Source organism: Hakea prostrata, chromosome 1 (genome assembly GCF_041222555.1).
Source record: "Hakea prostrata isolate BN-2017 chromosome 1, UWA_Hpros_2, whole genome shotgun sequence".
Classification (NCBI taxonomy): Eukaryota; Viridiplantae; Streptophyta; class Magnoliopsida; order Proteales; family Proteaceae; genus Hakea; species Hakea prostrata.
The window spans coordinates 26845494-26989672 of NC_142600.1; the positions used below are offsets into that span (position 1 = coordinate 26845494).

The window sequence follows — 144179 nt, forward strand, 5'->3', positions numbered from 1 at the left end:
TGGCTGGACTTTTCCTATTCAATGAATAAGTTGTGTCAATTTATGGCGACTCCTACTGATAAGCATTGGGGAGCCCTAAAGAGGCTACCTTGGTATCTCAAGGGTACTATTTTATATTGCTTGCACATTACTTCCTCTTCCACTTGTTTTATTGAGGCTTTTATTGATGCGGATTGGGCTGGATGCCTAGATGACCAAAAGTCTCATGGAGGGTTTCTTATTTACCTTGGTGATAATATTGTTTCTTGGCAATCTCGTAAGCAATCCGTTGTTGCACAATCTAGTACAAAGAGTGAGTATCATGGTCTTGCGGCTGCTACTACTGAGATCTTTTGGCTCCAGTCTCTTCTTATTGAGTCAGGTATTGGTTTGTCTGCTCCTCACACATTGTGGTGTGATAACATCAGGGCCACCTATTTTTTGGCTAACCCTGTGTTTCATGCTCGCACAAACACATCGAGGTTGACTTCCATTTTGTGCATGACAAGGTTGCAAAGAAAGACCTGTGTGTTTGCTATCTATCTTGAATGGATCGGCTGGCTAATATTTTGACTATGATTCTCTTTGCTTGGCGTTTCTACTTTCTTCGATCCAAACTCAAGCTCCTTGCCGGACCTTGACTTTGCAGGACGGTGTTAGGGACTAGTACATGTTTAAGTGAAGCAAAATTACCTATGACCCACATTGTTTTTAATGATTTTCTCTCTCATGAATTGAGTAGCAAACAAGGTCACAATAACTCATTATGGGAAATTCTGTCCTCGAGACAAAATTTCATGGTGCCCTTGACTCCGCCTAGTGCGTGACGATTTCCGCCGCCATGTGCGAATTGCCTTTATTATCCTTCTCGCTGGTGACCTCTGTTTCTAATTGCTCTACTCCTGTTTCTCTCATGTTGTGCTCACCCTCTTCTATCGAGATGAGGCCTTCCCCATTTCGACCTCCAAACCCCTTTCTGCTACCACCTCTGAACCTCTCTTAAACTCCAAACCCATCTAAACCACCTACTCCTACCTACTTGGCTACCTCAGAGAACAAGACTATAATGACTCCTTGGATGATGACATGACATTGGGAGATGTAGCTAAACCACAAACTATCAATAGATGGGGCACCACACTTGTCGGATTGATAATGGAGGGTAAGCAGTTTCGTAAACAAGTTGTGGATGAAGGTTTGCTGAAAGCTTGGAACCCCAAATACCCTGTGGGTATTATCCCTAAGGATGAGAGAAAATTTATGTTTCACTCTCATCACGAGCTGGACATGAAGAACGTCCTAGCAGAGGGGCCTTGGTGAGTTAACAACAATCTTTTGATTCTGAAAAAATGGAAACCAAATCAATGTTATAATTTCATGAAGTGTGAGTTTTAGATATAGTTGCATGCTGTAACCAACGATATTAAGGAGCTGATAGTATTATCAAAATTACTAGGAGAGCCAGTTAAACTCATGATGATTGAAGGAATGCAGTTTGGGATACAAGTTCAATATACTCGGGTTAGGGTGAAGGTTGTTATTCAAAAGATGTTGAGGTTCATGGTGAATGCTAAGAGAAAATATAAGGAACTTGTCTAAGTGAAAGTTAAGTATAAGAGACTTTCGATGTTCTGCTTTTACTGTGCCAAGCTAGGACATGAAGAAGGACGTTGTGGAGTGAGGTATGTAGATATTGAGGAACATCAGAAGCAACATGGATGCAAGGACCCATAGGAATGCCCTCGTAGCCCCAACGCTAAGTGGGGTTGGAACAGAAAGCACAATGTTCTTGTGACCAAAGTCAGGACCTGTAAATGGATTTCAATCATTTGATGTGATGTTGGGACACATGTCACACATCCATTTCCTTGTAAGAAATGGACCTGATATTGGTCCAACAAATCCAAGACCTTTTGGACCACCAAAACCAAAGCCAAACCAAATGCCAACAAATAATTCCCTCACCACATTAGCTGCATTTAATGAGTCTGACAACCTCATTGGAAGCCCAATTACCAATTCCCTCCACTTACAACTTAAATCTTCAACTCAAATCAACGTGGAAACCAAGCCTTCATCCATTTTGAACCTAAGCCAAGCCAAGCTAAGAAGTCAACCTCAGACGGCTGGGTTAAGCCAAAATCCTATTTTTAAACATCAAAACCCAATATTTGAGAACCCTGTGCTTGAAAGCCTATTAATCATCGGCCCATCTCTTACCATCACACGAAAACCCAATAGGATATTAGCTAGAAAAGCCCAATCCATTAAAACCAAAACCCTTCACACCATTTCCAAGCAATCCTAGCCTAGTAAGAAGATGAAAAGAGGGAGACCAAGGAAGAAGGAAATGAGATTGCAATGGCCACCATGAACGAGGAGGAGCAACATAAAGCTAAAAACCAAGAGGTGCATTTTTTTATTGACTAGACCTATGGAGATTGGGGTTTATCAGTCCCACGGGACCTCATGAAAGCCCTCAGTTAGAACTGTCGTGGTTTGGGAATCCACACACAGTTCGGGCTCTCCGGAATTTGTTAAATTCTGATTCCCCATATAGTGTTTTCATTATGGAATCTAAATGTAATGCAGCTAGAGTGAAGAAGATTAGAAGGGAAGTTCAGTTTGACAACTGTTTTGTAGTGGACTCAATTGGTGCATCAACTGGGCTGGTTTTGGTTTGGCAGAATAGTGTAAAAGTGGATATTCTTTATGCTGATCTTAATATCATTGATAGTTTGGTGTATCTCTCTAATGGTACTAAATCCTGGTTTACTTTTGTTTATGGAGAGCCTACAAGAGAAAAAAGACAGGATGTATGGGACAAATTGATTGCCATTGGCAATAACCGAATAGATAAAGAATGGTGTTGCATGGGTGACTTAAATTCTCACCTTACTTGGCAAGAAAAAGCAAGGGCTAATAAGAAGGCAGGAGAGATATGGTTGCACTCAAAAATATGATGGATTGTTGCTATCTTATGGATATTGGAATAAATGGATCCTCTGCACATGAAGTAACAAGCGTATAGGGGAAACTAACATTGAAATCCATTTTGATCGAGCCATTGCAAATATTTCATGGAGATTAAAGTTTGAGGATGTTGCATTGTTTGTTAAACCTTATTTGCATCTGACCACAAACCGATATTGCTTGATTCAGAGGGGGGGTATTGCAAAGGGGCATTGACCTTTCCGCTTTGAGGCAACATGGTTGAGGCACCTACAATGTACGGATGTAGTAATGAATGTTGGGCAAGTGAATCAAATTCGGGACCCATATCAAATTGTAGAAAAGAAATTGGGGAGACGTAAAAAGGATCTTAGGAAATGGAACAAGGACTTCTTCGGCCATATTCAAAAGAAAATTGCCAAACTCAAAAATGACTTGCTTGAGTTGCAATCTAGATCTGCAGGTGAGCATGATGGAAGGGTAGAGTGCGAGATACAAGTAGCCCCTAAGTAGGAGTTGAACTGGGAGGAAATCTTATGGAAACAAAAATCTTGGATAGAGTGGCTCAAAGAGGGTGACCAAAATCTGCATCTTTTCACGCGACAACAATCCAAAGAAGACAAAAAAATATATATAAAAAAATAGGATCCTAAAGTTGAAGTTAGTTAAAGTTAACCGATGGAGAATGGTCTAACTCAATTGAAGAAGTGTACAGTGAATTTCTTTACCATTTCAAGGATGATGTAACAACTAAAGGGGTGGACCCAAACAATATAGAGTTGGCTTTGGGTTTGTTGACTCAGTTGGGCCTAAACATGTGAACCAAGTTCTTGAGAGCATGCCATCGGAAGAGGTAATTAAAGAAGCCCTCATGGGTATGGGCCATTGAAAGCACCAAGTTCGGATGGGTTTTCTCCCACCTTCTATCACCACTTATGGGAGACAACGAAGCATGACATCATTAAGGCCATCGAGGAATTCTTTCACTCAATCGAACATTTATTTGTTTAATTCTCAAGAATCAGAACTTAGATTGGCTGAGCACTTTAGACCCATTAGTCTTTGTGGTGTGGCGGTGAAAATTATTACTGAAGTCATGGCAAACTATTTAAAAACTTCCCTCAAGGATATTTTTTTCCCCTTCCAATCGGCATTTGTCCTAGATCACTTGATTTCGGAAAATGTCCTTACTTCCCATGAATTGTTTCCTTACATTAATCAAAGGAAGAAAGGGAAGAATAGATTCCTTGCCTTGAAGATTGACATGAAGAAGGCATATGATAGACTTGAGTGGTCCTTTATCAAGGCTACCCTTTTAAAGCTGGGGTTCTCCCTGAGGAGGACTGGGTTAGTGATGGAGTGCTTATGTTCTATGACATATACCTTGCTTGTTAATGGATCAGAAAGAGGCTCATTCACCCCCTCCAGAGGCATTAGACAAGGAGATCCCCTCTCTCGCTATATTTTTATATTATGTTCTCAAGTGTAATATTCTATCATTCAACAAGCAAAGGAGAATCAATTTGTGAGAGGAATAAGTATCAAGAATCGAGCCCCTTCCATTCACACATTTTGTTTGCAAATGATTGCATCCTCTTTTTAGAAGTAAATTTAGATCACATATGCATGCTCAAATAGTGTCTAGAGGTATATTGCAATGCAAGTGGTCAAACAATCAATCTTAAGAAATCAAGCTTAACTTTTAGTTCCAACACCCCAAGAAGATTTAAAGCTTGGTTTTCTAGAGTTCTAAAAGTCAAGTATGGTAGCAGGCCTGGTAAATATCTTGGACTTCTCACAAAGTTCAGCGTATCAAAGAAAGAAGTCTTTAAGGAACTCACTCAAAAGACATGTGGAAGAATTAAAGGGTGGAAAAAATTCTCGTCTATAAACCAAAGACAGAGTAGTGATGGTTAAGTCAGTTGCAAGTTCACTTTTTACATACGCGGCTTCTCATTTCTCTCTCCCACAATCTCATCATGATGAGGTTAGGAAAGGCATGGCCAATTGAATATGGGGTAAAGAAGAGAATGATAAAAAGATACACTGGGTGTCATGGGCACGCTTTTGTAAGTCCAAAGAGCAAGGTGGCCTTGGGTTAAAAGATCCCTCTTTTCATAACAAAGCATTGTTAGCCAAGATAGAATGGAGGTTTTTGAAAGGAACCGAATTCTTTATGGGCAAGAGTCATCAAAGCAATTTATTATCCCAACAAGGATTTTCTTCAAGCAAAAAGGGGTAATAGCCCTTCATGGCCTTGGAGAAGTGCACTTGTGAGCAGGAGAGCTATTCAAGATGGTCTTATGTGGCAAGTGGGCTCGGGCGACCAAGTTGAAATATGGGGAGCCCAATGGATCCATTCCCTTCCTCATTTTAAAGTGGCATCACGATGTCCTACAAATTGTCAAATAAGATGGGTGAGTGAGTTGATTGATCTAACTCTTAGCATTTGGAAGAAGGATCTATTACAACAACTCTTTTCTCCTATGGAGGTTTCAGCCATAAAAAATTTTCATTTCCATTATTATCCAAAAGGTTTGGCCATGGCAAAGAACCTATGAATCAGAGACGTGCTTATAGATGGGGAATGTAAATGTTGTGGTGTTGGGACTGAATCCAGCAACCACATTATTCTCTGCTGCCACTTCTCAAGGGCAATTTGGTGCGTGACAGGATTCGAGTTTCCGGTGAAGAGCAAGATTGATCCCTCTCTAGTTGAGATCCTCCAAGGTTGGGACTGATTTCAGTTCACTTGCAAGGAGCAAAGTTGAGAGATGTTTTGTCAATTCTCCTTCATTTGTTGGAATATATGGCTTGCAAGAAATGCATGATTATTTAACAGATCTACAATTTATCCTCTTAAAGTAGCTTGCAAGGCGAATTTAGCTTTCCAAGAATTGTGGGGAACGATAAGGAAAGTCATGGCTTCGGGTAATTGCAGCTCCAATTTGAATCTCTCTTGGCTGGTACACCAAGATCCATCATCCTTAGTGATTATTTAATGTGATGCATCCCTTCCTCTTGACTCATATAAGGGGGAGTTGGCTTTGCAGCACATAGACATAAGGAGCTCATCACCACCACATTTATACCAGTGACTATATCCTCTGCACTTGCAGGTGAAGCCATGGTTGTTCGTGAGGCCTTGAAGTGGGCGCAGGAAAGCAAGGTTATGCAAACGTGGAAATCCAAATGGACTGTTTGTGGTTACAAAATTTGATGTTGGGCCAAGATATGAATTGCCCAAGTGAAATTGCATGTTCACTAGGAGACATAAAGAAGTTGGAGATAGGCTTTAAGTCAAGTAACCTTTTTTGTATTTCTACAGAGTAGACCTCTTTTACTCATTCCCTAGCCCGGAGGGCCTTCTCCGTTGCAAGTCAGACTACTTAGTCCATTTCCGATCCTTGGATACTCTCTTGTAATTAGGTTCCAGTGTGCTTTTCTTGTATTGAATGAAGTTTGGTTAACCCAAAAAAAAAAAGAAAAAAGAATGCAAAACACCTACTACATTAAATCATGCATCAATTATTTATTTTGCACAAGCAATTATGAGATCTCCAATAAAAGGGGTTATCTATATGAAACATCATTTCTATTCTCTAGACGATAACATAGCCTTAGTAAAACCAACAAAAATAGTCTTTTCTTTTTTTCTTTTTCTTTTTTTTTTGGGGGGGGGGGGGGAGGGGTTTAAAAACAAAATATTTATTTACCATGTGGGATTCCTTGGAGATGATATGGAGATAGGGAAAAGACGGGTGGTAAATAAACCATGAAAAAGAGAAGAATAGTTTGCTTTTTATGGGCATTAGTCTTTTAGATACTAGAAATCAACAACTTACGGAAAACTAAGCATTGCTGTTGAAAAATGGTTGATGAATGTTACTGAGTTGAAGGAAAACTGAATATTGATGTAAAATCGTGGGACTCAGTTGAGTTGAAATGAATCCGAACATTAGATTATGAAAGGATTGCTCAACAGTTGAGTTGAAGGAAAACTGAACATTGATGTAAAATCTTGGGACTCAGTTGAGTTGAAATGAATCTGAACATTGGATTATGAAAGGATTGCTCAACAATGATACGTTAAAAGGAAGCTAAATTTTGTAAGGATGTTCAAAAGAAAATTGAACGCTATACATAATAATCATGGTGATTCCAAGATGAACTAGTTCACAATATAAATTAATGAAACAATTAATTTAGTGTATTATGATCCTATGGAATATGATTCCATGGATTTTGACATCAAAACCAACACATGGATCCATGGAAGTGCTTCCTTTACCAAAAAAGAAAAAAATCCATGGAAGCATTTAAGCAAGCAAAAGTAGAATATGAATCCCTTGCAAAGCAAGTCGCCGGTTTAACTCGTCCAATGGCTCGACCTGGCCGGTGCAAACCAGACAATGAAACATTTCTCACTCTTATCCAGAGTCGTCCCATACAGACAGACAGGGGACATGAGACCATGTCCCGCTCAACCCAACCCTGTGCGTTGTTTTCAGGTTGGGAACTGCCCGCGCTATTCTAACCATCTTTCCGTTTCATTTGTGGTAAGAGAGCTCTCTGCACACGAGCTTCCACAAAATTTTCCATCCCAACCTGAGTTTTGATGGCGATGGCATTCTCCTCTGCTGCTTCTGCACGGTGGTCTCTTCATCACAGCAATTCCTTCTCTTCCAAATCGCTTCTCACCATTCGAGGTCAGTAGCTCTACCACACTGTTATCCCCCTTTTAATGTGCACTCTTCAATATACTGTTTCCGTGTGTTATTTCAGGGCTTAGGGTTTTATTCTTATGAGTCTTCCAAGTAGTTCCATAAAAACTATCATATAGCTAACAGAGTCGATGCTCATGATTGCCATTGTATGGGCCTTCGCTGAATCATTTTAGATTAGCTTTCAGTTGTTTGTGGGGATGGGAGATGTGGGTGTCTCTGAATTTGATTCACTCATCTCAGTTCACTCATGGTTCCCTTGTTTTAAGCCTGGAGGTTTAGCTTCATTCGGGTCGATTAATATGTGCTGTTCGAGTTCCTAACACTCGGAGATTTACTCTTCACAGGCTCTTTGTTTTTTCCCCCCTCAAAAATATGTCGTTGTGTTTGCTTCTTTCTTGAGGCCTTAATCCTTCTCGTATAGAAGCCTCTTGATAAAAGGATATAATTTTCAGATTCTCAGCTTAGGGGACCAGCTTGCTCAAACTGCCGACCTAAGTGCGCAAATGTGCTTTCCTGGAGCTCTGCTGCAAATTATCCAAGACTTCAAGGTTGCAGTCCTGTTGTAGTAAAAGAGTCAGCACAAAAGAGGCGAGTCTTTTTTCTGTTTTGTGTTTTGTTAATCTATATTTAGTGCAAGTCACGAATGCTTGTGTTGAACGCCCATTGTATCGGATCTCTGGTTTTTGTATTAAACGATTGCTATTGATGTGTTGCTAATTGCAGTATCTTGCTTGTTCTTCAGAATAGGGATTGTGAGGTGTGCGACCCTCGATGAAATTGAAGCAGAAAAGTCATTGATAGAAAAAGATGTTGTGAGTGCATATATCTCTTGTCGGTCTACACTTTTTTTGGACTTACTTAGATTTGCACACCCGCACCAACATCACATGTAGTTGTTGTTTAGGAAGTTGTTCCAATTTGAGTGCATTGTGTAACTATTCACATTCCTCAGAAAGAAAGGATGGACAAGACCATTGAAAACGTTCGAGCAAATTTCAATGCAGTGAGGACGGGAAGAGCAAACCCAGCTATGCTAGATCGTGTTGAGGTATGAGCCTGTGTGATTACGTATCGTTGCTTTTTTAATAAATTTACACTACCATGGTAATACAACTCAGACTAGTGCAAATGGACATTTCTACATCTACTAATACTTAGAATGGGAAGGGGGGGGGGGGGGAAAAAGGACGTAGTAAGATATCCCAGTTCAAATGTTCAACTGTTTCTTACCAAAGGAAGTTGATCAGGTCCGAAGCGTGAATCTGTCACTTAATCAAATTTGAACCTGAAAACATATTTCTTGGTAATCTTAATAAAAAATGAAAAGAACACAAATCCATTCTATAGAGACAAAGGCCAAGTTTGTCAACAATGATGTATTTCCTAGATGTATTTAAGACAAATCAACTTTCTTTTCATAATTCTTGAAATCAGAAGAAGGCAGTATGGATTTGAGATACTTCATCTTTCCTTTAGCATTGATATAAGCCTTTATTTCCTGAACACATCACATATAATCAGAAATGCCATTGAGTTTGGTAACTATGATCATAGTAATCTGGACATAAACATTCTCCTAGATAGGAGGTTTAGATCAGCCATCATGGACTAGACAGCAATTGCACAATATGCAATCAATACAGGAAAACTACTCTGTCCATAGTTTGTTGAAAAAGTGATTTTGACAGTGTATTGATCTCCAAGACAGATGTATGTTTAGTAAAGTAGTTGAGGATGCACCAATGTGAAAATTTACTTTTTCAGCAACCAGATTCAAACATTGTAATAGGATTTCAGCATCCAACCAGCAATAGAGTCAAATTCGACTTGAAGTACCCCAGATTTTCGGTGATTGAAAATACAGCCTATCCAAGAGTAGGTTGCCTCCAAATCGAGGTTGAAGAAGGACCTTGTTGGGGAGGGGGGGGGGAAGATAAAACCCTAGCAAGCAAAATGAATATGATGGTCATATTCAGACTAATTGCAAGAATTAATTTTGTGAAAATTTACCTAAAATAGAGTGTATGGCCAATTATTGCTTCTCTTCAATATTTTAAAACCTCCGATTGGCATTAGATATAGATCAAATTTGCATACTTGCGGGGCCAGAAAAGCCCTAGAGCTTCAAGTAGAGGTGATAGCCAGATTGAAAATACCTGGAGGAATCCATGAAAGGGTACCGCCAGGATGGAAACTTGATGAACCTAATATAGATAGGTAAGTGACTCCATCGGTTGCTGGAAGTATTGTTCATATAGATGGCACAATGGGAAGAACACTAATCTTTTATTTGTATAAGCTAGTATTCATTGTAGAAAGTTGCACAAAAAGGTTGCTTCACATGACAGGAAAAAATCTGATAGAACTTCTCAGAACAGTGTCGGGAAGGATTGCAAGGACTGATTGCTTTGATACCATGCAACAATATTGGAAGTAGGAATCTGAATTAACACTGTAAAAGGAGAGAACAAAGTGAATGATTAAGCAAGAGGAGATAGAGGAGACTACTGCAACTAAAAACAGCCCATACCCCTAGCAGTCTGTCATCCAATATATAATAACAAACATGACTAATTAGTAATTACAGTATCACAATGGCTAGTAGACTCATCAGTCTTTGGCGATAAAAGACCAAGTAAACTACAAAATAAGAACTAAATATAACCAAAACAAAACAGATTACGGCAGGGTTTAAGATTGATGCAGCTTTTGTACATTACTTAACAGACAAAAAAATATGGATAAAAGAAATAAACCAACAACCAAAAGAGCTGTTGACCAAACTAATGGAACCATCTCACAGACCCATACAACTTTTGGTTCTATTAATTAAGTCATCTTGACTTCTAGAATGGCTTCTGCATGTACCATGTGAAATCTCAAATCCTTGTATTAATTGTGTCTGCAATAGCATTGAGTAATAATTAGGTGCCTAAGGTCGAAACTGGTCCTCATTTGGTGCTTCAAGATGCTGTTTGGCTTCTGTAATAACATTTAGGAGTTTATTCATAGTTGCAAATATTTGGTTTTGTTCCTTAGATATATATATTTTTTTAGAACTCTCTATAACATGTCAATTAATAGGTTGATTACTATGGAAGTCCAGTAAGCTTGAAGAGCATTGCACAGATTAGTACTCCTGATGCAAGCTCAATCTTGGTTCAACCATATGACAAATCCAGGTACAGTTCCTGTAAACTTCATCGCATTGAAACAACCTGTTCTTGAATAATATTTTAGAACTTGAGGTTTCTTACCTCTTACATTTGAGTGGATCTTGACTTTGCGAAGAAGGTTGACACTGACCACTCTGCAAATCCCACTTAGAGGAGTTAGTTTGGAAAATTTAACCTTATCAGATGACTCGAAGCATCTATTTCGGAGTAAGGAGTTCTAATGAGTCACAATAACAAACCCTAAAAGGAAATATTTGGGTGAAGTCCAATTAAGAATATCCTTGGTTCCCCCCATTGACAACTCTTGAATTTGTTTCCAGCTTAAAATCTATTGAGAAAGCGATAGTCACTTGTGATCTTGGTTTGACACCAAATAATGATGGAGAAGTGATTCGTCTGACGATTCCACAGTTGACATCTGAAAGAAGGAAGGTATAATTTTTCCCCATTTCCAGTTAACATTAGGCACATGGTCATAGGTTGCTTCTCGAACCCTAAATTTATACACTCTCTATGGATTCACCTACAAATGTGCCTATATTTTGTAAATCCTTGTTAATGATTGCAGTGCTTCAAATCTCCATTGCATGAGTCTCCATATGGATCAGTGTATACTCAATATGAAGCAACTTTCTTCCTATTTCCTTTGTGTCCTATATTTTGATCTTATGCATCCCATTTGCCATTCAGATGTTTCCTATCTTTTGGCCTTACTTCTACCTTCTTCTCATTCAAAATTTCCTAATGACAATGTTGTTTCCTATTTACGCCTGGTGACAAGGTATGTCTCAGAATTGATTACATTGATCAGAAAGATTCAGGTTTTAGTATATGGGCCTGGATATAATTCCTTTGAAGATTAAATTAAGTAGAAGCAAAATTACTTTCGGAAACTCAGAGCCAAATAATTAAGTTGAATGCATTATTGTCTGCTTTGAATTGTCTTGGTTGCAGGAGTTGTCAAAAGTAGTTGCTAAACAGGCCGAGGAAGGGAAGGTATATTTGCTCAATCTATAGATTTCAGAGTTATGCTACCATTAGAATGTTGATTCCTGGTTTCAATTATTTTTTTTGTTGGTTACCTATTATATAATTATTATCAAGAGATACCAACATTGAGAGGAGATATGGGAATGGGCTAGATATATCGATGCCTTTTCTGTACACATTGCATGTATATCTCCCTCATTTGGCAAACAAACCTTAATCCTTATCCTGATCAATTGATTGCAACCATTCAATCTGTATTATTCTTGGCTACAATGTCATTACCATCTCTGTACATCTAGGGATAGGTTAAATTTCTCCATGGAGCTGGAAGGCATTGAATATGTCCCAGCCATGACATGTAATGGCTCAAAGAAGCAAAAAAAATAACCCTGGCACCCTGCATTTTGGTGGAAATTCGGAGTTTGTAGGGAAGAAACAATTGAAAAGCTTTTAGGGGGGCCTATTGATAGTCAAAACTTGAAGGGAACTTTGATTGGATCAGCATTTTATGAATATTTTGGTAGCCCTATGGGAAGTAACAGTAGTAATGTTTTAAAGATAAATAGATAAATAAACTGTACAAATGTTTTAAAAGATAAAAAAAATAAATAAACTGTACAAATATGGAGGTTTGAGAGGGCATGACAATTGTTCCAATAGTGCAGTCTGGTTCAATTCAAAGACAATTGTTTACCATAGTTGCAGCAGCAGGTAATCTTAACAGTTTCATTTTGGTTATCTGATTGATCTACTTTTTGCAGGTTGCTTTAAGGAATATAAGAAGGGATGCCATGAGAGCATACGAGAAACTTGAAAAGGTTTGCAGATTTAGTTTTTTGTGTCTGGGAAATGGTTACCCCCATCTCTTCTTATTCCCCTCTCTTATGTTATCAGGAGAAAAAGCTCTCTGAGGACAATGTAAAAGACTTGTCTAGTGATTTGCAGGTTTGTAATTGAATTTGTGAGCCTGTATTGTTATGTTGTACTTCTTTTAATCAACTATATTTCCAAAGTGCTTGTCCTAACCTATATCTGCTCAAAGTCACCCATTTGCTTAATTATTGGTACTTAGATTTTCCTTTTGTTTACCTTTATACAGAAATTGACTGATGAATATTTGAAGAAATTAGATTCTGTCTACAAACAAAAAGAGAAGGTATGTTATGGTCAATTGTTTCTTCCCTCTACATTCTCAGTAATGTTGGATTTGTCTGTCTTTGAGAATCACCTCAGCATCAAGTCATTTATCTTTTGTTCACTTAGATGTCTATAATTCATAATTAAGCTGTTCAAGGCTAATCAGTATTTTGCAGGACAGGTATCATTTCTGGAAAATTCTATCCTATCCATTTGTTTTATGTATTTATTTATTTTTCCTTCCAGGAATTGCTGAAGGTATAACGGATCTCATGGGTAGTAGCTCCCCTAGTGGTTGTACATGGGTTTGTCTCTTGCACGGTCCTTCCCTGCCTTGCTGTCTTTCTGGGGAGATCTGAAAACTGGAATGATGGTCGTCCTATTAGATTCTGTAAGAAAAAGTCGACAAGTAATTTACTTTACCGCCTCGCCTTCATTCTTTTGATTTACCCCCTCCCTTTCTAAACTCAGTTGCTGTGTTCATAAAATTATATAGATATGAATTATTTTGATGGACTAGAGGAGGAGTTCTGTTTTTGAAAGATGATAGCAGAAGATGAAACGAATTGCGTGCCTTCTGGGTTTTGAATCAAAACGTATTCATTTTTGCAAAGACCTTAGTCAGTGGGATGCAAGAAATGGATATGATAGTAATGATGGAAGGTTGGTTTATAGCTTTAGTCTTGGACTTACAAATTCCCAATTGCCCCCATTTTTAGGCACGTAACTTTTGAATTGAAAACCTAGCATTGGTTTGATTATGATTTTGGACATATTCAGGATTCAGGTATGTTTGGGCGTCAATTGTTATATTTTTCTTCTTTGGAATAGGAGCTTTCTATATACCGGGATGAGAATGAAAAATCTGTGTTACTGTGTGTGTTTAGCATGTTCGCTTTTTTTCAGGAAAAGGATTTCATTTTGTATAAGAGCATCAAACCATCGTATATTTCATTATATTTCTATGATCAGAGTATTACTTCCTATTTAATCCTTCTGAATTCCATATTGCAAGTTGCAATCAGGTCTATTCACTAAATTGATCCCTAAATTGGCTGCATGGTATGGAGTTCATGCATAAATGAGGAACTTCGAAATCAAAAGAAAAAATTCACCTCGTGTTGTAGTCTCCGCCAAATTGAAGTTGGATGTCATATTTATTTCTTGTTGATGATAGCCATTCTGATTTCGTCCATTAAAACAATGGGTTTGCGCTGATGACGAGAAAGAAGTGAAGAATGTCATGGGAAATCACTGAATTTGTCAACGTTAATTTGTGGGATTTTTTTTTTCTTTTTTGGGTGGTTGGTAGAGATTCATCCATCTATAGAATGAATGAGGAAGGCATCAATAGGGGTGTAAATTGATAATCGAAATCCGCTTTTGCATCAGCATCCGTTTAGGGGTATCCGAATCCGTCTGATTATTAATAGGATGTGGATATGGTATACCCATTTCTTACCGATTTATTAAACATCCAATAAAATTATCCGATTAAGTCACTTATTTAAATTTATTATTCTTATTTTTATAAATTTTACCTATGATATGTGATTATTTTTCTAGATTTTCTACTAAAATAGCTACCAAAGTTGTTAAATTCTTAAATTTCAAACCTAGCCTCACAAATAAAAAGGTAATGATGTAATCAAGTAGTCGAAAACTTGTATTCAATCTATATTCATGCCCATTTAGAAGAATCTACTTAAGAAAAAATAATTATCCGATTATCATCCAAATCCAACAGAATCCGTCTGAGAACCGATAGGATATTATCCGAATCCGTCCGAATATAATAGGATGCGGATATAGATAAACCACTATCCGATCCGAACCGGGTCCGTTAACACCCCTAGTTGCTGGCTACATTATTAGAAATATTAGTAGCACCGTTTCCATAGGTCAGGAATTTTGTAACAACGGCAAACGCTTGATTCTACAAGTCTTATTAGAGTTAAGAGGTCTTGTGTTCAAATCCCCATGGTGCTATTTGGAGAGGATTTTAGGGCCTCTCCAGATTGTGCTAAGGTTCAGTTATCCAAAAATCTCGAGAAACGAAGTTCTATTCACCACGGATGTTTTATATGAAAACAATAATTTGAAAATCAAGAGGAATCACGTGTTTTGTTCTTGTTATATATCTGCCTTCTTTAATCCCTTGAATCTTTCCAAAGCCTTTCACTATTTTGAATCCTTCGTTTGAGAGTTTGTGGAAACAATCTCAAACCCAAATATTATGCATAACGGCTACGAGGACCTAATAAACTATTTATAATATAACCCTAACCTTTAATCACTCCCAATAGTAAAGGTTAGTAATACCCCCTGAATGTGTATGGGTCCAAATAAAGGACCAGTGTTAGTTAAGCCCAAGGAACGAAAGTTCGCCCCGGTTCACTACCGGCGCCGAAATCTCGGCGATATTTTGCCCCATATTTCGGGGCTATTTTGGTCAATAATTTTGGTTAATTTGATGCAAATATGTGGTAAATTTAAATTATTTCCTATAAACATTATTTGGATAATTAACGGACGATTCTATTACAAAATTCCTTCACAATTTAAATTGTTTCCATAAATTATTTTATGTATATACTCTTCCCTAACCACATTTGGCATGTTAACTTTTGAGGACTAAATCACTAGAATATGGTTGGTAAGATTGCTCATTATCTTGAAGATTTTACTATAAAATGTCTTCCTATCTATAAATTATTCTAGGTAGATTTTCTTCCTAATTATATTTAGTACATTAACTTTTGAGTCTTGAATCATCGGGATAGAATTGGTAAGATTGGAATAGAATCGCAAGAGAAATTGTCTAAAAAATGCAAGAAATAACATAAATATCACAAAATAATAATAATAATATAATATTGTTTTTTCGATATATCGCGAGATATTGCTTGCATATCTCGTTTCGGGAGGGGGTCTCGTTTCGCCCCCTCCCGATATTACAGAAATTCTGCGATATTTCGCCGAATTTTGGCGATATATAGTTCATTGGTTAAGCCCACAAACCCAACAATCTCCCACTTGGATTATACTAACATAAGTACTTTTACTTAAATATTTAGCCATAACTCCCATAATCTTTCATCACTCAGAAAACCTGATTCAACCAACAAACATAATGTGAACGACAGTAGGAGATGCTCCTCAATATACGGAACACAACTATTTGCCATTACAGTCATTAACAACTTATTGATACGAATCATTGAGGTGCATACAAAAGGTAAAGAATACCAAATATTATGTGATCACAAAAGCATTCCCTCTTGTGGGTCTTTTCCTGATCAATGATCAGCCTTCCTTGAATTACCTTATAGATAAAATACTCAGATATTATAATTTGGCAAATCGCCATTTGATAGATCTAACATTAATATCTGACTTTATACAACTTGAGGAGCCTGTTGAGCTTGAGTCATCTACTGTATCGGTATCACTGGGTTTGGATTGAGAAGATAATGTGCTTCTATGGACCCACATGTAACCCAAAACAGGGGGTTCCAAAGTTTCCCTTAGTAATGAATCCAAAAAGAGGTTGAAACAGTCAAGAGGTAGGAGTTGCAAGAAATCTGGAGATGTCTTGCAACGTTTGCAAGTGGTTGGGACAATGAGTATAAATTGTCCCCCCCCCCCCCCCCCCCCTCCCCCAATTTGTAACCCTTCATCAATTTGAGTTAAGCATCGGCAATAGAAGTTTTTTGGTTAACCATTTTCCCACCGATTTCCTCCTCAAATTTAGGACAATCACATTTAGTCACAAGTATAATAGATTGAGTGTTAAGTGAATGGATTGTCACCCTCTCCTCCAACTTTTCTAATCGATCGAAGGACAATAACATTTTCTGCATCAACAGCGACTCAATTCCATTTGTAACATCTTGTCCCATATCCTTCTCCTCTCCCATCTCCATTGGTCAACTCCTCTCCCATCTCCATTGGTCAGCTCTTTCGGTTCTAACAGCATGCTCACACCCAAACCCATATTTTTTATGTTGATGTTGAAACCCATCTGTGGATCAAAGGTTTGATTCTCTTTGTTGTTGAGTCCCTCTACATCTAGATTCACCAAACCCTTCAATACTTCTTTGAATTGTCCCTTTTTACTCAAATCATCATCCTCATCCCTTGACTCAACTTCAGTCTACTCATTAACGAGAGCATGCCCCTTTTGCCTTTCAATGCCACCCGAAGATACACACTCCCAACTTTTGTCCCACTAGATCTTTCTTCTTATGTGATTTGTGTTTTTTTTAGTTACATACCCATCATGACTTGGGTTGTAATGTTTTGGATTAGTCCCTTGAGGGTGATGCCTACTACTGAGAGTATCATCACGTTCCAAGTTTCGAGCAGCATCGGCCTCCCTTTTCACCATAGGAGGGAGCATAAATAAATTCTCTAAACCCCTTGCTGACAGCATACAAGTGTTTCCAAATTTAATAGAATGAATGATGAGATTTTGTTAAATCTTCACAATGCTGGATTGAGTTTTGCCTTTTATCTTCTACAATTTGACACCAAGTGGAAGAGTGGTTAATCTTCCTACAATTCTCACAAATGAAGTAGAGTTCATATTGGAGTTGAACATGCACCCATTCTTCCCCCCAGCTTTTTAACTGAGCATACAATCTAACCAGGTGATTTAGGTTATGCATCACCTTAATTCGAGCTGACCCCTCAGGAAGCTGCATTCTGCAATGTCCACCACCTTCCCTAGTTCACTGGTTGCCTTCAATATCAGCCCATATTCAAAACAGTCAAAACGAATGCCCCGCATTTGCACCCAGATAGCAATAGGAGAAAGAGAAACATTATTTTCGTTTTCTAGAATTAGATCCATAGCCAAATGCAAGAGCAACCTGTCCACCCACCATGGTGACATTAATAATACCTCATTTCTATCGTTTTCAGAAGCAAAAATCCCTCGAAAGTCTTCTCTGCAAATAATAAAGATGTTAACAGCTCCCATAGGAACCCACAGCCCCACCAGCCTTCGACAAATTTCTGAAATATGTTCAATGGGTTCGCCTATCACCAATCCATATAATGTCTTGGAAGCTAGGCAACGAGCAGAGAAACTTGATGATTCCACTTTTTTACATCCCATCGTGTTTGTATACCCCTAGTAGTTCTCCCTTGACCCTAATCGGAACCTCGCCAAAAAATCTTGAGTACTTGTAGAGTTTCCTGCTGCACCGGTTACTCAGCTGTCTTCGCATTTACACCGCCACACCACAATCCACCTTCCAGTAAAAGTTGCAGCAGTAAGTCCAACCCAAAGAGAAGGTGGGTAGAAAGGAAAGGCAGCAGTGAAGCCCACGGGTAGACCAGCACCTACAAGACAGAAGAAGAAACCGAAAAGGAAATAAAAAAATAGAGAAAATGACAGTCACACAATGTTCAAGAGTTTCTAGCTCTCTGTGTGTGTTCTGAATTTTCGTAAGAGATAGAAGCAGAAGCAGCATACTTCAAGTATTGAAGAGAAAATTAAGAAAGATGTAGCGAATTAAGTGTGTTAGGACCACATAAAGGAGGTTGTTGGTTGTCACTGTAGCTAAGGTTTGTAGAAGTAATGGCATCCCTACAAAAAAGCCCATTATTTCTCATCCATTCAAGCTCACCGCTCCTCAAGCTGTTCCATCATATTAGTGGTTCACCATGCCGGCATCCCCCAGAGGCGGATTACTCAGAAACAGAGACGAGATAGACTGGGAAGGGGAGAGAGAGCAGCATCCAGCAGCAGAAAGAGATGGGGATATAGGTAATGAAAGTCATCGTTTGGGATATCCTTAATGTTACCCTATTTTCGGTGAAAAATTATGCCCAGTTGACCAACCAGCCAGATGCGGCAACAAGCATATTTGTATTGCACAATGAAGACTGTAAATATGGCTCACAATAAAAAAATTCCTGTCATAAGTTAAGCATATTAGTCTTTTTTATATCCCCAAATTAACAGATTTCATTAGTCATATACATGAAAGGATGGAATCTTAGAACTTTGACAGAGGCAAACATTTTCTGCATCTTTTTGTACACAGCACGACCATAAAGAATTTCCCCCCCCCCCCCCCCCCAAAAAAAAAAAAAAAAAAAAATATCAAATGACATGGTATCACTGCTTTACAAGCGGCCGTGTATTGTTCCAAAGCCATTCCAGAGCAGAACCATCCAGCAAAGGTGAAACCTACACAAATTATAACACAGTAAATAAAGCAGCCATGTAGAATAAATCAACAGCAAATAACTTTTGCAAGAAGTGGTTTGGTTTCCTATAAAAATTTCCAACGCAAACCCGGGGCAAACTCTATGTCTATCACAGACAATTCAGATCTTCATGATAATATTATACGTACCATATATTCCATAGTATTTATGAGTAATTTAAGTGACACCAACTGACATCATCAAGCAAATATTCTTAAGAACTCTATGTTTCTAGTAGAGTCAGCCACCCAAAGCATGCTGGTATGGCCTTAAGGCAGGTGATATGGCCATCCCGCTTGTTGGAAGAATAGGACACCCTCAAGTTTCCCATGGCAGGTAATGTGATCATTCCACCTTGTTAAGGCAATAGGAACCCTCAATTTTCCCAAATCAATCACATGTTCATTTTCAACCATCAAACGCATTGATCACCATCATATCATTTACAACTATCCCCTAAGTGATAAGGTAGAGATTGTTCCATTACGACCAAGGGGTCATCAGTTCAGTCTAAAAGTAGACTCTGCAAAGGCAGGGGTGATGAAGCAAACTTTCCCCAAACCCTGCAGTGGTGGAAGCCAGCAATTTTTATTATTAATTTGACTTCTGGACTAATTTTAGAAAGCATATTGTGCAGTGCAGCAACATATATTTGGGCTGAAATACCACATGAATAGACGATCCACCCAACTAAGGTGCTAAATAGCAGAAAATATGTCCATCTAGCAAAGCTAAGATAATGTGGTACACCAATTTGATCGAGAGACATAATTTGTGAAACAAACCTTATCCCAAACTTGTGAATGGTAATCATTGAGCCAACTGACCTCCACAATGGACATCAAAGATAAGTCAACAAGTTTACTCTGTCCAATGAAACAAAGAAAAAATATCAAAAAACATGGGAGAAACAAAGAAACAAACGGGAGACCGAAGAAGTTTTAGGCGCCATCAAGCAACCTCGCCGTTCAATTAGACAAGCCAACTGATAAGGCAGAAACATAAAAGTGTGTAGGGATACATGTTTCAACATCTATCTCGAAAAATAAGATTTTGCTAGAAACATCCCGCCTTCTTTTTTTTCCTTTTTTTTTTTTTTCCTTTTTTGTTGTGAATGTTAGGGGGGGGTTTTGTTTAAGGTTGCATACAGATCTGAACTACGCAAGAGAGATCGTAGAGACTCATGACAAGGATGCCAAACCCTTGCTGGTCTCCATATTAAAGCACCAACCTAAAATGAATATTAAGCTACTCAGAGAGGATCGAAAGATGCAACTAGGGAGCTGAAAGATTCCATTTCTGGGCAGCCACCTGCCACCCTAAGTTTGAAGGAGGCCTTGGAATTTGTAGGATTAATGATGTTAACTTGGCTTGCCTTCTCAAACTCATCTGAAAAATTGCCTCTAAGCATGATTCCATTTGGGTCTCTTGGGTCTACTCCTATCTTCTCAAATCGGATTCCATCTGGACTGTCCCGCCTCTATCCTCCTCTTCCTGGATCTGGAGAAAGCTTCTAACCCTCCGCCCCCGTGCCTTTTCTACTATCTTTATTCAAATCTCTTCCGGATCCTCCACTTCTTTTTGGCTAGATCCCTGGCATCCGTTGGGTATATTGTTCTCTCTTCTTGGTCCCCTAGCTATCTATGATTCTCGTAGCCCTATGGCTATTCCCCTCTCCTCCTTTATTGTTAATGGGTCTTGGTCCACTTCTCCCCATCCCAATCTCACACACGTCTGGAATTCCCCCCCTCCTATCATCCTCTACTTTTGACCACACCTCTTGGACCCCTTCCCATACCAAAACCTTCACCATCGCCTCTGCTTGGAACCTCTTCAAGTCCCCATCCCCCCTCCCATGGGCCCCTCTTGTTTGGTTCAAAGGCCACATCCCCCGCCATTCCCTCACCCTTTACATGCTCTTAACTTGGCCCTCCCAACGCAATCCTTCCTCATCATTCGCCACATCCCACCAACCCCAACCGTATTTTTGCTTGAATGGAAATGAGGACCTAGACCACCTTTTCTTCTTCTGTCCCTTCTCCCAATCCATCTAGAGTTTAGCCATTGCTTTTATTTGGCCTAGATCGAAACGTTCTTTTGGTTTTGCTTGAGATTGGATGGATCCTGAGAACCTTCTCTGGCTCCTCGATTTGTGACCAAGTGGGTAAACTTGTCTTCATTGCTATTGTTCACCATTTATAGTGGGAGCGCAACATGAGAAGATCAACTTCCAAATCCCGATCCCGAGTCTTGATTTGGAATGCCATCTATTTTGATGTTTCTTCTAGGCTTATTACTTTTCCCCAACCCCCAGTTTATGACTCTTTGAGGAATAGGTTGATTGTTAGTTCTTGGAGTCTAAACTCCCCTTTCTAGTCGCCCTCTTGACTGCCTGCTCCCCCCCCCGACCCTCTTTGTATTCCTTGTTTGACCCTTGTTTTTTAATATAATTGTTTTATCATCCCAAAAAAATATATAAATATATTCTATTTCTGCATTCCTTCAGGTTTGCATGATGCTTCAGATGTGGGTGGGGCAAATAATCGAAGTGCTAATACAACATAGAATGTAGTGTTTGGGAGTATCAAACCTCTAAAAGTTTAAAAATTTACAATTGAGCACATAGGTGTTGGTTCAAAATAGGAAATTCTCTGAATACTGGTCCAAAAAGCAGGAGAGTGATTATCCATGTGAATGATTAGCTTGAGACCTATAATGTGTCTCCTATTAAAAATATTTCTTTGAAAGTTTTACCAGCAGTGTTACTAGAGTACCTGAATAGGAACAAATGTAAGCTTCTCAAATCCTAGAAACCCGCGCCCTCCAAAATTGTTTGGTGTCTCAACCTCTTTTACAATAAGGAGATTCTGCAAGGAAGAAAAAACAAATAACAAGATCGGCACAGATTTCTGGTTCTGTTCCAACAAAACATGGACAAACACGAGCAGAATTGCCTGACAATTTATCACACAAGAACTATAAGTGATTAACACTACAAGGGGGATGTGAGCGAGAGAGAGAGGAGCAAGACTGCAGGATTGCAGGAGGGAGGGGGGAGGAGATGTGTGTGTAGCTCACAAACAATGAATAGAGGATTCAACTGCAAAACCACATCGTAGTCAATTGAAAATTTTGTGTAGTCAGCATATTATCCAACAAATTGTAAGACTTGCTTGAGAACTTAAAAAAATTAACATCAATCCTCAAATCTGCTGGTTCGCCACAACCCATATATGCTGCGTCTCCATCATGGAACACATTGCAAGCAAGCAACTATTACAAGCCTAAATGCAATTTTTAATAGAAGAAACTCAAGTCAACTGAATAGCACTACCTCAATCCGAATGCCAAAAGAATGGTCTTCATAATATCCAGGTTCATTGCTAACAACCATGCCTTTCTGTAAAGGTGTCATATTTCCAAATCGAAAACTAATACTTTGAGGGCCTTCATGCACATTTAATCCAGCTCCAACACCATGGCCAGTCCCTAACACACAGTAGATGGCAAACCAGGTAAAATGAACACTTTATGTAAATTATAAGTAACAGAATGATAACTTCCATGTGAGAAAATTAGTATGGCCAGATAGGATAGTACCATGACGATAATCAAGTCCAACCTTCCAGAGGAAAGAACGTGCAAATGCATCCAGAACAAAACCAGGAGTATTTTCAGGGAATACTGCCTGATCAAGGGCTATATGACCCTGTAATCAGAAACCAGCATTACTATTACTTTAAAAAATAAGAACTACAAGCTCCAAATTGCATATTTTGAACATAATAAAGATATAACATTTGTACACTGTAAAGGAACAGGAACCAGTATTTTAAAGACTGATGACAATGGCATGATGACATGAGCATTTAATGATCATGTCTCCACTTTTCCGTCTTTCCTTTCTACTACTACGACAACAATGACAACAGATTTTGCCTTATCCCAACTTAATGGGTTGGCTAAATGGACTGAAACCGCTTAAAGTACTGAAAACAGAATTCTACCCAGAAAAAGGAGAAGAAAAGGCAAAAGGAAAATATGATGAGGGAAACAATAATGAAACAAAGTCCGCATGAAACCAAAAGTTAACTGCCCCTCCTTAATCCTTAGCTATCTTTTTGATGCGGGAATACTTCCGCAAACCCGCCCAAACCCAGTGTAGATCCCAGATGAGGATGAACCAGATCTCAGGTCTTTTGTTTAGTTGGATACTTCAAGATTTTTGTTATTATTAATACTTTTTTTTCCCCAGGGGTGAAGGCTTAGTGAGTTTGAATTTATTTATTTATTATTATTTTTTTTTTTTTTGTGGAAATTTGATTAGAGATACCATTGTTGTCTTGTAGGTGATGGGCTAGTTAGTTTTGGATTCCATAGTTTGATTTTCAGAAAGTTGGAAATGTGAATGAATAAAATGAGGATTTAGCCATTCTTATCAGGCTTGCACTGTGACATCTTCCCTCCCTCTTCCATTCTCTGTATTCGATTTCTTTCTCTCTCTTTTTTCCCCCCCCCCTCTACTAAGCTCATCAAGCTCAGTATCACCCCCCCCCCCCCCAGCTTCCCTGCTCTCTTTCTTTTTTTCACTTTTTATTTTTATTTTTATAACACTGATGACTATTTTCTTTTTCTTGGGTGGTATTACCAGATTCAGGAGAAAGCCCCAGTGAATCATTAACCCTAGTGCATTAGCACTGAATTTGAGCAGTAGATTCCTCTCCCTTGGAGGAATCAACTTGCCAAGTCCCAGTTCCTAAACATTTCTCCATCCTGAGATTGAAGCCAAGCTATGTATCTAAAACAATACTTACCATTACGGATATATTCAGAGATTTAATTCTCTGTTAGTTGTGGATCCATGGAACTGTTCAGAGTTAGGACTTGTGTTTGGTAGAACTTAGAAATAGAATCCTGCACTAGAAACTTAAACTCGACTGGTGCCTTCCAGAGGGAGTTCTCCCATCAAGGTCTCGCATTTCCTGCCTTTGGTATCATTGCAGAAGGTTGAAACCAACCTAATCGTACAAGAAACCCTTCCATGCCTGCCCCCTGAAAAATAAATGTTAATCTCTTGCTTACCTCGACCTTCAAAATTCTGTTTTGTCACAGGACAGGTTCTTGAATTTATGTTGTTTATCAGTTGGGTGAGTCCATAAAACTGACCTAAACAGGGTCACTCAAGTGCTGAATCTGCAGTTCATATCAGCAGCACTTTTCATTATTTTTCGTTCATTTTGAATCCTCTTTTAGAGTTGCAACAACTTGGTACCAGAGCAAGTTCTTATTCTTGTGGCAAGCAAGTCATCTGAAAAAAGATCCAAAAATAAAAAGCCAAACCAATGATGGAGAAGGTTGCCAAAAAGTGTTTGCTACTCCATCAGACTTGATCAAACCTCCAGATATCAGTGAAGCAGAATGAAAGGACCATAGTAGTCATGGTGACCAATTGAAAAGTAGGCAACACCAACAAACCACCCAGGTGACCAAGATGTCCTTCAGCAAACATCGCCTGGATGCCTAGGTGACACCTTGACAACAATTGAAAGGGCTCTTGCATCAATTTGACACTTGGGAAAATGGTGGCCACTTTAAAATAGACAAATTCTTCCAAGCAAGGGGAAATGAGTAATTATGGTACAGGACTCGACTCTTTCTTACCCTCAAATGGCTCTTTTCCCCTTTTCCTGTGTAAATGCATCTGTTGGAAGAAAATGCTTGATAATTTTGCAGCTTTGTCCTCTTTGTGTATCAATATGAGCCCCAACGTGAGTTTGTGGTCCTCTATTGAAGAGTGAACTCCATACTCAGGTGACTCCTCCCTCCTTCCTCTACCAATTCCCCCACCCAACCCCACGAGAATGAAAGACAAAAAATAAAAAGTAGAATATAAAAGAATCTGAGACTTAATTGTTTCTCTAACCCTCAAGTGCTCCTCTTTGACCCTTATTATCAAGTACTAACTATTTATTTTCTAGTTTCTTTTGGATCCTTTTGGGCTGAGACTGACTGTTGAACTGTGTGATCGGATCTGAATCCAAGGATAGGATCGTTGACTAATATCTTGGAGAATATCCCCAGTCAGACTGTTGGGCCAGATTAATCAGATACAGATGGGTTCTATTGCTATAATTTAAAAATTTTGGCACAAAAACATCAAGTTGACATGCAGGATCCAAGGTCTTGGTCACAGCAGATTCAGCTCTATTGGGTCAACTCACAACCCCACAGGCTTGGATAGCGAGCAGGATTTTCCCAATAGACAGGATTTCCTCACCCATCGAAAAAGAAAAAAAGTAAGGCACCAGCTAAAACATTTACGATGCTCATTGATCAAAAAGACTTTTTAACTACCTCATCAACCAAAGACAAGTTGACAAAATCAGATGAATGAAAAGCTCTGCGACAATTACACACAAGATGGACTGACCATATAATTGCTACCATCTAAGATATCTCAAACCTGCTTGCCCCCCAGTTGCTAAATCATAACAATTCTGTCTATCAAGTCCTAGATAATCTTAGAAACATGCTATCAATGTTCAAAAAGCAATATACAGGGGTGGCTAATGCCATCTGTCAAGGCCAAATCTTGGATGGTCAACTCATTAGATGGCTCACAGTACATTAACCCAACAAGAGCAAAATGTTGTTGTATGATATTGTGAAATAGCTAACTCTTGACAAGCTGAACACCATGACGAATTTCTCTTTTAACACCATATGCTGAGATTCAAAGATACGCACCTGTAAGACACGAGTGAAGCACTCCTTTTGTCGAGAGGTAGGTTGACCAAAATGTACTGTTCTTGTTATGTCAGTTGTACCATCAATAAATTGAGCACCACTGTCTAATAGGAAGAGCTTCTCCATATCCACAATGCTACAACTCTCTGGCTCAGGGTTGTAATGTATGATGGCACCATTTGCACCAGAAGCTGAAACACCATTATGATCTTGATTATTGAGACTGAGTGAAAAAAGAGGAAAACATTATTTGTTGTCCTTTTGTTTTTTCTTTCTTTTTTCAATGATTAATAAACATAGAGCCACATCAAACAACTGTGGTTCACTTTTTATACCACAGGTAGTGAGTGAACAAGGGGACGGATGACAAATTACAGATCCAAGTTTTAATATAAGTTCTGTTGAAGTATGGGCTATTGCTGTTCACGTGAACAGTGTTATGCCATTATTCTTTGTTTCCTTTTTAGATATACCACTCTTTCTAATGTAGGAATCTTGCTACACAAGTTTTGGTAGTCTCTAGAAAGCATAATTTCTATTTTCTACTAGTTACTATTTTAAAATTTTTCTTTTTCAGTACTTTCTATTTTGGACAGATTTTAGGAGTTGGTTTTACTAGAAAATTCTATCCATAAGTTGTACTTTTTATTTCTTTTTTTAGAGGGCAAGATGGCTTGTTTCTCAAGTTGTAATCTAGATTATTGATATCTATAAATAAGAAGCTACGATTCTAAGAGTACTAAGCTAGAATCGCAGGCTTATGTGATTCCTATCAATTCTTCTTCTTTCTTCTTCTCCTTTCTTCTTCTTTTTTCTTGTTTTTAGTTTTTCTTGTTATTGCACTGTTTTGGTTGATTAAAGATTATTTTCTAACATGGCATTAGAGTTTTTTTTTTTTAATCAAAACAGTGTTGTTCTCAAGTATTCTGTTTTGAAGTCGCTTTCGGTTTTCCTTGGTGCGCAGCCACCTACTGCTGCAACTAATATACTGTTAGATCAAGTATTAATGTAAATTAATCTTCCCCACCTATTACCCCTCTTGGAAGATCGCAGAACTTGGATTATATTCTGATTTTTTTATCCCCTTCGTTAGCCTTTTGTTTTTGCATACTGCAGTTTTTGTTCTACACTATTCGGTTCTGCACTCTGCAGAATTTATTTTATGATTCTTCTTCAAGTTTTGGGGTGCTAGTTCATGAGTTTATACTACAGATCGTGGGATCTTTTGCTGGTTTTTGAAGATTTATTTGGGATGGCTACTAGTTTATATGGTTTGCTTCTTTTATGACTTATGAAGGACTCAAATAATACATACCCATGCTACTAACAACCCAGGGAATCCAAATGAAGATTGGTTGTATGTTTCAATTTGCAATCATTTACATCCTTTACATGATGGTTCCTACACAAGCTTTTTTTTGGGTCTTCTCTCAGGTTTGGTCTACCTAGTGTTTAATCCCTGGGCATCTGTTTCTTTTTTATATGATAAGGGCTTCGATTTACCTATTTGGCTGTGTTTGCATCTCAACTACTGGTCTATAACCTATGATGCTATACAATGTTTCATGAGAATGGGCAACTGTTTCCCTATTTCATGGGTGGAATTAATTTTCTACAAGTTTTTTTTTCCATAAAGACTTGTACTTACTCTGTTTCTTCTAAGATTTTTTCAACATCTCAAACCTGAATTTAGTTTTAGCTAGGTTCTACTCCATTGACTATTATTGTTTCTAACAATTTTTTCCCTACCCACCTTTGATACTACACATATTTTGCTTTTTTTTATTGTTTTTGATTATCCATCGTTGAACCTGTGCCTCTCCTTCCTTATCCATATTTTGCTTTTTATTAAATCTCATATATACCATAACTCCTCGCCATTGGACTATATTTTCCATTGATACTATATATTTACCACACTACAACATTCCCTCCCATGAGGGGAACTTGGAAACTATATTTCTTGGGATCGTTTAAAATGGATATTTGTTATTGGTTGTCATTAATTGTCCATGTGTAATGCTACACGTGAGGGGGAGAATGGTACTTTATTCTATTTCTACTCAAGATGTGCTGATGGATATTATTTGTAAAGATCTTTGTCCTCAACTTATGGCGTTATACGACAATATCCTTACCTACCTTTACCTAATTACTAAGTCTGTAGTAACCCATACTACCTTACCTACTTGGTCTGCAGTAACCTATAATGTCTTTTACCTTACATACTTGGTCCGCACTTCGCTGTAACCTATACTGTCTTTTACCTTACCTACTTGGTCCGTGCTTCGCAGTAACCCATATTGTATTTTACCTTACCTACTTGGTCCGCATTAACTCATACTGTCTTTTACCTACCTACTTGGTCCGTAGTAATCCATACTACCTTACCTACTTGGTCCACAATAACCTATATTGTCGTTTACCTACCTACTTAGTCCACAGTAATCAATATTGTCTTTTACCTACCCATACTTTACCTACTACTTGCCTTCTAGCAAAGCATTTATATGGATATTGGAGTTGCATTTTGAAGATTTAAAGTGGATATTTCTCCCTACTATCAGCATTATGTGGATAGTGCCTTTTACCTACCCGTACTTTACCTACTACTTGCCTTCTTGTGAAGCATTTATATGGACTTTTGGAATTGCAATTTTGAAGATTTAGTGTGCATATTTCTCCTTACTACCGGCATTATGTGGATAGTGTCTTTAATCCTACTATACTTAATGGACTTTGTTTGTCTTCAACATCGTCGATTGTTCTCATTATTGGATTCTTTCGATATGAAAAATTAAAGTTTTTTTTTTAAGTTGGTGTTGATTATCTCCTCGGTGAAGTTTTCTTAGTGTTTATCGACGTCTGCTATTGCTATACGATTCAAGATTGGTGCTACCTTTCAAGTTTATTCTTATTGTGCAAGCTGAAGTTTTTTTTGTGTATATTCCAACTTAAGGGGGAGTGTTGAAGTTTGGGCTATTACTGTTCATGTTATTGTGTTATGACATTATTCCTTGTTACATTTTTAAATATGCTACTCTTTCTAATGTAGGAATCTTGCTACACAAGTTTTGGTAGTTTCTAGAAAACATATTTCTATTTTCTATTAGTTACTAATTTTAGAATTTTTCTTTTTCAGTACTTTCTATTTTGGACAGATTTTAGGAGTTAGTTTTACTAGAAAATTCTGTCCATAAGCTGTACTTTTTATTTCATTTTTTAGAGGGCAAGATGGCTTGCTTCTCAAGTTGTAATCTAGACTATTGATATCTCAAGCTGCGATTCTAGGAGTACTAAGCTAGAATCGCAGGCTTATGTGATTCCTATAAATTCTTATTCTCTTCTCTTCTTCTTTTTTCTTCTTCTTAGTTCTTCTTGTTATTGCATTGTCTTGGTTGATTAAAGTTTATTTTCTAACAAGTTAAACAGGTTCATCTGTTGGCAAATCCAAGAAGGGGAAGGGATAAGAAATTGGTTAGGGGTGTTGAAGTCAAACATCGACTTGGAAGGTCGGCAAAGCAAAGAATAGAAGGTAGAAGATGTAGAGGCGGTTGAAGAGATGAAGTCGGCTCAGTTCAGAAGCTTGATGAAGATAGTAGAATGCTGCAGAATTTTCAAGAAAAAAGAGATAGAGGCGGCTGAAGATAAAGACGATTAAGAAACTTGCAGAACCTTAAGGAAAATTCAGAGTCGGTTAAGAATAGAAAGACTTTGAGTCAGTTCAGTATGAACAAAAATATTGTAGAAGTTTGAAGAAACAGCTATGGCAGTCTTTATGTCAATATAAAGGAAGTCTAGTCGTGTTGTATGGTGTGAAAAGTAGAGAAGAGAAGAAAGAGAGTTAGTGCAAGGAGAGTAAGAGAAGAAAGGTGTTGAAACATCTTTGATACACGTGAGCAGAAAGAGATTGAAGAGAGAGAGAGAGAGAGAGAGAGAGAGAGAGAAAAGTGCTGTAGCACATTTTGTAAGCCTTCCCTTTTTAATTAGAAAAGTGTTTCTTTTGCTGTAGTGTATTAATTTCTCCTTCTTGTGAGAGACGTATCCAACTGTTTTTGTGAGTGGTTATACCATCACCTTGCTGCGCCAACACGTGGTATCAGAGCCCTGTTCGATTCTAGTTGATCGGAAGCATCAACTTGTTACGGGATGGCGAGTATGATCCAGCCTCAGATTCCTATATTATCAAAATCCAATTATAATAATTGGAATATTCAGATGAAGGTACTGCTTGGATCTCAAGATCTGTGGGAGATTGTCGATGAAGGCTATACAAAACCAGCTGCAAAAGTAGCCCTGTCCGATGTACAGAAAAGTATGTTGAAGGATTAAAGAAGGAAAGATAAGAAAGCTCTATTTCTCATTTATCAAGGAGTTGACAAATCAGTGTTCGAGAAGATTTCAAATGCCATATCAGCAAAGCAGGCATGAGATATTCTGCAGAAATCCTATCAAGGCGTGGATAAAGCAAAAAAGGTACGCCTTCAAGCTCTAAGAGCTGAATTTGAAACTCATAGAATGAGTACACTTGAGTCTATTGCTGATTACTTTAGTTGAGTTCAAACTATTAGGAATCAAATGAAGAGAAATGGAGAAATATTAGATGATGTCCGGATTATGGAAAAGATCCTTAGATCCCTTGTTCCAAAATTTGAACATATTGTGGTGGCGATTGAGGAATCTAAGGATCTATCTACAATCTCTATTGATGAGCTTATGGGTTCTCTCCAAGCTCACGAGCAAAGGATAAATATAAATAAAAATCTTGGTGAAAGTCTGGATCAAGCTCTACAGAGTAGATTATTCATGAAAGATGAAGGTTCAAGTAGCAGAAGTCAAGGACGAGGACTAGGAAATCGTGGACAAAGCAGTCACAGACGAGAAATATTCAGAGGCAGCAACTATAGCAATTATGGTGGACGTGGAGGATGGACAGAACAAAATAATTATGATCAAGGACGATCCAGTATAAGAGGTCGAGGTTGGAGATCAAGAGGACGTGGTTCTTATTCTCAAAGAAATGAAAGATCCCAATATCAATGCTATAATTGCAAGAGGTATGGTCATCTCAACTATGAGTGCCACGAAAAGCTTGAACCAAAGATTGAAGAAAAGACTCACCTTGCTAAAGAAGTGGCAAATGATCAATCCACAGTGTTGCTGACCTATAAAGGAGATGGAAAAGAACAGGAGCATACCTGGTTCCTTGACACCGACGCAAGTAATCACATGTGCAGCATCAAGGAATATTTTACAGAATTGAACGAGACAGTCCAAGGAGAAGTCATGTTTGGTGACTCATCCAAGATTCCAGTCAAAGGAAAAGGCAAGATAATGATCCAGGCGAAGAATGGAGACCACAAGTTCATCACAGATGTCTATTACGTTCCAGGACTACAAAGCAATATAATAAGTCTTGGACAACTCCTAGAAAAGGGGTATGATATCCATCTCCATAATTTCACTCACTATTATGAACAAGGTTGGAGATTTGATTGCAAGAGTAAAGATGTCTAAGAATAGACTATTTACTTTGGACATCAAAGAAAAGGTAAAGTGCCTGAACTCCATCATCAAGAATGACTCATGGTTATGGCATTTGCGGTTTGGGCATCTTGGCTTCAGCGGCTTAAAATTACTGTGGAAGTCAAAGATGGTAAATGGTTTACCAAAGATTGATCATCCAGATCAAATTTGTGAAGGATGCATTCGAGGAAAGTCACACAGAAAAAGCTTTGAAGTTGGAAAGTCAAGAAGAGCAACAAAGCCATTGCCGCTGATTCACAGTGATATAGTTGGACCACTTGAGGTTGCATCACTTGGAGGTCACATGTACTTTATTACTTTTATTGATGATTTTAGCCGCAGTATTTGGGCATATTTCATTAAAGAAAAATCAGATGTTTTAGACAAATTTAAAGAGTTTAAAGTACTGATTGAAAAACAAAGTGGCTATCATATCAAGACTCTCAAATCAGATAGAGGAGGCGAGTATACTTCAAGATTATTTGAAAATTTTTGCAAAGAGAATGGTATCTTGCACCAGCTCACAGCTACTTATACTCCACAACAAAATGGAAATTGTAGAATGGAAGAATCGCACAATTCTCGACATGGTGAGAAGCATCTTGAAAGGTAAGAATCTACCTAAAGTCTTTTGGGCTGAAGCTGTAGCATGTGTTGTCTATCTACTCAATAGATGCCCAACTAAAAGTGTTAAGTTCAAGACACCTTTTGAAGCATGGACTGGTACAAACCCCAGTGTTAATCATTTCAAAATCTTTGGAAGCATTGCATATGTACATGTGCCAGAGCAAAAAAGGAGAAAGCTAGATGATAGAGGAGAAAATCATATTTTCATAGGCTATGATGCAAGAACAAAAGCCTACAGACTCTACAACCCAATTAGCAAGAAAGTTGTAATCTTAAGAGATGTTGATTTCGATGAAGCAGATAATTGGAAGTGGACAGAAGAAGAAAAGAATGTCAAAGGAACATTTTTGGAAGACGAAGAAGCTCTTCAAGAACAAGCACCAACACAGAATGAAGATCCAGGTCAAACTCCTCCACCAAGTCCAGTTCCAATAACTCCAAGCAGTAACAGCTCCTCAATAGAAGCTCCTACAAGAACACGAAGGCTTAGTGATATCTACAACACTACTGAACCAATACAAATGGTAGATGATTTTACATTGTTTTGCCTTTTAGCAGAATGTGATCCAATCACATATGAAGAAGCTGCTCGTGAAAAGAAATGGCAAAAAGCCATGGATGAAGAAATAGAAGCAATCAAGAAAAACGATACGTGGGAGCTCATTGATTTGCCAAAAGGACACAAGACAATTGGAGTAAAGTGGGTATACAAGACGAAGACAAATCAAGAAGGAAAAGTTGAGAAATACAAGGCAAGACTTGTTGCAAAAGGCTACAATCAATAACAAGGTATTGATTATGATGAAGTATTTGCACCAGTTGCAACGATTGACACCATCAGACTTCTGATTGCTTTGGCAGCTCAGAACAACTGGAGAATTTATCAGATGGATGTAAAGTCAGCTTTTCTCAATGGATACCTAGAAGAAGAAGTATACATTGAGCAACCCCAAGGATATGTGAAGAAAGGCCAAAAAGATAAAGTATACAAGCTAAGGAAAGCATTGTATGGCTTAAAGCAAGCACCAAGGGCTTGGAACATGAAGATTGATGCATATTTCCAGTAGAACGGCTTCATAAAGAGTCCATATGAACACACCTTATATACAATGATAAATGGAGATGGAGATATCATGTTCATTTGTCTCTACGTGGATGACATGATTTTCACAGGAAATAATTCAGGTATGTTCGAAGACTTTAAGAAAGCCATGACACGAGAATTTCAGATGACATATATTGGAAAGATGTCATATTTTCTTGGAATAGAGGTAACGCAAGCAGATGAAGGAATCTTCATTTCACAGAAGAAGTATGCAAAACAAGTACTCAAGAAGTTCAAGATGGATCGTTGCAAGGCAATAGAAACACCAATAGATGCAAATGTGAAGCTGAGACGTGATTCAGAAGAAGAACCTGTCAACCCTACCTTTTACAGAAGCTTGATTGGAAGCCTAAGGTACTTAACTTACCAGACATCATGTATATAGTAAGTGTTGTCAGCAGATACATGGAAGAACCAAAGCAGAGTCACTTCATCGCAGCAAAGAGGATTCTAAGGTACATAAGAGGTACAACTTCTCAAGGTCTGTTATATACTCAGTCAAATAATTCAAGATCAGTTGGCTACACCAACAGTGATTATGGGGGAGACCTAGATACAAGAAAAAGTACTTCAGGGTACGTATTTCTTATTGGATCTGCAGCAGTTTCATGGTCATCAAAGAAGCAATCAACTGTGGCACTTTCATCATGTGAAGCAGAATATATTGCAGCAGCATTATGTATGTGCCAAGCAATATGGTTGAGGAATCTTATGCAAGAGATGCATCATCCACAAAAGGATCCTACAACCATATACATTGACAATAAGTCAGCGCTCTCTCTCACGAAGAATCCAGTGGTCCACAGCAGAACTAAGCACATTGACACAAAGTACCACTTTATACAACAGCATGTGAAAGACAACAATGTGAAGCTGGCATACTGTCAAACTGAAGATCAAATTGCAGATATTTTTACAAAGCCACTCAAGACTGAAGTGTTCAAGAGATTAAAAGCACAACTCGGCATGACAAGTCGAGTGAGGGGGAGTGTTGAAGTCAAACACCGACTTGGAAGGTCGGCAAAGCAAAGAATAGAAGGTAGAAGATGCAGAGGCGGTTGAAGAGATGAAGTCGGCTCAATTCAGAAGCTTGATGAAGATAGTAGAATGCTGCAGAATTTTCAAGAAAAAAGAGATAGAGGCGGCTGAAGATAAAGACAGTTAAGAAACTTGCAGAACCTTAAGGAAAATTCAGAGTCAGTTAAGATTAGAAAGACTTTGAGTCGGTTCAGTATGAACAGAAATATTGTAGAAGTTTGAAGAAACAGCTATGGCGGTCTTTATGTCAATATAAAGGAAGCCTAGTCGTGTTGTATGGTGTGAAAATTAGAGAAGAGAAGAAAGAGAGTTAGTGCAAGGAGAGAAGGAGAGAAGGAGAGTAAGAGAAGAAAGGTGTTGAAACACCTTTGATACACGTGAGCAGAAAGAGATTGAAGAGAGAGAGAGAGAGAGAAAAGTGCTGTAGCACGTTTAGTAAGCCTTCCCTTTTTAATTAGAAAAGTGTTTCTTTTGCTGTAGTGTATTTATTTCTCCTTCTTGTGAGAAACATATCCAACTGTTTTTGTGAGTGGTTATACCATCACCTTGCTGCGCCAACAAGGGGGAGGGGGGAAACAACTTTGTTATCATGATAAGTACACTTGTGAGACGTAAGATTTTATTCTCCTTTTTGAAATCAAGGGATTGGGTTGCCAAGTAAAGTCTAGTCTAACTGTTCTTGATTGATTTTTGAGGTAAGTTACAACACCATGTTAGGTAATGGTTCTGACTTATCTTTTATTTAATTTCATTTCCCTTCCCTTTATTTCCCTTACCATCAGATCAAATCTACATGAATTCTAGCTAGGAAAAGTATGAAATCCTAGACTTAAATGAGGCTTCAAAGGATCCTCCTCCATAGACAAGTTTTTGTGGGAAAATTGTTCAATACAATCTAACACCAATGTTTGAAAAGTTAACCTTCAACTCCAACAGAAATAGATCTTTCTCTACTCTAGAAGTTAGGAAGATTTGTCAAAATAAAAACACGAAAGTATAGAAGTCATCATAATTTAGGAGAGGGAGAGTTAAAGCCCATTATATAAAGCAGGGTCCCCTTCTTTCACTATATTAAAAGCCCAAAATTTCAGAAGATTCTCAATGGATTCTGGGTAATTATTTGCAAGGATTTTTTGAATCAAAATCAATTCTATAACTAGGAAAGAAACAATCTTTAGATCTGCATATAATGTACCACTGATAGTATCAAAGCTTGTATCCATAAAACCAGCCTGGTTAGCACGGAATTGGAAAAGTCTGTCTGCAACTTCAACTTCTGTCAGTACCACATCTTTATTGATTTCCTCTTCTAACCAAGCCCAAAACCGTGCTAGAGCAACAGCATCCCTGCAAGGAAATATAGATTAGTTAGAACTTAGAAGCAAGCTTAGTGTCTAGAAGATACCAGCCAAAGTACTATATCCTTGGATGCACTTTATATGTTTGCCACCGTTTCTGCTCCTACCAATTCATGGACAATTAAGATAATGCTGCACACATGACAACTTTCTCAAAAAGGATGCTCCCCAAAATCCCATATTATCAAGAAGACAAATAAAGTGGCAAATGGATGTAGCCCAACCTTGTAGAGACTAGACCTCAAGGTCTTCACCAAGTTGTAAAATAGACCTCTGATAATCTAGCAACTAAAAGAGCTTGCATTGGCACAAATGGACAGGAGAAAAATACAAGGTTGCATGCTTTTACTTGGGAGATTATACAATTGAATAAGATCCTGAAATTTTTCATGCAGCAAATCCAACCGTAGCACTATCAACTGGACATTAATATATAAAAAATAAAGTTATATATTGTGAACATTGATGGAGGGTTTAAGGTTAAAAACTGAAAGCATCGAGCTTGCATACTATGCAATCACATAGCATACCATCAAGATTATTGCCTAGAATCTCATGATGTGTTAGTAACATTAGTCAGAAGTAAATAGCTACTCTGTTTCCAAAAGATCAGGTTCCAGTACAAGGAAACATTACCTTAAATGTGAATTCGCATGCCTTCCAATTCAGCTTGATTCTTTATTGCTTTTGCAAACATGATAGGGGAAGCCTTGTAAATTCCAGGGGAGTCCTCAGGACATGGAGAGCCCTCTGCAACACTGGTCTTCTTAATGCTTTTATTACGAATCCTGCCAAGGTACTTATCAAGAGCAGATCTGTAGGTGTTAACAATGGCAGCATTTACACTTGATGTATCCAACCAGAGTTGTGTCCCTTTGGCTCCCAAACTGCAAAGACAGCTATGCTTCAGAAGACATGTCTTTTTCTTCCTCCTTTTCTTCTTTTTCTTTTCTCTTTTTTTTTTTTTTTTTTTTTTGGGGGGGGGGGGTGGGCGTTTGGAGGGGGGGGCACTGTAGTCATGTACTTATTCTATGTCATATACATCCTTATCCTTTACCATTGAACAGACCACAAAATAAGAAATTGGAGATCACACCATATTAATGCAATTCATTTGCACTAACATGCCTCAATGTAATAAAGGGACCTGAGACAATACTCTTAATCATATGAAAAGAAAAGAAAAAAATTCAGTGCCCATGATCATATAACAATACAGTGTGGTTTGTACAGATGAAACTGTTAGGAAACAAGCATTAAATAATCAAAACAGCAGCTGAACTTGAACAAAGAAAAGAGAGAAGAAGAAGAAGATAAGAGAGATGAAGAACTAGTAGAAGAGGCTTGTGATTCTTGCTTAAGAGTCTAGAATCACAGGGCCCTTTTATTTATAGCTTCTAATGAATCTAATACAACTTGAGAGACAAGTAATTGTCCTCTAGAAAAATTGAAACAAAAAATTACAGCTTTAGAGTAACTTCCTAGCTCCTAAAATAGAAAGTTATGAAAATAGAAACCACCACCAAAATAGAAACTATGCTTTTTAGAAACTACCAAAACTTATGTAGAAAGACTCCTACATTAGAAATAGAAAGTAGAGTAGCATCACTAACATCATACAAACAGATTTTACTGTTCACGTGAACAGTACTGTGAATAGTAAATATTTCAAAGTGCATATACTTCAACACTCCCCCTCAAGCCGGAGTATACACAAAGAAAACTTCAGCTTGCATAATAAGAATAAACTTGAAAGGTAGCACCAATCTTGAATTGTGTAGCAATGGTAGACGCGATAAACACTGAAAAACTCACCAAGAAGATAACAACACCACCAAAAAAACTTTAATCTCATGTCCAAAGAACCATCCAATAATGAACAATCGACGATGTTGAAGACGAACAAAGTCCACAAGTATAGCAGGATCAAAGACACACCACAAACGCCGGTAGTAGGGAGCAACTACACTAAATCTTCAAAATTGTAACCAAAGTCCATATAAATGCTCATAAGAAAGCAAGTAGTAGGTAGGCAAAGGCATTATCCACATAATGCCGGTAGTAGGAGAAATATCCACGCTAAATCTCAAAATTGCAACTCCAATGTCCATATAAATGCTCACAAGAAGGCAAGTAACAAGTAAAGAGGGTAGGTAAAAGGCAATATTGATTACTATGGACCAAGTAGGTAGGTAAAAGACAAGATAGGTTCGTGGACCAAGTAGGTAAGGTAGTATGGGTTACTACGGACCAAGTAGGTAGGTAAAAGACAATATGAGTACCGTGGACCAAGTAGATAAGGTAAAAGAAGATGGGTTCTGGACCAAGTAGGTAAGGTAAAAGACAAGATGAGTTCGTGGACCAAATAGATAAGGTAAAAGAAGATGGGTATCACGGACCAAGTAGGTAAGGTAAAAGACAAGATGGGTCCGGACCAAGTAAGTAAGGTAAAAGACAAGATAGGTATCAGGACCAAGAGGTAAGGTAGTATGGGATACTACGGACCAAGTAGTTAGGTAAAGGACAATATAGGTAAAGACATGTAATGATATCGGAGAATGCCATAAGTTGAGGACAAAGATCTTCACAAATAATATCCATCAACACATCTTAAGTAGATATAGAATAAGGACCATCTCCCCCACGGAGCAACACGTGGACAATTAATGATGAAGCAGGTATTATTCACTAATAAAGTTGATCAAGAAGAAAATCATCTCACAGACAAAGCTTGGCACCAAGGGGAAAAAATCGGACCACCGCTAACCCTTAGGCAGAGCAAATTAAATCAGGAAAAAAATATATATATTGAACCAGCTTGGAATCTCAAAATGCAGAGCATTGCAGCAATCCACTCGGAAGAAGTGCAAAACAGATCTGCAAAGATAATATCAAATCTTGGACCATAACAGCAAACCCTAGATTTGAAACCTAACAGATCTCGAACGAAGGAAAATAGTCCCTAGGTCTTTGTAGAAGTATTAGATAAAAAGAAGGCTAAACTTGATTTTGAAATAAACAACGGAAGAAGTAGTAAAGCAAGAAGGTAGCAGCAGAATTCGAAGAGAGAAATTCAATGAAACACGGGTACTAGTATACGACTTGCAACTAAACTTATAGCACAAACAATGGAAGACAAACTAGGTCTGCAATCCAAACGGGCATACTGCAAGAATCAAGAGGAATCCCAAGACACAGATAGTACAGATTGAACTTCAGATGCACACAAAAAGGGTAGTAGCAGCCTCGTTGAATCAAATAGGAAGACATATCCCCAAAGCTTAGGGCATTTGTAGTATTAATACATAGATACTGGTGCTTCAAAAGTAAAGAAGGACAGCCATGCACAAACAGCGAAGGTTGGGGCGCCTAGATAAGAAAAAGGAAGAAAAAAGAAGAAAAAAACGGCACCAAAGAGAGAAAAGCCCTAAGTTGATTAAACTGCCATACCATGTTAGGAAAAACATAAAAACAAAACAACAACGAAGAAAAAAGAGAGATGAAGAACTAGTAGAAGAGGCTTGATTCTGCTAAAGTCTAAAATCAAGACCTTATTATAGCTCAATGAATCTAATACAACGAGAGACAAGTAATTCCTCTAGAAAAGAAACAAAAAATTACAGCTTTAGTAACATCCTAGCTCCTAAAATAGAAATTTATGAAAATAGAAACCACCACCAAAATAGAAACTATGCTTTTTAGAAACTACCAAAACTTATGTAGAAAGACTCCTACATTAGAAATAGAAAGTAGAGTAGCATCACTAACATCATACAAACAGATTTTATTGTTCACGTGAACAGTAAAAATCATACTTTATTGTTCACGTGAACAATAAATATCATACTTTACTGTTCACGTGAACAGTAAAGTGAATAGTAAATATTTCAAAGTGCATATATTTCAACAGAAACATATAAACAACTCTTGTCTGAATCCTCAAACAGCAACAGTAATAACAAAACAGAGGTTCTACATTTGACAGCCTTCATCCTCCGTGGGTAATGTGGTACTGAATTTGAATGACCAAAATAGCACACAAACAAAGGTTTTTTTTAACTAAAGAGCAATCCAGATTTGAAGGAAAAGGCAAATAGGTAATTACTCAGCAAAAAGGAACAGAACTTGGATGAATCAATAGATACTGAAATCCAAGGTAAAACACTGCATAAACTTAAACCAGAAATTAGTATTTAAATGGTTAAAACAGACAGGCAAACAGCGGTAAAAAGGTAATTTCTATACGTCAAACCATTATCAAAAATTCAGGTCCTCTATTAAGATATGTAAAAGATACAGGCACTCCCTCTATCATTGTTTCCTTGTGCTTATTTAGTATGCTCACTTCTGCTGACTCAGCATACTGTTATTGTTTCTTACTCAATTATGGAGCTGCATTTTATGGGCTCATGTGTAGCCATTGGAGTTGCACTTTTATGTCTTTGTTTGAACATGTTTACTTGCATTTCGTTGTCTCCATCAGGAAGAATGTCCGATGTCGCTGTTGGGTACAAAACTTGTTTTTCACCTTAGGAAAAGCTTTTGGTATTGCATGATGCTGTTGCTAATTGGATTGTTTGGGCTGTATTATTGATGGATTTATGGTAAATGGTTGAAGTGCTACTTCAAGCTTGGGAGCATTCATGAATACTACATATGTTCAAGATTGGTGCTGCCTTTCATATCCATTCTCGTTGATTCATCTAGAGCTCTCTTTTGATATGTTCAACTCCAGCTTGAGGAGTGGAAAGATATGTGACACAGTGGGGTAGTCCCCCTATTGTGGTTTGAAATTTTGACCGAAATGCCTGCATTTTTTAAAACCGAATCAAAATTCCAATTTTTGCATATCTATTCTTTGTATTGCTTCCTCTTCAGTTAGTTTCCTACTTTAGGTAAGTTTTTCTCATTTATTCTTTAGGCTTAGCTAGCTAAGAATTTTGTTCCTTCTAGATTCTGTTTTCACTTAATATAAATATATGTTAGCTGGTACAATAGAACATACATTCTATTGCACAGCCTCTCTCTCTCTCTCTCTCTCTCTCTCTCTCTCTCTCTCTCTCTACACTCTTTACCAAGCATCGGTTACATGTTCTGAGATTGTTTACAACGTCAAACAGTGATCTCAGCTTATTAAGATTTAACCAGAAGACTAGAACCGAATATGGATTGAAATAGCAGACAAAAGGAGAAAAGGGTATTATGGGAAGATCACCAAATCTCAAGACCCAAGAGGAACATGTGGTCTAAAGATAAATGGTCGCATTTGACCTTCTGGAACCAAAGATTCTAGTCAGAGGAATATTACAGAAATAATAACTTGTTAATGGAAGAAGAAGACGATCAAACAATAAGAACAACATAAAACAACACGTGGAGCTATCACAGCCAAGGGGGTTGGGGGGCAAACACCAACACCGGGGGACACAGGGGGGCCCGGGCCCAAAAAAAAAGGATCTAAATGGGGAGGAAGAGCAGCACAGCAGTGACTTTATTTATCAAATTTGTGTAAAATGGTTGGCCCTGACAACCTCATATTGAAACTAGAAAATGGACTTAAAACACTGAAACAAGAAGGCGAAACTCAATTCTGAACTAGTTAGGTAACTTAAATTGAATAGGAAAGTGAAGTAATGAAGGAAACATACTCAAAACAGATCTGGATTTATGGAAACCCTAGTCCAACCTATGTAAACATCTAATGATGCCTAAAATAAAGAAATAATGCCATTTACCTTACCAACCTTGAATTCTAGCCTGGACATATACTATTGGCCCATTAAAATGGAAAACCCATGGGATCATCTGCGCAACACATGTTTCTAGGCAAACAAACATAGTTTGGTGATGAATTTACATCAATGGGTTAAATATCTATTTCCAAGATAATCTGACAACAATTTTTGAATTTCAAAAAGAACAAACATGAAAAAAGTAAAGTTCTCCTTGACCACATGGAGCTTGATGGAGAACTACATCCTCTAACTGGTGAACTAAATGACAAAAACTTAGAGTAATAGACTTAAGGTAATCATGATAAGGTCATAAGACAACACAAACCAAGTTGTCAATAAAATCCTTGATGAGTTTGACAGACAACCTGAACTGCTTTGTGTTATGAATCTAAAGCCTAGATTTAACTTCTTCATGTTACACACATCCTTGATGATTTTTCTTTAACTTTATCTAATGTAGCATGTTGTTATAGGGTAAGATTGTGGTGGTTTCTGAACCTAGATTTTGTCATAAGACATAGGAGAGGAAGCTGAGTTTGGCAATACTCTGCCTCTTCCCTATGCTAATTGACCAATTTATTTTCATAGGAACTACAGGTCAACGTAGCAGAAATATGCCTTCATATTTTTTAATCCCAAAATTATTATAGGAGCTATATGTCAAGGTAGATAGAAAGCATGCCTTCATATTTTTTTTCAATCCCAAAACTACCTTTCTATTCCAGAAAGAATGGATTCATATGGTCTCAGCTCTACTCCTGAATCCTGCAAGTGAGCCATCACTTCTGGGTTGACTTTAGAACTATCAATGAACAATTTGGCGCCATCAATTTCCACAATTAGGTAGGCATACATCACAGGTGAATGTGGAACATCATTTCCCCTCTACAAAAAAAAAAAAAACAATAATTAAATTATCATTACCCTCTACAAAAAAAATTATTAATACTTAAATAAATTAAAAATATCAAATGAACAAGTTAAAATAGAAGTACATAACAAGATACCAATCTTTTCTGTAACAAGGAAAGTGACTTTTTTCTCGCTAAAACCTAATGATATCTAGTATGCACGTTGTGACAGGTATATGAGAAGACATCAAACACTATAATATAATTTTAAGCTAGTAAACTGCTCACAGTTGAAACTTATGCAGCTGAGTATTTCAAAGGATCAAGGTGTTCATTATTACATGTATCTAAAATTGGGCATGTTGCAGCAAGTTCCCAGAAAGATTACCAAATTTAATAACCACGCAAACTTCATCGAGCATAGAAATAACAATTGCAGAAGAACCAGATTCAATGAGTTGTGATCTTAGAGTAGACAGTTTTGATGGGACGTCCAAACCAGCATATTGTATATCATGCACTCTAACAGGTTTCTTTGGGGGTTTTGGTCTCGATTCCTTCCAGATTTTGTCCACAAGATTAAAATCATAAATGTAAACCAACTCATGATTCTTTTTCGAGATCTGCTCCTTCAATTCCTCTGCTGCATCAGAAGAAAAAAGAAACTGCACCCTTCAAGAAATTAGAAGATTGCATCAGAAACTGCAAAAATGAAGAGCATTGAAATTTTAAAAAGATGAAAACAAATAATGAACAATAGATGGGGATAAACAAAATTGAACTGAAGCAATCCCACAAAAAGTGGCTACAAAAATCTTGAAGGGTGAACCCAGTGCCAAAGGCTTCCACACAACTAGAGTGCGGGGGGCAATTTTCCCATGCAACCTTACCTCAGCAATTTTTTATGAGAGGCTGTTTCAATACCTTGAATTCGGGCTATAATGTGGTCCACGACCACTGCGCCAAGGTCCTCCCTTTTGATCACCATCCCCACCCCCCCCCCCCCCCCCCCCCCCCCCCCCCCCCCCCCCCCCCCCCCCCCCCCCCCCCCCCCCCCCCCCCCCCCCCCCCCCCCCCCCCCCCCCCCCCCCCCCCCCCCCAAAACTTAAACTAAATAGGGAAGAGGGAAAAAAAAAACACGAAATAGGTAGCCATAGAACTCACAGGATCAATACCAACTCGGCAACCAGGAGCCAGAACATCATTGAGCCATTCAGCATCAGTAGGAACTCCAAAATTGCCAGCACGCATCAGAATCCAACTTGGGCTTAACTGCTTCTCCGCCTAATCATCCAATGGACAGTTGAGTATCAAAGAAATCAGTGAGCTAGTCACCTATAAGACAACTCTTCAATAGTACCACAAAGCTTCATTTTTTTTCAGTTCCACTACATAGAAAACAAATCCATTCGGAATGCAAAAACTGAAACCTAATGCATACAGGAACAAACAAGAACAACACTCGACAAGCCCATGACACAATTTGAAGGGAATTTGAATATCCTACGAGAACAAAATCTAATATTCCCTTCTAACCTGAAGAAAATAACGTCCGTCAGTCCAAAGAGCAGCTTTATCCTTTGTGACAACTGCAGTACCAGCACTTCCAGTGAACCCCGATATATATGCCCTCCTCATATAGCATTCTGCGATGAACTCACTCTGGAGCATAAAATGGAGATTTCGTCAAACAGAAAATTCTGTCACTATTCAAGCAAATTTTAGTTTTAGGAGAAACGTCATGTTCCACCTCAGACGTGAACACGGATGACTAGAGACCTCCAAACGTTCAGATATCGAGAAAAAACTCAAGTGTCGAACTACACAAATTGGTTGCAATAGGCATAAGCCAGAAAGCTGACCTGATGGGCATCTTGAGAAGGGATGATATACGCATCGATGCCTATTCCTGGTCTGGAGAAGAGCTCACGAAGAGCAAGAAGCTTCTCGTCGGGCTTCGAATCCACGCGCTTCTTCCGAAGCTCCGAGGAAGGTTTGGCTGTGATAGGGCTACAATTTCGAACGAAAAGAATAAACCCATTTGAAGATTTTCTAGGGATTGCTTGTTGAGTTCTGAATTTTCCCAATAATGGACCTGAGACAGAAAGGAAATGAAAACATCGAGCTTGTAAATTTGAAGATCCTGATAAGACACTTGGAAGACCTTTGCTCCGACACGCAGCAAACGAACCAAACGCTTTCCATTCTCTCTCTCTCTCCCTCCCTCCTTCACATTAGCTAACCACCGGAGCTCCGGTAACAAGAGGCAGTGAAGAAGATAAGGGTTCCTTACTTCCTTTAGCCCTGTTTGTTTATTTGCTGACCTCAAGCGAAAAGAGCTTTTTCTTCTTACACGTGGCAACCACTAGGGATCTAACGAGAGCAACTGAGCAGGAGCCACGCCTACACGACCTCCAGGCGGATCTCCATCACTCTTTAGGGCATCTCGACTTCGTAGCCTGAACTGAAGAGAGAGAAAGTGCTGCTTCGAAGCTCTCGATAATGGCGATTATAACAGAGGAACAAGAAGATAAAGAAGAACGAAAGCCGTTGCTGAAGACACAAGAAACAGAAACTCCAATTTCGGAACCTAGTAGAGTGACCAGATCCACTGCGGCGACCGTGAACGTGTTTGCTTTCTGGGCTTATTTCACTCTGGCAGTTTCTGTTGTTACGCTTGTCTTTGTTTTTCTCTCTTCTCTAGCCCCACAAGATGATAAAGCCTGGTTTTTAAGCTTACCCAACGATGTTCGACTCCATTACTCCAAAGGTAGAACAATCAAGGTTCAGGTAACCCCAAATAGACCTGCCGTCGAGGTTTTCACGATAGAAGAAGGTCCCAGAGATGCGGAGACCGTGGTTCTTGTCCATGGTTTCGGTTGTAGCTCATATTCTTTCCGTCAAGTGATACACTCGCTTAGTTCCGGTGGAATCCATGTCGTCGCATTCGATCTTCCGGGTTATGGCTTCTCTGATAAGTCAGCATTGGAGGAGGATGAGAGATGGGGTGGTGCTCTGGGCAGGCTCTTCGATATTTACAGTGATATTAAGGAGAAGGGCTTATTTTGGGGATTTGATCAGCTCGTCGAGACGGGACAACTGCCTTACGAAGAAATTAAAATTAGGGTTTCTACGACTAGAAGTGCAAGACCCCTGAGCTTGAAGTCTGAGGAGATGGGTCGAGTTATTGGGCAAGTGGTTGATGCACTGGGTCTCGCACCTGTGCATCTAGTTTTACACGATTCGGCTGTGGGAATGGGTGCTACTTGGGCATTGGAGAATTCAGGGTCTGTGAGTAGCTTAACTCTGCTTGATTCTGAATCAAAATCCATGGCTTTGCCATTGTGGGTACTGGAAACTCCGGTTCTTAGGGAGTTTGTGTTGGGATTTTCCTTTGCTTATGCTGGAATCCTTAGATTATGTTGTTCTAGAACGATTGAGATCTCAGCTGCAGAGGCTCATCGAATTCTTTTAAAGGGTAGGGATGGTAGGAAAGCAGTTGTTGGACATGGGAAAGGTTTGAATTATAGCTTCAGTTTAGAAGAATGGGCTGGTTCAGAAGCAGTGAAGGGCATGCCACTTCAAGTGCTTTGGTCTAGTAGCTGGTCTGAAGCTTGGAGCAAAGAGGGACGCCGTGTTGCAGACGCTGTTCCAGGGTCAGTCTTTGTCCAGCATTCTGGTGGACGCTGGCCTCAGGTGTGTATGAAGTTCCTCATTCTGGAAAAACCTACAATAAGTTTTTGCTGATAAATGCCTTGTTGGAGCATAAATTACAGATGGGCCAGGAAATGACCAACCCCCTGGAACCTGCATATATATTATGACCTCTTGCACTAAATACAGGACATGTCCTTCTTTCCAAGATTTAGGAGATGACCAAAATCATCTACTACCTGACAAGTAGGTTAATGGTTCAACGAATTTTCATATATTAGTTAGTTCCTCAACAATTTTAGTCCACTTGTCCATGGAATCAAGAATCCAACTTATACTGATCTGTGCATATAATTGATATGCTAGTAGTCCTTTTAGGATCTTCTACTTATATCAATCCATGTTCTGTGGCAAACTTCTGCTTTGTTAGATCCATTTCTTGGATCCTCGGATCATAATAAGTTCTCATAGCTATGCGGCTGATCAATTTAATTACAGTAACTACTTTGATGATCTGGATGCCTGAACTAAAATTTATCATATGTAGTTGCTGATGGTTTATGAAACTCTTTCAATCTTCATGTTTGATACTTCTAATGAAAAACTTTTGTATTCCCATTTGACACTTTTTTCAGTACATAATTGTTGTTAATTTGATTAAGTGACGTTCTTTGACTCTACCATCTCAGGAAGATGCAGCAGACGAGATAGCTCAAAGCATTAGTCAGTTTGTATTTTCATTGCCGAAATCCATTAGACAAGTAAAAGATGAGCCTATACCCGATCATATTCAGAAGATGTTTGATGAAGCAAAAAACAGTGGCCATGAAAACCATCATCATCACCACAGTCATGGTGGCCATGGCCATCACCATGGGGGCCATGATCACGCAGATGCTAGCTACATGGATGCATATGGCCTTGGTCATGGTTGGGGGAGTTGATCTATTGTCTTTGTTTTGCAACTGGAGGTTAGACCAAAGCTTGAGTGTGTATGGCTTTTCTTCTCCTTCTCCCCTCTTTTTTCTTTCATCTGGTGGCATCACTGATTGGTGAGGTTCTCTTCTCTTGTATCAATCACTGTGCAAGAAAGCTTCTATTTATAACTGTGCCAGGCAGTTTATTCATGCAAACCCTCCAAGTTCTGTGCTGAATTCATCTTGATGTACCTCATCTACCATATGCAGTTTGTATGCCATTGTCTAGCAATGGCCAATTTGGGCCATTATGTATTTTTCTGATGAGCAAACAGTGAGTTTATGTCTTGGATGGTGTTCGGATTAGCTTGGTTTGAAGTGAACAACACTACTCTTTATGGAGCAAAATATACTATAGGTTGGTTTTCTAGGGGAATGACCAAAATTTTCCCAAATTTGATGGATAAAACTATTACACATGCATGCAGAGAGCTTAACAATTGCAGGTCTCTGAGGTCCTTAGACAAAAGTTAAGCTGAATGGTAGTTCTTGAAAGATAATCCCGATCCTGGAGAGAAGTTATTCTGGACAGATGAGTTGTATAGTCTTTGGCACCAGAACAGTGTTTCTACCATCCATGTAATTTGCCAAGGTGAAACAGTGTTGTTAAGAGTGATGTTCTCTGGGGTTTAAAGAGTTATTGCTTTTCTTGAAATCTTTAAAAGCCTGAAGCCGATGTATTCTTTTCCAAAACCAAGGATCCTCCCAATTATTTCATTCCCTCGTTGAATCGAGACTAACACTTTATTTTTTAAACCGATTCCATTGTCGATGATGCTCAAATTGTCTTCTTTGCATGCTGGCTTTAGCTCTTGTCACTCTTTTTTTATTTCATTCTTTCTATTTTCTCTGGGTAGTATCAGCTCATTTCACTCCCTCATTACATACCCATTTCCCTTTTTTGGGTAAATTCCCTCTTTGCATGCCATATGCTGTAAAATATTAGCCTTGATGGGTTCTGAAAATTAATGTCTTCAAAGTAAGTTGGTATAGAAAATATGTCTACTGCAAGGAAGTTAATTGACAATATATTTTGAGTTTTGTTCTATTGATCGATCTTCTTCTTATGTTTGTTTTTTTGGGGGGTTGGTTTTCCTCAGCCCTTGAGTTGGCATGTAGTGATGTGACATAGGTTTCGATGATTATGGGTATTGAAAATATGGATTTTCTCGGAAACAGTTAAAAATTGCATGATTTAATTTTGATCATGTGAAACTAACTCTATTATGGTGTGTTCTGTCTGTCATCTGAGTTTTGAACCCGACTGGTGTGATTGTTGATGATCAAAATTTACATTCACATGCCATGGGTAAAAAAACCCAATTGCTAAAGCCATCATCCAGCAGCCAAGTTAGGGAAGAAACTGGGAATTTCCAAAAACTAACCAATGGTCCCAACAATTTCTTGCCTCACAAACTTCAAAACCAATGTATCAGGACATACAGGTCATGACAATGAAAAATCGATCTGTACGTTTGAATTGTTTTCATTTGATAAAAGAGAGAACTAGAGAGAGATTTACACTGTCAAAACTTTGATTTTTCACTTGAAGAGTTACGAGAATTCAGATGATAATTTGTGTTCTCTTAATTAAATCTTATCTTCTGCTGTAGTTGATCTTGAAATCCAAACTCGATCTCTCCATCCACGAGCCATATTGACCTACTCATCTCATTCTTATCAATCAACTGGCTCTAACAGTATCTGCACCTACGTTGCACCAAAAGATTAGCAAGTGATTCCCTCTCTGTGCATGGTCAATTATCTTCCACTTAATTGAATTGATGGAATCTCATATAAGTGGTCTGGTTCATGTATGAAACACCCCAGTGTCCAGATCTGTTACATTGTGGTCTCAAATATTTCCACTGATGCCAATTTAAGAAGACAATTTGCTTGAAAGGGACACTCTTGGTAGTGTTTTGCATGGATTCAAATTCTCTGTAATCATAAATGTGTCAGCCATTGAGCGGAGACAATATATTCCAAGTCCTTGCTATCATTTTTTACTCAAGATTCAACTTTGGTTTGCAGCTGGTTATTCTTGGAGAGGCAACGGTACTCTCTGGTCATTGTCTCTTCAACCTCCAAGTCAGTTTTCAGAAGCTAACTATTTATGTTAATTTCCATTCAATAACTTGAATGGTACTTGCAACTATTCCATCTATTAAGTAAGAAAAATTCCTTGCTCAAGTTACAGGCACGAGCTATGAAGTAAAGTAATATTTCAAGTATAGATAAAATTCCAATGGTAATGCAAATAAATTGTGTAGCATTTCCCAAAGAGTATCCCAATTCCCATGGTAATTAAAAAAAATAAAAAATTTATGCTGTTTTCCCCACCCACATTGCCTCCAATCTCCAAACAAATAAGCCTGTGAATTCTCATCCCCGTTTTTCACGTTCATTCTTATATACATGACTTTGACAGGGACTACTCAATGCAGACAGAGCTCAGGGGTGGCCAAACTGGTGACTAATTGGCTGGCTGCTGCAACTCAACTTCAATTATCTACACAACAGACCATGAAAGAAGGGCTTCACAAGCTCAGTAGGATGCTCAATTAGACTTTGCATTAGATTGACTTGCTGCTTCAGTCACTGCCCTCAATTCCTTTTCTTGCTGCTTCTTTAGAAAACCCTGAGCAGTAGCAGTAACAATTTTGATGAAGTAGTTCACAAGCATAAGCCACACAACAGTACTCCATGCTGAAGAAAGCGATGGATACCATTTCTTCCCCTGTGGAAGAGAAAATATATAACCATGATTAAATTATAATATTAACAAAAGGACCTGTTTTATATTAATCTGGAACATCTGCAATTTCAGTTAATGGGAATAGGATAAATAATGCAAAGGGGGCATATCCAGTGCATGAAGCTCCTGCTTTACAAAGGTTTCTAGTGTACAACTCAACCGTCAGAGAAGAGACTTCCTATTAGAACATTAAATTACCATGTCAATTTCTTAGTATACCATTTGAAGTAGAACTAGAAGTCATTCAGATCTGATATTTCAAAAGAAAATATTATGTGGGGGACTTCCTTTTTCAACTCAGTTAAATCTATTCCAAATAAGCAGTAATGGTCATATAGATCCAGTTTGCTATTCCAAGTCTATCTAAAATCATCCATATTGTATAACCAAAGGTATTCTATCTTTTCTCCCCATTATTCACAAAGTCATTTTTAATAGAACTCTTGGCCTTTCTGTCTCCTCTAATCTGCAATCATGCCACTACTCTTTAACTGGTGCATTCAATGCTTTCCAGTGCAAACGCTCATAGCACCTCAAAAAACTCGCTCTTTATCAAAACCAGTCAAAAATCACCTTCAACTTTTCTTATAGTTTATTTGTCTTTTCTAGTTTGCCTACTGATCCATCTCAAGACCCTTGTCTCAGCTATAACTTATATTTAGCTTTTTGTGTGGCATGATTGTTGGCCACGATCCATCTCCATGCAATATTGCTGATCTTATAGTTGCCCAATTCTCGTCTGGATTTTACTACTTCAATGTGATACCTAACATCCCACTTCATTTTCACTACTTACCCTCTAATCAATCTGTCATTCACCTGGAGATTCCCAATATCAAAAGCAACCCAGTGATATGAACTAATCATCTGAAACATGATTAAACATCTTTGTTATAAAAGTTCTCCATCCCATTCAATTAGAAAGTTAATTACATGATAACATTAGCAGATAAATTGTCATAACTCACAATCCTATATACCAACAGCTCAAAATTCAGGTGTATTGCCAGAAGGCTGTTTATCCTAAACATAGAAATCTGGAGTTGATTGAACCACCCAAGACCCGTTAGTGTAACATCTTATAATGAAATTATCACAGTGAACGAGATAAAAGTTAGCAGAACAATGTGGGACAATAATAATCACTGTTTATGTGTGTGTTTTTATGTAAACAATACCTCAGTATTTGGAGGCGCTGGAGCTCTAGGAGCAACATAAGTTTCTTTGATCTTGTGTAGTTTGGCTACAAAGTTGGGGAGGATAGAAGAAAGACCGGGGATAGGGCCAAAGACCCAATTCTCAATCCATTCAAAAATTTGATTGTTGCAAACCGAGATGACAAAAACTGTCTGCAAGAATGTAAACAAGAAAAGAACTTATAACAGGTGAAGAAGACAGATAAGCAATGGACTTCAAGAATAGATGCAGACTCATATGGCAATTAATAATCATTTGAAAGTAAACAACAGCAATGCTGATCATAGAAATAGGATGTGGAAGAGCAGAAAAAGTGTAATGGCAAAGGCAGTCCAAGTAAAACAAAACTAAGAGCAGCAAGTGCTTCGATCTGCACTGATCTGAAATCTAAAATGTAAATATCACATTGAGTCTACACAAACCTGTAAATGGGCCTTAATAATTGCCTTTCCAATCACTGTTGCAAGGAAGAACTCCCAAAATGGAACCCCAAATTGCCCACACATGATGCCAGCAAGGTCAAATAGTGGGTTTGGCACCTGAAATTACAGTTAAGCACAAAGATGTATATTACCAAAATATGCTTATATAGCCGTGACAGCTCTAAATTAAGAATAAAAAGATTTTCTAAGTATTTCAGTTTCAGGATAACAACATAGACCACATTAAGCTTAGCAGGGAATCTCCCTGAATAAATATATGACTTGCAAAGTCCAAACACCGGAGATGAGAGGAACAAAACACATCAATGGCATAGTTGAGCAATAAGGGAATCTCCCTCCTTTTCTCTCTTCTCCCATAAAATCAATGTCAAATAATTATATATGTACACGAGAGAAGGCGAAAGGATTGGACTACTCATTCCTTTTTTTTCTTCTTTTCTTTTTTTTTTTTTTTTTTTTTTTTTTTTTTTTTTTGTGGACACATTCCTTAGATGACAAGCTATAAAGTTAGATAGACAGTAAAGTGAGCATGAAGATGTGTCCAACTGGCATAATTGATGGAAACCTCATATACCCCAATGGAACATAATAACAGATGGTACTTATATATGTATATCTTTGCTGATGAGTAGAAACACCAGGATATCAGAAGCAGAAAGAGGAAAGAGAAGAATATCAGTAATTTTTCTAACAAATTAAAAATGAATTTAAGAAAGCTGGCTGAAGAAAACCAAGTCGGAAACAGAACGCATATGGTTGAGATGGAGGGGTAATGTAGTATTGAATTTGAATGATAGAACAGTAGCCAATAACAAGATCTTTAACTCAAGGGAAGGTTCGACTAGGGAAATTTAAATATCACAAGATCACATGGTTGAATGGGCTTGGCAGGAAGGTCGGGTGTAGGTGTAGCGATGGGAATCCAACCAGTCAAATGGTTAGTTCAGTAATTATGGGTAATTCCTAGTGGAAACCAGAACAGGGGAAAACATTAACTCAGGGACTAAAACTAGGTTTGCAAGTTGAAATCAGGTTGTTAATTTTATTCATGAATCTAAAACTGGTAACTTAAACAATTCATGAAATCAGAATAGACGTGGTTGAATGGGCTTGGCAGGAAGGTCGGGTGTAGGTGTAGGGATGGGAATCCAACCAGTCAACTGGTTGGTTCAGTAATTACGGGTAATTCCTCGTGGGAACCAGAACAGGGGTAAAACATTAACTCAGGGACTAAAACTAGGTTTGCAAGTTGAAATCAGGTTGTTAATTTTATACATGAACCTAAAACTGGTAACTTAAACAATTCATGAAATCAGAATAGGATTCAGATATGGAATGACATAAACAGTAGCTCTATTGGAGCACAGAGGTACAATAGGAAATCTGAAATATCTTAAGATCCACTGATCAGAATTCAGAATTAGGACACATTTGAACTTCACTCATCATTGGGGTTCATGAATGTTTGATTTAACTCTTAAGATGATTAGTAGACAATATGCATATTCTTAAAAAATTACTGCATACAAACTTCAGGACGACGGATTTCTAGTTACAGAAAATTTTGGAATAAAGCTAACCTGTTAATAGCTAGGATCTGAGTGTAAGAATAATAAACCAATAAACAGAACCAGAAGTAGAACACAAGCAATATAAAACAATATCAGGGCTTTACACTGCAAGATGGGGAAAGAATACAATAACAACTCAGCTTTATCCCGCCTAAATGGGGTCAGCTGCAAGGAACCTTGCCCTCCAAACAGCTCTATTTGAGGTCATACTTGACGTAAGGCCTTAAGCTGTGATTGTTATTCCACACCACTTCTCCTAGGGTTATAAGGTGGGAAAGCAAAGGACAAGTATATTTTAACAAACTTGCAATAGGCGAAAGACAAAACAGTTCTTCCCAAGTATGTGGTCTGAAGCTCCATCCTTCACCCACCGTTATTCAAATTCATTACAATTTAAGTTTCTCCCTGTTGACAAGGTTCAATACATGAATTAAGATCAGTGACATGTCAACATCTTGCTATAAGAATCCATAATGACAACGTTCATAACTTATTTTCAGAGGCACATTCTAAAGTTGCACATACATGAATTTAGGTTGCACATGAATCATCTGATAATTCACAGATTTAGTGGAAAAAGCTGCAGGGTTGATTGTGGCTTTGCAATTAATTCTACTTGCTTTTTTCCCAAGCTGTCTCCAAGAGAACTAAACCAGCCCTACCAAATTTTTGATGTTGCCACTTAATGCATAAAGATTTCACATTTACCATTTATCTTGCTTGCTAAACCATATTAGTATTTAAATAGTGCTAATAAGCAAATAGAGCAAAGGAGAAATTATGCTAACCGAGGCAAGCACTAAAATTGTCAAAAAGTGCATGGATCGCGAACTTGAAAAGAGTAGGCTTCTGATTTTATTCAGGAAACTGGCAATCACACCATCACCATCTGCAGATGAAGAACCCAGGTTTTTCATCCCATCCAGTTTGCTTCCTGAAGCTCGTGCTACATGAAGATACGAATAACATAAGATTCAATCACCTTCTTGAAGTATATTCCATGACTTGAAATCATTACACAAATCTTGTATCAGTACCAAGCTATACAACCAGAACATTTCACCTCAAGATTCAGCTAGAGTAAATTACATGCACACCCTCAAAACACTACCATAATTAAACACACCACCAAAAAGTTCAAAAATGTACATGCACCTTCTCCAATGGGTAATAAATTAAGAACAGATCCACACCGTCACAATGTTGCCTAATCCAACAAACCCAGCATCAGAAACCATCACCCGACACAGAGGATCACAAATTCCACTTGAATTAATGCTCGGTACATCACTGAAGTGACAGAGCTGTGTGCGTGCTCTGTGACTGCGAGTCCCTCTGTGTTGTATAATGTGCTGGCCTGGTGGTGGTCTAAATTTCTTTCCTATCTAATGCTGCAACTTCTTTTGCGAGAGGGAAAGGCTTTAACATCCTGTTATGTACTTGAACCAATGAACCCTCCCTATAATTGAGCTTTATTTGTTTTTTCCTATCTAGCTCAGGAGTTTTCTGGGTTTTGGCTCTGTTGTTTCTTATTTCTCGAATCTCCTTTGTTCCTATTCAGTTCTCTCTCTTTCTAGCTGCACAGTCAAAACAGGCAAGGATATAGAAATGGTGGGTCACTTCGTCCACAAACCAATTTTGGAAAAGATACATTTCGGAGGTGGAAGAAGGGATTGTCTTCCTCTTAGGTTTTATTTATTTATTTATTTACTTTCAACTTTTGTTACCTATTTGGGTTGATTTATGGGGGTAAAATTATCTTCTCATCATAAAAACTATATACCATTTACATAGCCAGGTTTAATGGGTCACTTGCCCTAAAAAGCTAACAGCCTATTACTGGTGTTAATTTTTTTCCACCTATTTCTATTAATTACCCAATGGAAGAGGTGTATGTACAACAACAACAATGACAACATCCAATAAGCCTTTGCCCCAACTAATTGGGGTCGGTTACATGGATTCCTGCCTTCCAGTTATTTGAGGCCATACTAGATACAAGGCCTAAACTACGCATATCCTTTATCACCACTTCTGTTAAGGTTATTAGGTCTGCCCCTAGTTCTTCCACTTCCTGCAATCTAGATTAAAGACATCCAGCGAATGTGGCAGTGCCACCTCAATCAACTTTCTCGTAACATATCATTTATCAAAGCTACTCCCAAACCAGCTCTAATATGATTATTTCTTATCTTAATCCTTCCTAGTTTTGCTACTCATCCGTCTCAGCATACATTTTTTTATTTCTGGAGGGTATAGATAATTATGATAAAGTTCTGAGGGGGTGCAAGTAATTTACTCCTTTAACTATTTCAAGCATCACAGGCCAGAACAAGGGGGAAAAAATAAAAAAAAACACCAAAAGTATGCAACTCTGTATAATATATTCATGAAGCATGGCAGTAAAAAACTGCAAAATACATTGAACAATTGGTACCATGTCTCTCCTGGTGGATCTGGTTCGTACAACCTCCCAAACAGTAATTATTTTTCTCCGAGTATCAAAATTATTAGAAAAAAATACCACACCAACCTACAACTGGAAATAATACCTGCTCTTGCAATGAAGTAAGGGGGAAGCTCTCCAAGTGCAGTTCCAAGGCCCCAGAGAATAGCTTCGAATTGAACCTGGGGCAGTATGCTTCTGAGTGGAACACTTGAACCCTGTAGTGATGAAAAAACTGGTGGACCATATTCCAAGCAATCTTTTTGACTCCATGATGGACCTCTGTTCAGCTGAATTGTGTCATATGGAGCAGTCTTCAAATCAACTCGGCCACATTGCACGGCTTTAATTGTGAACGACGCAATATGAGGACCAAGATATAACAAAAAGGTGTGCAAACCAGATCCTAGGAGGGGGGGGGGGGGGAAGATAACAATCAATTAAAAAGTAAAAAGAAGGGAATTGAGTTCAATTTAACAAAGCATCCAATTGACCATTGTCACTCAATCAAGGAATCCAGGAAACTAAATAAAGATAACAACTCAAGTGGAAAGTATGCATCCATGAAAACATTCATGCATAAAAAGGGTTTTCAAACATAAGCAGAACACTTACCAAGACCAATGGATGATGCTACACCAAGACCCACCCACCACACTCCAAATTCTAAATAACGAAGAAACTCCAGAGTATGCTGCACAAGTATATCATGAATGTAGAGCATTTAAATCATCAATTACATAAAGTACAATTTGGAAAGTAAAAACGATTCCATGATACCAAAAGCAGACAGCACAACTGAATCTCTTATTAGACCCTGAAACTATACTATACGTGGAAACATCATCCTTCTTTTGGAATCATAGTACAGAACTCCTAGCTTCATTTAGCACTTCAAACGAAATAATGCATAAGAATCGAGTTAAACACTGGCAGTAGCAAAAGGTAGGACCAGCATTATGTGTGTGTGCGTGTGTGCATGTGTTCTCGTTATTCTTACACATTCATAGAGGGACAAACCAAAAAGAGAGCTATAAAAGATATATGCAAAGCAAGTTCAATCCTGATCACGGCCTGACATAAATATCAGTTGCCTTTTACAAACAGAGACATACTCCTAAAAAGAAGTTACTACCACAATTTAAACAAGACAATACCTTTTCATAAGATACATCAAAGGTGGCAAACAGAATCCCAGTAACTGCTACCAGAGTACCCAAGAGCATAACCCAACCACTTTTTGTCAGAATATATGATAAGGAGAGCCTCAGATACTGTATAGCAGCCAAAAGGAAAAGCTTCAATATGTTGAAAGGTTGGGTTGTTAATGTCAAATTTTCTAGTTCCAATAGATGCTTTTCACGCAGTCCTGGAAAAAAAAATCTGTCAGAAAATAGAAATATAGAGTTGTTCTTCAACTTCCAAATATGTATTAATATTTCCATAGAATTCCCCTTCACTTTTCCTTCTTTCCGTTTTTCACCATATTACTGAAAGAAGAAACAAATGAGGCTTTCTTGTTGCTTTAATAGGGGGAAAAAGCATGATTTATTTCTAAAACTAAGAAGAGACCGATATTTTTAATTGTTGAAGTGCCGCTTAAGATAAGGCAGAACACCATAATGGTCTTTTTGATATATTCAGCTCTTTTCTAGCAGCATGGGTGCTAGGATGGTCTATCGTCTGTGAGGCCTGAGGGTAAGGATCCCCATCCAACAATTACTGCCCAGATTATTGCGTTCTTTATCAACCTAATTACTACAAGAGAAGAACACTAACAGATAAACTCATTACTAACATTTATTAAGAGAACCTTCATGATATACTCATACGAACACTAAGAGAAGTCCTATAAAGAAACTTCTACGAAAGCAATCACCATATTTTTGAATTAAAATCCCTGATAATCATCCGCTTCTACTATGAGCCTTAAATCCCATTGATTTTATAAATCTGAAAACTGAAAACCTATTCATCAACATGACAGAATCCAATAAACTCACCCTTGTAGTTAATCTAATTTCCATAAAAGGGAATCGTTTAGCAAGTTCCGCATACAACTAGAGAAACATCAAATTTCTGTTTTCCCCGTCTGCTACGTGACTCGCAGTCAAAAATGAAGTAGACAGATAATCGTAAAACCTAAATTTCCACAACTGAAGTTCTCTAATGCTAACACCCAAACAGAAAATTAGTGTATTCCATCCAACAAACTCTGAAAATCCATTATGAGCGTAAACTCCAAACAAGTCAATGTCGAGTTAAATTCCAGTTTTGTCTTCCGCCCCAAAAAAACAAAATGTCGAGGGAAACCAGAAAACACAGAAAAACGACGAAAACAACAGAGAGGCTCACTTGAGATTGATGGGTCTTCAGAAGATGACGTAAGTACTTCTCCATCGCCGGAACCCATTCTTATTATTCGCTATAGAGAATCCAATCCGACAACATTAGATCATTAGTAGAGAAAAGTTGCCTTTTAAAACTGTGTTGAGAAAATTACCAAAAAAAAAAAAAAAAAAAAAAACTGTGTTGAGAAACAAGAGCCCTGAATGACTAAAAACCGAACCCTCAAAAGTGAGTGAGCGATTCAACCGATCGATCTTAAAAGCCGTTACTTTTCTTTTCAGTTGTCTTTTAGCGGCAGATCTGTCGGGAGATCAAAACAATGGAATTTAATAGAAAAACCAAGATTACGCTGCAGAGAACTCTGCGCATGGACATCTATCAGAAAAGACACGCGAGCGAGAGAGAGAGAGAATGGAATCAATGGAAGGATTGAAACGCCATTAGATTCCAGCTCAGAATAAGAGGTCTTTCTTGGGAGATTTTCTTTTCTTCTCCCAGTCAAGGACTCGAGGAAAGGGAGAATCTCTTCACCGACGGTTCTAAATCACCTAATTTATCAATCTTTTCTTTCATCTTTAAGGGCAAGAGAGTAATTTTATAAGAAAGATAGACACGTGGAACCAGGGAAAGCGATGGCACTTCCCCAGAGAGAGAGCATTCTGTCAATTTTTTAATGACAGTGGCGGGTACCTATTTTAAATATTTATTATCTTATATTATCACAAAATGCCCATAATTTAATTATTATAATCAATCATTTTATGGCTTGAGAATTGAGATCCCACCAGGGCACGTGATCATTAAATTGCTTCCAAGGAAATCTATGTTTGTCTTTCGTGCGTTGTCTCTGCATATAGATTATAGTATCGGATGGTTATGGGCTTATGGCTCACACGTTTAAAAGCTTCTTGTACTTTTCCTCTTCTTTGTTGTGCGTAATTTTTTACCAATCTTTACCAAAAAAAAAAAAAATGTAATTTTTTACCAATTAGTTCCCAATCATCGTGATTGGGCTCCACAAGGCACAAGCCCTTACAAGATGCGATGGGAGAGGGAGAAAGTGTGGAGAAAATGAAAGATTGAACAACGGACCTCTAAAGACTTTAGTCATATATTAAAATTATCAAAAAAAAAAAAAAAAACGTCTTATAAAAATTTTATAATAAATTAAAGTTTGAGTGAAAACAAATTCTTTAGTTAGAGGTTGAATTATATTTCACTTGGTTATTTAAGAGTTGATATTCTGTTTGAGTTTGTTTTCCTGTATATCTCAACTTTCATTCATGTAATTGATTACACTATAAATATAATACTCAAGCTAATGTGAAGTCTTGAGCATTCAAAACCAAATATCAAAATTCTTTCATTTTAGTCCTATAACAACATTACTGGAAAAAAAAATTCCTATAACAAGAGGCTACCTCCACTGGCGAAGGCACCAATCACATATAAAATACCACTATTTGCCCCCCCCCCAAATTAAAATAAAAGTTTAAGATAATGATGATTGATATAGATGTCATTCTTAATCATTATCTATAGTTACTTATTAAACCCTTAGTTTTAAGGAATAAAAAGTTAAATCATAATTAAAAACTAATTTACGATCCATGAATTTCTTCCTATGTATTCTCTCCTAAATCTCCTCTTTTATTCCTATTTTTCTCTCTCTTTTTTTTTCCCACACGTCTCACAAAACACTGGAGTAGTTAATAGATATTGGTGTTTTCTTAAATCTTCTATACAATTATCAGGTAGTCACTCTCTTTTTTTCATATTATTCCTCTCCCTCATAATTTTTCTAGTATTCTTTTTAGAAAGCATAATTGATTTTTATTTTTTAATTTCATTGTTTTTTCTTTGTCCTAAAATTTAAATTCTACTAATAACAATTTAAATCTCATTAAAACTCAACCATTAATTTTATCACATCTAATTATAATCATTGATTTTTTTTTTTAATCCCCAAACTTTCTCCTAAAATTTAAATCTCGTTTAGAATTTCAACCGTCAATTTTATCATAATCATTTAATTTTATTTTTGAATCCCTAAACTTTCGATTCCTACTAATTAGCAATTTAAATTTTAAGTATTTTTTTTTTGGTAAAATAAATTTTAAATTTTATTAGTTAGATGTAATCATAATCATTGAATTTTTCTTTTATTTAATTTATGGAAATTGACTATCTTTCCCATAGTTAGTTAATAAACTTCAACTCTATCTTTTTTCCTACAATTTCTTTCTCACATTTTCCTTTCATGATTTTTTAAAGTTTTTCTCCCACAATTTTAGCCCCTATACTTTATTTCAATTTATTTATTTATAATTGTGTTTTTTTTTTTTTTTTTTTTTTTAAAGAGTTTATATATAGGGTGGGGAGAATATTACTAATATAGGTGCCGCCGGATGGATGCGAACCTAAGACCTCCCCGTGGGAAGATGGGCTTTTAACCGCTTTACTAATCCACCATTAGCATTATCTATATTTTAGTCCTCCTATTAATTTACCTAACTTTTTAATGTGGACCCCACATTTATAATAAAATAATTCAGAGGTGGGACCACATTGGTCCACATAATATATATGGTAAAAAGATATTAGTGCTCGCCGACGGAAAGATGATCTAGATTCATTATTCGACCCCTAATGTTTAATTCTGGCTCCACCCCAGGTTACTAATGTGCTAAAAACGCACCCACCTACATGGTCAACTCAATATACAATAAATGCCTTTTTATTATTTAAGTTGGGATATTATGAAGGTTAATTGTATAATGCTTCCTGCCTCAAAGCATGGAAAAACCTTTTGGCAAATTTCGCTTGATTTGACACTTAGCAAAATAAATAAGGGTCTGAAAACGATATTTTAAAAAAATCACTAAAAAATCACCGATTTTGCGATGAACAGGCGAAATATTGGCGAAAATCACCGAAACTTTGCCCGATATCTCTTTCTTTTGGTTGAACCTTTGTCTACTTCTTCAACTTCCATTCTTGAGTTGTGAACAAATTGTTGGTGGTAAAAATCGGCTATTTAGAATGAGTTGCAAACTTGCAAAGAAGAAGAAGTTGCAGACTTGTAAAGAAGAAGCTCTTAATCTTCAATGGAATCACTTTGATAGGGCTGCAGGAGACACCATTCAATTGTATTCCACAATGGGCGCCAACAACCTTGAATACTTGCTTGAAAACAATGTAGCTGCACCATAATCCGAAAACAATTCATGCACCATACGGCAACTCATGGCCAATAGCCTTTTGGGTAGCCAATAGGGCTGCAACTGGGCCGGGATGGGCCGGGCTTTTGCAATCCCAAGCCCAGCCCTATATGGATAATTTGAGCCCATTCCCGCGGCCCTAGTGGGCAAAATTGTCCCGGCCCTAAGCCCTCGAGGCAGCCAAGCCCATTCCGCCTAATTGGCCCTAATTGGGGGGCGGGAGGGGCCCGATAGCCGATTGGCCCGATTGGCCGATGGGGCCGCCGCCGCCCAAGGGAGTGTCCCAAGGCGCCGGCCCGGCCGCCCAAGCGAGGCCCACGCCGAAGGCCCAAGGCCTTGTCCCAGCTAATGGCCATATCTTGGTCGTAAATATCAAATGAAGGGATAGTAATTAAAATACATATTAAAGTAATTAAATACTAAATTCAAACTCAATTGAAAATAAAATATTAAAGATGGACAAATAATCCAAAACTTATATTCAATATGTATTTAACTAATACCCACGTTCCGGTTTTCTCCAGCAGAAGAGTTAAAATTATTCATGAAATAGAATAAGTAGAGAGAAGAATTGTAATTAAATTTAGGCATATTTGAAAGTCAAGTCAATATAGAGAATGTCACACAAACTCTTTGTAAACTTAGAGACATCAGATTCATAATCAAAAGGAATCGATAAATGAAAATTTATCCAAAGTCAAGAATAAGCCGTAGGTAGGTATGTTTCATTCACAACGTCAATAAATTGATATCTTATCAATACAAAAAAATCATATTCAAAACCTGTTAACAAGTAAATCGACAATAATTTAGTATTCAACAAACAAAAAGTATTTCATAGTTAAAAAAATGATGTATAGTTATAGAAACATAGCCATATAAATAAGAAATATCGAGATTTGAGATATATGATGAGAAGTTAGGGTATAGATTTGTTAGATATTAATCTTATGTAATAGTTTTTATTATTATAATATATTATCTCGCCTTAGTCAAAAAACAAAATCCATATTTTATTGATCTAAAAATGACTTTGTTGGAAAAATAAAAATACCAAAAATAATATAAAAAGGAAATAGTAATATGACAAAGTGACTAAATACAAAATCAAGAATACAAGAGTATAAAGAGGAAAAACAGAAGAGATATGATCATCGCAAAATATAAGAAGAGCAAAAAGGGGGACGGGGCCAAAACAAAAGAGCATACAGGAAGAGGTTATAATTAAAACACAAAAAGATAGAAAAGACAGGCAAGATCTCAAAAAGAACAAAACAAGGGGGGAGGGCGAGCAGAAAAGGGAGGAGGGAGGCAAAGCGGAGGGCAAGGGGTAGGGCAAGAGGGGGGGGCAAAACAAGGCAAGACGGGCAAAACGGGCAAAAACGGGACGGGGGGAGAGAACGAGGCAGGTTTGTAAGTTGGGCAAATTAGAAGTATCGGCGGGCGGGTAGGCGGGCCAAACTTGCACCCCTAGTAGCCAATTGCTAACCCATAGAGACTTCCACGTTCCACAAGAGGTAAGTCTTGAAGTAGTATGAGTGCATGTATGAGCAGAAGATAAGGATTTTTAATTTAATGCAGCAAGAGATGAGATGGTTGAGGAAGTTTCACACTTCCTCATGAGTTCAAAAGTCAAGCCTAGCTATGTAGCATACTTGGACATATTTGGGTTGGCCTATTTGTGGCTAAGGAAATGAGTTTCATGCTTCTTCATTTGGAGTCGAACTCCTTGAAGGCTGTGAATCTTTTGGGCTCTGGGTGTGTGGATCGGGATAGATTTGACAGACTAATAGATGAGATTGGTTTGGTGCTTGATGGTGTGGATTGCATTAAGTGTTGTCACGTGGGACGTGACGCAAATAAGGTTGTCGATTGGATGTCTAAAATGACATTTAGTCCTAAGTATTCTTTGATGTTCATTCAAAATGCTCCCTCAACTTTGGAGGAGATTCTCATGGCGGATCGTATTTTTTGATGTTCTTAGTGCTCTTCTTGGGTCATTGACCCCGTTTAGTGTAACAAAAAAAAAAAAAAAAGACCGCACCTAGAAACCTCCACATGCAAGTTGCCACTCAGCTACTCTAAGAAAGAGATAAGAGAAGAAAAGTAACGAGATGCACTGGATTTCGGATATCACGAGCAAGATTTCACACCTTGCCTAAAAGCATGGATTAGAGATTTAGAGCTCTTTGTATATTTTTCCATTACATATTTTGAAGTGTTGTTTATCTCTAATCTACTATTTTTGTAGTGAAATTAAGTTTCTTCCTTAAGTACCTTACGATAACAAAAAGGCACAAGGAGAGTACAATCGAAGATTCGAATTTAAAAAAACAAAAGAGTAATTTTTGTTTATAGTGGCACAAATATTTCACACATGGGTCTTTATGTTAATAACCCAAAAAAAAAAAAAATTGCATATCATACAAATGATGTTTTAGGGAAAAAGAACATCAATCAATCATGCCCTTAATAACTATTGAAGGATTACTCAATGGATAATAATAGGCATTGCATTTCTTAGTGAAAAAATCATGTGTTTTACTCTATTTATGTAGATTAACTACTAATTAACTTGGAAAAGGACTTGCATGTTGTTATTATTTGATAATAACGAAAAGGCTGGTTATTGTAGTATCCTATGTGATACTTATTTGAAGCAAAAAGAACACAGAAAACAACGATAAGACATTTACAAAGCTAGCATATTTATTTTCTTCGTTCAAAGTAACAAAAAGATCATTTGAATTGAAATTTAACATGTAAACTAAATATCACACGAGTGCTATATATCCAAATCATGCCATCACCACTAAAGAAATTTGTGGTCCTAAATTTTATTTTCTATACCATTAGGTTGCATACTTGTATTTAATAGTCTTTACTATTCTCGGAAAATTTTTAACAACTCTCATTCAACTCTAATATGACCTATGACTTGGTCTATGTAACTCCGTGGTCACCGTAAACCTACAAAAGCAATCAAACCAATGACCTAGAGACTTATTCTACAAAAAAAAAAATTATTTATTTTTTAGGAATTAGTAGCTTTATATTAGAGGATGATGACTATCCTATATACTACAATGAGATTCAAATCCTTGACCTCTTCCTTTAGAGGTATCGGTCATTACCGACTAAGTGTCCCTTTAATGCTACACAAAACTACGTTTTTCAACCTTTCAAGAATTGAAAAAGATTATTGAATTTCATTAAAACATGCTTACAATGTCTCATTATGTTAACATGTCAGATAAGCAAGCGAATGAGAATTAATAATAGGACCTTAATATCTGCCACCGGAAAAAACAGAGCAAAGGCGCAAGGTTTTTTCCCTTTTCTCTTTTGGGATGGGGGGAAAAAAAAAACCGGGAGGGCACCCACCCAAAAAAAAAAAAAAAAAATTTCCCCCCCCCCTCCAAATAAAAAAAAACACCCCCCGTGAAAAAAAAAACTAAAAATAAATATGGGGGTCTCCGGGGGGGGGGGAAATAAACCACAAAAAAAAAAAAAAAAAATTATGGGTGGTTTCCCCCGCCCCACCCCCTGTAAAAATAAAAAAAAAAATTTTTTTTTGGAAAAAAAAAAAAAAAAAAAAAAAAAAAAAAAAAAAAAAAAGGTCCAATGATGGAGATAGCAGAAGGTTGAAAATCTTCTGGTTCAAAGAATAGAGTTCCATTATATATATATATATAAAGACTATTATAGTCCAAGCATTCTTTAGAGCTATTAAGGATCTATAGGTTAAGGTAGTGAACCACAATTGCAAGTTGAGGTTCGAAAAAGCACTAATATCTATATGGTTTGTATAAGAAGCTAGATGTGTCAAAATAAAGACATGAGCAATAGGCCATTGATTGTGCTTCGGATGTCGAAGAAAGTCCACTATTTCTTGCCAATTGCACCAGATGTTTGCCAATTTGACTTGAGCAAAGTGGGCTTGATCTATTTCTGTACAAAGTCAAGTAATAATAGTTTTGATGATGTCACTACTTTCTAAGCTTCCCGTGCTAATATTACAACTGTCCTCCCCAAAATAAACCCACACTCCATCCTGTATAGTTTAGTTGTGGGTTAGGTACCCCTACACATAGTAAAATGGGAGAGTGAAATTTATTGGTGAAGCACATATTTTGACAAAAACAAGTGAGGGTGGTCATTACATCCATTGTGTCATCATTGGTTATGGGTGGCTCAATGGTTCTTTTTTGGCATTTGGTGAAAATAGGAGATGCATTGTATGACTTTTAAAGGGTTGGGAGTATGATTATTGAAAAGTTTTTGGTTTCTCTCCTGCCATACACAATAACATGTGATTATAAACACAGAGATTAACCATTGTTTTGATGTCTTATCAATGGTAGAAAGTGTTAGAAAAGTGGTCCATAATTGTAAAAAGGACTATTGCGTAAATTCATCCATATGCAGTCCTAGGGGGCCTGCAGCCCAAATTCTTTTGGTCCATTCACAAGAAATGAAGATGTGCCAAGATGACTCTACATCATTTTTGCAGAGAGCACATTTGGGATGTGATGTTGTCCGTTGTGCAAGTATTGTGTTGATTGGAAGTCCTTCTAGTGAGAGTCGCCAAAAGAAGGTTTTGAATTTAGGGTATAGGGGCAACTTCCAGAAGTATTTCTACCATGAATTCTCTGTTTTAACAGCTCTTTTGTTGTCAACTTGGCTGTAAAACTTCCATTATTAGATACAAGTGATTGCCAAGAGTCATTACTCAGGGAAAGATGTAGAGTTGTGAAAAGTAATGTGATATTGGTTGTAGGCAAGGAGATATTCCCTTAGCAGATTCGAATTTGCTATTTGTGCCATCATAGCATTTCTCGCTTAGACTTCATAGTTATGAGGTTCCTGGATTTGAATAAAAGTTTGTTGGTTGCTATGGAGCTGCATACATGGGTCGAATCAGAAAGATGTTATTTTTTCACCATTGTTTACTTTCCTTGCCACCATTTTCCTTAGTATGGGTAAAATAATACAAATGTTGTTCATGTTCATGACCCCCTATGGTGAAACAAGATGTTATTTTTTCACCATTGCTTACTTTCCTTGCCACAGAGAAGGCGACCCAAAAAAAAAAAAACATTTTCCTAGTCGTGAAAAATAGGTAGAAATGAAATAAGTTGGGTTAAGATAAAAAAAAGTTAAAAAATGAAGAAACAAGGAGAAAAAAAGGAAAAAAAATGTTTCATTGTCTATTTGACCCTCATCTTCCTTATAAAACTTTAAGTAAACACACAAATGAAAATAATGAAATTCTCATTATAATCCATAATGGATAAAAAGTTCATTATGGATTTTAGAGGTTTTTCTATTATTTTAAATAAAAATAAAATTAAGAATAGATGCCAAACAATTTAAAATAATGAAAATTTCTCATAATTAACAATGATAATTGATACCAAAAAGAGCCTAAAACCTGTTTTCGATGAGTTACCAAATAGGTCATAAACCACTTCAAAATGAATCAAATCGAATTACCATCCTCTCGGTGAAGAAAATTTTGTCATTACTCAGAAAATAGCTAAATCTTTTTGACACCAAAATAATTCGCTAAATTATTATTTTGACTTTGAGCTAGAAACAAGAAACTTTAAGATGTGTGATGATTAGAAACAAGGAATTTTAAGATATTGAATGATGGGTATTCAATAATGATTATGGGTCAAATTTTGATTTCCAACTTGAAATCAAAATATTTCACAAAAACCATGAAATTTCAATTGGTGGTGGCTTCTACTGAAAATTTTTACGCTTAAATAATCAAATTAACCTCAAACTATAATTGTGATCCACCAATCATTATATTACTTGTCTTAATTTTTTGGCCACAACCTGAGCATTCTGATACCTATTAAAACACAAAAATCACGTAATAACTGAAAAATGTGCACTAAGAGGATTACTAGACAATAAATTATCAAATTCTAAACATGATTTATTACAAAGAATCAAGAATATGATAGTCAACCATACAAACGACATATAAAACCCAAGTTTTCTCAATATCTGCTGTGAAAACGGTGAACGTTTTACCTTGAGAAGTGTATGGTTTCAATCAAAATGACACCAAAATGAACCAGTCAGTAGGAATTCTACTATTTTGCAAAATTTGTAGGGCGGAAAAGAGAAAAGGAAAAATCTAGTATCATGCAAAGGCTTGGTTTCTGATTCTAATTCTTGTTCTAATTTGATCTTGGCTCTTGCTATTTTAAATTTAGTTACTAAATTTGGTCTCTCTTCTGGTGGGTGGAGTTCAGTTGCTTCTTATTTTGTTGAAATTTGCAGGCCATCTGTGTTGTCAATGGAGGAATCATGTTCTGCTGTTTCAGAACCAGTAAAATAACAAAGGAAACAAAGGCAGTACAGAGGAAATCCTCTTCTTAATAACTCGACAGTGGCACAAACACTGCATGGCTTGTTTCTGTGATTGCTTCAAGCTTCTTGGGCAGGGTACTCCAACCCTCAACTTACATTATCAGAGAGAGGCAAGAATAGTAGAAGAGACCAGGTATCTAGGGTGAGGTTGAAAATAAAGATAGAAGAGCTTGCTATAAGCAAACCCAGAAAGTGGTCCTTGTATAATTTATACATAGAAAAGAAGGCAGAGGTGTATACTAAATGAAAACTCTGCTAACCAATAAAACAGTGTGTACATATGGAAACTGCATTCTGTTCAAATACTAAAAACCATGTTTGCTCAAAAGCTTGTCTGGAATTAGTTAATCATTAACATGGAATTTTCTCCAAAGCAAAGCTGGTATTCACAAAATTGTGTTAATTACATACTATGCATGCTGTGAATTCTAGTAGCTCAGCTAAAGTCACTACTCAGAGTTGATTTTGCACAAACTGGTATATAGAAACAATGTCCAGCAAAAAGTCAGACAATTAAAAGGAAAACTTGCCAACCTCTTCATCTTCATCCTCATCTGTTCTTCCATCGTCATCCTCATCATCCTCCTCCGAAACCCTTTCATAATCATCTTCATCTTCATCTTCTGCTTCATCCTCTTCATCTTCCTCCATCTTGCCCTTGTCCTTCAAACCAGTGCTCAGCACCACAGTTTCTCCACGGGATTCCTCCATGTCCTTCCTCAATTTTGCCATGTTATCTTGCATACGCTCCTCCTCCAAACGTTGCTTCTCTGCCCGTCTCTTATCAAGATCAGCCCTAAGCATTCAAAAACAATTACAAGTGAAGCAAAAACTTAATGTCACTCAAATTCATCTTCCTGATCAAATAAAAAAGTAGAAGAGAAGAATGAATCCTCAAGTACAGTTATACCTATACGTATCCATATACTCATTAGCACAAGCTTCAATTACATTGAAGAAGGCCTTCATTCCCTCACCACTAGTAGCAGACACTCCAACAGACCGGAGATTCTTGTAGAACTCATCCAGGGCAAGTGACAGACTCCTTGTTAGACTTGACGTGTATGAATTGTCAGATTCCAAGGCAGCATGAAACACCTCAAAATCTTCCATCCACTGCTCTCAAAAATATTGATATATCAGTTCAATCCCACAGTAGAAACCTTATTGGAAGAAAATAATTTCACATAAAATTACACTTCCACAATAGGGGCTATAGTCCATCCATGCACATGCACAATTTCAGAGACAAATTAGGAATGACAATGCAAATCACTTCTTACTTTAAGGGAAGAAACAAAGTTTTGTGCAAATATACTTCTTCATGCACAGACATCAGTTTCAGTCTAGTCAACAACATAGCCGAGTCCCAACTAAATGGGGTAGGCTACATGGATCCTTGCTCTCCAATCAGATGTATCCAAAGTCATATGATATAAGTTACTAGATAAATGTTGTCTTCCCTCAAGACGTTTTCTATGGATAATTAGGTCTGCTCCGAGATCTTTTAGTTCTTTCAATCTGAATAAAATGTCTTATGATTTCAGTTTTAAACCCACAATACATTTATAACTCAGTTCCTTCTAACATTAGTAGAATATAAAAGATCAAAAACTACAAGAGTTTATCAGTAGAAATGTAGTTTTTACTTGATAAGCATCACAAGTCTTTCTGGAAGATCAATTTGTAGTTACATCTATTCAGATTATTTTTTTATACCACAAAAAAAGCATAAGTGACTGGACAAGAAATCATCCAAAATATAGGGGTACTGCCATTTGCAGAAGGCAAATGTACTATTGAACAAGATTCAAATTACTTTCCTCTGGGGAAAGGGGCAAGAAAATTAATATTAATAAAAAAATAAAAAAGTAAAAAAATAAAAAAAGAAGAAGAAGAAACAAACAAACAAAAAGAAAAGCTGTATCCAAGTTTTGTGCTACATTTTGGTAGAATTAAAAATGTTGTATTACATTTCGGCTAAATAATTTAAAATGTATCTAATTGCATTACCCATTTTCTTCTTCTTTAAAGCTCCCTTTACTAAAGACACCCTACCTTTCCTTATACATCTGAAGGTTTGTGGTTTCTTGATGGGTGTTGACACTAACAACATTCTAAACACTATTGCTTGGTGTTGCTTTATCCTAGTCATACAATTAGTTTTTTTCCATCTCTCATTGATCTCCTCACCATTTTAAATACATTATCTTTTTCAATATATTGCATTTCATATGGTTGAAATCTCTACCATCCTGTGCAGATTTATAGATATCCTCCCTCCCCCACCCCCCCCCCCCCCCCCCAAAAAAAAAGGAAGAAGAAGAAGAAGAAAGATGCTCAATTGTTAGTATATATCATGTCTTAGTCGTGCATTTCCTACTATCCTTTTAGCTTCATTTCTATCAAAGGGTAATTTTCAGCACCACCCCCTGAGGTTTTCCATAAAAGTAAGGTCACCCCCTGAGGTATTCAATTAATCAGTCACACCCCCTGTTATTAGAAATCACAGTAAAATGCTGATGCAAGCAAGTTAACTTTTTTAAAAGACAACAATACCCCTAATGGCAAAACCCCATCTTCATCACTAAACCCCTTGCATCCACCGATTACCACCCATTTCCAGCCCACACCGATAAAACCATCAAAAAAACAGCACAACCGCTATCAGCACCGGCCCCCAATCCGCCACTTACTTGGAGAGATTTTACATCTCATGGCAAAAGCGACCCACCGTGTAAGACCCCAACCACCAAAGTTGAAAAATGAATGCCATAAGAAAGTGGATATTGTAATTTGAGCACAGATGACATGTTCGTCTGAATTTCAAAGGAGGAAGAGAAGAAGAAGAGTCTTTCATGGATTATTTTGCAGTTACATAGACTGGTGTGTCGCCCTTCCCATTTTTGTTCCAATTCCTCTGGCCAAGGTAAAGGCATTTAACTGCTCTTTTATAAACGACTAGATGATGTAAAGGTTGAAAACGAGCTGTGATTTTTCCAATCTATAATAGTTTATGAATCCCATTTTACTTGCAATCCATTTGTCTGGAAGGAGAAGGGAAACGAGCGCAACAGGTGAGTAGATAAAAGGGAAATCCTGAAAACACCTGGGTGGGTTTTTTTATTACTCTGAATTTTTTGGCTATGAATTTCATTTTTGTCTTTGAAGTAGTGCATTGGAAAGAGATCTTTTGCATGTATCTACTGCTATTGCATAATTAATTGTTACAATCTCTTTCTGCAATCTAACAGACGATTCTTTCGACTGAGAAATATTAGGCATTAATGGAGAATGTATGGATCAGACAGACGCCTTTAGCAGAATCATAGCTGCTGATTCCAATTTTGTCTGGTCACCCCATGTCCTTCTCCACCACAAATGTGCTGGCAAATTTGGTCAGCAGAAACAAACATCAGTGACTGAAACTGACAGATGCAAAGGTTTTGACTTAAGGTTTAGATACGGTTACCTTGGCAGCCCTCCAAATTGTGTGCGTGCTTGCGTGTGTGGGTGATTCCCGGCAAGCAGGGGCTGGTGGTGGGTGATTTCCAGTAGGATGGATGGTTGGGAGGGTTGAGGGGTGTGAAGGGCTGATGTGAGGGGAGGTTATTTAAGTCATTACATGTTCAATGTAGGGTAATATTGGATCTATAAATAAAAGCTAACAGAATACTAAGAGTGTTAGCAATAGGGGGTCTGACTGATAAATTGGATACCTCAAGGGGGTGGTGCTGAAAATTACCCTCTATCAAATTTATATGCTTTGTTTTAGTGATTTAGTGGAGAGAGAGACAGAGAGAGAAAAGAAGGGGGGATAATTGAGAGAATTACCTCCTAGACAAGATCCCAAGTGACCCACCCCAATTAATCAACCCAACAATTAACAGAAAAATTCAACTATCATATGAGAGTCAAATTCCAGGAGATCAATCCCAAATATAGAGAACAGGGTCTCTTCAAAAGGTGTGACTGAATTAATGGTTAGATTTAATGTAACTTAAATAACAATGAGATCTGAATCTGAGGACCAGGAAATACAAAAACCCAAAACAAAATCTAATCAAACCAACAGAATAAGTTCAAATGTGGATAAAGTATCCTTTCAGTAAACTAACACTAATCCCAAAGGTTGAAACTAATCAGATGGTAAATTTCTAAAAACAAATCTAGAAATATTAGATCTGAAATCAACAAATATTCAAAAAATAGGATAATTTTAAGTAGAAAAGAAATAAGACCTTGGGTACACAAAACTTTGCTCATGTTCCACTCTTAGCCTTAGGTAACCTCCAAAAACCCAAAACACAGGCTGAAACTGATCAGTAGATCAACCTAGCCTGCGGTTATTATTAAGTTAAACTGGAATATTAACTCAAAACGTGGGAACTGCTAGAGGATTTCAGAGGTAAATAACAGCAAGGGTTGATCACTATCACTAATCACTGGTAAAAAAGAGGGAAATTTTCAGCTGGACCCATTGCGGTTTGAATTAAGTCAGAGTCAATCCAGAAAATCACATTCAGGTCCTCGTGGTACGCAAATATGACCAACTAAGGACACAATGTCAGCCTGGGATGATAAAAGTTAGTTTACTAATCTTTCTGGCAAAAATACCCCCATTTATTACCAACGAGATCTTCTTCATCTTAGCTTCTATTTTTCATCCTGAAGAAGACTTGAACCAACTGCAACAACAGCAGCAGGAGAAACAAATCTTATTGAACCAGGTTGATGTATCCAGCAGAGGACAGCCCAAGAAGGGCCGACGGATGGCCCAGACCCACCCACATTTTGAGGCACGCCCAGGGGCCGAACAAATAAAAGGGTAATTTGGTCATTTTCCACCCCTGGATCGAGTCCTAAGTAGCTGGAATAAATCCAGTTATTTTTCTAGAGTCCTTTCTATGTTTTCTTTGTTATTAGGAGTCCCAGTTTAAAAGTTATTTGAGAGTTTTAGTTTGAGTGGAAGTTTGTGGTGATAAATTCCTAAACCGAAGGGTTCTTATCTTTTCGAGTTTGTCTTTATTTGGAAGTTAGTTATTTGAGTCCTTGTTCAGCAAGTAATTGAAGTAAGTTGGTTTTCTTAGAAGAGTCAAGTAGGAGTCTAGTTCCTTTCTATAAATACCAATCGAGTCTAGTAAGCACTCAGCTTGTTTGATGAATAAAATTTCAGTTTGAAGAATTGACAATCCCAGAAGTCATGGGATCCCAAGTGAGTGACCTGCAGCTGGGTAACAGTGAATTAATTCATTTTCTTCTTCTTCTTCAAGTATTCAGGCAGCAATTCCAGCAAGCCTCACTTTACAAGTACAGAAGTTCCCCACCACCTCCCCATCTCCCCTACGCCAACACACCCATACCCAGCCCCTCCCTTGCTTCCGCACAACCCTCCCAGCCCCTTTCCCCCTCTGTCATACCACCCGCAAACCCTTAAACCCCTCCTGCTACCCCAGGCCCCCTTCAGGATTCCCTCCTCTGCAGTTTTCAAATCCCAGCCCTCCTAACTTACCTTTCTTCTCCTTTTAGGTCGGCCCACACTTTTGGACTTAAACCTGCAACTAATTTCTGAATTAGGCCTTGTTTTCTCAGTTCTAAATTCTGCACTTTGTCTTCTTCTCTAAGAAATTCTGCAGAATTTTATTCCATAAAACCTAGTTCTAAAAATCAGATCTGAACCACCTTCTACGGTAGAGTTTTAGAGCTGGAAGAGTATCCTAAAACCTTAAGACATCCTTCCCCTTTTCCTAGAAATCCTGGGCAACCCTAAGAATCCACAGAAATTGCCAAATTACCCCTAGCCCTTGATTTGGGGTTACATCACAGGTTCTAAAGTACCACAGCCAAAACAAAGCATGCCTTCAATAAATATGCCAGAGGTCTTCACGCCCTCAAATGGACCAACCAACCAAACCATTTATGCCGCTACATCTGTTCTCCCTTCTTCCTCTCCGACACCTGCCTCCACAATGAGATTCCGCTGATCATCCCCTTTACTCTTCTCTCCTCATCTCTCTGCCCTCTCCCAGTCGACCCTAACTCAGTTCTGCTAAACTCCCTGTCCCCCCCCCCCAGCCGCTTAGGAAGACCACCGGATACTCTACTTAGTCCCTTTGGGTAAACCCTACCAGCAGTAGACAGAAAACAAGAGAAGTCCGGAACAATTTGGTGGAGAACTAAAATCACAAAAAAAAAAAAAAAAAAAAAAAAAAAGAGAAAGAAAGAAAGAAAGAAAAACGAACTGGTGAATTTAGGTTAATTTGGCAAACGAGGGATTTGGGAAAGAATTCAAAGAGGATTAGAGATTGGAATCCGTAGTATCTGAATCTTCGAGTTTTCGGACGAGGATATACGTTGACTAAGAGAAGGAACAGTTGTATGAGGGAATGAATGGGCACAAGCTGCTGAAGCTCAATGACAAGCAGATTAAAGAGTCAAGGGAGCTATCCCACATCACTTTTTTAGCATCCATGGGACCACTTCTCCACCCCTGGGCCTTACTTCAGGTCAATAAACCCCTCTCTATAAGAGAATGAGCTGGGTAGCGCATCCAATACTCCTCATAAATTAAGATTTCAAAGCTAAATTGACCCTTTGGACATTCTTAACTGCATCAAGCAGTCTGTCTGACCGGACTCACCTACAGCCTCCTATTGTGTTTTGGACTTTAACCATATTCATCCAGAGAAAGCACAAAGCTATGTTTTATATCTTCTCAATCGTGTTGATATGATTCATGAACAAGGCTATTAGCCTCTCATGAACTTATATAGAGGATGCAGATACAGACACGAAGAATAGAAAACTGAAAATAAATAAAAACTGAATATTAGAATGCTTTGGGTAGCCAGCAAATCAATGTGAACTGTGAAGTACAACAAATATTAAGAATAGGATTGCAAGTAAACAAACAAGGTCTATTCCATTTTCACTACTTTCTACCATATTTTACACTGAATAAAGTGACTCTACAAAGAAAACACCCAAGGGATCAGATGCCCAACACCTATGTTTCCAACAAATTAAACCCTTAATTGAAATATCTGCACCAATTGCAGCAGCCACAATCTTTAATTCATTTCAACATGTGGAGATTCAGCTCTACAAAGGTTTATATAGAAAATAATAAAGTCCATTCTATTATGAATAGGCAAGACAAGTTCTACCCGAATTAAAACAGTATCATTTAGGTAGAACACTAATTAAAACTTAAATAACTAAACTAATAAGCCCATAGATGGACCAAAACAAGCCCAATGACTGGTAGGCTCTTCTAGCCAAGAGCTACACCAGTGGGGCTCGCCAGCCCTCTTTTTTCCAGCAGAGTACTTCTTTAGCTCCTTACCTGTATCACTTAGCCCTAATAGCTGCTAAAACTTCAGCATCCCACCACTAATGCTACATTCGGAGCCAAGAAAGGAAAATAAAAAATTAAGAAAAAAATTGAACTTGGGGAGACACATAACAATCATTTTGTCATCATGGTTTTTGTCTTACAATGTACTTTCAATTCTTGGCTTCCAAACATACTCTACGCCTCCCAAGATGAAAATTGCTTTACTTTAGATTTGCCTAAGACTCATTCAGCAATATTCTTAATACAACTATATATGTAGCCATCTCATTCCCAACTATAGTAGCATCTTCATTGAAGATCCACCGTCCTGGTACAACTAATATATGAGTAATATCTCCAATCTCTTCCAGTTTTCTCCTTTTAGGTTCTGCCATCAGGTTTTAGGGCATTTAATTTCACATTTCCTCTTATTCAACATTTGAAACACATATCTATCACCATTAATCTATGTCGTGTTATTTTGTGAGTAAGTTCTCACCATGAACAATCCTAAAATTCTATGTAACGTCTAATCAGCCCTTTCCACCATTAGATAATCCTGTAAAGTACTTTCAGTTGTAACAAACATAGACAATGAAAAGAGGTCTCAGCAGTGAATAAAAACCAAAACAGAATCTTGCAGAAGTGACAGGGCAAAAGGAAAAAAGCAATCTTCCAATATAAAAGAGGACTCTCGGATTAGGTGGTAAAACAACCAAAGAAGCTCGTGTGCAACAATCCAAGTCAAGGCCATCATGTCAACCATAATCAAGAGTCCAGGGTGAAGACTTCCGAGATTCAACCACCTTATGGAGGTTTTACTCAGACACGAGGCATGTCAAATTAACTAATTTCTACACATTCACAAAATTCTCCTACACTACAAATTATTAGCTTTCTTAATAATCCACATCAGACATAAAACTAAAGGTAAATCTCAAAATAACCAACAAAAAATAGAACTGAACAAATGCCATGAACCAAATTATTTAGAATGAAGATCAGAATGGGTATTCTTTAGGTTCTTCAAATGTATAATGGGAAAATCTCATAGGGAAAAAGAAAAAGAATAGTATATAGATATGCATTCATTAAGATATAAAAGCAAGAGGAAATGTTTTCGAGTAAGAGAATTAAACTATGCATGCTACAATTGCCATCATAATTTGCTCAATCCAAACTACTACAACTAACCACACTAAGTTCAACAACTAGATTCAACTTTTGGTTTCCAGATGAGTGCTTCTGTGTGTAATGGTGTAAGAAAAGTATCATCATGGCATTTTGAGGCATGAACACACTGACTATGCATTAAATCCACAGCTACCAGCAAGTTGGATGCCTAGGCATGACCTGCCTAAATTGATAAGACTTTAGCATTTGTCACCGCAGATTTTTCATAGTGACATTAGAACCTGGTAACATTTTCAGGTGGATTTGAACTTTCAGCCACTAAAACGCTACAGCACACTAATAGTCTAGTTTCTTTGCTGGTGGCAGCGTTCAGTTTCTAATGTCATATCTTATATTGCATGTAAGCAGTTTCTATTGCTGTCAACACATGAAGCCAAAAACAAAATAATACAAAAAAAAACAAATATTATCTGTTTCTAATTAGTAGATCACCAAGCCATTGACACATCAGTGCTTCACATAAGGAGATCCTGATGTGCAATAATTGAGTCACAGCCCTGACAACTTTAGCTGTGAAAGTAATGGATGAGGTAAACATAAACCTAAATGACAAGGAATACAGATTTTAGAACCAAAGAAACACAAATGCTTGTCAACGCCACAACCAGTAGCAATGGCCTGTATATAATTAATCAACACTCAATACATTGAAAAGTGCAAGAAAATATACCTCCAAAGCAAACTGATGTTTAGCCACGTCAGTCTTATTGAAAGCCAAAACTAGAGGCAATCGTGTCTTGTACAGAATACTACATGCATATAGCATATTGCTCATGAAAGTAACAGGTCTTGTTGAACGAGGTGTATCAACTATATATGTAATTACTGTAGGGAAAGTTGAAGCAAACGCTTCAGTAATTATTGCTCCTGAAGCTGACCATGTAAATATCTCTATCTGCCCTGGAGTGTCCACAAGAACATAATCAAGCTCGTCTGCTCTCTTCTCAATGACTGATATGACCTGCAAATCACAGATGCATCAAAAAGATTTAACATATATATACATATATAGATAAAATATACAAATAATCTTGAGAAAAATAAAAAACCAGACTTGAACACCCTCCCCCCCCCGGGGGCCACCCACACACAAATGTGTTGTGATCCAACATTTCTTACCATCATGCCAATGTGTTTTAGTTCATCCAACATAACCTAGTTACCAACCACAGAAATATAAAATTCAAAAAACTTCCAATTGTCCATTCACATGAACCTATTGAGAGGCTTGAGAGATTCCAAATGTGGGCCCACACTAAATAGATCACAAAACCTTTGAAGAGGAAGCCAAGAAACAGACATTTATGGTACATGCACTCCAGAGTTTGGACATCATATGTGGTATAACCATCCTGAACTAGTAAAGTAAGAACAAGACCAAGGAGAAACTAAACCCTAGTACAAACCTCATCAAACTTTGTGGCAAACAAATTAAGTGATGTCAGTATCCCCCCATTAGGACCCAGATTGAACTGCTTCATGACTTCCTTATATCGAACAGTATCTCTTATATCAATGTTGGCACCATAAGGAAGGGTCATAACAGCTGGGTCAAGGTTAATGACGTAACCACGGATATTTGAGGCTTGGGTTTCTACAACCAATCTGTTAAGGAATGTCGTTTTTCCACTTCCTGTTGCAAACCAGAAGACTAGATTAACTTCCATACATTGCAAAGAAAAGCCAAACGTTATAGCTCCATTTAGAAGCAAAACAAGAAGAGAGATGTCGAACAGGTACCTGCCATCCCAACCACTAGGATAATAACTGGTTTCCTCTTGAACTCAGGTGAAGGATTTTCAATATTTAGTTTCTCCATTGACTTTGTGAGATCTGATTTCTCTTTGCCCTTAGACTTCAAAATTAATCGACCATAAAACACACATAAGTAAGCCCGCATTGGCACGATACAAACACAGAAGAAAAAATTTCAACAATGGGAAATTTAGTGCTAAGGTGGAAGTGGGTACAGTTTTGCTTGTCGATTCGTCAAGGTCCATTTGCATTGGAACTGCTCCTACCGAATTTGAAGCACCAACATCCATTGCTTCCAGAGTTCACAAACCCTAAAATTTCACAGGACTAATACCACATAGTCAGTACTCTTCTCGAGGTCCAAAATCACCAATAAATGAAAAAGAAGAAATTTCACAGTTTTAAACTGAAATTTACCCAAACCAAACAAAAGAGAGAACCACAACTGCTTCAAGCAACAAAAGAAAAAATATAAACGAGACTGCGAGACACTGATAATCTAAACAGCATAACTAGCAAAGCAAGAAAGGATAGAGAGGTAGAAAGGAGGGTAGCTGGGCGGCTCAATCTTCTGAAGTATCAAAATCCACACTAAACACCTGCAAGGAAGTGGCACCACCCACTAACAAAGTTAACAACCCCAATCAATTTTCACCTCCGCATTGCTCCTCTATCAAGAAATGAATTCCCAAAATCAACAGCCCTAATCATACTGTTTTTCCTTCTATATAACCATTAATAGCTTCAAATGGTTAGTTTCTCTAACATTTATGAACAACAAACACGCGATAACGCATACGTACACGGTTTTGAATTTAACCCAGTCTGATGAGAAGTAGCAGAAGACCAAAGGAAATTATTAAAATCGAAGGTTCTGTTCTGGGTCTTATTTGTTCTCATACTGGATTGCATTTCACATACATGCCCAAACTCCCATAAGATCATTGAAACATAGTCAACAAGGCAAGTGAGTGGCATAAATGCTAAAAATCGAGCAAGGGTCCGCTGCAATCAACAGGAAAGTGAAAAGAGGCGCTACAATCAACTGGGAAGCGAAAAGAGGCGCTGCAACCCGCAAGGAATAGAGAAGTAGAAGATGAATGGACTCAGTACCTTTCGATAGAGAGTGGAGACTCACCTTAGTAGCCACTGCAGTCCTGTAACTTTGGGGAGAAGGGTAGCAGTACAAGGTTTCAACTCTAAGAGCGCGACAGAGAAAGAGAGAGAGAGGGAGAGATTCCTCGCGGCGAACGCCAAAAACGTTTATGCTTGGGTCAGTTATAAACTTATATATTGTATCAGTCATATAAATTATAAATAATAAATGAAAAGCATAAAAAAATAGTTCCAGAAGATGAAACCGAAACCAAAACCAACGGGGTTGGTCCAAGTGATAAGTAGCTTGGTACGCTTAAGCAAGGTTTAAATTCCGGAGACTCACCCACCACAGCCAGGTGTGCGAGGGTTGAACCACCGGTTAATAAACCGGGGTAGGCAAACCCCAAAAAAAAAATGAAACCAAAACAAATACAAAGCTGGAAAAGAAGGCGTTTTTCTAACCAAAAAAAAAATAAAAATAAAAAAGGCCTCTACATTTTATCTCCTCCACCTCACCTCTTGAGAAACCACCAACCCCCCTCCCCCTCCCAAATTCCCCTGCACTACCATAGGATTAGTTTGGATTGTTTTTTTTTTTGGAATGAGGTTCATCCGAGCCAGCTTGCGTGCAGCACGACTACATCCTCAAGGCGCTTTTTTATATAATTAATATAGGTGGGGCTTTGCCGTTGACCCTAAGGAGATTTGAACTTTGACCTCTTATGTGGAAACGTTGGTCATTGCCAACTGAGCCACCTCTCGGGATTGTCTCACCTGACAACTATTAACCACAAATTAAAGGGGATCGGGCCCACATAATTAAGTGATGGAATTTTTTTTTAAATGTTTTCTTATTTTTTACTTGTGGGCCCTCCCTCAATTTGTAGTTGTAAAGCTGTCAAGGGAGATGATCCACACTCTAGTCTATTGGTAATGAAGAAGTTAGAAGTTGATTCTTTTTTATGGTATATATATATATATATATATATATATATATATATATATATATATATATATATATATATTGTTTGAATTTATTAATTAAAAAAAAAAAAAAAAAGGCGAAGAGGAAAATTGAAAATAATTTTTGGGGGGGGGAAAAAAAAATTTTTTAAATAATTTAAAAAGAATGATTGAGTGAGTGAAAGAGTGTGATTCATTCGCACGAGCGAATCTCTCGAGAAAAATGGCGGCTCCATCTCTCTCTCCCTCTCTCTTAGAATCGCAGGCTTAGAAATTCTTCTTTCCTAGTATTTGATCTTCATTCCATTAATCCACGGCATTTGGGTTGTGGATATTATTCCCTTTCCCTGTGATTGTGGAATCTAGCCGGTAAATCTTTGGTGGTGGAACGAAAACGTGGATCTAGACTTCCGCTGCGAATACTTCAAGTAAGGGAAAGCGAATCCAGGTAAGGAATTTTTTCCCCATCAATTAATTGAATTGAATTACTTTTGATGTATTACCAACATTGGCATCAGAGCCATTGGTTCCCACGTTTATTGTTCCTCCCCATTGTTTAATTTTATTGTATGGATCCAATGGGAGGATCAAGGGTTTAATACGAAACCCATGGGAGAATTGATAGGGTTTTTGGAAACCTTTAATTTTGATTCGGATCCGAGTGGGAGATCCTTGTGAATTTCCCTAATGAAGATTTGCATGAATTGATAATCCATGATGATAATTTTTTGTTTAAAATTTATTGTTGGATTTTTTTCATGTGTTTTTGGATGATTTTTGAGTGAAAAAACGTGTTTTACCGTTTTTTTTTGAAAAAATTTCGTTCAAGAAAAATTGAAAAATCGCCGTTTTTTGGTCACTGTGGACTAGACGGTCGTCCGTCTATTATCAGAGTGGTCCACGGTGACCCGGACGGAATTTCCGTGCTGGGAGGCGGTCATCCGTCCAGTGGACTGAATGCCAGACGGAATTTCCATCTGACGGAATTTCCGTCTGGGCGACGGTCATCCGTCTAGGCATAAAAAGCAGACGGAAGCGGGGCGATCCGTCGTCGGGAGATGGATTTTTTTTGAATATTGGTCTCGTCCGAGTTCAGAATGTGTTTCTAACTCTTTGGACACTAATGGCCCGACAATCTGTGTGATATTTGGGCATTGAGGGCCTATTGGGGCCTAGTGGGAGCTAATGAGGTAGAAGTGTTCTGTGTGAACCACCTCATAGCTTTAACATGATTGCATGTTTTATTTTAATAAAACTATTATTTTATTTTGGGTCTATCAATCATGTTTCTTGCACAGAATGAAACTAGTGTATAAGTCTATGTGGGTTTGCATGAGAATTTGATTAAATGTTTGTTAGCATCTCTTTTGGTTTAAATGCTTATCCCATAGGTTGACTATGCTAGTGTGATTTGTTGTTGCTTGAGTTGTGTTTTATGCTAGAATAGTTGAACTCATCCTAGTATGTAATGTCTCTAGAATAAATGGCTGCTACCAAGAGTATTGTTGCTAACCTGCGAAAGGAGATAAACCGAATGAGAGGTATTATGACCTTTGGCACCGAAAGGTGCAATATCTCCTAGAAGAATAGAACATGCTTGGAAACCGTAAACTAGACCATGTCCCCACCACGAGGAAGGTACCACTTTGCACGGTATAGCAGGAACCTTGAGCTTTACAATGCCTGGAAGAGGAAAGACCGGGTAGCCAAGATTACAATCCTGAGCTCCATGAAGGATGACCTGATGCTTCGATTTGAGAAGCATAGGACTGCAAAGTCTTTGTGGGAGGCTGTGAAGTTCCAGTATGGAGGGACTTCCACCACAAGAGGCTGCCAGCTTGGACTCACCTTTGACGGTTATAAGATGCGCCAGGGTCACACCATGAGGCAGCATATAACCATCATGTCCAACATGATTAGTGAGTTGAGCGAATGTGGGCGCCTAAAGATTGATGAGGAGCAAGTCTCTACATTCATTAGGTCATTGCCTAAGTCTTGGGAGCATATGAAGATCTTCTTGACTCATGTTGATGAGGTCAAGACATTTGATCAAGCTGCCAAGCACCTTGAGCTAGAGGAGGATCGGATGTTGGCCGATGTCCCTCACATTGAAATAGTTGCTGCTTTGAAGCAAGCACTCGTAAGGGTGCAACCTTCAAGCGCAAGAAGGAGAGAGCTCAACCTCGGTGGTCTAGGCAAAGTAATAGAGGTGGGAACAGAAACAAGAGTGGTTTATGAGACATGGTTTTAGAGTTGTATTTGAAAACAATTCTTTGGTTTTGTATCACGGGTGATACGGTTTATGGTTATGGTTTTCTTTGAATGGTTTCATTGTATTGGATACAATTGATTATTCATTTAATTCTAGTAGTGCTTTTGTTTGCCAAGATATTGTGTGTATTGTTTCTAATTTGTGGCATGCTAGACTAAGACATATTGGTTTAGATAGGATGAACAGGTTGGCAAGATAAGGTCTCTTAGGCCAAGGTTCACTATCCTGATTTGCCAATCTGTGAATCATGTCTAGCGGGGAAAAGCAACTAGAAAACCATTTAAAAGGGCTTTGAGAGCCTCTCTTCCTTTAGAACTTATCCATTCAGATGTGTGTGGACCCATGAATGTGCATACTAGAAAAGGACAGTCATATTTCATCACATTCATAGATGACTATACAAGGTATGGTCACATTTATCTAATTTCTCATAAGTCGGAAGCTCCGGAATGTTTTAAGAAATTCATGAGCTTGGTTGAGAATCGGTTAGATAAAATGATTAAAACTCTTAGAACGGATAGAGGTAGAGAGTATCTCTCCGATATGTTCAAAGGGTTATGTGATGAAAAGGGGATATCTAGACAACTTACTATTCCGGGGACTCCACAACAAAATGGGGTTCTTTGAGAGGAGGAATAGAACCTTGCTAGACATGGTGAGATCCATGATGGCGCAGAGCAAATCTACCCATCTCTTATTGGGGAGATGCTTTGCTTGACTGCGGCCTATATCCTCAACGAGTTCCAACCAAATCGGTTCCTTCCACACCATATGAGTTGTGGACCGGAAGGAAGCGGATTTGAGTTACTTGCGCGCATGGGGATGTGCGGCATATGTTCACTCTACTTCTCACCAATGTGGAAAGCTTGGACCCGAGAGGAAGAAAGTGTATCTTTGTGAGATATTCCGAACCCTCAAAGGGCCATGTCTTCATTGGACTAGATGAGAGTGAGAGGAGAACGGAACTTGAGTCTAGGGATGCAACATTCTTGGAGAATGATTTTCCATCTCTTTCGGGAGTTAACAAAGAATCATCGGAATTCTTTGAGATACAAGATAGTGGTCTTGTCACTCCGGGGATTCGGATTCCGGATAATGAACCCGGGGTTCATCCGGAAGATCCTAGTGGGAGTGGGAGTGCAGATGTGATAGCTACCTTAGACGGTGAGCAATCGACATGCACTTGCGCCGTAGTGGGCGCGGGCTAGTTCCTCGTCGACGTTTCGAAATAGAGGATGAAGCCTACATGGTAACTCCTGAAGAGATCAACTGTGAGATGATTTCAGTCGATGAGCATGAACCAAAGAGCGTGCAGGAAGCTCTTGCGGGGTCAAGCTCAAAGGAATGGTTAAAAGCAATAAAGGAAGAGTTGGAGTCGATGAAAGTTAATCATGTCTGGGACTTGGTTGACTTGCCGCCGAGCCGAAAGGCGATTGGGAACAAGTGGGTTCTCAAGATCAAAAGAAAGGCGGATGGATCTATTAAAAGATTCAAGGCTCGTTTAGTGGCTAAGGGCTACACCCAACGAGAGGGCGTTGATTATGAGGAAACTTTTTCCCCTGTGGTTAGGTTTGCCTCAATTCGCCTCATACTAGCCATTGTTGCTCAGTTGGACTTAGACCTTTATCAGATGGATGTAAAAACTACTTTTCTCAATGGAGAACTTGAGGAAGAGATCTATATGGATCAACCTCAAGGCTTTGAAGCACATGGACTTGAGCGCAAAGTGTGCAAGCTTAAGAAGTCCATATATGGCTTAAAGCAAGCATCTAGACAGTGGAATGTGCGCTTCCACCAAGCTATGATGGAAAATGGTTTTTCCATGCTTGAGGAAGACCACTTGTGTTTACACCAAGAGATCGATAATAATTATGTCATTACGACACTATACGTAGATGACATACTTATGGCTAGCAATAGCAAGGAGCTATTGGAAACCATTAAGAAATGGTTGTCCTCCGTATTTGATATGAAGGACATGGGTGAAGCAAGCTATGTGCTTGGTGTCAAGATTGTCAGAAATAGGCAAAAGAGATTACTAGGTTTATCTTAAGAGACCTATATTGACAATGTCTTGACGAGATACCAGATGCACAACTGCAAACCAATTGATATTCTAGTGGAGAAGGGTTTGCATTCGAGCCTTGATATGGGTCCTAAGACTCTAGAGGAGAAAACCAAGATGGAAAGAGTTCCATATTCCAGTGCAGTGGGTAGCCTTATGTACGCTATGATGTGTACTAGGCCGGATATTTGTTATGCGGTGGGTTTGGTTAGTCGGTACCAATCAAACCCGGGCATAGAGCACTGGAAAGCGATCAAGAGGATATTGAGATATCTCGGAGGAACGAGTAACTACATGTTGTGTTACCAAGGATCGGATTTGCGGTTAGTTGGCTATAGTGATGCCGATTGGGCTGGAGACATCGATGAGCGCAAATCAACCTCCTGGATATGCTTTCTTGCTGAATGGCGGGGCCATTTCGTGGTGTAGCAAGAAGCGGGCTTGTATATCCCTCTCGACCATGGAAGCGAGTATGTGGCATGCTCGGCTGCGGTTCAAGAGGCTGTTTGATTAAGGAGATTCCTTCGACATCTTGGGATTGTGATGACATCCAAAGAGGCTGCCCTTGTCTCTTTGTGATAGTACGGCAGCTCTTAGCTATGTCAAGGACCCCAAGTATCATGGGAAGACCAAACATATACAGTTGAGATATCACTTTGTTAGAGACATTACATCAAGGAAGAAAGTTGTACTTAAGCACATATCTACTAGTCAGATGGTAGCTGACCCTCTTACCAAACCTATAGCCAAGGATGTTTTTATTTCTCATGTAAAATCCTTGGGCTTGCGTAGATTGTGACTTATTTTTGTCTTGAGACTTTCTTATTAATGAATAATATGAGTTCATTCCAGCATTTTTTTTTATTCACTTTACGTGTGATTGTGTTTTGCTAGCATAAAACAAGATATGTCAATAGGCAAGAGAATGGCTCACTCACACGAGCATTCGCCTGCGGCGCCTTGGAGGCGAGCGAGAGATGAGACGGATTGTGAATGACTTTGTGTAGGTCAATTCATAATCATGATGTCGCCTTGATTTGGAATCAAGATGAGTTTCTCTATTGTAAAGAGAATCGACATGAATGTTCCCACTATTCATGTTGCCTATAGGAGCCAAGTGCGAGTACTTTATGTGGCGCTAGGATGGCGACAATAAAGAAACTCGGGTTAGGCGCAAGAGGTTGCGACTAGACTAAGACCTGTATGGTGTTGAGGTGGACATACGTTATATTGTATATAGAGTGCTCCACCATAGCACATATATCATACTATGTGTGCTTAGCGATCATTGGAAATAAGAGGATGGATCCCTGCTCCTCTCATTGTGTGAGTCCTGGACCTTATGGTCCATTAGTGTTCTTAGTGACTTTCGACGACATCATGAAACGAAGGGTTGATGTGGCTACTTTGGGGTGTTACCTATGGTCATGATTGATTCGACCTAAAGGGGCACTACCGGGAAAGGAGTCAATCCTAAGTGTAGTGATGGTGCAGGGGCGAAAGGAAAGGTTTGATTCAATTGCACCCTAAAAAGTGTTTCTTTGGCGCCAACTTGTATGTGTTACAGTAGTGAACATTTTAAGGACAAGAAGGTGATCTCTCAGAGGGATCGAGATACCTTTAGTTTGGTGAGTTTGAATAAACCTAGGACACTGTGTTATACTAATGCTTATTTGATTTGTTTTTATGAGTGATGTGCCATTCTGGCCTTCTGGGAAGGTTTCTAGTTTGGGGCTCACGCGTGCAGGTATATCACCGGTCGCACAACCCATTTTGCCAGTATGACTTGTGGATATTAGTGTCTGGGACACAGGTGGTCTATGTATCTGGAATACATAATGAAGAGATCAATATATATGTATCTCTGGGATATGCATGTGTGTCTGGGACACAAGAGGTCTATGTATCTGGGATACATAGCAGAGAGATTGAATATGTATATCTGGGATATGCATGTGTGTCTGGGACACAAGATGTCTATGTATCGGGATACATAGCGAGAGAGATTGAATGTGTATATCGGGATATACAAGTGTGTCCGGGACACATTGAAAGATTAACACTTGCCCTTGTGCAAGTGGGAGCTGTTGGAATTTATTGATTTGATTAATAAATTAAATGCCCAAGGGCAATATTGGAAACTCACTATTAGGGCGGTTACAAAATAGGGTTATATATTTTGGTAACCACCGCATTAGTGAGTAAGTAAGTGAGTGATTCATTCGCACGAGCGAATCTCTGAGAAAAATGGCGGCTCCATCTCTCTCTCCCTCTCTCTTAGAATCGCAGGCTTAGAAATTCTTCTTTCCTAGTATTTGATCTTCATTCCATTAATCCACGGCATTTGGGTTGTGGATATTATTCCCTTTCCCTGTGATTGTGGAATCTAGCCGGTAAATCTTTGGTGGTGGAACGAAAACGTGGATCTAGACTTCCGCTGCGAATACTTCAAGTAAGGGAAAGCGAATCCAGGTAAGGAATTTTTTCCCCATCAATTAATTGAATTGAATTACTTTTGATGTATTACCAACATATATACTCCCCCAAAGGATTAAAAAAAAAAAAATACCCCCCCCCCCCCCTCCCCCCGCTTTTTTCTTTATAAAAAATTATATATCACCCCCCTCTTCCCCCCCCCCTCAAAATTTTCACAAAAAATATATATTTTTTTTATTTTTATTTTTTTAAAAAAAAAAAAAAAAAAAAAAAAAAAAAAAAAAAAAAAAAAAAAAAAAAAAAAAAAAAAAAAGGGAGAACTATATTGTCCTACCGGACACAGACGAGGCCTTTTGAGCTAGGAGATCATATACACTATACCACCTAGGGATCGATAAAATAAACATTTCATTTGGTAAAGTGGGATAATAGGTGCTTTATATCTAAAACCACTTCACTAACTATAATTGGGAGGGAGAAGGGATTTGTGATTAAATTCGCCAACTCCTGACAATCACCCCAATTGCACACGAGCTTGTGCCTTGGATGTCGGAAAAATCCTCCACTCTTTCATGGCCAAGTTCAGTACATCCAAAGGAGAAAGTTTAGAGCTTTCAAACACAGATAATTTCAATTTTTGAACTCAAGATCGACATTTTACTGAGGTGATATGATCATAACAATATGAAATAAATTATCAAAGTAAATGATATGGATCCCATTATGGTGATGCAATTCTATAGGGAAACAAATTATCAATATATAATGACGCACGTGCACATGCACGTGTGAAATGTTCTCTAATATAATTTTTTATTTTTGTGTAATCTTTGAGTTGAGTTTTATTGAATACTTCTTTTCTTTTTCTTGGTAAATATGACTATGGCAAATACTCATTTGACCAATGAATGCATGTATGTTGGAGAATGGTGAAGAGGCAAAACCATGCGACAGAAATACAGTTGGTTGGCCTTTGGGGATTAGTTATAAAGATGAATTCAATAGCAGGTTCGGGGCACAAATTCACAACCTTTATTTTATTTATTTATTTATTTATTTTTATTTCAGTAAGAGCGTCGATCCTATAATGAAATAGTTAATGCTCTTATTGAGATTTTAAATAGTTAATTCATCACAGTAACTAACCAAAATATTTTTTATGCATTTGAAAAATGGTTAAATTTGTAACTATATTTTTTATGTTCTTATTTTTTCACGTTTTGCATGTTATGCAATGAAGTTTTTATGTAATTTAGTATGTATGTAAGCAATGAGAAATAAATGAAAAATATATTTACAAAAGATTGTATATTTTCTTTGTTCATTCACAGGGTTCACGTTGTGTGTCCTCCATTTTCTGTAATAAAATTGTGATGTAAGTGAGTATGTATGTAAACGATGAGAGATACATGTTTATTTGAAGATAGTGAAATCGATATAGTTAAGGTAGTTACCTTCTTTGTAGTATTATGTTCCTTCTTTTCAATCACCCGATGTTGATTGGTTTGTTATTCTGTAAAGAATATTTTGATGAATGGCATGAGTAATATTTAGCTATATTTGTAGTACTATATGTAAATTGAAGTATTTGTATTACCTTTGAATGAGAACTTCTTTATAGATCATGTTCTTTGTGTACTCTTGAATTTTGGATGGTTTCTTGGTATTTTGATTCATACTTTTGTGGTTGACATTGAGATTCCTCTTGATAATGCAACGTATAATTGTCCATGTGAGAATACCGGTTCTAGAAGGTAGATACCAACTTTTGGTATTGTTTGACCTTGTGACTTGTTAATCGTCATTGCAAAGCTTAGCCGAATTGGAAACTGCTATCTTTTTAGACGAAAGGGATATCATTCATTCTCTGCTGGACATAATGGTATTCTTGGTATTGGAACCAAATGTCCTTTAAACTGACCAACTGCAATTTCAGCTAAAATGAAATTCTTTTGAAACTGTCGACAAACCAATCTCGTTCCATTGCATTCCCCTTGTGCAGGATTTAAGTTTCTTAGGAGCATCATAGGGCAAATTTTTTTTAATATCAATTGATGAGGTGGTAATCCATTTGGTGCCAATGAGTTGAGAAATTCCTTAGGGTAATGTGTGTCTGTATCATCTGTTGCTGAATCATAGCTATAATATGTGGGACGTTCACCTGGGAATCGATCAATCATTATCTCATTTATGTTGTCAACTATTTCATTCTTAGTTGCTAAAATTGCTCTATCTGTAATCTCTTCTGCTGAATGGACATGTTGTTGTTCTGGAAATATTTCCTTGATTAATTGTTCTTTTTCTGCCTTTTCATCTTCAATTCTGATCAACATTTCCTCTGGTAGTTTTATCATATCATCATCTTCGGTGGGTTCTTCTCCATTTCCAACTCTTAATAAGTATGCACAAAATGTTGGATCATTGATGGCCCTCATATTTGTTGTGAGCTGTATTTTTTGCATGGTTGGCCATAAATATGATCTGACCAAACTGGATTCCACTGTTGGGTTCTTGTTCCCCGAGGTATAACAAGTAATACTTGTCTGAAGTCTCCCCCGAAGATGAAAACTTTACCTCCAAATGGTGTTGTATTACCTATTATATCTTGGAATGTCCTGTCAACTGCTTGAATTGCTTGCCTTTTGGCCATAGGGGCTTCATCCCATATAATTAACTTTGCTATTGGAATCAATTCAACTGTGACACTTTGTTTGGAGAAAATGCAAATACTTTAATCTTCAATGTTAATAGGAATTTTGAATCTTGAATGAGCTGTTCTCCCTCCAAGCAATATTGAAGCGGCAACTCCCAATGTTGCTGTTGCAATTGCAATTTGATTTTCTGTTCTTATTTTTGCCAGTATTGTTTTGTATAAAAATGTTTTCCCAGTTCCTCCTGGTCCATCAATGAAGAATGTGGCACTTGTGTTAGCTTTAACTGCTTCTAGAATCTTGTCATATGCATTTTTCTGCTCTGCATTCATTATGGATGGTGCTTCATAATCTTCATTCGGTATTTGGATTGCATATTCATCTTGAATTTCCTTAAGACGATTTGCAGTTGTTTCATACATTTGTCCATTAAGCTCTAGGAGGTCATATTGGTCTATGCTATAGTCCATTGACTGTAAGAAGTTATGAACACTTTTCAATGTTTCATTACTTTTTTCTCTTATGCATGCATTTGTTTTTATGAAGTCTTCAGATAAGTCTTCAAAATGTTATTCCCATAGCTTTCGAACATCTATTAGCTCACAATAAACCAATATGGTTGCAAAAAGTTTTCGGAGCATTATTGGCATGTTGAATAATGCCCCATCTCTTAAGCATTCAGAGATTGCATTGTCACTTTTGAGTAGTCCTATCATTCTTGGTGCTTGTTGAAAAATGTTGCATTGTTCTCCATTTACACACATAAGATTCTCAAATGATGTTGCTCCTTTGATGTTATTTAATAACAGTCTCAAATAGAATCGTTCTCCTTCAGTTGGGTTTGCCAAGTTGATTCGTCCAATTGCCTCTTTAATTTTTCTTCTTGTCCAACATTTCCTTGATTGTTCCACACAAATTTCTCTGAGAACTCTTTGTATAAATAATTCTTGGCATCTTCACATGATGTGTTCATTGTGAAGTATTCAGTCAACATTGATCTTGTGGTGTTATCAGACTGAATCACACTTGTTAAATCTCTATTCTTCTAGTATCAAACGAGTTGTTTGTTTGGTAAATGCAACTGAAGGTTTATCACATAAGGGAACATCTCATTTAAATTGTATTCGAAGATTCTCCACATTACTTCTTGTGCTGATACCCAACTTACATCTCTATATTGTTTTATTTCATCCATGAAATACTCTTGAGTGTTATATGCCAAGGAAATTGCAACACGACCATGCCCCTTATAGACATACTTATAGAGATATTTAATTGCTTTCAACCCAGAGCATATCTCAACATTTATGTGACAATCATATATTGTTAGGAGGTATGGGTTGTTTATAGGTGGACTTCAGATGACTGTAAGGTTGAGGGAGTGAATCTAAGATGATGTTTACTAGAAAATCATCATCGAAATTTATACCTAGGCCTTTGATCTGATTTCCCAAAGATATCAAACTTAGTATATGGTCTCTAACATTACCTTCCCCAGTGAACTTGGTAGTGGTAAGAGTAGAAATCAAATCTCCCGACTGAGCTTTCTTAGAAGAGTCAAACTTGGCCCTTATGGCATCTAGGTATTCTTTTGCAGTTTCCTTTTGCCCCTACATTGTTCCTAGTGCTTTCTGGGATAGCTGACTTTATTACTGCTAGGGCCTTTTTGTTTGTCTTATTCCAAAGAATCAGTTCGTTTTTCTGTGTAAGAGTGGGATTTTCAGTTTCAACTGGCTTAGGTTTTGTGAGGCATATATCCCATTCTCTTAAACACAAGTAAACGTCTAAATCTTCTTCCCACCTTTTGAAATTATCTCCGGTGAGTTTTGGAATATCGGAGAAATTGAAAGACATCTTGATGGTACTGTAAATGACATATAATTATTAAAAATCAATCTTAGGCATGCATTTAATAATAATGACAAAATATACACTGTCAAATAAAGAAAAAATTACCATCATTCTAGTAAGAGTTACCGACTGTTACTACATTTCAACTTTTGGGTTGAGAATGCACTAGTTCCCTTACAATTTGCAATTACCGCGAAATATTCAACTTTGAAAGTGCCATCATCTTTGGGTTAATGGTACTTCTAAGTCATCATATTCCTTTAAAACATGTGCATTATCATACTTTAATGATGACACTTTTGGGTGAACATCATCAAATTTACTGCAGTAATTATATATACCATGGATCACAAAATATCAAGATAAAAATTATATTTTACCACTTTGGTGGATTCCATATAATTCTATCATGACATTATATAATCCTTTTTGCAGTAATTTAAAAAGAGATTATTTCAATAATGCAAAGAAAATGCACAATCAACACTGAAATAAAAAAAACTTTAATGGAGAAACCAAAACACGAAACCAACTAGAGATTGTTGATGTACAATAATTGCTATCCGATCACAAAAAATTAAATGTTAAATTTCAAAAGTTTCCAAAGAAACGATAAACCCAGTTTCCAAAGAGTTAAATTTCAAAAGTTAAATGTACAAAAGTTAAATAATCACGCCACCTTTTTAGGGTAACAATAAACCCAGTTTCCAAAGAAACGATTATTATGAAATTTAAAATTCTAAAGTTGAAAAGTACAGTCAGCTTTTTAGGTAACTATAAACCCAATTTCCAATGAAAGTATTCTTTTGAAATTTAAAAATTCTAAAGGTCAAATATACTTCCAGCTTTTTAGGTAACAACCCACGAGTCGCCTTAGGCCGAGCGCTTCCCCCGTGAAAGAAGGGGTGGCATGGTATTCCACGAGGAAGGTTTTAAAAAATAAAATAAAAATCGTGGCGTACGATTATTGTGCAATAGGCGCAAAGTAGCAATCTGGGTCTTCAATGGTCGCTTTGCTGCTCTAGATTTGCAGGCATGGTGATTGAGTGGCCCGACATTTAACAATCACGCAACCCAATTTCCATATATGTCAGAAGCAACTAGCAAGAGAACAAAAAAGTGAAAAACAGTCACGCTTCATCTCATGGGTTGCAGTACCATGGGTAAAAATCCACTGAAGTGGGAATCTTTAACCGGATGAACAGGAAAGCCCAAAGGCTGTTCCCGTCCCTGTCAGGGGAGATGTCAACCGCCTCTCCTTTTAACAGGAAAATCCATTGTGAGAACATCAAGACAAAGATAAAGAAATCGATTTCTTTGTCATTATCTCTCTACACGGAAGCGTGATTCTCCAAACCAAAAACGTATTTGAGGAACGTATAAAAAGAGACAGATGCATGAACTAAGGTTTCAAGTAACACATGCAAATCTAGGGTTTCAATTAAAACATGGATCTTCCTTTTGGATCTGTAGTGCTAAAACAAATCAACATAACACTCAGCTAATTATACTATAGAAATAAAAAATTCATAACCTTAAATTATTATAGAAAAAAAAATGGCTTTGATACAAAAAATGGCTTTGATACCAATTGTTGGATCAACCAGGATCTGTATTGTTCCTATAATAATGAAAGTATAATTATGAATATAATCACGGAAGCGTTACTTGTAGTGTGTTATTGTTGTAGATCCTCCCTTTGCTCTCCCTTGAATCTTCCATAGCCTTTCACCTTTTTAGAATCCTTCGTTTGAGTGTTTTGTGGAAACAACCTCAAACCCAAAATATATCGTGTGACGGCTACGGGGACCCAAGAAACTATTTATAAAATAAAACCCTAACCTTTAACCACTCCCACAATAGTAAAGGTCAGTAATACCCCTGAATGAATATGGGCCAAGATAAATGGACTAGTGTTAGTTAAGCCCACAAAAACCCAACATGCCAATGGTCTCTCTCTCCTATTGAAAACCTTCCTTCCAGCATAAGAGCACAAGAAGATTCTTTTGACAGTGAGTTGAAGGGTTAAGTGAATCTTTCATATTTATAGAAGTTAAATATTCAATAACAAACCCATTTTAGAGAATTGTCGCACCCGTAGGTCAGGAGGTCTGATCAGATTGATATCATGGTTAGAGGACCCTATTGTGTGGTCCTTGTATGGCGCAAAGAAATGGACAAATCTGGTGGATAGGTTCTCCAGAACAACAAATATTGTTTTCAATAAAAAGGCTAATAAATGTAGCAGCTGCCAGGTTTTAGGGGGAGGATTCTGCTGGGTGTTCAGTCCTCAATATTATACTATTAAACACTTGACAACAATTAAAAACAAATAAATAAAGACTTCTGCTAATCCTGTATGCATAGCCTCCTGCCGTATTATGGCCCATTAATCTTGCTCATTACAAAGTAAATCCACTTGATATATACCCTTGCTTCTATAAGTTTTCAGCACATGATATGATTGATCACATGATTTTGGATTACATACTAATAAGACTACTGTTGTTGGCATGTCAAATTCGAGGGCAGAACAGGTTGAGCATCCGGTCCTGATGACAGAATGTGTATGTAATCCAGTGCAGTCTCGCAGCAAAATGGTAGAACTTCTTTTTGAGACTTACGGGGTACCATCAGTGGGTACGATGTACCGTAAGTTTTGTTTGTCTATCTACATTGGTGTACTGAAGAATCTTTTTGTTATATCTAGGCAATGCTTTAGCTGTACAAATTTTTCTTTCTTTTGTTTCTATATTTTTTTCATATGAGTTTCCCCCTAATTTGTTTCTTTTACATGTAACATCATAGCTTTTGGTGTTGATGCTGCATTCAGCTACAAGTATAACCAAGAACTTGGTCTTTGCAATAATGATGGCCTTGCTGTTTGCTCAGGGTTTTCGACAAGCCATGTTATCCCTGTAAGACTACTGATTTACTACTTATTGGTGAATACCCCAAGCACTGACATTCCAAAACTCTGTGTTTTCCCAGTTTTCTCTCCCTTTGTTGCAATCTTCTTCTCTCTTCCCCCACTCCTAGACGGGGTAAGATAATAGACTTTTAAGTGAAGTACTGTTAGGTTTTTTATTAAAATCTATATTATCTATATATTAAGTTTCAAAATTAGTTTTTGCATTTCTTTTATTTAATTGTTTTGTTTGTGTGTGGGACCCTTGAGGTAAGGGTGGTAATGAGGCACCATGAGTAAAGGAGGCCCTTCATGACCTTGGTTAAAGGAGGCCCTTCATGACTTTGGTTATGAGGCTCTTCATGACATTGGTCATGGGTCTTAAAGGTCTTGATCATGGTGATGAGGTGGGCTAACTTGAATGGTGGAATTACTCAAATTCTAACTCTTGACCTTTATTTCTCATTTCAACTTCATGATCATTCATGGCCATTACCATGAGTGGGGGTTAAGGTCTTTGAATGGGTTAAAGCCTATTCATTCCAAAGAAGTGAATATGAGAGTTACTTCCCCAAGTAGTGGGGATGTTAGGTCAAGGGGGTTTATTCACATTAGTGGAGAAGGACAAACCATTGATTCTCCATTAGTGGAGAATTGATTCTCCCCTTGTGAGGAGGTGTGGTTTGGGCCTATATAAACCCAACCCTTCATTGCATATTGTGTGCTATTGTGACACTCATCACTCACATTATTTGTTTTACAAAGTTCATTTCTTTCTTGAGTTGTCTAAGTGTTGTGCTCTAGCTTTTGGCTCCTTGAAGGGACTAGAAGAACTACCTCATCTTCTAATTGGAGGTTGCTTTATCTTGGAGGTGGTGGTGCGAAGAACCCTTGGTAGTAGGGAGCATCAATTACCTTAAAGACAGCATCAATGTGTGACTCAACCTCATCAATCAGTGGTTCGTTCGGTTGTTACTTCAAGCTCTTCAAATTTGCTAAAGATCTTCATCTCTCAATTGTATTGCAATTTCACTTTTATATGTTTGAAGAATTTGTAATACAATTACCCCAACAAGTACCTATATTTTATTGTGCTTTGTGATAGTTGAAATCTCTACTGACTTTGAATCAGTAATTAGGAACTTCACACCGTGTGGAGCCTGAAGAGAACTGTATTTCATCAAGATAAGATATAATGGCTGACAATGATTGTTAATTGCATTAGGAGTGTAGGAAGAAATCACAAAAATTTGTATACATATGAGGGTTCCAGGCTGTGTTACTAGGTGAGAACCTGGGAGTGATTGCGTTTCGTGTGACTGGTTTCTATTTGATACGTGCTAAGTAGAGAAACCAATTTTCAAGTGTATTGTAAATCAGTCAGGTTTTAAGAGTTATGGAATATGGAGGAACACAAAAGGGCAATTCCTTTCTGATCTCTGTAAAAATTATTTGCGGTCACTATATAATTCTTGTCTTTATATCTTATTATTATTATTATTATTATTATTATTATTATTATTATTATTATTATTATTATTATTGTTGTTGTTGTTGTTATTGTTGGTGGTACTGATTCTTTCTGGGATCAACACCAATAAATTTTTGGGGGGTCAGCCGCATCAATCGCTTCAAGATGACTTGACTTGTATCTGTTTGATCTGTGTACCGTGTACTAGTGTACCTGGGATTATCACCTTGGTCGATTGTCATTGTAAATAAGTAGTTTGTGTATTTTGGGGGATTACCCCTTGCTTGAAGTACCTTCCTTAGGCAATAAGATAAGGGGCGATCAGAAGGTCTCAATAGGTCAAGTTCTAACTACACCAGCTCTGGAGGAGCCCTTTTGGTAGTTCTGGCATTTGCCTACAGTATTTACTATTAGTCTACGTATCTATTTTGTTCTGGGTAGTAATTAAGTAAGATTGACACCCTAATGCCCTTTGGGGGCTGAGTCATCCTTTCATTGAGGATTTTTGGGGAACCTGATCTTTTGGTAATTACTTATCCACCATCTTTGTTGTAGTACCTTCTCATTACACAAACATGCACAAATGCAATGGGAGCCAAAAACCCTAGGGATATGGATAATTTTCTCATCACTTATGTTGCTACTATGTTCAGTTTGTAGGTGGCGAGCCTGTTTTGGAAGCATGCTGCAGAACTAATGTCGGTGGTTACCATGTCACTGATTACTTGAAACAACTTTTGTCACTTAAGTACCCACACCACATGTAAGCAGGGCCGTTTCTCTGTTTTGTTTATACTGAATGTTATTGCTAAGCTAGAATATTTCAGGTTTTAAAATTTTGTTTCCCTTCTCTACTTTTATTCTTCTGGACTGAAGTTTAAGTGGTAAAAGTACATGACAGAGAGGGGAGAAGGAAGCTGAAGACAAAACAAGGCGTTGGCAGCTTCCTTGGGTGCCTCCAATTGAAGAACAACCATCAGAATTGAAGAAGAAATTGCAAGAAAAGCAGCTATAAAAGAGAAACAAGGTCAGCGGCTGAGAGAAATGGCAGCTGCAAAAAGATATTCTAGAATTACAGAATTGGAAAATGAATTGCAGGGTCTGGAGTTTCTTTTGCAGCAGCTGGAAAACGTGGAAAAGGATGATGTTCCCTCATTCCTGGCCGAGACTGGCTATGGGTCCAAGCAGGAAATTGAGTCTGCTGCTGTTAAGGTAACACAATCTCTAAGAAAGGCAAAGGGAGAGCAAGTTGAAGTTGAGGAAAAATTGGAGTCTTCAAATGCCGAGAAGTTTCCTCTTGTCAATGTTCCGGACAATATGCTGTCTCCAGAGCAGGTATGCTCTTTTGATAAATAGCTGTGATTGTTCTTCTGTTGCCATGGTTTTGTGGTTATATTTGATGGAACTTGCTTAGGAGAATGCCATTTCATAGGGAAGATACAATTGGAACAAGATTTTCTTTCACTTCAAAAGTTGTTCAAATACAGCTTTGGGCTTATGGTCAGAGGCTTGACTGTTTGCTCCAGGCTGTCCAAATTTTTGTCACAGTAATGCAGAAATTGACGAGATAGTATTTAGTTTACCCAGAAACGATTAAAGTGCAATGGTGAGGCCTCATTTCAGTTTGTGGTGGTGTTGGGATTCTGAGAATTGAAGTTACGTACTCAATGCCTTGTATACATCATATTCATTATGCAGTACTCAAAAGAGAAGAAAAAAGATATAAACATCTAATAGGATATTTTCACATTTTGTCCATGGTTCATTCAAGTTTTTGCTTGCATCTTCCATCTCTCTAGCTCTGACCGTAAACTATACTGTTTCTCATCTTAATGTGGCCTTGCTTTTTGTTGTCAGTGCTGACATTTATAGTTCACTCAACTCAATTTTTATTCATTTGGCAGCTGAAGGAGAAGAAGAAGCAATTATTTCTTAAAACCACATCTGAAGGGCGGCAGCGAGCAAAACAGAAACGCTTTGAGGAGGAACAACAATGAGAAAGGCAAAATCAACTGGATGAGGAAAAGCGTTTGTATGTCATATCATGCTATGTTTTAATGGCTTCATACTTTAATAAGCAGATAGCTGACTGGATTCCTGATCTTTCAGTAAGAAATGGTCATATTATCTTCTGCTGAATTTGACTGCATACTTGCAAATGAGGGGCCTGGCTTTATCCATGAGAATCACGGATTTTGTGGGTTGGGGTACAGCTGCGTACAAAATGGGGACTTTGGTCAGAGGTAAGTATTCTTCTAAAATTTCTCCACCACACAATCGGGGAAGAGTTGAACTTTTACACATTCATATTTCCTTTTATAGAAGTGTGACTTCTAATGGATCTTGCATGGATTTTGCATGGCTCCAGTTTTATTATGTAATGAAAAAACGTTAAAAAAGCATAAATTTTGAATAAAACTAAAAAATCAGTGTTGCAGGCGGAAAAATTGAATTTTGTATTTGTGACAGCCAATGAAATTAAGGCTTGTGCCACGAACAGGACATCTAGCGTGAATGGATGTTGAGGATTTGAATCGCAACCAATGAGTTCATTTAGGTATTTGGGTTCGCAAGACCTACAATTGTCATGCTGCCCGTGATTCTAGGAAAGCCAACCTCTACGTGGCACAATAGATCTCCAAATTAAAGATTGTGCCATTTTCAAACCTATGACCATATTTTTGTATTCAGAAGAATCCAACAATGACAAGGTAGACAACGACTCTGACATTGCCACTTGGCCCCAAAGACCACATTCTCGTTCTGCATCAGGTGTCATTTGGGGACTAGCGGGAATAAAGAAAATCGTGATACATATTACCTTATGGTTTAATTTTTAATTATAAATTTATAGAAATTTAGTCAAGGTTGATTTATAATTTCGATTACTTATTTGTTTCCAGCTATAATAATTTTACATAATTTCAACTACATCTTTGTTTTGAATTAATTTCAATGGCATTTATAAGAATTTCAATCAAGTTTTTATTTTTATATTTATTTTAATAATAACAATTATATTAGAAAGAGATACAAATATTATCTTGTCATTTGATTTCTAATTATAAATTTTAACTTTTGCCAATGATGGGTTATTCAAGCGGTTAAAGACCCACCCTCCAACGGGAGGTCTTGTGGGAGGTCTTGGGTTCGCACTCACTAGATATTAGTAATTTAATTCTCACCCCATAGTAACAAGCTACATTTCCTTTAAAAAAAAAAAAAAAATTTAACCTTTATAATTTCAATTACATATTTGTTTTAAACTATAATTTCAATTATATATATTTTTTTCAATTATAAATAACTTTACAATATAAACTCTCTTATTCTGTTGTGTTTTGAATTTTAAGATAAAATTCACATTTGGTTAGGTTTGTATTTAGAATTTAAATTTGATTTAGTGTCTTAAAAATATATGCTCTCTCACATCAACCACAAACAAAAATAAATAATTAATAAGGAAAGCAGTAATAAACTTTCACTCTTACTCATAAATGTTCAACATTTAAAAGGAAAAAAGACAAGAAAAGTGAAAGTGTCAAATAAATAAATCAAAAGAGAAAGGAAAAAATAAACAAAAAAGAGACAGAAATAAGAATATTTGATTGTGATCCGCTAGTGAAAATTTAAGAGAAAATTTAAGTTTCTTCGAATTTTAGGAAAGAGGGGAGAGAAGATGAGAGAATAAATAAGGAAAAATCTAGAAATCATGAGTTAGTTTTTAATTGAGAGTTAATTGTTTTGTCCTTAAAAATTAGACTTTAATTATAATCGGAAAAAAAAAAAAAAAAATGTATATCCTTCATCTTTATCTTTAAATTTGTTTTCAGTATTACTAAAAAAAAACTATTGAAATTTAAAACCCCAAATGTAGTTCTAGCCCTGCTTAATAACCAGGAGATAATCAGAAAAAGATTACAATGGCAGCGACTTACAACTTGTAGTCCATAAGGTAATAGTCAGTTAGCTTATTCAACTCCTATAGCTAGCACACTAGCACAGGTCAATTATGCTCATTTTCTCGTTTCTCGTTTACTTAAATGCTACTCACAAAAGCAAGGCTTTGGATCTTCTGCACTCTTAAGGCTGTAAGGCCAAACCGGAGGATTTGGATCCCGAGCACTGGATGGGCATTTGTATTGAGGTGATGACCTGAGAATCTTAAGGCTGTATAAGAGGATAAATATTGAACCTCGTATGTGAATCAGCCAAAGTATTAAGGGCTTGTTTGATTACATGAATCCAGAGATTTCAAATCTTTGGATTCATGAATCTGAGATTTATACATGTTTGGTTGTGAAAATCTCTAGATTCATGAAATCTAGAGATTCATGAAATCTAGAGATTCATCTTTTTACACTAAAAACGTGAATCTGTAGATTTATGGGTATGCGGTGAAATTCAGAGATTTCATTTGCGATTTTACAAAAATCACGCTGACTAATAGTTTTTTAGGATGAATTCACAGATTTCATTCTACAACCAAACAGTTAATTTTATGAGTTATGACTCCATAGATTTGAAATCTTCAGACTTATGTAACCAAACAGGCCCTAAATGAATCAATCCCCCTAATGATCTGCAATGTCTTCCCTCGATCATTCCTAAAACTATTTAATAGCTAATGAAAGGAATGTGATCATCAAAAGGGAAATTCTAATCACATGCAGTGGGATCCTCCTCCCCTCAATAAGTCCTGTGAACACTTAGGGTTTCCCCCCTACATTTAGTGGACAACTGTTTACATATATAATTTAAATATAAAATGCGATTTTATCCTTGGCCCCAAGAAGATTCAAACTCTTCATCTCATTCTTTGGAGGCACAAACACACTAAGGACTTGTTTGGTAATTTGAATCGAAGATTTATACCTGTTTGGTTGTAAAGCATCCATAGATTCATGAAATCCGGGGATTTCACTTTTTTGCCTAAAAAATGTGAATTATAAAAGTCATTCTTGGGTATTGGATGAAATCCATGGATTCTACCATTAAAAAAGTGGATTTATGGGGAATAACCCAATGGAACTTTATGAACTTCAATAGATTTGAAGCTAACCAAACAATTAATTTTTTGAACCATCAATCCATGGATTTGAAATCTCATTTCCTTTCAAATCCCTGGATTTGAAATCTCATTTCCTTTCAAATCCCTGGATTCAGGCTGTAAAGTAACTATCATATACAAAGAATCCACCCACAAGCATTCCTATGATCGTTCAAGATTTCTTTCTATTTTAAGATCGTAACCATATACAATGGATTCTCCCCTCAACCATTCTTATGATCACTTAAGATTTCAAGGATTAATTGTGACTTTTTACCAAAAGAAAGAAGAAAAAAAAGGTTGTGACTAGATACAGTGGATTCTCTCCTCAACCATTCCTACGATCACTCATGATCTCATTCTATTTAAGGGTTGTAACCATTCATACCATGTAATAAGGGTGTTCACTTCACTCCTCAATCAATCCTAAGATCACCCCAAGAACTCATCTGAGAGCTGTGACCACACAACAGAAAGTTGTTCTGAAAAACTACCCTCTGGCCCATGGACATCAGTAGGTTATTCTACAACCGATCGAACCAAGTTAGAGCTTGATGTGCTTCTATCCACACTCTTTTTCTCTCGTATGTGCCTGGTTTGTGTTGGCTGGTTAAGCTAATAATAAGGGTATTTGGCATTTCGAGATAAGGAGTGAAAGTAGTTTGAATTTGGATGGATGAGGGACCAAATGAGAATGAGTGGTTAAAACGCCTTTTTCCCTCTGGCCCAGGTGGTTCAGTTAAAATTCTGAATCATCCAAAACTCAAAACGCAACGTGTCAAGGACTACTGAGTACTGACTGTGGACTGGAGGTCTCTCTCTCTTCCCCTCCCATTTCGTTGTTTTCTCTTCTTTTACTCTTCAGAGTTCGGGAAACAACCAGTCTCTTTGAAGCTATTTTCTTTCCTATTTTTGACATAAAAGGCAAGCGAAAGTGTTACCAAAATCAACATAAACACGTCCCTCTCCTCTACACCACATCATAACAAAATTCGTTTTTCATATTAATCTTCTTCCTGCTCCCTCCTATTTATAGATCCCAATTCTGTTGGAACAACAACAAAACAACCAACTTAGCCTAATTTCTACTCTCCGGTTGGCTCCTGCTTAATATAAATCCCCAGCCACACCTCTACCCAACACCCCCACTCATTCTTGCTTCCTTGGCTGTAACCCCGGCCAACCGATGCAACCCTTCTTTCCATCTTCTGCAGCTATTCTTCTCTCATCCTTTTTCTTGCTTTTTTCCTTTCTTTGCTTATTCTTCTTCTTCCTCCAATGGCGTATGCGTCAGAACCAACCCCACTACAACCTCCTCCCTCCTGGTTCCCTGGGTTGGCCTTACATCGGCGAGACTCTGAAGCTCTACACTGAAAGCCCCAACACCTTTTTCTCTTCCAGGCATAACCGGTACATCCCCTCTCTCTGTCTCTCTCTCTCTAGATATGTACAGATGGCAAAACATTTTGTGGGCAGTTTTTACTGTTGAGAATCCCAAGGGTGATCTAATTCATGGATTTGTTTGTACTGTGTGATTGTGACAATTCTAATCATTGCGTATCTAATTAGTATTGGTTATCTGTCAAATTAATTTCATACTGAAAATTAATTATCCTCTCGTCTATTTTAATGAATAATCTCAGTAGTTCAAGATTTTTGAAAACTTTATTTTGCCACTGGACCAATTTCAACAGCACCATATATACTTGCTTTGTAATACGAATAGATGGACTATCCTTGTAAAACCTATTCGATTTACTGATGCATTGCATATTTATATGCTGTAGGTATGGAGATATATTTAAGACCCATATACTAGGATGTCCCAGCGTGATGATTTCCAGACCTGAAGCTATAAAGACTGTGCTTGTGAGTCAAGCCCATTTGTTCAAACCAACTTACCCACCAAGTAAAGAGAAGCTGATTGGTCCTGAGGCTGTTTTCTTCCACCAGGGAGAATATCACTCCATGCTAAAGAAACTGATTCAGTCCTCCTTTCTTCCGAATGCAATCAGAGGACTAGTCCCTGAGATCGAGCAAATTGTACTCAACTTCCTTCCTTCATGGGAGAACTCCACCATCAATACACTCGAAAAAATGAAGAAGGTATGTCAAATGTCATGTCCTTGTACATATTCATCTTTCTCTCTACAACAGACGTCTAATTTCCCTTGAATTTTCTATAAAGTTTGCTTTTGAGGTGGCAATGTTCTCTGTCTTCGGCGGTGGTTCGGACATTGACAAGGACAGGATCAAACATCTATACCTCTGCTTGGAGTCAGGTTACAATTCCATGCCACTCAATCTCCCTGGGACTCTCTACCGCAAATCAGTCGAGGTAATTAATTATTCTTGTTCACACATTTGATATTAAAAACTTCAAATTCTAAACGACGGTTCATGCTATATGAATCAGGCAAGAACTCTACTGAATGAGGCCTTGCGAGAGGTAATCCAAAACAGAAGGGAAAGAGTTGATCAAGACCAAGGAGGGGGCTTATTGGGAACATTTTTGAGGTATAAAGATGACCAACTTAACCATCTAAGTGACTCGCAAATCTCTGATAATATCATTGGAGTTATATTCGCTGCCCACGATACAACTGCTAGTGCTCTCACTTGGATAATCAAATATTTGCATGATCATGAAGATCTTCTAGACGTTGTTACTGTGAGTAAATTTACTTGTGATTCCTTCTTGTTTTTTCTCTTTTCTCTTTTTTGTCCATGTTGTCTGTGATTGATATGAAATGGGGTTGTTGCAGAGGGAACAAGAAGGAATACGGAGAGAAATAAATGAAGAACAACGTGAACTTACATGGGATGATACAAGGAGGATGCCATTAACCAGCAGGGTATCATTTCATTGCTGATTCAATTAGTTTACCATGTTTTTTTGGCTCCCTTGCCTGTATTTTCCTTGCCAGGAGGAAGGAAACTTGCTGTCTTTTATTTTCAAGAAAATTTTTTAAACAAGTAGGGTTGCAATTTGCAGTTAATTCAAGAAACCTTACGGAGAGCAAGCATTATATCGTTCACATTCAGAGAAGCAGTTGAAGACGTAGAGCTTGACGGGTTCATAATCCCTAAGGGATGGAAGGTTCTTCCCCTCTTTCGAATTATGCATCACTATCCTGATTTCTTCCCTCAGCCTGAGAAATTCGACCCTTCGAGATTCCAGGTGAACATTTATCTTTCTCTCTCTGATACACATGCACAGAAAAAGTCGTCAGAGAGGCAAGTCGTTCTGGAACTACTGTACAAAAAAAATTCCATCTTCCAATATTTCATGGTGGATATAGATACACGAATCTAAAGCTTATATGGTGTCATAAGTGGGTTAATTCTGCAACCCATGAATTTTTTTTTTTTTAATTTTTAATTTTTTCAAATGTAAAACCCATGAAAGCTCTGAAAAAGAGTAAGTACTATACGGACCTTGCTAGGAAGGGGCGCTGCTCCGAGCAGCTGAACTCGAAATCAAATCTCGACGGTCAGCTGTTCGGAGAAGCTCCGCTCCCTAGCAGTTTGTGTACTATACTGGTTTCCCAGAAAAAAGTAAGTACTGGAATTTCGGTTTCACTTGTCGAGGCAGCAGGAGTCAAGTTGAATACCTGAAATTGTGTAAAGAGTCGAATCTATAACAGCACGTTATGTCTGTCATAGTGTTTTAGTAGCATACACCACTTCAGTTTGAGTTTCTTTCTTTGAAGTATCTCTACTTCTTTTCCTCTTCTTTTCTGCTAATTTATTTAACAGATAGTTTTGATTCGAAAGAAAAACAACTGGTTGAGATTAAGTGGGAAATTTGTGTGGTAATGTTTTGCAGGTTCCACCAAAGCCCAACACCTATATGCCGTTTGGTAGCGGAGTTCACTCGTGTCCTGGCAATGAGTTGGCGAAGCTTGAGGCTCTCATCCTTCTCAACCACCTTACGGCCACTTACAGGTATCTCTCTCGCTCTCTCCCTTTCATGTAATTATAGTGTTACATGGAGTAGGGTAAGACTTACTAGGGGAAGAGGACAACAGTGAAAGCCAAGACCTTAATACGATAGGACCACCAAAGAAGTAGCATTAGACAAGTGGCAAGCATACAAGAGGTGAGCAGAGGTCCTGGGGCTCTAATGTGAACCAGTGTCACATTCCTGGGATTTGTGGGTGTGGTACCTCTGTGGTGACTCTGATGATAACATCTCTGAGGCACACAAGCATCCTCTGAGAATCGGATCTCCATTCTCGATTACTAATTTATTCTGGTTTTAGAGTGGGGTTCTGTGATTAGCTAGTGTTCTTTAATTCTCCCATAGATTGTAACCATTTCTCCTCCTAAGTTCAGACTGTTAGTGTTTGATATGATATGATAATTCAGAGATAAATATTGAGAATGAGCCCATTCTTTGTGGGTATTTAACTAAAGGAAATTGATCTACAATGTAGTTCAGAAAGTTCTGTTTTCTTTATTCTGATTGAACTACTTGGCATACAGGTGGAAGGTTGTTGGAGAGAATGAAGGAATCCAATATATTCCATTCCCCGTACCAAAACGAGGTTTACCCATAAAGGTAACTGCGAGGAGCAACAAGAAGGAATTATAATATAAAGAAACAGCTTGTGCTTAATAGAACCTCATGAAGATGGTGGGCAATTTCTCTGTCGTACATCTTATTCACCAAGGGATGATGGCAACCTCATTACATTTTATGTGTGGATTGGTGGTAGCTCGTGAGTTCTTTGGAACTCACCCCTTTTGAGATGTTTCTTTTCAGATATGTATACTAGTTATAGGATCCGTTGAGCAGAAGATACTCTTGTGGAGACTTATAACGTGTTGGCTGTGGAGGTTTATGAGCCACATGATGGATTGTGCGCTTGCATGGAGTGCTCTTATGGAGCCAAGTTTTGCCTTTGGATTTTCCTTGTTGGGATTTGAGATAACATTTTGTATTAGAGTTTAGTTTAGTTATCAAACTTTGCTTAAAAGGTGTAAGTAAACATTGATTCACATTTCCATTCCTTCCTTTTGATAGTTCATATTCTTTATTTATTATATATGACATTTATCTCCCTTGCTCATGATTATTATATTGTGTTGACTGTTTTGATTGTGGCATCATGCCCGTTGATTTTGTGAATGTGAATCACATCTGTGGGTGGTCAAATTAATCTTATACTGTTAGGTGGGGTGTACGTAACACTAACAGTATGGTCCTGCATATCTAGGAGTGTCTTTCGAGTTTTTCACGCCTTTATATGGCTAGAACTCTTCCTATTTCAGGCTCTTATAAATGCACACGCAACTCTAATTGTTCTGTGCCCGATCCACTCTATTAAATGAGCCCCCAAGCCATGGCTAATTGTGATTTCTCCATATCATTGCTTTGAATGTTACTCGTAATCTTGTCATATATATAGGCATATATAAATATATATATATATAAATAATATATATATATATAAATATATATATATATATAAGATTAGAGAAAGACTTAAAGTATGCATGTTTTCAATCCCTCTAATGGTTGAAAACATAGTATATGTACCAGACATTGACCATCAAAGTAGTTGCTTTTTGCACAAGGCTCTTCTTATCAATTCACATAGGCACCTGAAGGCCCAAGTACTTGGCACATGAGTGTGCACTATAATGTGTGCCCTTACTAGGGCTCCATAACTAATACTTAAGCTCCAAGGAGTGAGCTGAATCAAAAACCTTTTGTGTCATAACTTGACCTTTAATTTTGACATTTGTCTTTATTTATTAAAGTTATTTAACTTGAAAAAAAAAAAAAAAAAAACTGAATATATATTAAGAGTACCTTATCATTATGTTAAATTTTTTTTTTTTTGGGGGGGGGGGTGTTGGAGAATTGATAATGAGGCAATTCGTAACAGTTTATGCAAATGAGTGATTTCAGATCTCCATTATATGAAAAATGTGATTGCAGTAAGATTGGATTTAATGAGATGTTTAGACATGAAAGAGGCTTTGAATTATTTAATACCTTCAGGGGTGTTACTCTTATTTCCTGGGCAATTGTTGTAATATTTAATCTGGAATTAAGGAGCAAAACTGAATGAAACTAGATTACAATCTTAAACAAGATCATCAAACTGTTAGATTGAAATCATTTGCTCCTAGCTTATCCTTCCAACCTCTATTTTATTTGTAGAGGAATATGATAAAATGTCTGATTATGATAACCAAAAAATTTTGGTCACAGCCACACTCTTTACAATTTGGTCTCAATCCTTCAAATTTTGGATCACTAATAATCATATTTTGGGAATGCTCCCTTATTTCTCCATGGAAGCATGACCATTTGTCTAAAGTGTGAAATTGTTAGATATCTCTAACTTGAATGGAAATGTCAATTTTTGTTAACCCCATTTTAAGTCTTCTATATCCTTTGCTTTGTAGATTATGCCATCGTCAAGGATTAATAGTAAGCTTAGCTTTCAAATTTGATTCAGTTCAAGTTGGAGCAGTTTGGGGGTAAAAATGGCAGTTTCTAAATTTAGGTGTGAGTGTGTGACTTGTGAGACTGTGAGAGAAACCAATAGGCCCACCGCACTTAACCGTATGGATATATATAAATGCCTTTCTAAAATTTTAGTTAAAAACAAAAATAAAATTGCCATTTATAAAATTTTAGTTAAAAACAAAAATAAAATAAAATAAACCCTTAAAATAAAACCATTTTTGAATATGGCGAGTTAATTATCCCAACTACCCCGACCGGATTCACTAAGGCTGTGTTTGTTTGCTGGAATAAAGGTGGGGTGGAAAAAAATGGGTGGAGAAATTCTTAAAAACAAACAAATTTCTTCTACTTTTATCTTAAATGTGTAGATTGTTTAATTGCTTGGGATGGGAAAGTCAGAGACACGTTTCCTTAAATGTGTGGCAATCCAACTTTCTCACCTCAAGTCTTTTCAAAACCGCACAAAATATGTGAAACTTTGTGAAAAAATGTGAAAAAGTAAAATGTGAGATCACAATCAACATTTTTTCACAAAATCTCTTCATTTCCTATCACTTTCCTTCACCCCATTGCACATGGGGCTCACATATTTTTTTTCCACCCCATCTTTGTAACAAATGCAGTAAAAATGAAATCCCAATTCAGGATGGACCGTACAATAAATAACACTTATGGTCGTCCACTCATCCGTAAAGAGATATAATTTTCTTTTTTTCGATAATAAAACAACGGAGTCAAGGACTCAAAGAGAAACTACAAGGAAGCAACATCACAATCCGCCTGAAGGATCTCCTCCAACCCGTGGGGAACATCCTGAAAGAACATCCAAGAGCACTCCAAATCGAGTGGAAACTTAGACATCCAATCAGCAGCCTTATTAGCAACACGTCCAACATACACGCATCGCATACTCACCATCTCATGCAGCAAAACACCAATTCGCTCAACTAAACAACCAAACCTCCCACGATCCACACAACATGGATCCAAAAGCTCTATTGCTTTCCGGGAATCCGACTCCAACTGTAGCGGCAGGAGATGACTACTCATTGCCAGCTCCAAACCTTGGCAAATGGCTTCAAGTTCTGCTTCAAGGACACAACTTGACCGAACCCTTCTAACAAAACCACCAATAAAACGACCCGCAGAATCGCGAAATAAACCACCAATGCGAACATCCGCACCCCTACGTCGAAAGGCAGCATCCACATTTCCTTTAATCCAACCACCAGGAGGAAACCTCCACCTCAAAGACACTCCAGAACCTACCGACTGCTTGAAACGAGCACAGGAAGCCCAGGCATCAACCACCGATTTCCCATATTCTAAAGCCAACTGTCTTCCATTATGAGGTCGCATAAAATCACACTCATGCACATCACGATTCCTCCAAAACCATAGAAGATAAGTCGTGCAAGCAAACTGTACCGCCCAACCTGGCTTACTCTGAGCAAAGGATCCCACCAAATTAAACCTCATCCAGTCCCCCAGATTTGAACTGAAAAAGTCTCCCGTTAGTGAGACATCAACCAATCTCCACCAAACCCCCTTGGCGAATCCACAATCTCGAAGCACATGTAGACAACCCTCTCCTTCGGACATGCAAAAACTACAGTGATCATGCGAGGCAAGACCCAAATGTTTCAGTCGAGTTTTGGTGAAAAGCTTCTCATGTAAAACCAACCAAAGGAAACACCCAATTCTTGCCGGGTACTTGGAGCGCCCAAACCTGTCGCCAAACTTGCTCATCATAACATGCAATTCGACCATGATTCAAATCCTTCACCAACCACTCATAGGCAGATCTCAACGTGAATTTCCCTTCCTCTGTTAGCTTCCAAATGAGCGTATCGCTACCACAATCGTAGACGGCAGGTTTATGTAGCTGAATTTTGCCCTTAACGGTATCCTCCAAAAGATTTTCATACTTATCAACCCGCCACTCTCCTTGAGGAGAGACATACTGCCCCACTGTTTCCCATTTGTACTCAACAGGAATTTGCCCAATAGCAGCAAGCTGAAGAATACAACCTCCACCTAGCCAATCCTCTTTCCAGAAGAGAGCAACCTAACCATTACCAACTAACCTGCTGCTATTCGAGACCACCCTAGGTCCCGCCTTGCATGTGGCTTTCCAAAGAGGGGAATCAGTAGCCAAAGCAGAGAAAAGATCTTTCCTCCTATGTGATCCATACTTTGCCTTAAGGATCAAGGCCCAAAGAGAATTTTGTTGAAGGTATCCCCATGCAATTTTCATCATGAAGGCCTCGTTAACAAAACGAAGGTGCTTAAGACCCAATCCGCCCTTAGCTTTCTCCATGCAAAGCACATCCCACTTAAGGAGATGCATCTTTCTAGAAGTTGTCGAGCTACCCCAAACAAAACTTCGAGTACTCTTCTCAATAGCACACACGGTTCCACGAGGAATTAGACAAGATTGCATAGTATAGAGCGGGATTGAGAGTAACACCGATTTTGCTAGAATCACCCGCCCTGCAAAGGATAGGAAATTTGATTTCCAACCAGCCAATTTGCCTTTAACTTTTGAAACGATGGAATCATAATCCACTTTTCGAACTCTTCCACTCCAGATCGGGACACCCAAGTACCTGCCAATTTCCGTTGTCTCCATGTAACCACTAGCAAGAGATATTTCCTTAGCAAGATTAGAATCCACACTCTTGGAGAAGAAAATTCTAGTTTTTTCAGCACTAACCTTGCTCCCTGACGAGCAGCAAAATTTATCAAGGCATGCCTTAATCACCCCCACTTGATAAGAAGAAGCTTCTGCAAAAAGCAAAACATCATCTGCAAACATAAGATGAGAAATAGAGGGCCCTCTTCTTCCAAACTTAAGGGGTCTCCAGCTCCCCTCCAAGAAGCTTTGTCAGCTTCGAGTCTTCTCTTTATTCCTTCCAGTAGCGTTCGGTTAGTAACCTCTACCTGTCCATTGCTTTGGGGGTATGCCACTGAGGACATACGATGCTCGATCATATATGTTCCACAGAATTGCTCAAATTGTGGACAGATGAACCGAGTACCATGGTCGGTGACAATAATCTTTGGAATCCCAAAGCGATATATGATTGATTCAAGCACAAATTTCTCCACTTTTTCTCAGTAATTGCCGCCGGTGTGTACTCGGCTTCTACCCATTTTGTGAAGTAATCAATTGCTACTATTAGATATTCCCGTCCCTTTGATGCCTTGGTGAATTTGCCCATGATATCAATTCCCCACATTGCAAAGGGAATGGGATTTAGAATTGAAGTCATAGTTTCCGCCGGGCGCTTCGACATCTTGTAGCATGAATTTGACAGTTACCACATCGACAAACGTACTCCATAGCAGCCTCTTGGACCTTAGGCCAATATAACCCAAGTCTCCGTAATTTTGTGAGCCGGGGGCTCGTCCACCCATGTGAGCTCCACAAATTCCTTCATGAACCTCGACCAAAGCTGATTTTGCTCCTTCGGGGCCTATACATCTCATAAGGGGTCCAAGCATAAGATCTTTTGTATAGTCTCCCATTCTGAATGACAAATCTAGCTGATCGAATCTTGATCAACCTTGCCTCTACTGGATCCTCGGGTAATTTGTCATCCCTTAGATACTCGATTATTGGATCCATCCAAAGAACGTTTCGCTTCAATATAAGAAATTTCTTTCTCATGATAACTTGGAAAAGTTATCTCTTCAATGTAGACCGAAGGGTCTAGATTCTTTTCCTTGGTATTGGCTAGTCGGGATAGCTCATCCGCCACTGAATTTTCATTCCTCGAAATCCGAGATATCTTCAAATTCGAAATTGGTTTTGAAATGCCCGCACTATCTCTTGATATTTACGCAAGCGTGGTTCTTTAATACCATACTCCCCCCGGACTTGGTTGACTATAAGTTGAGAGTCATTATAAATAGTAACATCTGCAATAGATAATGCTTTTGACAACCGAAGTCCCGCTATCGTAGCCTCATATTCTCGCTTCGTTATTACTTGCGTCAAATGCGAATCTCAAAGCATATCGAATAATAAATCCTGCTGGACTTTTTAATAGAATTCCAGCTCCTGCTCCATCTTTATTACTCGAACCATCCACATATACCTCCCAAGTGGTTGGTATAATGGGATCCTCAATGGTGGGTTCCATCGGTGCGAGTAGTTTCTACTACAAAGTCGGCTAATGCCCGAGCCTTGATTGCGGTTCTGGGCTTAAAGCTCACTTGGAACTCGCCGAGTTCAACCGACCAAGACACCATCCTTCCGCACAAATCAGGTTTGTTAAGAACTTTACTAAGAGGAAAAGTTGTAAATACCTCAATTGGATGAGCTCGAAAATATGGCCTTAGCTTCCCGGCGGCCATCATGAGAGCCAGAGCCGCTTCTCAATCTCGTGAATATCTTGTCTCCGCATCTAGCAACACGTGGCTTACATAGTAAATCAGCCACTGTTTTTTATCTTTTTCCCGAACAAGTACCGCACCGACCGCCGAAAGGGACGTCGCTAGATATAGCTGTAATATTTCCCCCTTCTGCGGTCCGGACAGGATCGGTGGTTGTCCAAGTGCTTCTTTTAATTTCTCGAAAGCTTTCTGGTACTCTTCAGTCCACCTTGCTTCCTTATCGCCCTTCAGGTCTTTAAGTGCCTTGAAGAAAGGCAAACATTTTTCTCCGGACTTGGAGATGAATCGATTTAAAGCAAGAACTCTCCCCGTTAAACACCTGTACATCCCGAACGGTTTTGGGAGCCTCCATATCAATCGAGCTTGTATTTTGGCAGGATTAGCCTCAATTCCCTCTCGTGATACCATGAAGCCCAAAAATTTGCCCGAGGAGACTCCAAAGGCACATTTTTCTCGGGTTTAGCTTCATTTGATGTTTCCGCAGATCGAGAATACCTCGGTCAAATCTGCAATATGATTTGCTTTTGTAAAGCTTTTCACTAGCATGTCGTCAACATAAGCTTCAACATTCTTTCCTATCAGCTCTTTGAAAATCTTGTTGACGGCCCTCCGATATGTTGCTCCCGCATTCTTCGTGCCAAAAGGCATGACCTTGTAATAATAGCTCTCACGATCATCATGAAAGCCGTATACTTCTCATCCTCCTTTTTCATAAGGATCCGATTATACCCCGAGTAGGCATCCATGAAACTTAAAGTTTCATATTCTGCGATCGCATCTATCAAGAGGTCAATCCGAGGCAACGGGTAACAATCTTTTGGGCAAGCTTTGTTAAGATCTGTGTAGTCTGTACACATCCTCCACTTCCCATTCGCCTTTTTTACCATTACCACGTTGGCCAACCAAGTTGGGCACTCAATTGGTTCTATGAAACCAAAATTCTTCGCCTCGAACGGCTTCATACTTTTCAATGGAGAAATTTCTTCTTTTTCGTATCACTTGGTTTTGCCTTAGGGTCTATCCGAGTTTGTGCTCTGCAATGGCCCGATCGATTCCGGCATGTCCTCAGCAGACCATGCAAATACATCTTTATTCCGTTGAAGAAAAACTTCAACTCATCTTTAAATTCTTCCAAATTGTTCAAACCCGATATAAGTAATCTTTTTCTCATCCTCGGTACACACCTGGATTTGTTCCAGACTTCTCCACGGTTCGGGTCTTTGCATCTCTGTCTCTTCCCGATCATCTCGAACTTCTATGGGGAGGGCAATTACCTTCCTCGGGCCCTCCTTGTCTTTTAAATAGGCAACATAACACTGCCGAGAGATCTTCCGGGTCGAGGAGACTTGACCAATTCCCATATCAGTCGGGAATTTTATCTTCGAGTGCTTTGTCGAAACAATAGCACCTATCTTGGATAAAGATGGTCGCCCGAGGATCATATTATAAGTTTGGCAGTTCTCGAACCACCAAAAAATTGATTCGGACAGTTGTTTCCTTAGGAAAACTTCCAATGGATAAATCCAACTGGACCGATCCTTCTACCACTGCAGATGACCCTGCAAAACCATATAGATGTGTGGATGAAGGTTTCATCAAGTCCCGATCCACCTTCAATTTTTGATACACTTCGTAGGAAATTAGGTCAACTGCAGCACTCGTATCAATCAAAACTCTATGCACTTCCCGTCGTGCAATCTCTACCTTGATGACTATAGCATCATCATGAGGTAAACAAACATCTCTTTCGTCTTCCTCGCTAAAGGTGATAGAATCTTCACCATTCAGCTTCTTCCGCTTCGCGTCTCTCCGGTTCCAACAAATTTGGATTTTGTTTTCAGACCTCGGAGTGATTCGGGCTCTGGTCCCCCGAAGATGGTAAGGATCGGTGACCGAGTAGCTTCAATCACCTCCTTGCCTTTCTTAGACTTCGGGGCCTCCCTTGATCGTTCCGAACTAACCGAACGATCCCTTTTAGGAGCAGCCGCACGTGGCTCACGTGGCTCCTCCCTTCTTCTGCTAATGAAATTGGATAGATGTCCCCGAGATATTAATCTCTCAATATCTCGCCTTCGGATGACGACAGTCATTAGTATAATGACCATAGTCCTTGTGGAATCGGCAATACTTTTCTTGATCCGCTACTCTCCGGGTTTCAAAAGAATTTTAGGCGGCCAATTTAAAATATTTTTTCTTTTGAGGATATTTAAAATATCAGCCCGAGGAGCATTCAATGGAGTGTACTCACTTTTACCGGGGACCTTTGGCACCAAGGCTGAGATTTTCCAACCCGATCACGAACATTTTTCTTTGGCTCTCGTTTCGCTCAGAGCCTTTTGTTCCTTATTAGAGACTTTATTATCTCCTTGGCGCGCATCTAGAATCTCCATGACTTCAGCCGTCGGCATCTCTCGTACCAACTCAAAGCATAAGTCGCAGGGCATATCCCGTAGTAATAACTCCAGGAGTTTCCGATTAGTGAGTCCCGTGAATAGAGCAGTTTTGGCTACTTGTTCATCCAAATTTTCTATCTCCATCGTCACTTTGTTGAATCTTTTCAGAAACTCTTTGATTGATTCGCTCTTTCCTTGTTTGACAAGAAACAAGGTTTCTTCCGTTTTCTTGACCCGTATTCCACTGGAATCGCCCTATGAATTGGCGCGCCAATTCGTCAAAGTTTACGATCCTCCCGAGGGGAGGTTCGAAAACCACTTTTGTGCTGCTCCAGTAAGTGATGAACCAAAAACCCTGCATAAAATTTCATCAGAATTACCCGAAACCGCCATGGTCTCGTTGGTAATAGCCGATGTGAGCTGTTGGATCTCCGGAGCCATCGAATGTTGAAAAGGTAGGCAAACGGAAGTTATGGGGAAACCGATATCCCGCAATTGGCTCGGCAAAGGGATTCTTCCGAATGACCGAGTAAATATCCTCGTTATTCTTCCCTTAGCCAACTACCCTAATTTCTCATTGATGTTGGCCAATTCCTCGACCAACTGGGTCGGGTGATCTTCAACAATATGATCATGACCTCGATTAACACGATCATCCCGTGCTACTCGATCATCACGAACAGCCCGTCCTTCCCGAGCATTCCTCTCGTCGCGAACTGCTCGATCATCACGAACGGTTCTTCTGATAGTGGGTGAGTGAGTTCTTACCCCTATATCCAACCTTGTGTTTGAATCGCTTGTACTCTCTTGCGGTCTGTCGAACCGATCGTCTCGCCTCGGTTGATCATCGATCCTCCTAAGTCCTCGGTCTCCTTCACGGAAATTCTGATCGATATTCCGATCTTCAGCCAATCTCTGGTCACGTGGCAATGCACGTCTCCCTGAATCGCGCTGATCAGGCTCTTGTGGTAAAACCACTCGTCTGGTGAGCATGCGGAGTGCTTGGCTCACCTCCAAGAGTTGAATCTTTACTTGATCCAATTGATCTTGGATTGTATCAGGAGGAGGATTACGTCCTCCCTGGCCACCATCTACCTCGATAGGATTTTGGCTTTCCTGGGGAATATCTGGATTATTCACTCCGGGGATCCGAACACCGGAATTGCGTTGTGCGGCTGCTGCGGCTACTCATCTAGTCACCATGGCTTTTCAAGTTGTTTCCCCACGACGGCGCCAATTGATGCGTCCAAAATCTGCTCAGCCCTTAGATCTCCTCGTGATGTCCCGCAAAACGAAAGTGTCGGATGTGGCCCGACCGCCGGGGTCGGGAGTCCACCTCCGAAGGCTAAGTCAGTTGATGAACTTAATCACAAACGGCTCTGCTAGAATCGCAGAGCTTAAGGAATGAAGAACTGGGAAGGGTGATCTAGATAGCAGATCGCTGATAGTTTAGATCTATCGTATGTATCTGAACCCGAGTCTCAGATAGTATTCTTTTTTCGATCCCCCCCTCACCTTGTATGGTAGTGAGGTTTATATAGAGTGTACCTTCGAATCTCCTTCGTTGGATGCACTTGAGCCTTCTTCGGGTAGTCGTTGGATCTTATCAGTTAGATCCGTTGAGCAATAGACTTCTACTAGTTTGGGCTAGTAGAGGACTCCTGAGATAACCTTTAGGTTATGCGATGATTATCCCTTCGATAATGATTATCCGCAGCCGTCAATTCGAGTCTGCCATCATTAGGGTGATTACCCTAATCCATAAGTAGGATTAGGGCACGCTTGCAGCCGAATAAGCTTTCTTCTTCAGCAAGCCATCTTCCGGATCCGGTTCGCTCGGGAGCGAGTCGGATCTCTCCGTCTCGACCGGGGTCGAGGGTCGGACCAGGTATGAACCCGGTCTGATCATAATCTCTCCATATCACTTATATATTCCAACATGATAGACGGTTATATCTTTAGCCAATAGGCAATCAACATTTGTTGGTATAATTCCCCCCCCCCCCCCCAAAAAAAAAAAAAAAAACACCTGTTTGCCTTCCATGTTTTACCTTACATAATCCCCCAAATACCCTGGTACTTTCTTGGTTCATTTGGCTCTACGTGTGACCTTTGCTCTAGGGGTGCAAGTTTGGCTTGGCGGCCCTGACCCGCCCTGAGCCCGAATAGGGTTTGAGCTAAAGATTTTGGCCCCAAGGCCGGGTTAGGGCCAAAATATTTTGACCCTGAATTAGGGCCAATGGTGGGCCTCGGATTACTCTCTAGCCCGTCCGGCCCGTCCTTGATTGTATACCCTGATCTTGAACCTGATTCTGGTCATGATCTTGGTCCAGATTCTGGCCATGATCTTGGCCCTGATTTTGGCCCATGATTTTGGCCTTAATCCTGGCTCTAATTTGAGTTTGGACCCTCCACCCACATGGAGAGGAATTAATTCTAATTTACATCGGTGGATTCTTGACACGTGTCAAATTTAAAAACATGATCATGTTTTGTAGAAAATTAATGAAAATAAATTATAACCTCATTACCAATGTAGTAAGCATCTATCTAATTTTGACCCTGGTCCTGACCCTAATTTTGGCTATAGTCTTAATGTTAATTTGACCCTGATCATGCTAGATTTTTACCCTAATCTTCATATTAACATGGATATAACTATAAGTTTTGATTTTGACCTTCAATCATTTTGATCATATTAGACGATGAGTTCACTTTCATATTATTTTTAAGGTAATTTTTATTTTCGAACTAAGTCATTTTTAGTTCCCAAAAAACATTGACATTTTTTGTTTGGACTAAGGTGAGATAATAAATTATAAATAAAAACTAGTATATATGAGTTGGATCATTATTTATTAGAGACTATTGTAGATGGTGGAGATAAATGGAGATAATTTTGATATATTGAACTGGTGGAAGATTAATAGTTCAAGATTTTCCATTCTATTAAAATGGTTCGAGACATTTTGCCAATTCCCGTTACTACTTTAGCTTTAGAATCGGCTGTTAGCATTGGTGGTCAGATTCTAGACCAATTTCTTTGCTCATTAACACCACAACTTGTAGAAGCTTTGGTGTGCACACAAGATTGGTTATGAGAAACACCATTATCTTGCAATATTGAAGAAAACCTAGATGACCTTGAAAAGATTATACCGGGTAATGAATTTTTAATTTATTGAATTACTCTACTTATACGTATTATGCATTACAAATTGAATTATTTACTAATTAACATTTTTACATTGTTAATATCTTTAGATTTCAATGAAGACAACACACAGTTACAAGTTTGAATTGAAGCATGATATTGCATAGGTTCCTATTTTTCATTGAAGGTAAAGATTATAGTAAGATGCAATAAAACTTTTCTTCATTTTAATAGTAACACCAATACTTTTTGGTGATTTCGTTTATTTATTGTTGACTGAAAATTTAAAATTTTGTGTAGGGTTTTCAATTTATACAAAGCAATGGGAGACTTTTAGAGGTCAATATAAAATTATGGAGTGTGAATTTATTTAGGGTAATTTTCATCCTGGACCCCCGAAGTTTGGTCTTTGTCATTTTTAGTTCAAAAAAACTGAGACTTTGCATCTGCCTCCCCTGTACTATAGAAAAAATCAATTTAAGGACAAATGATCACTTTATGACCATTTTGCCCTTATTTTATTTTTTTATTTAAATTTTGTACGTACACAGCCCAAATTTGGGGATTCCATTCACCGACCACCACCAATTTCCGGCCGACACCAGCGAACTGACGGAGAAACGGTAAACCGTCGGAAAATTCAAGTACAGGCGGTAGCATAGTCCAAGTACTTGTAAACGGTTCATAGAGAGTGAACCGATAAGAAGGTGGGCCAAAATACTTGTTAGCTTCTCCGTAATCTTCTCCAGTTGATTCAGCTTGGGGTGAACACAACGATAGGTTGATTCAAACCATTTGCTTTCCCTTGTTGCTGAAAATGTGGGGATTCGATCTCTTCTTTCCAACCTTTGCAAACAGCTGAAACCCTAGCCTCTGGTAAGGAACTCGATTAAACACTCGCGAACGATTTCGTTAGGAAGACAAAGAATTAACTCCATCGTTTAGTTACCAAAAGAACGCACAGAAAGTAAGCAAAAGAGAATGCAAATGTAGAAGAAAGATGAAATGAGGAAAGGAATTTAACATGGTCGATAAAGGGTTTCACTCATATTTATAAATCTCAGGAGTAGAACCAGAAGAACAAATCCAACCAGTTCATCTGACGATGAAAAGGAACCTTTGGTTCCAAGTGGGGAATCCTCTTCATCAAAACGAGCTATCTCTGCAACTCTAGCAAGCGCTGCAAATTTGGCAAACCTCCTTCCAATAGGCACTCTAATGGCCTTTCAAATCCTTATCCTAGTCTTTACCAACAACAGCACCTGTGACACACACTCTAACATTGCTACTCTTAATACTACTTTCTGTGTCTTGCTTCCTTGTATGCTTCACAGACAGCTTCAGCTGACCTCACCTCTATTACTTGCACGGTGGAGAAGAAAGTTGTGGGAATATGAAAAGGTTCTTGAAGGCGGTGGGCTATAGGGATATTGGCGGCTGTTCTGTCTCTTCTTTAGAACCGTTTACAAGTAGTTGGACTAAGCTACCGCTGGTAGCTGAATTTTTTGACGGTTTACCGTTTCTATGTCAGTCGCCGGTGTCGGCCGGAAATTGGTGGTGATCGGCGGATGGAATCCCCAAATTTGGGCCTGTGTAAGTACAAAATTTAAACTAAAAGAAAGGGCAAATTGGTCATAAAAGTAATCATTTGTCCTTAAAATGATTTTTTCTACAGCACAGGGGAGGCAGATGCAAAGTCCCAGTACTTTTTTTGACTAAAAATGACATAGACCAAACTTCGGGGGTCCAAGATGAAAATTACCCATTTATTTATGTTTAAAGCAACACTATCAACTTATTGACTATTTTATCATTTTGTAGGAGCTTGAATAATTTTATATTTATATGAATTTTATTTTAGTTTACTTGTGATACTATATTTTTTTTTAATTAATTTACATTTGATATTTTAGGTCCAAAGATAGGACCAATTAAGGCTAAGGAAATGGCCAATCAGGGCCAATCAGGGTTAGGGCTAGGGATAGGGCCAATCAGGGTCAGAGCTAGGGACAAGACCAATCAAGGACAACCAGGGTCAGGGCCAGGGATAGGGTCAATCAGGGCTAATCAGGGTCAGGGCCAGAGCCAATCAGGGTCAGGTCCAGGGACTTGGCCAATTAGGGCCATCCCATCCCGACCCTGCCCAATTAGGGTCAATCAGGGTGGAAATGAGCTTGGCTTGGCCCTGTAGGGCTTAGGGTTAGGGACAATAATCCTTGGCCTTGAACTAGGGTCAAGGCGGGAATGGGCTCAGATTAGAACATATAGGCTGGGCTTGGGATTACAAAAGCCGGCCCAACCCAGCCCTGTTGCAACCCTACTCTACTCTAAGTGTAAATTCCTCCACGACATCTAGCTCAGCTGGGTCAAGACCAAGTTGAGGTATCATATCAGTACCCACCCCATCTAAATGAACCTTGTCCTCAAGGTTCACCTGGGGAAATTGTTGACGCAGTGTGTGGAGATCAATCCAAGAGGCATCTTTAGGTGGGCAGTCACACCATTGAATAAGTACCTATGGAACCAAGTGGCCTTGACGAAGCAATTGACGGTGTTGAAGAACTGCTAAAGGAACCAAAATGCCCCCTGGAAGGATTGCCAGAGCGGTGGCAGTTGAAGGCAGAATTTCACCAATAAATTCTTCAAATAGAGACATGAAAGACATGATGAATCATCGCTGAAGGAGGAAGATTAAGGCGATAGGCAACCTTGCTGATTCGGTCGGTGATGCAGAAAGAGCCAAAGAAGCATTTAGAGAGCTTCTGATTGGGCCGTGAGGCCACTGTCATATGGTGATAAGGTTGTAGCTTGATGAAGCCCCAATCACCAACCTGAAACTCTCTGTCAATCCGGTGTTTATCTGCCTGATGCTTCATACAGAAGGCAGAGCTTGAGGTGAGCTAAAGCTTCATCACAAGCACTTAATTCCTGCTTGACGGCCACGTTGGTGGTGCTACCAAGGATATAAACGAGCAGTGTCAGTGGCGGACGACCATACAAAGCCTCAAAGGGAGTAGTTTCAGTGGTGGAATAGAAGTTGCTATTGTACCATAATTTTGCTCAGTTGAGAAATTTGACCCACTGTGAGGGTTTTGTGTCTACAAAGGAACGCATGAACATCTCCAAACAGCGATTGATCACTTCATGTGGATGGTAGGCGGGGGTAAGATTGATGGTGGTACCTTGAAGATGAAACAACTCTCTCCAAAATCCACTGATAAATAATAGATCCTTGTCACTCACAATTGATCGAGGAAGACCATGAAGTCGTATAATTTCTGCAGTGAACACTTCAGCGAGCTTGGTACTGGAGAAATGCGTGGACAAAGGGTGGAAGTGGGTATCTTTGCTGAGTCTATCCACCACCTCCATGATGATGATCTTACCTGAAGAAAGGTGGAAGGCCAATTATGAAATCCATGGCAACATCATCCCAAGTAGTTGCTGGAATCGGCAAGGGTTGCAACATCCTCGTTGGTGCTGTGGTCACTGTTTTCATATGTTGGCAGGTGGAACATTGTTCAACATAGGCCTTGACATCGGATTCACATCACGTTGCATCTAGTCCAAAAGACGTTGGCATTGATGCGTTTATACGTTCCCAATAATCGGAGTGGCCACCAATCGGGCTGGAATGAAATTATTGCTGAAATTGCCGATAAAGAGCTGAGTCAGCAGGGATGATGAGACAGTGGCGATGATGGAGAAGCCCATCTCCATACGAATATGCTGGGTATTGATGTCGTTGGGCCTTGAGCTTGGCACATAACTCTTGTAATTGAGAAGAATTTGCTATATCTGCTTTTAATTCATCTAAAAAGCCCAATTGAGGAAAGCCCACTTGGAGAGCAAGGAATGTGGTGGGCACTCATGAGAGAGAATCAGCTTCATTATTTTGTGGGTCGGGCTTGTATTCAATGCCAAAAGCATAGCCCATAAGTTTAGTGAGCCATTGATATTGCTCTAGGGTTTGAATAACTTGGGTACATAATTCCTTTAGGCTTTTTTGGTCAGTCTTGATAACAAACTGATGGCCCAATAAATATTGGCACCACTTAGCCACATCTTGGGTGATTCCATACATTTCACGGGCATACGTAGATGCCGCTTGTAACTTGGGAGAGAACTTCTTGCTATAATAGGCAATCGGGTGGCCGTTTAAAACCGCTCAATCCTACAATCGGAAGCATCGATCTCCAATATAAAAGATTGAGTGAAATCCGGCAAGGCAAGAATGGGGGGATGCACCAAAGCGTTTTGAAGAGCTTGAAAGGCCTGTTGGGCTGCCTCGGTCCACTTAAAAGCCCATGTTTAAGCAAATCCGTAATTGGGCTGGGTAACTTAGCATATCCCTTAATATAACGCTTGTAGTACCCTGTGAGGCCCAAAAACCTCTCACCTCTTTTACATTCTTGGGTATGGGCCAATCTAATACATGGGTTATTTTGCTGGGATCAACTTGTAGCCCATTTCCAGAGACCACATGCCCAAGGTAGTCCATGGTAGTCTGTTCAAAAGAACATTTGGACAATTTTGGAAAGAGTTTTTGGGCCCGTAGAGTGTTAAAAAACCTCCTTCAAATGCTGAATGTGAGTGACCCAAGATGGGCTATAAACCAAAAAGGTCATAAAAAAATACCAATATAAATGGCGAAGGATGGGCGAAATATATCGTTCATCATAGATTGAAAGGTCAATGGTGCATTGGTGAGGCCGAATGGCATAACCAAAAACTCATAATGGCCTTCGTGAGTGATATCCTCCACCCGTACCCATACTTGATGAAACATCAACCAAAGGTCCAATTTGAAAAAAATAATGGGCTCCATGTAACTTATCAAAAAGTTCATCGATGGTTGGTATGAGAAAGTAATCCTTCACAGTAATCGTGTTCAAGGCCCTATAATCCACACAAAATCTCTTAAGTGCTGTTTTTTTTTAACCAATAATACAGGAGAGGAAAATGGGCTATGGCTTGGCCGTATAATACTGGATTGTAGCATGGTCTACACTTGTCTTTCCAACTTGTTCTTTTGAAAATAAGGTTATCGATGAGGCCTTACTTTAACTTCTCGGCTTCTTGGTTGCAGAGGGATACTATGGTCTTGACTTCTTTCAGGAGGCAGCCCACGGAGTTCTTTAAATATATCCTCATAAGCTGTTAATAATTTCTTAATTTTAGGGGCCCAATTGGTCGCATGACTCGGTGGTGGGGTAGCCAAAGATAGCAAAAATAAAGTGGCCAGTCTATGGGCCTGCATTAACCCTTTCAGCCCATAATAATGGATTGGATCCGAGGACTTAACATCTGTACCCACTAAGTTCATTTTTGTAGTTCCCAATTTAAATTCCAAATGTTCGTTTTGTATAATCAAACAAAACCCAAAACCGGGCCTAGTTGAACTAACCATTGGACTCCCAATATCAAGTTAGCTCCAACGAAAGGTAAAACATAAGCCTTAACCACAGTAATATAATCTTGTATTACTAGTGGCAATTCAGAAATTTGACCCTCACACTGCAACCGATTACCATCACCCACAAGAATAGCCATGCTTGGAGCAGCGGTAATGGCTGAACCCAGACAACGAGCTACATTGGTTTGCACAAGGAGTGAAGAAGCGATCTCAACATTGCAGTAGATATGGGGATCATACGCATAATAGGAGGTCTTGTAGGGAGGCGATATAGCCTCCCATGCATGTATTAAGTGAATTTTAATAATTCCAAAGAGTAAAAAAAAGGTTAAAAATGCTGGTTTATTCTAATTTTTTTAATCCCATCCAGATGAGTTTTAACTCAGTTAATAACCTTACATGCAGGAAGGAGTGCAGTTTTTGTATTTTTTGAGATCCCATGCAATTGAGGTGTCCCAAACAATGAGGCTTATTATTACATGTTCCTATGGATTGTGAAAATCTGAAACATCTCAATGATATACTTAGTCCTTCCCTTCATGGGGATGAAGTCATCATCGATGAGTTTCTAAGCGATACATATGCTTTAAGCATGGAGTTTTGAGGTATGCAATATGATGCGAATCAATATGATTTAGTTCAGTTAAAAATTAAAATATGAATCATGTGTGGCTGCCTTGTTTGTTTGTGTATTAACCAAATAATTATTGAATAAGGTCAAATTATTGTATATGAATGATTGTATGATAGGATTTCTTTATTATTAATTTAACGCTAATTTTCTATCTTGCAGATTGACATGGAAGCACAATGGGTTTTTTTTTTTTGTGTGAAGTTTTTTGAGGGACTTGTTCGCCTTTATTGATCCTTCTAACAGTCAAACTGCTTGTTGCATAAACGTTTCCTCTCATGTATTATCACAATGATAGTCTTTTATAGATATATTTTGTGTTGTATAAAGCATGTGTGGTCTGTAGAAACAATATCAATTTGAAATGTAAAAAATGAAGTTTTAGTTGGTCATTGGCATCTATAATGATGGCAATATTATATTGGCTATGTCATATTCTAAATGAAGGGTAAGTTTGATGTAATTTTTTTTCTTTCTATTTTTCATATTATTTGCTTTATAATGTTTGATGTCTCTCATGTGGAACTATCTACACATCATAAACAAATTCTAAATGAAGAAGCTTTCATTTGAGCTATTGGAGATCGGATCTTATCCCATAATGTCTCACCGGCTTGAATTCTCTTACTAAATTTATAATCCTTCTATTGCGAAAGAGTGCAACTTGGCACAAGACCCAACCAAACTACATTTGACTTTTATCTGTTGACAAATTTCACTAAATTTCCAGACCTTGAGGTATGCATATATTTTCCCTTCCTATATAATTTTTCCTTGTTCTCTTATAGATATGCTTCCCATTAGCTTTTATTTTCTCATAAAAGTTGTATCCATGTTTAAATTTTCAGATGAATGGAGCAAGAACCTTCAATTTGCAATTGTGGATCAACATATCTTGACTTCATTCCCCGTGCCTTCAACAGCCAACAACCACTCAATGGCACAAAATGTCTCTACAAAAGCCACGATGGATGTAATTAAGCAATCAATGAGCACAAAAGATGTGGCAAAACTGTTGGTTGTCCATAAAACCCTCCATGGCGCTACTAGTTGAGTGGAAAAGGGTTAAGGCTTTATGGGCCTCACCTTTTATCTATCAATTGGTAAATGTATAAAAAAACATGGAGATATTTTTGAGAATATGTTATTGGTGAAATATTCATAACATATTTCTAATATTTTTTGAGTGCTACTTCATGACTTTAACTTACCCTTGTATGTAGTGCTTTTGTGTGTGTGTGTGTGTGTGTGTGTGTGTGTGTGTGTGTGTGTGTGTGTGTGTGTGTGTGTGTGTGATGTTGGTACTTGGTAGTCATTTTCTCTTTTGGAAATGTAAATGGTATGGTCTAATTGAACTATGCATTTATTTCTTGGACTAGTCAAGGGAATAGACTATAGGTTGATTTGGACCTTTTAATGTAATTAATTAGTAGATATTGATTATAGGATATGTAATTTGAAATTATCATGGTGCAAAATATGTACTTCAAAGTTATTTTGTCATTGGCTATAGAATTTTTTTTGTTGGACATTTAGGTTGGACATGATAAGTCTAATATGGCTTTTATTTGTATGTGTTTAACAAGGTGGTTTTCATAATAAGAACATCTTTTGATTGATCTAACATATGTTTTGTTGGTCTATACTTAGCTCAAATGGAAGAACACCTAGATATTTTCTAGAGGATGATGGTTTAATCCCATCAGTATTCATTGCTAACAATAATATTGAATTTTGTGGAATACAGAGAGTTCCTTCTTGCCTTCATTTGTCTAGCTCACGTTTTGAATGGTTACCCAGACATTGGAAAAAGCATGACAGTAGCTGAAGCCAACCAGTATGCTGAGGATGCAGTGGCAAGGTTTTTGGAAGCTGGAAGAGCTGCCTTAGGGGCTGGAGCTAATGAATCTGCCATTGTTACAATGCGACCTTCCCTTACAAGTCGAGCTAGTGGAGGAGTCTATAGGTCACAGATTCAAAGTCATTGATGACCGCACAATTACCACCTTTTATTGGATGCAGATATGATAGACAAGTAAGCACACAATTCTGTGTTATATTTGAAAGTTCTTCTTTTGTGATGCTATTGAATAAACAGATTGCTCAGCTTGAGCGGCTAGCATCCTACTGTGTCTTCCACTGTAACGATGCTGTGGTTGATCAGCATATGGTCTGCTGCAATGGCCATGAGAACGGGTGAAAATTTTGTCATCAGAAAGTTTTAGATTACTACTGTGCCTCAACTTTTTCCACTTAGTTTCAGTGGAATTGTCATCTCCAGCAATAACCATGCTAAGGGTTTCCACTGTTGATTTAAGTTCAACTTTTTGCAATTGAAACACAAAAGAAGCACATTATCAGTTGCGTAACCCTTAGTGCTAGAGGAGATAGCACTACAAGCCAGGTTAGAGAAGAGGAACATTGTTAGCACATCTACGCTCACAAATTTTTTAAAGAGTATGTCTTTCTCTTCAACCCAGTCCTTTCTTGTCCTTGTAAAGGATCCTGTCTTTTTTTCTTCTTTTTTTCTCCCTGTGTTGGTTGAAGGTGTTTTTTTGGATATTATTGTATGAAGGTTTACTGGTTGCCTTGTAACCAGTGTTAGTTTTTGTCAAAATAGTGGGTTTTCATCTATTTATTGGATGCAGTTGGGTGCAGCAGTGCGGCTGGTCCTCTCGGGTCGAATGTCCATTTGCTCTGGATGAACTCTGTCATGGATTTTTGTCTAAAATTGTGTAGGCAGCATAATTGGAACATCATAACTCTTACTAGGGTTTTTTAATGTTGTCTTCATAACTTATCATCTTGTTTGGATTACATGTAATCAGGTTCCACTGGAACACATTACTCCCAATCCAACTAATCCCATCAAGTCTATTTTCTTTTGGGTGTCACAGATGGAACAAGCAGTTGAAGATGTTCAATCTAATCCAGGTCTTATACTCTTATGCCATTATAATTGCAGGACTTTTGACTGGAAACTGACTCCTTAGTGGATGGATTTTTGGACTTGTACATCATGGAAGATGTTGAAGATTCAAATGGGAGTAACGAGTTACCAGCAACAGGTGGATTGGGATCTCTATCTTCTGGTTCCCAGGCATATATGGCCTCTTCTTCATCTAGTATCTCTTCTACTAAATGCATCTTAGACTATGTCTGAAGTCTAAAGATGTTGTTAACTTTTTGTAATTATCCCAGGATTGTATGTTTTCTTCTCAATCTGATACTCTTAGAACCACAAACAGGTTATAAACTCCGGTTGTAATCGAAGAACATCAGCAAATATGAACTCTGGATGACTTGATTTAAGTTTAATTCTCCTTTCTTTTCTTTTTTTCCTTCTTTATTAGAAAAACAAAAAAAGAAAACACTTTCAATTGATATTACCTCAAAAAATTCAAATTAACATTTTATCTTTTCTTATGATACAATTAAACAATTACCGCCGGTATTCTAGTCTATTTGGTTCCACCGAGGAAAAAGGTTCTTGTGTTCTTTTAATGAAAGGGTATGATAGGTATTTAACATTAGAGAATGAGAAGGGTAAGCGTATAGGTATTTAACTTATCGGTGACGTTTACGGTTTACTCGTTTAGACAGTGTTTAGAATATCGATCAAAGAAGAAAGAGAATTACGATAAAGCCTACGTTTTGCTGCAAAATCTAATTTCTGCTCAGCCTATTGCGTTTGTTTGTTTATTTATTTTCTTGAGATTATTCGCATAAGCGTTTGGTCGTCGTTGTGTTGGTTGACGATTCTCAACTTTCTCTGATACACTATAACCGAAGCGAGACCACGGAGAGCGATCAGCAGCTCTTCTTTTTTTCTCGGGCAATTAAATTCATCAAATCCAATTCGGAAGTCTTCTTTTATGAACATTGAGTGCTGGTAAGCATTCGAATAAAGGCCTGAAAATGGCGAGGAACAACGAGGCCAGCAGTAGTGCCGGTGGAAGCCGAAGCAGCAATATAGGTGAAAGTATCGTTGCTGATGTTGGCAAGTGTAGGAGTTCTTGCGGTTATTGCAAATCTGGTGGACGAACCAGTGTTTCTCACGGTACCGGCTCATACTATTCCCTTTTTGATCGGCTGATTGATCAGAACCTGATTTTGTTCATTTGATTGCGAATTTGAACTGGGTTTCACTTGTTTATATGTTATTGCTCTAGGATTTCGATGGTATCTAAAAATCAATAGGGAGATTATTTTTGGTTCATTTCTTTTCGAATTTCATGATTGTTACCGAAGTTCAATGCGTGGTGGGGAACTAACTATGCAATGTTTGCTGTCTCATTCCTCCTTGTCTTATCTACATAAGCAATCTCCCTAAACATCGCATAGACTGATTCATGCCTCCTTCACTCATCACTGGCTTTTCTGAAATCTCAAGACCACGATAGACCTTGACATCTTGCTGGTCAAACAAGACAAAGTGCCCTAAGCATGTCAATTGTGCCAAGGAAAGAAAAATTTTCTACATACTAGGGACATGGTAAACATTCTCAAGTGAATATTATCAATACTACAATGGGGAGAGACTACAGTGTTACCTATGTGATCTACTGGTAGCTTTGAATTATTTTTAGTCACCACCACACAACTCCCTTTTACTCCTCCACATTTTGTAATTTGTCTTCGTCACCAATCATATGATTTAAACATTGATCCTACGTCATGATCCAGTCCACTTCACAGTTGATATGCTCAATTGTTGTTGTTGTTGTAAAAGCCATCTCTTCTAGTGCAGCAAAAGATGCCTCCGCATCCCACTCTTCTTCAATTTTTGAGATGGTAGCATTGGTAGTGTTGTTGCGGAATTCGGTCTCCCCTGGTCGAACGTTTGAACCTGCAAAAACGTGCTTGACCGGTGTGGTCAAGTTTTGTCTCAGACGAACAAGTTAGTTCCGACAAACAAAGGAAGTAAGCTCAATCTCTCAATGTATTCCATAACTCAAGAGGTCATACCTGATAATGATGAATTTGTGGGTATTTATAGATCTTAGGAGAGGTTACCTTAACTGTGCAGTAATGGAGTTCGAATAGAACTCTATCATTGTTGCTAGCTTCCTGGGGAGAGGAATCTTATCCGCCAAGACAATATTACTTGGATTGTAGTTGTGGAGTCCAATCTGGATTCTAAGAGTAACCCGACTTGATTGGAATCCTTATCCCTATCTTTAAGGAGGTTGGATATGATTCAAATTGTATAACTTGCTTAGTACGTGCCTTTATTTTACTCGTGGTTCGACCAAGGTTTGATTGGTCCAGTTCTTCTTTGGTTGAGACAGGTCTATTATAAAATATCCATAACATAAGCCCCCGAGTCACTTGGTCACGTTAATTCCGTGTTCTGGGCCAAGGGACTAAGTTTCTTTCAACAATGATTCGATCTAGTTGAGCGATTTTGGCTTGACTTGTGCTCAATCAAATTTGAAGATAGCCTAGGCAGCTTATCAATTTGAGGAGTGACCTTTGATCCTGGCTTTTATGACAACCTCGGAATTGCTTAATCATCTTGGATAGTCGGAGAGTGGAATATTTTGATTTGGTTCATCAATCACCATTTTCTATAGTAAAAAAAAAGTGTTCTATACTTTTTTAAGAAGTCACCATGTTTCTGCGATTGAGAAGTCATATGCTAAATTGCGAGACAAAGAATTGTTCTACAAGGGAAATCTTGCCCTCGGTCATCTTATACTTTGTTCTGTTGTAAAATTCCTTGATTAACCATGCCTTTTTGTATTATCTCCATTTAAACCATTGTTTTGGTTGAATGCATTTGAATTTTCATAGTGCTCAAACCATTGATCTAGTTGAATTGCTTGTGGTCAAGCGGATCATCAAACTGGTCGAGCTCTTGAGCTTTCATTTGAAGTTGTTTGGTTGACCATGTATTGGTCAAGCATTATGTTAATCCTTTCACAATTCCTTTAGTCTTCTTCATTGCCTCTATGTTCCGTGTTCACTTTGGGAATTGCATTGCTTTATGAGTTCGAGCAAGGGAGTTCAATTTGGGAACTACCTGTGCTCAATTTTCCGAACACTGGGAGTTCTTGAGTACTTTCCGAGCTCAAGATTTCGAGCACCTAGAGTTCAATCTTGGGAACTGCCTGTGCTCGAATTTTCGAGCACCGAGAGTTCAATTTTGGGAACTGGCCGAGCTTATGAGCAAAGGAGTTCAATTTGGGAACTGGCCGAGCTTATGAGCAAGGGAGTTCAATTTGGGAACTGGCCGAGCTTATGAGCAAGGGAGTTCAATTTTGGGAACTGGCCGAGCTTATGAGCAGGGAGTTCAATTTTAGGAACTGACCGAGCTTATGACCAAGGGAGTTCAATTTTGGGAATTGGCCGAGCTGATGAGCAAGGGAGTTCATTTTTGGGAACTGGCCGAGCTGATGAGCAAGGGAGTTCAATTTTGGGAATTGGCCGAGCTGATGAGCAAGGGAGTTCAATTTTGGGAACTGGCCGAGCTTATGAGCAAGGGAGTTCAATTTTGGGAACTGGCCGAACTGATTAGCAAGGCAGAACAATTTGGGGCACTGGCTGAGCTTATGAGCAAGGGAGTTCAATTTTGGGAACCGGCCGAGCTGATGAGCAAGGGAGTTCAATTTTGGGAACCGGCCGAGCTTATGAGCAAGGGAGTTCAATTTTGAGAACCGGCCGAGCTTATGAGCAAGGGAGTTCAATTTTGGGAACGGCCGAGCTTATGAGCAAAGGAGTTCAATCTAGGAACTGGCCGAGCTTATGAGCAAGGGGGTTCAATTTTGGAAATTGGGCGAGCTTATGAGCAAGAGAGTTCAATCTGGGAACTGGCCGAGCTTATGATCAAGGGAGTTCAATTTTGGGAATTGGGCGAGCTTATGAGCAAGGGAGTTTAATCTGGGAACTGACCGAGCTTATGATCAAAGGAGTTCAATTTTGGGAACTGGCCGAGTTGATAAGCAAAGGAGTTCAATTTTGGGAATTGGCCAAGCTGATGAGCAAGGGAGTTCAATTTTGGGAACTGGCCGAGATGATGAGCAAGGGAGTTCAATTTTGGGAACTGGCTGAGCTGATGAGCAAAGGAGTTCAATTTTGGGAACTGGCCGAGCTTATGAGAAAGGGAGTTCAATTTTATGAACTGCCCATGCTCGAATTTCCGAGCACCGGGAGTTCAATTTTGGGAACTGGCCGAGCTTATGAGTAAGGGAATTCAATTTGGGAACTGACTAAGCTTATGTGCAAGGGAGTTCAATTCTGGGAACCGGCTGTGCTGATGAGCAAGGGAGTTCAATTTTGGGAACTGGCCGAGCTTATGAGTAAGGGAGTTCAATTTGGGAACTGACAGAGCTTATGTGCAAGGGAGTTCAATTCTGGGAACCATTTGTCTTTGATGAGCAAGGGAGTTCAATTTTGGGAACTGGCCGAGCTTATGAGTAAGGGAGTTCAATTTGGGAACTGGCTGAGCTTATGAGCAAGGGAGTTCAATTTTGGGAACTGACCGAGCTGATGAGCAAGGGAGTTCAATTTTAGGAACTGGCCGACCTTATGAGCAAGGGAGTTCAATTTTGGGAACTGGCCAAGCTTATGAACAGGGGAGTTCAATTTGGGAACTGGCGAGCTTATGAGCAAAGAAGTTCAATCTTGGAACTGGCCGAGCTGATGAGCAAGGGAGTTCAATTTTGGGAACTGGCCAAGCTTATGAACAGGGGAGTTCAATTTGGGAACTGGCGAGCTTATGAGCAAAGAAGTTCAATCTTGGAACTGGCCGAGCTGATGAGCAAGGGAGTTCAATTTTGGGAACTGGCCAAGCTTATGAGTAAGGGAGTTCAATTTGGGAACTGACTGAGCTTATGTGCAAGGGAGTTCAATTCTGGGAACCGGCTGTGCTGATGAGCAAGGGAATTCAATTTTGGGAACTGGCCGAGCTTATGAGTAAGGGAGTTCAATTTGGGAACTGGCTGAGCTTATGAGCAAGGGAGTTCAATTTTGGGAACTTGCCGAGCTGATGAGCAAGGGAGTTCAATTTTAGGAACTGGCCGACCTTATGAGCAAGGGAGTTCAATTTTGGGAACTGGCCAAGCTTATGAACAGGGGAGTTCAATTTGGGAACTGGCGAGCTTATGAGCAAAGAAGTTCAATCTTGGAACTGGCCGAGCTGATGAGCAAGGGAGTTCAATTTTGGAGCAAGGGAGTTCGAGCTTATGAACAAGGGAGTTCAATTTGGGAACTGGCCGAGCTTATGAGCAAGGGAGTTCAATTTTGGGAACTAGTTGAGCTGATGAGCGAGGGAGTTCAATTTTGGGAACTGGCCGAGCTGATGAGCAAGGGAGTTCAATTTTGGGAACTGGCTGAGCTTATGAGCAAGGGAGTTCAATTTTGAGAACTTCCCGCGCTCGAATTTTTGAGCACCGGATGTTCAATTTGGGAACTGACTGAGCTTATGAGTAAGGGGGTTCAATTTGGGAACTGGCCGAGCTTATGAGCAAGGGAGTTCAATTTTTGGAACTGCCCGAGCTGATGAGCGAGGGAGTTCAATTTTGGGAACTGGCCGAGCTGATGAGCGAGGGAGTTCAATTTTGGGAACTGGCCGAGCTGATGAGCGAGGGAGTTCAATTTTGGGAATTGGCTGAGCTGATGAGAGAGGGAGTATAATTTTGGGAACTGGCCGAGCTTATGAGCAAGGGAGTTGAATCTGGGAACTGGCCGAGTTGATGAGCAAAGGAGTTCAATCTGGGAACTGGCCGAGCTTATGAGCAAGGGAGTTCAATTTCGGGAACTGGCCGAGCTGATGAGCGAGGGAGTTCAATTTTGGGAACTGGCCGAGCTGATGAGCGAGGGAGTTCAATTTTGGGAACTGGCCGAGCTGATGAGTAAGGGAGTATAATTTTGGAACTGGCCGAGTTTATGAGCAAGGGAGTTCAATTTGGGAATTGGCCAAGCTTTTGAGCAAGGGAGTTCAATTTTGGGAACTGGCCGAGCTGATGAGCAAGGGAGTTCAATTTTGGGAATTGCCGAGCTTATGAGCAAGGGAGTTGAATGTTGAGAACTGAAGAATTCTTTCTGTCTATATAGGTCGAGATGTGAGATGTTTATCTCTCTTTACTCCCCCAAGCATGATAGGTCAAGTCTTTTCTGAGCTGTTATGTTTCATCCAGTTGAGAACTTTTGCTTGTATGTGGAACTCCTTTCTCTCGATCATGTATGGTCGATTATATCTCGAGCTTCCATACTTGTAATTTTGATGATATTTTGCTATCCACGAGCTCAAAGGCTTTGAAAATATTGTATATAAGACTTTTTTTGTTGAAGCTAAATATATTGTTGCTACTGAATTCTAGTGCTAGCTGACTTAAAGAGTAATATTGTTTGTTATTCCACATCCAACTCAAGGTTGTATATGGCGAATAATCCCGATCATGCATCAAATATAAAAAGAATTTCTTATGGGTGGATTACCGAAAAAGGGAATTGAAGGCAAGATTACCTCACAAGGGAATTTGATCACCTCATTATTATTCTGAGTGTTGATTTAGCATTCTTGATCTGATCTACATGATAGCTTTTTGATCAAGATTCCCACAGAAGGCGCCAATGTTGTTGCAGAATTCGGTCTCCCGTGGTCGAATGCTCGAACCTACAAAAACGTGCTCGACCGGTGTGGTCGAGTTTCGTCTCCGATGAACAAAGGAAGCAAGCTCAATCTCTCAATGTATTCCATAATTCAAGAGTGCATACCTGATAATGATGAATATGTGGGTATTTATAGATCTTAGGAGAGGTTACCTTAACGTGCCAGTAATGGAGTTCGAATAGAACTCTGTCATTGTTGCTAGCTTCCTAGGGTGAGGAATCTTATCCGCCAAGACAGTATTACTTGGATTGTAGTTGTGGAGTCCGATCTAGATTCTAAGAGTAACCCGACTTGATCGGAATCCTTATCCCTATCTTTAAGGAGGTTGGATATGATTCCGATTGTATACCTTGCTTAGTGCCTTCATTTTATTCATGGTCCGACCAAGGTTTGATTGATCCGGTTCTTCTTTGGTCGACCCAGGCAGGTCTATTATAAAATATCCATAACAAGTAGCATTACTCTCCAAGGGTTTCTTCTTGGTCCAGCATTCTTTTGTCATGTGCCCTTCTTCCTACAATTGCAGCATCCTTCAAGTTTCTTGTTGTTGGTGATGTTCTTTCATTCTCCTCTAAACGTGCACTTCATTCAGCTTGTAAGACCTTTTGCTTATCCTCTTTTATTTTGTCTTCCCGAAGCTGCATGATGTTGAAATCCATGTGCTCTCTCTCTCTCTCTCTCTCTCTCTCTCTCTCTCTCTCTCTCTCTCTCTCTCTCTCTCTCTCTCTCTCTTTCGGTTGCATAAAAGGCTTCTCCAGTCTTGAGTGTAACCCCTCCCATTTGCTTAGCCAAGGCTTCCTGACTAGCAAGCAAATTCTCGAATTCAACAATTGATGGTTGATTTTTCCATCCCTGTACAACAGAAATAAAGCCTCTATATTCAAGCCTTAAACCATGAATGATTATTCTTTTTATTTTGGTTTCACTGATTGGAGCTTGTGGATCCAATTTGGCGATTTCTCAAACAACACCTTCACCTTGTGAAAATATTGAGCGAGAGTCGTGTTGTGATAACAGTAGTTCACTCTCCAAAAGCTGAAGTCATGTATCATTCTTATTTGAAAATAGCTTGGCAAAAATATCCCAAGCTTCATTCGGTATTTTGGCATCTTGGATGTGTATTAGCACATCTTCATCGACCATTGTCTTCAAAGCAGACATGACTTTGCCGGCTTGACTTTGCCGGCTTTGATTCTTCCATTTTTGCAATGTGCCACTCGCATCCTCAGCATCTGGTTAAGTGGTTCCACATCAGTTCACAACCTCCCCCAAGTCTTGGCCTTGCATGTAAGACATCATGCCAATCGATCAAGTCTTGTAATTTTGATTGTTGAGCTTTTTGTTCCACTAGTAACTTGGAGGTCTAACATCTTGTTTCAAAGACTAGTGCCACTGGAGCTCAATCACTCCCTCATTCAGTGCTTTCAGCTCTCAAAACTCACAAACAGACGGGCTTTGATGCCAGAAACATTTGAATTTTAAACAACAGCAGCAACACAGTTTTCTTCACAATAGGAAAAATAGGGTTTTCTTGACAACAGCAAAACAAAGTTTTCTGGACGATGGCACTTTATTCAAGGAGTTTAGCCAGTCTTAAATAGGAATACAAAATGAAAGACTCGTTTCTACCACAAAGCATGACTTTACTACTCCTAAATAATTGGAATTGTTGAAGTTAGGGCTGTTACTGTTTACGTGAATAGTAATGTGAACAGTGTTATGCCATTATTCCTTATTTCCTTTTTGAATATGCTACTCTTTCTAATGTAGGAATCTTGCTACACAAGTTTTGGTAGTTTCTAGAAAGCATAATTTATATTTTCTATTAGTTACTAATTCAGTACTTTCTATTTGGACATATTTTAGGAGTTAGTTTTACTAGAAAATTTTGTTCATAAATTGTACTTTTTATTTTCTTTTTTAGAGGGCAAGATGTCTTGCTTCTCAAGTTGTAATCTAGACTATTGATATCTATAAATAAGAGGCTGCGATTTTAGGAGTACTAAGCGAGAATCACGAGCTTATGTGATTCTTGTTGATACGGACTCGCTCGTCCTTCCCTGTCACGAACCTGCAAGATACGAGCTCAACCTTGGGGGGTCGAGGTACGACTCTGACGAACAAGTCGGTACCAATAATATGATCTCAACTACTCAATGGAGAATTCAAGTAATTGGTCACCCAAAGTATGAATACCTACCTCATAGTGTTTACTTGAGGTGTTTATATAATGTAAGTGAGTAGAGTTATATTCGGTATGTGACTCTACCTTGAGTTGTTTCTAGGAAAGTAACTCCATAAAGAGTTCCTTTACCTATCAGACTCTCTTCTCCTGTCGTTAGATAATAAGGGTTTACCTTTATAAGATTTCCTCATCATGCTAGGCGGATGTACTTTTCATCATGGTCGGTCCTACCATGGACCTCCTGATCGAACCTTCTTAGGTAACAAACATGGTCGGACCGTATATCCGTTGAATCAAACCAGAAGGCGTAGAATGACCATTTTAGTCATTAACATAAGCCCCCCTGTCCCTTGTGCTCGAGAACTTTATGCTCGACTCAAGGGAGTATATGTCTTCCCGTGCACGTGGTATTTGGTCGAAACGACCACAACACCCTACCTCGAAATCTGTAATGTCCCACTCATGAGTAGCCGCCGATTTTGTGCGCTCAAACCAATGCACGTTTTTCAAGGCTCGTTCGTGGTTGACATGTGTCGTTGTTGTCTCTTCCTCATAAATGATTGTCATCATGATGAAGAGACTCTTCATCTCCCACCGTCCACCTATGCACATCCATCATTGTTAGATATGGATGTTTAGATTTGATGAATTTTAACCATTGATGGTATTTTTGTATCAACCCTTAGATCAGTATCTACGTTTTTATATATATCTTCCCCATTTCTTCTCTTCCTTTCACTTCTGCTTTTGAAAATTGTTCTCTTCTGCCATTGCGAATTTTCTTTTTTTGTTGGGGATTTGCTGCTTGCTTTGTTTTCAAGCTTTTGGTCTTTCTTTGGGAGAGAAGGATCGTTCCTTTTCTTCTTCTTCTCCATACGTTCATCAACAAGTAAGTCCTTCTTACTTTGCTTCTTCTTTTGTTTTCTGCTTTTCAACAGAAAACCTTATATGTTTTTTTTGTCACTGTCTTCTTTGTTTTTCTCTGTTTGTTTTTCTTTGTCTTTGTCTACACTTTCCATCATATTTTTTCTTTTTTAGAAAAAACATGGTAGTAGTGAAGAAAAGGGGTGCTACACAACATAGGAAAAACTTAGAAGAGGATCCTTCAATCTCTGTTTCAAGTGAAAATCCCAAACAGTCTGTAGATCCCGAACAGAGTCCAGATGGTAGGTCCGAGGCCATTGGTAATGATGATGAAGTAGAGTCCCGACCACAGTTAGTTGGCCAAAGTGCCCGAGCTCGCTTCAAGGCTGAGAGGCAACATTGGAAGGATAGTTTATCCCTAGCTGAATACACCTTAGAGAAGAATAAGGATCTTACTCCCGATCATATAGATTATGATCCTTATTCATCCGGTCCTGACTTTCTTCCTTCATTGATGACCGAGGATAGGTTAGAGTACCTGCACCAGAAGTATGAAATACCGTCCGACCATGTTCTCCGAGTTCCGAACCCTGATGAGAGGGCTAACTCTCCTCGACCCGGAGAGTTTGCCTTTTATGAAGATGCCTTAAAAAGTGGCTTTCAGTTTCCCGTTCACCCCCCTTTTTAGGGATATTATGATCCATTTTGGAATGTGTTCTGGCATGTTTGTCCCGAACAGTTGGAGGAATGTGATCTGTTTCTGGGGCTTTCGTCAAGATAAAAAGGTAAATGTCCAACCATCCCTTGCCTTGTTTCTTACGTTTTTTATGGCGAAGAAGCAAGAACAAGATGGATGGTTCTATTTATCCAAGAGAACCGTAACTCAGTGTGGTTGGGAAGGTAATTTTGTCCGGACTGGTACCCTCCCGTCCAACACTAGAGGTTGGCGTCCAAAATTTTTCTTTGTCCGTCCGCCTTCCAAACCTTCCTTCCCTATTTATTGGGTCCGGGGACCAATTCAGGGGTCAAATGACTTTCCCTCGCTAACTAGTGCCGAGGAGCGTGCTAGGGAGAAGATTTGCCATCTTTCTTTCGAGACAGAAATAAGTTTGCCGTCCACGGATATTGTCTGGAATATCCCAATGTTCTGTGTCATTGGGGATTCCTTCCTGGTAAGTTATCCTTCTATTTTCTTGATTTATAGAAAGTTACTTTGTCCGGATTTAACAATGTGTTTTTGTTGGTGCAGTGAAGCTTAATCCAAAGAATACCGAGCTGGCTACCGAAGTTGATGCTGCAGATGCTGAAAAAAGGGTTCCGACCAAGTCTGATAGGATTCATTCCAAGGGCAAACAGAGCTCTGTTTCCGTATCTCAGAAGAGGCCTACTAGTGCTGCCGAACTTCCTCCTCGGGCGAACAAAAAGAAAGGTCCCATTTCTTTCATAGCTGGGTCGTTGGAGGAGAATACATTGCCTTCTTCTCCTCCTCTTCCTGATTCTTCCGCTGGCCCTTCTTCGGTGCTTATGCCATCGTGGTCGTTAAACTCCTGCTCGCACGTTCTTAGTAATAAAAAAGATGGGACTGAGGTGTCGAAGGAGTGGTTATCGGGAGTAACTCTTCCCGCCGACCAGAAGTTTTTGCTGGAAATTGGTTCCTCTCGTACACAGGATACGATGACAAGGTAAACTCTTTCCCGAGCTTTTGTAGCACTTGCCTTTATTGATTTGGTGATTTCTTGATTACTCTGATTTTCATTAGGTTGGTCTGCGCCCTGACAGAAGCTTGGGCCGGCAATTTGGAGGTTACCCGGCGAGATGTGTCTGCCATCCATATGTTGGAGGATAAGGTCAAAAGTTTGAGCCTTCAGGAGGATAAATTGACCAGTGAGAAGGTTGAAGCAGATGCTCAGGCTATGTCAGCCGAACAGCAGGTGTCTTCCTACCAATCCGAGGTTGAGAACCTGAAAGCGTCTTTGGAAGGTAAAGATCTGTGTCTAGCATCCGCCGAGCAAGAAAAGCTTGAGAAGGATCAATTCATTAAGGATCTAACTGCTCAATTGGCCCAGTCCTCTCCGGCCACATTTCAAGATTTGTCCAATGAACTACGTCATGAAGTAATCCGTAGATGGGTCCGGACCAAAGGTTGTCAAAATTTTGTAGCTAAGCTTGCTGCTCCCGGGTTTAGATATGGTCGGCGAGCAGCTTTCCTAAGCATTATCGGAGAGTTTCGGAATCTTGATCTGTCAAAGTTTGAGAAGTACGTTGATCCGAGCATATATGATGATTTGAAGATCCCTCGCCGGACGGGGCGGTAGGGAAAGAATCATTTGGGCTGCCCAAGGATGTTCCCGTCCAGGATTTTCTTGACTCTGACTGGGAGCCGGCCCCTGAGGAGGAAGATGACGCCGGACCATCGTCGACCACTGAACCTGCCGACCAAATAGACTCGGAAGCTGTTGTTGCCGAGTAGTTTTGATTCAATGCTTATTTTGATCATTCTTTTTGTTGTCCACATCTTTTAAACAATGATAATTTTGTAAATTTATCATAGTTTATTTTGCATGTGGTAGATCTTTGTTCGTCAATGGTATTTTTTCCTCCCTTGTATCAAGCGTATTTCTTTAGTAAAGTCACAGATGTACCAAGTATACCTGGTCGGTCGGATACCTTTGTTCGGTATGTTTCCCTCCTTTGTACCAAGTATATCTGGTCGATTGGATACCATTGTTCGGCACATTGTGGTTTGTTCGTCCATGGTATGCATGCGTGTTTCTGTCATCCAAGCCATGTTGTTCGGTATAGTAAACTTTGCTCGGTCATGAACTTAAGAAGTTGTTCGTCAACAACTGCTCGTTCATAACCCTTACCTCCCGGGCATGAGAACTTAGTATGACTTAGAAGTTTTTTGTGCCTAAGGAAAGTTAGGTCTTTCTTGCCTATTAAGTGTAGGTCTTTTCTGCCTAAGTAGTATCTTAGGTCTTTTATGCCTTAAGATTCGTAGGAACTTCCTAGGAATCTCAGGTCTTTTTTTGCCTAGGTCTTTTTCTGCTTGAGAGTTTCAGGTCTTTCTGCCTGAGAGTTTCAGGTCTTTTCTGCCTGAGAATTTCAGGTCTTTTCTGCTTGAGAGTTTTAGGTCTTTTTTGCCTGAGAGTTTCAGGTCTTTTCTGCCTGAGAGTTTCAGGTCTTTTTTCTTGAGAATTTCAGGTCTTTTCTGAGTGTCTTATTGAAGTTGAGTAGTAATTTGTACGAATGTCTTTATTTATATATTAAAACTAATCTGACTTCTTGGGATTATGAATCTCCCATGTTGTCTACACACTGAGATAAATAGCAAAACTGGAATAAAACGCTCAAAATTTGTAATGTTCACGACTTTCTCAGATACTATTCTTATTGATAGTATTTCCTGAGATTGTTTGAATTCCATGATCGGGGGATCCTGTCGATCATTTCCGGATCTTGTAAAGGATATGCTCCGGGGGCGACTTGTCGTATGACTATGTATGGTCCTTCCCAATTTGGGGATAACTTCCCTTGATTGGTTGGATCTGAAGCGGCTGTTCGGCGAAGCACCAGTTCGTCGGGCAAGTATTGTTCATTTCGAACCTTGGCATTATAATATGTCCCTATCCTTTGTTGATATTCTTCAAGTCGGAATTGGGCTTTGTCCCTTACTTCGTCAATCAGATCCAGATTGGTTCGCATTCCTTCAATGTTTGCCTCTTCTTCGAATTCTATTTCTCGAAGTGATCCAATTTGGATTTCTACTGGGACTCTAGCCTCTGCTCCATATGCTAGTCGGAATGGGGATTCTCCGGTGGTTGTCCTAGGAGTTGTTCGGTACGACCACAATACACTAGGTAGTTCATCTACCCATCTCCCTTTGAGCTGGTCGAGCCTCTTCTTGAGCCCGTCGAGCATGGTTCTATTAGTAACCTTGACCTGGCCGTTATTTTGTGGACAAGCTACTGAAGAAAATCTATGCTCGATCCCTTGTTCTTTGCCGAATGTTGAGAATGCTGCATTCTCGAATTGTTTTCCATGGTCGGTTACTAATATGTTTGGAACTCCATATCTGTATGATATGTTATGCTTGACAAAACGCTTCATCTGCTCGGTATTGATAGTTGCAAGGGGTTCAGCTTCTACCCACTTTGTAAAGTAGTCTACTGCCACTATCAAGTATTCTCTCCCTCTCGATGCTTTAGGTAACTTCCCTACCAGGTCTATTCCCCACCTTGCAAAAGGTATTAGGGATAGAGTTGATGTCAAAGGAACTGCGGGGATATGAGAGATCTTTGCGTGTGCCTGGCACTTGTCACACTTCTTAACGAAGTCTTTGGCATCTTCTTCTAAGGTTGGCCAATAGAATCCTTGGCGTATAATTGTATTAGAGAGTGTTCGGGATCCTACGTGAGATCCGCAGGTCCCTTCGTGTACTTCTCTTAAAACATTTGTAGCTTCTAATGGTCCCAAGCATCTTAGAAGTGGTCGGGTGAAGGATCTTTTGTATAATAGTCCATCCCTGATCATGAACCTGGCTGCTCTTTGCCTTATTGCCCGAGCAATTTTTTGGTCTTCTGGGAGCTGATCGTTGTCAAGATAATGTATGATCGGCTCCATCCACCCCATCTTGGTTGAAATTTGTATGTGGTCGACCTTGTTTATGCTAGGGCTATCAAGCTCTTCAAGGTAGATCATTGGTGCTTGGATATCCATTCCTTCCGTAGCCAAGCGAGATAATGAATCAGCCTAGTCATTTTCAACCCTTGGTACTTGAGTTATTTCTAGCTCTTTAAAGTACTATTTGTAATTGTTGACCAGGTTCAGGTATTTCTCCATCCTTCTTTCCTTGGCTCCATAAACTCCCTTCACCTGATTTACAATCAGTTGTGAATCACTTTTGATTTCTAGATGTTGAATGCTTAGAGCTTTGGCCATTCTGAGTCCTGCTAACATGGCTTCATATTCAGCCTCATTGTTGGATGTTTTAAACTTGAAGCGAAGGGCATATTTTATTTCAAATCCCCCAGTACTTTTCATTAATAGGCCTGCTCCGCTTCCTTGCGAATTGCTTGATCCATCCACGAACAAAGTCCATCTTTTGATCGATTCTACCCCTTTTGCCCGTCCTCCTCTTGACTTGTTTCTTGTTTTCGCTTGGTCGGCATAACGAGCAAGGGTGGTCGGGATAGTTTGTCTTTTAGCTCTTCAAATGCTCCCTGACATTCATCATTCCAGATGTTTCCTTTTTGATCTGCTACTTGCTTTAAAATTTTAAAGAATGGCAGGAATTTCTCCCTTGATCTAGAAATAAATCTATTTAGTCCTGCCACCCGACCAGTTAGGCATTGGACTTCTCTGATGGTTCTGGGTGCTTTCATATCCAAAATTGCTTTGATTTTCTCAGGATTGGCTTCGATTCCTCTTTGGGATATCATGAACCCGAGGAATTTTCCCGAAGACACCCCGAAAGCGCACTTTTCAGGATTGAGCTTCATTTTTTATTTTCGGAGTACTTTGAATACTTCTGCCAGGTCAGTTAGATGATCTTCTTTTGAGATGCTTTTCACCAGCATGTCGTCCACATATACCTCCATATTTCGACCAATTTGATGTGTGAAGATTTTATTTACCGCTCTTTGGTATATTGCTCCCGCATTTTTTAGACCGAAAGGCATTACTTTATAGTAATAACTGTCCCTGTCAGTCATGAATGCTGTATGCTTTTCATCTTTAGTGTGCATAAGGATCTGATTGTATCCTGAATATGCATCCATAAAACTGAGCATTTCATGTCTTGCTGTTGCATCTATGAGAAGATCGATTCTTGGAAGTGGATAGTGGTCCTTCAGGCAGGCTTTGTTGAGATCTGTGTAATCAGTACACATCCGCCACTTCCCATTTACTTTTTTGACCATTACCACATTAGCTAGCCATTGCAGGTGGTCTGTGCGCTCTATGAAGCCAGACTGTCTTAGCTTTTGCACTTCAGTTCGAATGGCTTCATGTTTTTCAATGGCGAAATTTCTTCTTTTCTGAACAATCGGAATTGCCTGTGGATCAATACAGAGTTTATGCTCAGCCACCTCCCTGTCGATCCCTGGCATGTCTTCAGCCGACCAAGCGAAAACATCATAATTTTTCATTAGAAACTCAGTGAGCTCTGATTTGAAATCTGCATCTTGCTTGGAACCGATCATGGTACCTTGCTCCTTCTGGTCGGGATTGAAGTGGATTCTTTCTAGCTTTTCCACTGGTTCAGCTCTTTGCAAAGTTTCTTCATCACGGTCATCCCTGACTTCAATAGTCATGGTCAAGTTTGTCCTTCTCTTGTTATGCATGTAGTTGTTGTAATTTTGCCAACTACTTTTCTGGTCGGCTATACATTCTCCAATTCCCTTTGTGGTCGGGAATTTCATCTTCATGTGTAGCGAGGAGACCACGGCTTTGAGTGCGCAGAGGGCTGGTTGTCCTATAATAGCATTATATGCCGATAAGTCTCGTACGACCATAAAATTGGTTTGTACGATCCTATCCCTTGGGTGCTCTCCGATTTGTAGTTCTAATTGGATCGTGCCTTCTGCTCGGGTGGTTGATCCTGTGAAACCATAAAGCTGGGTTTCGCATGAAACAAGCCTATTCTCCTTCAACTTCATCTTCTTGAACGCCTCCAATGATAGTATGTCTGCTGAGGATCCAGTATCCACTAGAACTCTATGGATCTCAGTTCCTTCTAGGAGAACTTTGATCACTAGGGCATCATCATGAGGGATAGTGATGTTCCATAGATCGTTGGAAGAAAAAGTTATTGGCTCAGAAGATATTTTTATTGGTTTCAGTATTCCCAATATATCGTGCTTTTCTCTTTGTCTGCCGACTTGATTCTTCCGTTGGGCCTCCAAATGCAGTATACACTGGAATTCTTTTTCTTTGACCTTCATTTGCCTCAGGTCGGCGTTTGGCCGGACTTCTTCTTTCTTCCCTGTGGTCCGACCTTTCTCTCTTCGGGGCAGGTTTGTCCTGGCCTTCTTGCTTAGGTTGGATATACTTCTTTAAGTGTCCTCGAGAGATTAAGTTTTCTATCTCCATCTTTAGATTTTTGCAATCGTCCATCCAATGACCGTGATCCTTGTGATATTCACAATACTTTTGTTTATCACGTTTTCCCGGCGGTGCCCGGATTTTATCTGGCCACTTCAGATGTCCTTGATTTTTGATTTGCATCAAGATTTCGGATATTCTTGTATTCAGTGGAGGGAGATTACTAATCTCTTGCCTTTTTGGGGATTCTGCTTGAGCTTTCTTGGTCGAGCTTATCCCTAACATCCTGGTCGGTGGTGCCCTTTCTCGACTGCTCCTTCTTTCGGCTCTTGGTTCTCTCTTTCGAGATTCTATGGTTTCCGAAATTTCTGCTTGTTTATGACATCTTTCGTTCAGTTCCGCATATGTTTTTGGCATATCTTGGAGTAGTCTCTCTAGCAATCCTTCATGAGTAATTCCTTGGTACAACGCATGAAAGGCAATTTTCTCGTCCATGCTTTCAATTTGCATGGTAAGATTATTGAATCTTTGAAGGAAACTTCGGATAGATTCCGTTCCACCTTGTTTTATAGCAAACAAAGTATCTTCTCTTTTCTTCAATCCGACTCCTCCCTGGAAGCGCAACACAAACACTTGCCCTAGCTGATCGAAAGTCTTAATCGAACCGCTTGGCAACGCCAAGAACCAGTCCAATGCGGAACCGGTTAAAGAGGCAGCAAAACTTTGGCACATGGTTGCCTCACTATGCTTATAGATTGACATGGTCGACCTGTAGCGAGTGATGTGATGTTTTGGACATTGTGATCCGTCGAAAAATGTAAAAGTTGGGCATTTGAAGCTTTTTGTTATTTCCGCCTCAGAGATAGCTTGGATGAAAGGATCCTCCTTTAGAAAAGCATATAGCTCATCTTTGTTTGGATCGTTTAACTTATTTAGCTTCTCGTCTAACTCTTTGATTTGTTTGCTCATGCGATCTTCTCGCTTGCTCGGTCCGGTCTCAACTCTTTTGTCTTTTGGTTCTTTAAGAGGATTGTTGCTGCTTCCTCGATCGTTATCTTCGTCGATCAGAGGGTCTTTATTTGGAATTTCTTTCTCAGATGCCTGGGACTTCTCGCCTACCTTCTCTTTTAACTTTTGTCCATTTTCTAGAGATGGTCGAGGCGTTTGGTCGGGAATGACTAGGTGGTTATTCTTGCTTCCCTCAAATATTTTTTGAGTATTTTTAGGGTCTGCATTCGGGGCAATTATATGACCCATGGCCATCCTGACTAGTTCATTCAAGGAGGATATTTCCTCTCGAAGCTTTGTATGTTCCTTCTAGAGTGTCTCAACTTGATTTGCTAATGCTCCTTGATTCGGGTGTTCGGGGTTTTTCTCCCCTTGATCGGGATTTTTCTCCACCTGGTCGGGATTAATCTCCACCTGATCGGGAATTACCGATTTTTCAGGTTGAGGATTTCCCTTCGAAGCATCATCATCAACCTCCTTCTGGTTTACGACATTCGCCTTTGATCGTACCATGACTTTTTTATGCAGTTCCCACAGAAGGTGCCAATTGTTGATACGGAATCTCGCTCGTCCTTCCCTGTCACGAACCTGCAAGATACGAGCTCCACCTTGGGGGGTCGAGGTACGACTCTGACGAACAAGTTGGTACCAATAATATGATCTCAACTACTCAATGGAGAATTCAAGTAATTGGTCACCCAAAGTATGAATACTTGCCTCATAGTGTTTACCTGAGGTGTTTATATAATGT

At 38.7% G+C, this 144179-nt stretch overlaps 7 protein-coding genes, 1 long non-coding RNA gene and 1 other non-coding gene across 9 annotated transcripts; 4 read left to right on the forward strand and 5 right to left on the reverse strand.

The window, feature by feature from the left end:
• Positions 1 to 7373: 7373 nt before the first annotated feature.
• RRF (ribosome recycling factor, chloroplast precursor) lies at positions 7374 to 13916 on the forward strand. Its single transcript, XM_089137448.1, has 11 exons — positions 7374 to 7640; positions 8111 to 8246; positions 8401 to 8470; positions 8611 to 8706; positions 10743 to 10840; positions 11155 to 11266; positions 11789 to 11830; positions 12586 to 12642; positions 12719 to 12769; positions 12924 to 12980; positions 13208 to 13916. Exons 1-11 carry the CDS (start codon positions 7550 to 7552, stop codon positions 13223 to 13225), a joined length of 828 nt encoding a protein of 275 aa, XP_088993574.1. The 5' UTR covers positions 7374 to 7549; the 3' UTR covers positions 13226 to 13916.
• Positions 13917 to 19048: 5132 nt separating this feature from the next.
• Positions 19049 to 44600, reverse strand: LOC149028536 (Metallopeptidase M24 family protein). The gene is given in 17 exon segments (XM_089155099.1): positions 19049 to 19163; positions 19969 to 20049; positions 21958 to 22050; positions 22518 to 22672; positions 22784 to 22892; positions 25931 to 26121; positions 35422 to 35573; positions 36221 to 36236; positions 36239 to 36471; positions 42032 to 42204; positions 42559 to 42576; positions 42578 to 42835; positions 43335 to 43454; positions 43707 to 43832; positions 44033 to 44397; positions 44464 to 44474; positions 44578 to 44600. Coding segments are annotated over 17 exon segments (2196 nt in total). The 3' UTR covers positions 19049 to 19091.
• AXR4 (alpha/beta-Hydrolases superfamily protein) lies at positions 44471 to 47816 on the forward strand. The gene is made up of 2 exons (XM_089137460.1): positions 44471 to 45866; positions 46514 to 47816. The coding sequence occupies exons 1-2, from the start codon at positions 44673 to 44675 to the stop codon at positions 46766 to 46768; spliced, it is 1449 nt and encodes a 482-aa protein (XP_088993586.1). The 5' UTR covers positions 44471 to 44672; the 3' UTR covers positions 46769 to 47816.
• Positions 47817 to 48967: 1151 nt separating this feature from the next.
• Positions 48968 to 58075, reverse strand: LOC149028538 (vacuole membrane protein KMS1-like). The gene is made up of 8 exons (XM_089137471.1): positions 57572 to 58075; positions 56374 to 56585; positions 55832 to 55910; positions 55323 to 55622; positions 53559 to 53716; positions 51179 to 51295; positions 50738 to 50908; positions 48968 to 49541 (listed from the first exon to the last, which is right to left on the reverse strand). The coding sequence occupies exons 1-8, from the start codon at positions 57627 to 57629 to the stop codon at positions 49362 to 49364; spliced, it is 1275 nt and encodes a 424-aa protein (XP_088993597.1). The 5' UTR covers positions 57630 to 58075; the 3' UTR covers positions 48968 to 49361.
• Positions 58076 to 67416: 9341 nt separating this feature from the next.
• QQT2 (P-loop containing nucleoside triphosphate hydrolases superfamily protein) lies at positions 67417 to 78711 on the reverse strand. Its single transcript, XM_089137484.1, has 7 exons — positions 78603 to 78711; positions 77680 to 77791; positions 77450 to 77564; positions 77116 to 77342; positions 76380 to 76670; positions 68090 to 68295; positions 67417 to 67975 (listed from the first exon to the last, which is right to left on the reverse strand). Exons 2-7 carry the CDS (start codon positions 77752 to 77754, stop codon positions 67693 to 67695), a joined length of 1197 nt encoding a protein of 398 aa, XP_088993610.1. The 5' UTR covers positions 77755 to 77791; positions 78603 to 78711; the 3' UTR covers positions 67417 to 67692.
• Positions 78712 to 88154: 9443 nt separating this feature from the next.
• Positions 88155 to 88733, reverse strand: LOC149028540 (uncharacterized). The gene has a single exon (XM_089155220.1). It carries the CDS (start codon positions 88731 to 88733, stop codon positions 88155 to 88157), a length of 579 nt encoding a protein of 192 aa, XP_089011346.1.
• A 3218-nt stretch (positions 88734 to 91951) lies between these two features.
• LOC149028541 (U6atac minor spliceosomal RNA) lies at positions 91952 to 92072 on the reverse strand. The gene has a single exon (XR_016171362.1). It is a non-coding gene; the product is annotated as a U6atac minor spliceosomal RNA (small nuclear RNA).
• Positions 92073 to 93402: 1330 nt separating this feature from the next.
• On the forward strand, positions 93403 to 95947 carry LOC149028542 (uncharacterized). The gene is made up of 3 exons (XR_016172331.1): positions 93403 to 93440; positions 93609 to 93718; positions 95833 to 95947. It is a non-coding gene; the product is annotated as an uncharacterized LOC149028542 (long non-coding RNA).
• Positions 95948 to 101415: 5468 nt separating this feature from the next.
• Positions 101416 to 105282, forward strand: LOC149028543 (abscisic acid 8'-hydroxylase 2-like). Its single transcript, XM_089148680.1, has 8 exons — positions 101416 to 101639; positions 102017 to 102335; positions 102418 to 102567; positions 102646 to 102900; positions 102995 to 103084; positions 103225 to 103410; positions 104059 to 104177; positions 104718 to 105282. The coding sequence occupies exons 1-8, from the start codon at positions 101416 to 101418 to the stop codon at positions 104824 to 104826; spliced, it is 1452 nt and encodes a 483-aa protein (XP_089004806.1). The 3' UTR covers positions 104827 to 105282.
• Positions 105283 to 144179: the final 38897 nt, after the last annotated feature.

Coding starts and splice junctions, on each gene's coding strand:
- RRF (XM_089137448.1), top strand. CDS start 7,550: ATGGCGATGGCATTCTCCTCTGCTGCTTCTGCACGGTGGTCTCTTCAT. Junction 11,831..12,585: donor AACAGGCCGAGGAAGGGAAG/GTATATTTGCTC, acceptor TACTTTTTGCAG/GTTGCTTTAAGGAATATAAG. Junction 12,643..12,718: donor CATACGAGAAACTTGAAAAG/GTTTGCAGATTT, acceptor TTATGTTATCAG/GAGAAAAAGCTCTCTGAGGA.
- AXR4 (XM_089137460.1), top strand. CDS start 44,673: ATGGCGATTATAACAGAGGAACAAGAAGATAAAGAAGAACGAAAGCCG. Junction 45,867..46,513: donor CTGGTGGACGCTGGCCTCAG/GTGTGTATGAAG, acceptor CTACCATCTCAG/GAAGATGCAGCAGACGAGAT.
- LOC149028538 (XM_089137471.1), bottom strand. CDS start 57,629: ATGGGTTCCGGCGATGGAGAAGTACTTACGTCATCTTCTGAAGACCCA. Junction 55,911..56,373: donor TTGATGTATCTTATGAAAAG/GTATTGTCTTGT, acceptor ATACTTGTGCAG/CATACTCTGGAGTTTCTTCG. Junction 53,717..55,322: donor TTACTTCATTGCAAGAGCAG/GTATTATTTCCA, acceptor ATCTTCATGTAG/CACGAGCTTCAGGAAGCAAA.
- QQT2 (XM_089137484.1), bottom strand. CDS start 77,754: ATGGATGTTGGTGCTTCAAATTCGGTAGGAGCAGTTCCAATGCAAATG. Junction 77,565..77,679: donor ACGAATCGACAAGCAAAACT/GTACCCACTTCC, acceptor TTAATTTTGAAG/TCTAAGGGCAAAGAGAAATC. Junction 76,671..77,115: donor TTGCCACAAAGTTTGATGAG/GTTTGTACTAGG, acceptor TGTGATTTGCAG/GTCATATCAGTCATTGAGAA.
- LOC149028540 (XM_089155220.1), bottom strand. CDS start 88,733: ATGAGGGCCATCAATGATCCAACATTTTGTGCATACTTATTAAGAGTT.
- LOC149028543 (XM_089148680.1), top strand. CDS start 101,416: ATGCAACCCTTCTTTCCATCTTCTGCAGCTATTCTTCTCTCATCCTTT. Junction 102,336..102,417: donor CACTCGAAAAAATGAAGAAG/GTATGTCAAATG, acceptor TTTTCTATAAAG/TTTGCTTTTGAGGTGGCAAT. Junction 102,901..102,994: donor ATCTTCTAGACGTTGTTACT/GTGAGTAAATTT, acceptor GGGTTGTTGCAG/AGGGAACAAGAAGGAATACG.